The sequence below is a fragment of the Pleurodeles waltl genome, chromosome 6 (assembly GCF_031143425.1).
Source record: "Pleurodeles waltl isolate 20211129_DDA chromosome 6, aPleWal1.hap1.20221129, whole genome shotgun sequence".
Lineage (NCBI taxonomy): Eukaryota > Metazoa > Chordata > Amphibia > Caudata > Salamandridae > Pleurodeles > Pleurodeles waltl.
In genome coordinates, this window is record NC_090445.1 from 346,709,172 (window position 1) to 346,853,350 (window position 144,179).

Here is a 144,179-nt window from a genome sequence, read left to right on the forward strand (position 1 = left end):
GGATTTTCAGAATCACCTTCCATATTCAATCAGATACTGAAGAAGGATTTGGATTCATTGGAATTGCCTTTTCAATTGACTCTAGTGCAGTACATTGACGATTTGTTGATTGCATCCAAAATGAGGGATGATTGCAAGTACGATTCCATTGCGTTGCTGAACCATTTGGGAAAGAATGGGCACAAAGTGTCCCCAAAGAAGCTGCAATATTATCAGAAAGAAGTAAAATACTTAGGTCATCAAATTGAGAAAGGGTCGAGAAAGTTGTCCAGGGAAAGAGTGACTGCCCTGTTACAGATGAATCCCCCCACGACACGGAGAGATATTAGGATGTTTCTGGGAATGGTGGGCTACTGTCGTCAGTGGATCCCAAATTTCTCAGTCATCTCCAAGCCCTTGGTGAGGCTGATGGTTAAGGATGGGCCAGATGTCATAACTTTGAAAGAGAAAGAAATGAAGGCGTTTACCGAGCTAAGGGAGTGTATGTGCAGGGCTCCAGCTTTAGGTATGCCTGATTACATGAAGCTTTTTGTTCTGTTTTGTCATGAACGTGATGCATGTTCTTTGTCCTGACACAGGTCCATGGAGGTGTAAACCGACCAGTAGCTTATTTTTCAGCTACTTTGTGCCCCGTTGCATCAGCCTTACCAGGTTGTCTACGTGCAGTAGCAGCAGTTGGTCAAGGCCTCGCACAATGTGAAGGCATAGTGATGGGACATCCTTTAACAGTCATGGTCCCTCACTCAGTTGAGATCTTATGAACCCGCACAAAAACGCAGCACATGACAAACGCAAGACTGACAAAATATGAAACGATCATATTGGGGTCACCAAATGTAACGTTGAAAAGATGTACAGTGCTGAACCCGGCAACTTTGCTTCCAAATGAAAACACAGAAGTTGAGGATGCTGATGACGTAGAACATGATTGTCTTGAGGTAACAGAAATGTGCACCAAACCAAGGCCCGATATTAAAGATATCCAATTGGAAGAAAATGACAAAATTATCTTTGTTGATGGCTCATGTTTAAGAGACTCAGTAAGAGTGCTGAGAGCCAGATACGCTGTATGTACGATCTCTGGTATCCTGGAAGCGTCTTGGCTCGAGAGAGTATATTCTGCTCAAGTGGCTGAATTGGTTGCTCTTACTAGAGCTTGCCATGCTGCTGCCGAATTGAGAGTAACTATCTTAACTGATAGCAGATACGGATTTGGAATTGTCCATGATTTTGGCCAACTATGGTCGCAGAGGGTTTTCCTGACCTCTTCTGGTTCTCCAGTGAAAAATGGTGAAAGAATTAAGGAGTTGTTGCACGCCATTCAGTTGCCTCATGAAATTGCAGTGGTGAAATGCAGCTCTCATTTGAAATCACAAGACTTTGTTTCAATGGGAAAAGGATATGCGGATCAAGTCGCAATGTTTTGCGCATTGAACTGTATATCGTTTAAGGATCAGTGGGAATTGTTACCTGAAACAGAAAATGAGACATGTACAGGTTACGCATTGAGGGTGGTTGACACGTTAGAGGAATTGAAGTTGTTGCAAGGACGAGCCAGCAAGGATGAGAAGCGTTCTTGGGTTAAGATGCAATGTGTACAAAGACCAGATGACTTGTGGGTTTAAGATGAAGGGAAAATGGTTTTGCCGAACAGTCTCCTGTCACAATTTGCAAGGTTTTACCATGGGCAAGCACATATTGGGAGAGACGCCATGATCAGGTTGTTCAAATTGACTGGTTTAACCCGAAATTCTGACAAGCTGCAGAAGTAATATGCCACAGGTGTATCATCTGTCAACAGATGAATGCGGGGAGAGGGACAGTGGTGAATGTGAGCCACATTGGGAGAGCAGGAGGTCCATTTAGCAGAATGCAATTGGATTTTATTGAAATGCCTGTGAGTGGAGGTCTGAGATACGTATTGGTGATTGTGTGTATCTTTAGTCACTGGATTGAAGCTTACCCCACACGTAGAAACAACAGCCTCACAGTAGCGAAGCTGCTACTTAGAGAATTGATACCACATTTCGGGTTTCTGATCTCTTTAAAATCAGATAGAGGAAGTCACTTCAACAACGAGGTGGTTAAGCTATTGTGTGCAGCATTGAACATTGAACAGAAGTTACATTTTTGTTACCGCCCTGAAGCATCAGGACTAGTGCAGCAGATGAATGGTACCCTGAAGTCGAGAATGGCAAAGATGTGTGCAGCCACAAATTTGAAATGGCTTGATGCATTGCCTTCGGTGCTAATGTCAATGAGAAATACGCCCAACAAGAAAACAGGACTGTCTCCTCATGAAATTCTCATGGGCCGAGTCATGAGACTGCCCGCAGTCCTTGCCAATGCCCTTGGAAATATCACGGATGATATGGTGTTGGACTACTGCAAGGGTCTGGCTGACGTGGTCCGCTCTTTCTCTCACCAGGTGGAAGCTACCACACTGCCTCCGATAAATGATCCAGGTCACAATCTGAAAGCTGGTGACTGGGTTGTCATCAAGAAACATGTAAGGAAACCGTGTCTGGAGCCTCGTTGGAAGGGGCCATATCAAGTGATACTAATGACTACTACTGCTGTGAAATGTGCGGGAATTCCGAACTGGATTCATGTCAGTCATACGAAAAAGGTGACGTGTCCAACTGATGAGGAAACTGAGTTGTCGAAAGTAACAGCGACAGAAAAGGAAGTCTCAGGGCCAGAGAGTGATCGAAGGGGAACTGAGATAGAAGGAGAGCCCATTGAGGACGGCTTGGTCACTCCAATAAGGGACAAAGGAGAAAAGACCCAGATGGGTGACGGTGAGCCTATCTCAACTGAAGCACCAGGAAGACCAAGTCAGAAGGAGGTTCTCCCAGAAGCCAACCGGTATGGACACGAATATGAGCCCCTGACAGACCCAGAAGGCGATGGAGTTGAGGCGGAAGAAAGTCAGAGAGTCCCGACTCCTCCTGAGCAACTTGCAGGTCCATCAAGAGAAAACACCATAAAGTCAGAGGAAGGCGACGAGCCGCCACAAGGAAGATCAAAAACCAAAGGGACACTGAAAGGGGATAAGTGGCCAGAATCGCAAGTGACAATGGGAAAAGTGGTTGTCGAAGATGCAATGGATGAAGAGGTCAATACAACGAGGAGAGACGATCTGAGTGAAGGAGAGTTGCAAGGCGATCGCAAGTTGAAAAGAAAGAGAGTGGCAAATAGAAAGTACGCAGGTCCTGATTGAGCATATGCAACATCAGCTGAATAGCAACAAGAGTTCTTGGTGTTCTGTTTTGATCAAGAAGTCCCAGGTCAATACTTTGGTACCTGAGTCTGGCCAGAGAAAGAGACTGTGCTGATGTGAAAATTTAATTAAAGAAACCTGAGAAAAGAGACTGATAAATTACCGGATGTGACACTGTTACCCTGAATTGACTTCTGAGAACTGGTTTTGACAAGCTGTTAACCTGAATTGACAAGGATCCTGGGAGTGAATGTGAGAGCTGTAAAGAATTGCTGGAGAAAGATTTTGCTTAGCTTTGCGGAAAAGAAATACCATAATAAGTTTCAACCATCCTCTGTTGATTGTTGTTTGAACTAATAATACTTCGCTTCCTGATTCTTTACAGATCATGGCTAACACTAGAAATGATAATAGGGGAAGAACGCGTTGTAAATATTTGGGTGTTGGTTTGGGTGTCGTATGTGTGATATTCATCATAGTTGTGATTGTGGGAATGCCATTGGTGAATAAGAGTGAAAATAACAATGCTACAGTTCCTGAGACCACAACCGCACTAACAGCTTGGGAGAGGTTTGAGCAAGATATGAAGTATTTGCATGAGGGAACTAATGTTAAAGGGGAACTATCGACTAATGTTTTTTATCGCTTGCTGAGCGAGTATGTTGACATAATGGATGTGAGAGATTGATATGTGTGCACACAGATTCCAGTTTCGGTACAAGAACGAGTTACTTATTATAGTTTACCTCTAACATATGGGATAAGCTGTAGTTTGTTGCTAACACGATTCTTTAACCAGGAGGAGATTCAATATTTTTATTCGAATCACAACCTTGTGTTTTCTTATGTGCCTATCATAGAGGATTTAAATAGTGTAGCTAAATACTATAGCATAAAATTAGTTAAGGGGTTCTTTGAGGCGACATTAACATTTAGTACATCCTATGCGCACCGCAATAACTTGACATGTTTGCTTACACCCGTAGAGAAAAGCTTTTTAGATCACACGGAAGATAGAAGGAGAGCATTGAAGGGGAAGTTAGAGAAAGGACTGCAGCAGCGAGCTTTTGCCAGTAGTGAGAGTTACAGTACGGTTAGAGAACAGGGGAAGTTAGCTTTAGATGCACCACATGTAGGTAAGCTTTGCATAACGCGACCAAAGTCATATTATGACAATGTGTTTGTGGGAACGAGTGAATGTAAGCATGTGTTTTTGTTTCAGAGTAACTGGACGTTCATGTTAAATGGACAGGATCCAGCGATCCCTGGGATCTACTATATATGTGGACTTAATGCTTCTTACCGTCTTCCAAAGGGATGGTATGGAACATGTTATTTGAGGATAGTTTTTCCAAAGATATATCAATTAGAAGACTCGAAAAAGTTTCCGAAAGTGTCTGAATTACATCGTACTAGACAAAGGAGAGAGACTGCTGCTGGTGTAGTAGGAGACATATTTGGGGCGATAATTCCTTCTGTGGGAATTATCTTAAACTCTATAAAGATTCGAAAGTTGTCTACAATTGTGGATAACATGCTGACAAATTTCACAGGGGCTATACTCCTGATGGATACTGAACTTGCTGCGGAAAGGGCCATGACTCTTCAAAACGGGCTTGCTTTAGACATTCTTTTAGCGAAAAATAGCAGAGTTTGTAAAATGTTTAATGAGCGACATTGTTGTGCTTATCTACCTGATAATAGTAACGAGATTAGAAGTCTGCTTACTAACTTAACAAAAGATAGTACAGATTTGAAGGAACTGAAAGAGCCAGGAGTTTGGGAAAAGGTTGGAAAGGGACTTGCCAAAGTGGGAAGTTGGTTTAGTAGTATTTGGCATGGGATATTGGCAAAAAAATTATACAGGGAATATTGATTGTTATTGCTTGCTTATTTGGATTATGGCTGCCAGGCAAAATTTGCAAAAGAATTAAATTGAAAATGGCAAAAAATTATAAGAGGAGGGAAGAAAAGAAAAGGGAGAAAATGTTCAGGGCAAAATTAGAAGGGGCAAAGTTGAGAGAGGAAATTGAAATGAGGGAATTTTTTGGATGCAAATTGTAAGGGAAAGGTTTGTGTGATGACAAGTCATCAGAGGAGGGATTGTTGGAGTGTGACTTTTAAAATAGATAATAACATAAAACGCTTGCAATATAATGTGTAGTGAAACTGCATAGAAAATATGTTAACCAAGAAAAATAATATACGCATTTGAAATGTGCCCACGGGGAGTGGCCACCAACGTATACGATGATTAATGAAACTGACTAATGATGAATTAACAATGTGCTAATGTATGACTTTGTGTTAGCATTAAGAATTATGTATTGGGGTTTTGCAAAATGAATTACTAGGCCATAGTTAGCAAGGGTCTGGGCCTAGCTGCCTGGTCTCACATTAACTGTGTTTTTTCTAACGTGCAATATGCTTTTTTCCTGAAGGACACAAAACTGTACTTTTCGAGAAGCTAGAGATGTGTGTGTAGCCGTAGTAAATTCTTTCTCATGGGACCCGACTTGCTCAAGGAGATATTCTTGCCGAATGCAACAGTGTAATTTGCGACAGGTGCAAGGTAGCCTGGACTAGTAGAGGACAATGGAACTACTGACGGGAGCAACAAGTGTAACTTTTCTTACCTGACATTTTACCCGATGAAGACGTCAATCACAGGAGCGAATCGACTACATGAGAACTGTGTTAGGTGAAGATTCTAGTAAGGTGTGTGGAGAATTATTGGACAGAGATAATGATGCACCAAATTTTGTCCAATGAGAAATTAGAGACTTGCTCAACAGTTTTGATATAACGGCGTGACACAAGGAGAAATCGGCCATTACATAGCCATTCTTTTTGCCCTTCCTTGCCATACATTACAATTCTAGGAGAAACTTTGTCTTATACTTTAAACCATCCTCATCCTATTCCCTGCCAAATGCTACTTCTCCTCCTTATGAGGGGAGAGTTTTTCTTACTATGCCCTACTGAGACTTACCTGTCTTGTTCTGGCTGATGGCGAATCGACTGATGTCCTGAGGACGAAAAGTGAACTGCTTGCTGACTCATTCGGATGGGTAACTATCTGATGATTAATTGAAATTGTCTGTACGCCTTTTCTTTCTATGTACCAACTGCTCTTTTGATAGAGTCCATAGTTAGATGTTTTCCAAATTTGTGTTGCTAAATTGTTTTGCATGAAGCCCAACATGCGGATGCTAATTTGAAGTTAGTTAAGGAGTTCGCTAATATCGGATGCAATTAGACAAATGACTGAATTCTTGCTTTGTTGAATAATGTACTAATGATGCTCTGCTAAAGTTGACTCATAAATACTGTTGTGCTTTGTTCTAATGTTCATGATCTCTGCTCTGATAATGTTTTGCTCTGATTGCCAAGTTATAGTGGTTTTGATGTGCTTGCTATTGTTGAGACTAATACATATGATACTAGATTGTAACTAACAGGGAATAAATATCCTAACACTTACTAGATTTGTGTGGTTATTCATGGTTGGAAGGTCATGGTGCGTTCGTTATATTGACCTATATTAAATGTTATTGATTAGTTTAATTGATTAGTGATTGTGAATATTGATGAGGGCATTGACTTATTGATTGTGATGCCAAAAGATACCTAATTCTGGGAAGTCCCCAAACGTGGTCAAAAGGTTCATTGGCCTAGACGTGTCTCCTTGTAAGTTCACTTATCAAGGTTCTGACTCGTTATCAGTTCAGAAAATACTTCTTTTCATTTTGCTTCGGATGCCTTCAAATCTGTCTCTAGAGGTTTCATTATAAACTATGACTCGAATTAATGGAAGGCTATGGAGAAAGAATCTGCTCTCATTCTTACAGATATTAAATGATTAGAACACAAATATTTTATGTCCAAATATAACAAAGTGGATTCAGATGTGCTGGTAGCAGTGTAAAATTCAATTTAATAAATCAACCACAGAGGAAGCATGTTGTATTCTATTTAAGATTAATGCTAGCTATTACAGAGGTAATATCAAAACTGGTGCTTTATGAGGTAATCACTTGAAATGTAGGGGAGACAAATCTATCAAATCAATCACTAATCAATCCAGTACTAACCTATTTTGTAACTCAGACATTGCTAGCTGCTTTGCTGACTTTTATCAAAATTCGTATACCCCTGAATCTCAGCACTCAGAGGAGTCTCTCAAATCATACTTCTCTCACCCTAAAATAAACAAGTCTGTGCATATTGATTTGGCTCCACTCGATCTACCTTTACAAGTGGAGGAACTGTCCTCCACCGTTAAACATCTACCAACAGGTAAGGACACTCAGCCCCTTTGGACCGGCCACGACTGATGACATCCTATATATTTCCAAACTGAAAATCTCCCTTTCATATTTTTTTGAAGAGTTAAGAGCTTACACAAAGGTGTTGGGGAATAAATTCAGTACAGAAAAGTCTGAAGTGATGCCTATGAATAAGTTTTGTTTCAAATCCTCATTCAATGGAATGGGCCTCTCTTTGAACAGAGATAAGATAAAATGTTTCAGAATCTTCTAGCGAAATAACTTTAGAGACACTTTAAAATCTAATATTTATTTTCTTCTCTCTAAAATTGCTAAACTAACACAAGGTTGGTCACCATTATTTCTGAGATGGGGGGGGCGACACAATCAAACGTATTATTCTTCCCATCATTAATTTTTATCTTATCTTTTTTTTTTAAATGTATTTTTATTGTTTTGTTTCATACTTACAGAACTTTGCTTACGTTACCTCCCCCCCTCCCTCTCCCCCTTCCCCCCTCCCCCTCAGCTGTTCGGGTCGAATTCCCGTGCTCCTTTCCTCTAGGCGCTGTCATCTTAGGTTTTGCTATCGATTGTTTATTGTCCGGCACATGGCAAACCTACCTACTAGTCCGAGTTACTGTTTTCAGTTGAATCTGATTCCTCTGTTGATGTGTCGTGGTCCTGAGGGTTGTCTATTGGGTGTTTCATGCGATCTATCAGATTGTCCCATTGCTGTGCCCTCTCTGCGTTTCCCGCTCCTTTTGTCAGCTCCAGGCATAACGCCTCGCCTTCTGCTTCAGCCCATTTAATCAGAGTGTCTTTCCACATTTGGACCCTCGGTCCTTTGGGATCCTTCCAGTGCATTGTGATTTCTCTTTTTCCTAAGATTAACTCTATGAATTTGTTTTTCTTTTTTTTTTAGTGGGGTCTGGGGAAGTTTCCTAGTAGAGTTACTGCTGGGGTTCTCGCCAGTTTTCTTCCTGTAATCCTTTTGATTTCTTTCATTACCTCTTCCCAGTAGTGTGCTAGTTCTCTACAAGCCCATAGCATGTGTAGTAAGTCTGCCCCTAATTCTGTGCATCTGGGGCAGGCGCTGCTTGTGTTTTTGTACATTGATGTTAGCTTGGCTGGGCTCAGGTATGCTCTATGGTATATGTAGATGTTGATAAATTTAACCCAGGCATTCCTGGGCACTTTGTAGATTTGGGCTGTGATATAACTCCACTGTTCATCATCTATGTGTTCCCCAATATCTGCTTGCCATTGGGTTTTTAGAGTTTCTATAGAGGTCAGTGCTTCTGTTTGCAGTGTTTTGCATATCGTGGATATTGTCTTTCTGTCTCCCCCTATTGTGCAAATGGCGTGGCTTCCTGCGTGTGTGGGTGGTTCCCTTAGTCCCTGTTTCCAGTGTCGCTGTATCAGAGCTATTAAGGATCTATGTGTAAGGAACATCCCGGGCGGGACCCCGCAGTGTGTCATCATGTCCGTGTATGTCATGAGCTCTCCATTCCTGTATAAGTCCCCTATCATGGTTATTCCGTGCATCTCTCATTTCTGGATCCCTGCTATAGAGCTACTTCCGGGGAGTAAAGTCAGGAATCGTAGGGGGAATTCTGGTGTATATGGGGATTTGACTCGTGCTCGCTGCAGACTACACTTCCAGCATGCACTTATAACTTGATATTCCAGTGCTTTTGTCACCTTCCTACCCCCTGGAGCCATTAGTATCTCCGCGAGAACTGCCGCTTTTGCCTCTTTCCCTGGGCTTTCAGCTTCCAGTGTTACTACAGTTTGCCATTCCTTTGCTAACCACTGGAGCTGTCCCGCCAGATGGTATAGTTCCATGTCGGGGGCTGTCAATCCACCATCCGCGTGGGCCTTTGCAATTTATGCAGGGCCAGTCTGTGGCGTCCCGCCCCCCATATGAAGCTGGTAATGACGGAATTGAATTCCCTAAAGGTCGCTCTGGGTAAAGTCGTGAAGCTATATAACATTTTGGGTAGTGCCACCATTTTTATCAAGGCTACTCGCCCGGTTACTGAGAGGGGCAATGTTTTCCAGAACTGGGTGGCTGATTTTAATGTCCGAACTGCTTGGTTTACATTTCCTTCTAGGAGATCTCCCAGTTCATGATATATTTGTACGCCTAGATATTTGAACCTTGTCGAGTACCATCCCAGGTTCTTGACATTTGTTACCTGGGGGGACCTTTTCTGCAACGGGAAGAGGTGGGATTTCTGCCAGTTAATATGTAGTCCCGACACGCTCCCGAACCAGTCCAGTAGGAACATAACCCTGGGTAGATCCCTGCTTGGGTCCTTTACAAATAGTATCATATCGTCGGCGTATAATGCAATCTGGTGCTTTCTTTCCCTGATAGTTATTCCCTCATAGTATTTCTCTGTTCTCGCAATCAAGGCCAATGGTTCCACTGCAATGGCGATCAGTGGTGATAACGAGCAACCTTGCCTAGTGCCCCTCCCTATTTCATATGATTTCGAGATTGTGTGTCCTGTGCGGACTCTTGCTGTGGGGGTGGTGTACAACAGTCTAGACCACTTCAGAAATCCTGGTCCCAGACCCATCTTGTTCATTATTATTTGTAGATAGTCCCATCGTAGGCTATCAAATGCTTTCTCAATGTCGACCACCAGTACCACTGCGTTGGTGAGGTTTGGCGAGCCTGATTGCATTATTCCTATCAGTCTTCTAATGTTTGTGGCTGTATTGCGATTTGGTATGAAGCCTGTTTGGTCGGGGTGGATTAACGCTTCCATGTGGGGCATTAGTCTGGTGGCTAGAATACAGCTTAATATTTTATAATCCATATTCAACATTGATAATGGACGGTATGATCTTACGTCCGTGGACGGACGATCTTGTTTTGGTAATGGGACCACTATAGCCTCATTGGTAGATCTGGGCAGGTTACCACACTCCGATGCCTCTCTATATATTTCACTGATCCGTGGCGCTAGTAGGTCCACGTACTCCTTAAAGAATTCTGCTGGTAACCCATCTTCTCCTGGTACTTTTCCTCTGGCCATTGCTTCTACCGCCACTGTCACCTCTCGCGAGGTCACCACCTCCCCCAACAGTTGCTGGTCCTCTGCTGCTAAGGTTTGAAACTGGGGAGGCATGAAGTGCCTCGTAGTATTCAGCAAAGCTGGCATTGATCTCTCCCTGGGGTATAATTTTCTGCCCTCCGCTGTCTCTAGTTCCATCACCAGGGATTGCTGCCTCGGTGGCGTCGCCAGCCAAGCCAGCAGCGCTCCTGCCTTGTCCCCCTCTCTGTGTTGTCTTCCTATATATTTCCTGTAATCAAATCGCCTGAGCTTTTCTAGTGCACTGGTTATCTTATACTTGGTTTCTGATATTTGGGGTGCTAGAGCTGGATTGTCTGGTCTGTTTCGCTCCAGAGTTCTCAGTGCTTTCTCATGTTTGTCGATTTCCCCCTCTATTGTCTGTCGTACTCCTTGCGTTTCTGCTATACATTGTCCCCTTATTGTCACTTTGAACGCTTCCCATTCCTGCATTTGTGAGGAGGTCGAGCCTGCGTTATGTGCGAAAATCTCCTTGATTGCTTCTCTTATGGCCTGTCGGTGATTCTCCCTTGGAGGTGTATTCTCCCTATTTGAAGCCCTTTAACTGTTAACTTAACAACTTTTTTGTAACCTAAACTCCCTATCCCCAGGACCGGTGTGAGAAACTTCCCCGTCCAAACTGTCCCCAACTTGTAGACCATTGTGTATATGTTTAGAGGGGTCTAGGCTGGGGCCGTGTGCTGGGCCCTTAGACCCCGACCTATCGCTTATGTGTAACTTTTCGTTTGTCTTTTCCCTGGTGTCCCGTTCCCTGGTTATACTTGTGGTGAATGGAGTGCGGCCTTTCCTCGTTGCTGCAGAATTTACTCTTTTTTGTTTTGCCTTTGGGTGTGGTGTATCAGATGATCTCGTGTGATGTCCCAGGGGTGATCCGAGGGCAGCCCCCAGCTGTGTCCTGTGAGGAGCAGGAGGATTCATCAGGTCCTGAGTCCTGTTCGGATAACGACTCTGTCCGGCGCAGGGTGGTGGCTCTTTCATGCCCCAGCGATGCCACTGCCTTCACAGCTTCCAGTCTTTCCCGTATGGTTTGGGTGAGGGGCGTGGTCAAGTCCTTCCATTGCTTCTCTCGTCGTCAGGAGGGCCTTTCTTTTTTCCTGCTCGTTTCTTCTCTGGGTCGCTGCTCTGTCAGGCCTTGCTCCTCCACCCATTCACGTGCCTGCTGTGGTGTTGTAAAAAAAAGTGTGTCGTTGTTCGTGGTAACCCTTAGTTTGGCAGGGAATAGCATGGCATACTGGATGCCCTTTTCTCTAAGGCATCGTTTAACCTCCAGAAATGTGGCTCTTTGCTTCTGAGTGTCTTTCGTGAAGTCCGGGAAGATCATTACTCGCTCTCCACTCAGTTTGATCTCTCCTTTTTTCCGTGTTTGTGCCAGGATAAAGTCTCGGTCCTTGAAATGCAAAAGTTTTGCCACAATCGGGCGCAGTCTGGCTCCGGGCGGGGGGGGCCTTGCTGGTACCCTATGGGCTCTTTCTATTGCAAAGTGCTGTGTTAGGCCCTCTGGCGCTATTTCCTTACGTATCCATTGTTCAAGGAAGGTTTCCATATCTGGTGCTTCTCGTTCCAATTTTTCAAGGATACCCACCAGGCGTAGGTTGTTCCTTTGTGCCCTGTTTTCAGCATCTTCTGTGCGTGATTCCAGTATTTTTACCCTGGCCATCAGAGTGGCTGTGGTGTTGGAGAGTGTCTTGCATTCAGGAGATAGTTGTTCTAACGATTTTTCGTTGGCCGTTACTCTGTCGGACAGTTTTTTGTGATCATCTCTTAAGAGCATCAGGTCGACAGACAGGGTGTCTATTTTAAGCTCCAGGGCCTCTCTGGAGGCTTGAATTGCTTGTAGCAGAGTGTCTAGGGTGGTTCCCTCGCTGGTCTCACCGCACATTCCTTCTTTTGTTGAGCTGCTGTCTTCTCCTGGGCCCTCACGCTTCTTAGGTTCACCCATTTTCAGTGGGTGTTATGTCTTAGTGTCACTGTATGTGGGTTCCCTCCTAGGTTGCTTGTGCCTTGGTTGCCCTTTATGTTGTGTCCTGTGGCAAGGAGAGCTCTGCTTACTTTTTCCCCTTTCTGTTAGTGCGTGTTGTAGGTTCCACGAATCAAGTTGCACCGTGCATGCCCGGCTGGGTATCTGATCATGTATTTATCGCCTGCTCTTCCGTGTTGCCTTTGCATCGTCTTGGCAACCTCCCCCGGCTCTCCCTGGGGCTCGGTCCGCAATTTTCCAGGTCCCACGGGCTCGTCCCCGGGTCCTCTTACTGTCTCTTGACCCTCCTGCTTCCGGTCTCCCCTGTTTCTCCTCCACGCTGGTGGAGGGGTCGGGGCTGGTGTCTGAGGTCTTTCCCGTATTCCTGCTAGGTTTCTCCCGTGTCACCTCCAGGCCTGGCTCTTCGCCCGTGTTCCCTCCTCCGATCACCCTTACCGCTCGTCCGAATCGTCGCTCTGGGACCGGCGCAAGTTCCAGACGCAGCCCCCGTGTTCCGGTGGCTTCTTACTGTGCCGATGTTATGCGGTTCCTTGGTTCTCCTCTGTTGTCCGGCCTTCAGTCTTGCGTCTTCGCGGGCCGCCATTTTGTCTCACCGCTCCGTTTCCATTTTGAGGCCGTAAAACCATCAAACTATCGTTTTAAGCATTTTGGTTGCTGTTGTTCAGTGCACCGGGGGTTCTTTTAGGTGCCATACATTTTCCAAGTTCTTTGTTGGGGCTCAGGTAACAGGATTATTCGTGCGAAGGTCGGAAGCCCTCGGGAGCTCTGCTTTACGTGTGCTGCTCCATTGGCTTCCAGCCACGCCCCCCCAATTTTTATCTTATCTTGATACCAAATAAAATTCCTGCTAAATATTTCAAGGCCATTGATAAGTTTCTATGTACATTTCTCTGGAATGGAAAACCTACACCTATTATTGGAACGCCTGAGGTTAAACAAGTATTCAGGTAGAGTCAATTTCTGGGATTTTCCTATATCACACCGCCTCTTGCATCAAGCAAAGTGAAGGTTGTTTTTCTGATCTCCCTGGTTCTCATTCCAAATTGTGTTTTTTGTTGGACCTTGCCATGATTTCTCCTTTCTCTCACTTACACATCATTCATATGTCTCAACTCCCTGAATTTTGGATTCTCTCAGTTATACCCCAAACAAGTTCCATTTTCAAGCCATATTTGACAACATACCTTTCCAATTATCGACAATTTGTTCAAAGTCCCATCTGGGATAACAAAGAGCTCTTGAATAAATGGTAAGACGCTATTTTGGCATCAGTGGTTCAATCAAGGTTTAACTACAGTATCTCAATTACTACAACATAATAATGGAGTGATTCCTTTTGAATCCCTTTCCTCCTCATTTAATCTCTCCCCTAACAACATCAGCTGTTGGAACCACTGCTTACCACCACACTCAGTTCCTTTCGAAACTCTACCCAATGAGGTCAGGGTTCACAGATCTCTCCTACTTCCATCATCAACTCCTCTAAAGCTGCATTAATTTATAGAGCATTGAGCCTACCTCTAACAGATAGACCTAGATCCAAAATCGAACTTAAAAGGGAATTTGACTTACAATGCGGTTGGCCTATACCCTTTTGGAAGAAAATATGTGAGAAGATACATACTACCCCACATCCAGCCAACCTTACTCAAACACTATACTATTTTTACAATCAGCCCTTTTTTTAACCCACCACACTTTTTTTTTTAACTAAAACTGCTTAAACAATATATGTGTTGGTGTTGTAATACTAATTCTGGCACACACCTACATATTTTTTCTGTGTTCCCAGCTATCTCAATTCTGGGTACTTTTCTGGACAAGAATAGTAGATCTCATTGGAATTTACACTCTATTCTCTTTTGTTCTTCTGTTTTTGGGTGGTTTGAGTATTTTTTGGCCCCATAATAAAATGTTGGCTAATTGGTAAATCTTTCAATCATGATTTCCTCTAATTGGAAATCTACAGAAAATATCACTCTCCAACAGTGGTGGGTCTTGGTATGTCATATCCATTGACTAGATCAATATAATCCTAATTTGATCTCTTTATTTACCAAGCTTGAAACATTATGGGAACTACTCACCAGATACTTGACTTCACTAGCAAGCAATTTAGCCTAAGTTATGTTACATTGTTCATATATTGTTATCCTGCATATCTGACATGCTGGTTTGATGGAGTTTTTTATCATAATTGATATGTTCCAAGAATTTTTTTCTCTTGAATATTTCCATTACTCTCTCTGTCCTCTCTTCTCCCCTTCTCTTCCCTCTTTTTCTTCTCTTTTTATGTTCTTTTCTACTCCTTTTCGTGATTGCTTACTGAGTTTGCATTTAGTCCAGACCTAGATTGAGACGAGCATTGTAATTTTTTTGTTCACAAGTGGTAGTGGCATGTTGGAGTGCTTGCCGTCTTTGTAAAATATTTCACTGATGGACTGTGTTGTTATATTTCCTGTATACTGTCCTCTTTACTTAATAAAAACTATTAAACTAAAAAAAGTACATAAGGACAGTTTCAACGATGTAGAAGCCTAACACAGAAATGCTAATCTTGCTGATTCATTCAGAAATTACAAACTTTTAGTGTGGTTAATGTACACATTAAAACTGAAGCCTAATAGGACAATAGTTATAACAGAATAATGATTCTGAGCATTCCTTCAGCTCAGCATCAGGGGCGGCTCCTTCAAGATGGCGAAGAAGCGTCGCCCCCCTGGCTGAGCCAGCAGCAGAAAAATAAAACCATAATTATTTCATTTTTCTGCTGCTGGCTCAGCTAGCAGTGCAGGGAAGGGCAGAGTGGGGCTGGGCCACGGGAGTTGAGAGGGGTAGGAGGAGATAGTGCACAAAGTGCACATGTGTGTTTGGCTGGCAATCTCAGGCTGGTCAAACACACATTCACACTTAGGTTTCTCCAGCCCGGCTGTGTTAAATAGCCTGACTGGAGAGACTGCACAGACCTTAAGGCTGTGTCTGAGCAGCAGTCTGAGCTGCTCGGACCAATCCTGGTGCTGCTTTCATGCTAGGTTTAGCATGAAAGCAGTGCCAGGATTGCTGGGGAGCCTATGCTGGTGTCCCAGTGAATGCTGGGACACTACATAGAGGGAACAGGAGTGCGGCGGCAAGAGATGGCAGGAGACGACGGTAAGGTAAGTTAATTTTTTTTGTTATTTATTTATAAAAACAATTCCCCTCCATCTCTGTCCTCTCCCCCCATTGCATGATCAGAGTGCTTTCTTCCATGATTGTGAGACACCAGCCTTCAATGAATGATTCTCTCTTTCCACAGTGTCTTAATTTCTCCTCAGCTTGGAATAAGAGAGATTGTGATTGCTTGGTGGAGCACAAAAGCATCTTAAACATGGAAAAAGATCTGTGGTTTGTTAACAAGCTCGGAGTTCAAATTAATCCAAACTTGAGTCTTAAATAATGAGCTTGGTGCCCTCAAATGTTTTTCATATTTAATAGAGTTTCTACAATGTATACCCCTGCCATTCTTCTTTAATAACCATTCCGATTAACCATCATCAGTTCCTGGTGCAGAAAAATAAACAGGTGGTGCAATACCAATGCCAAATCAACATTCAGAAGATAAAATTATTGGCCACTGTTCTTCTCAAGCCCACCTGCTGCTTGTACATGATCTACACTCCCAGTTGGACCTCTCACATTGTTTACTTTTCCACTGGAGTGGAGAAATTGTAGGTAATCTGAGGTCAAAAAGATAAAACCTCTACTAATCACATCACCTTCAAGAAGGTTTGCACCCTTATATAGAGGCAGTCCTCCCAGGAGTCCTCACATTCCTGAGTGAAGCTCACACTGCACCATGACTCTCCTGGCTCTGCTGTGCTCCTTGGCCCTGGTCAGCACCGCCCTTGGTAAGTGACAACAGTAAGATGTCAACATTGCTGACTGCTAGGAAGAACCTCAGGGGCTCTCACGGTAAGGGTAAGAGAAAAGCACGGAAAGTTTTGTGGCAAGTTCAGAGGCACAATTTCAAACCCACAATGAAGGTGGCCCCTTTTCACAGTCGGCCACTGTTGTAAATCTTGCATAGTCAATATCTGGAAGGGAAATCCATCTGATCAGTATAAATGCCTCATGTTATAGGCTGTAGTTTATATTTTATTTTTGGACAAGTAAAATAAGTGAAACAAGAGCATGTGTCACACTCGCCCTCAAGATCCCACGTGCTTCTTGTAAACGGGGAGTGAAGCCTAAATGAAGCCAGCGCTAGATCTTTTTCAAGGAAGGAGTATTCCAGTTTCAGAGGTCTTAGAAGGGGCCATCACTTGTAGCAGCCACGGTTATCAGATTGCTGCTTCTGACTTGCCTTTACCCCAGTCTCGGGAGGCATTAAGGCAGGATTCGCAACAGAGAGCCCTTCTTACTTCCTTTAGTCTCCACTAACCAAGCAGCATTTGGAGCCAGAGGTGTGAAAAGGCATTAAGCTTGAGATACCCTCGCGGCTTTAAGGGTGCATATTGTCACTTAATCCCCCAAGTAATTACTGTGCATGATCTAAACCTTAGGTATAGCGTCCTAAGTCCTCTGTCCTAAATTGACAAAAACCACATCTGCGTCTAAGACTAAAATGTATCGACATGTGGTTAAGCTGACAGACACTGTGGCCCGTATTTATACTCCGTTTGCGCCGAATTAGCGTCGTTTTTTTCGACGCAAATTCGGCGCAAAACTAACGCCATATTTATACTTTGGCGTTAGACGCGTCTAGCGCCAAAGTATGGGCAAATAGCGTCATTTTTTTGCGTGAACGCCTTCCTTGCGTTAATGAGATGCAAGGAAGGCGTTCCCGTCTAAAAAAATGACGGCGACGCAAATGCGTCGTATTTATACTCCCGGGCAAAAATCACGCCCGGGAGTTGGCGGGTCAAAAAACCCCGCATTTGCGCCACTATTTAACGCCTGGGTCAGGGTAGGCGTTAAGGGGCCTGTGGGCTCAAAATGAGCCCACAGGTGCCCTCCCCTGCCCCCAGGGACCCCCCCTGCCACCCCTGCCCACCCCAGGAGGACACCCAAGGATGGAGGGACCCACCCCAGGGACATTCAGGTAAGTTCAGGTAAGTATTATTTTTTATATTTTTAATTTTTTTTGGTGGCATAGGGGGGCCTTATTTGTGCCCCCCTACATGCCACTATGCCCAATGACCATGCCCAGGGGACATAAGTCCCCTGGGCATGGCCATTGGGCAAGGGGGCATGACTCCTGTCTTTACTAAGACAGGAGTCATTTAAATGGCGTCTGGGCATCGAAAAAAATGGCGCAAATCGGGTTGAGGCGATTTTTTTGCCTCAACCTGACTTGCCCCATTTTAAGACGCCCTAACGCCATTTTCCCCCTACGCCGGCGCTGCCTGGTCTACGTGGTTTTTTTCCACGCACACCAGGCAGCGCCGGTCTGCTAGCGCCGGCTAACGCCATTCCATAAATACGGCGCCCGCATGGCGCTTCAGAATGGCGTTAGACGGCGCTAAATTTTTTGACGCTAAACTGCGTTAGCGCAGTTTAGCGTCAAAAAGTATAAATATGGGCCTGTATGCGTCCACAAGGCATTTCTATTGCTTTTGCGTGGTCAGCGGTTTCTGCAGTCTTGTGGTCTCCGAGGTCAACATCACTTCACAGTCCCTCTGTGCACCTATTACCTGCTCATGTTTCTTGTGTTCTATGTGTGGCTTGGAAGCAGCTGACGGAGGAAAGTGTAGTGAACACATACAATCAGCAGAATTCATATGCTCACATTTGCAGCTCAGAATACATACATCATGTCTTCAGACTAGTCTCGCCTTTAGGCTTCCATAAGTAGGCTGCATCTCCATTTAGCACTTCCCGAGCTCTCCAGCCATCCTGCTTCGCACGACATCCTGCTTACCCCGGTGCTTAATTTGCGCCTACGACCGACGTTTTCAACAGAAGCCCGCAGCCGGCGGCGGTGAATAATGGGATTGTCGAATCCCAAAGCTGCCCAGTCTTGACTACACCTCATACCTACTTCGTCCACCTCCAGACAATACCTGCCTCTTTATCTCACTCGTGCAGATTGTTTTTCATCCCTGCTTTCGCCCTACGTTTCTGTTTTCCCTCATTCCCTTTCTTCTGGATCAAAGTATGCTGAGGAAAAATAAGTGCTGGTCCCCAAAAACAAGTGCTGGTGGGCCCCACCTGCAACAACCGGCTCAAATTAAGAGCTAACTTACACCCCACTATAAGACCCTGACTTTCCTTTCATATCTGCTACCTAGTCCACATTATGTTCAGTGCTAGACTTCAGCTCTATGTGTCACATATATACAGTGTTGCAGAACCGTAGGAAACTTCCCATGAGGCCATACTTTGGATGGGAAAAGGCATTGCACAAACACTTTGCTCACTTCCTGCATAAGAGTTACAGGAATCTGGGTAGCCCGTGCGAGGGTGGTAGGTTTACTACTGATGAACGGCTGACTCGCGGTGGGTATCAGTGTAGTTCATTTCAGTGCATCTTTATGTGGTAATGTACTGCTTGCCCAACAGGGTTTATATCTCTGGAGGGTTTCTCTGTAATGCTTTGTCTACCTGGTGCGACAGAACTCTGAAGGAGCGCTGTGATGCTGGAGGTTCTAGTGTCAGGATGTGTTGAACCCCTGAAATGTCAATAATGCAGCCTTGATGATGAGGGGATGAGAAGAGGTCAGTTTAAAGAAGCGAGGGTTGAAGATGAGGGCCTGAAGTGGAAGGGGGCAGGTGGGCCATGTAGGTGTAGGTCAGAATGCTACAGTTTTTACAGGTAATATAGGTAGAAGACTTTACACATTCCATCCCTGAAGGTAACTTATTGTTGGTGAGTTCTAGCTGTCTCACTGTTAATCAAGGTCTGGAAGATACCTTACGAGTTCTGGGTCCCTGGTATATTTTCAGTTAACAAAAAAAAACGAATTATCTTCATTAGCAAAAGCTGCAGTTGTGTGGAGAACTTCAAATTAGTATTTCGTGTGAACCACCACGATTCTCAACAGTGTGCAGTACCGAAGTACTACAGTAAACCCCGATGAGATTTCGGAGTAATCAGGTGTAACATGCTTGTTATGACTGAGAATGAATGGTGTGAGCAGTGTGAGAAAGTGATAGCTTCAGAGCTGACATAAATCACCCTGAGTATTGTATGTGAGAAAGGAAAAAGCACCAAAGTCACAAAGCGAAAATAAACTGGAAAGGAATTGAATGGCTTGTTTCTAGTCTCTACAATATTCATGATTGACCATTATACGTTACAAGATGATGTTCTTTCATGTGAGTTTCAGACCCAGTCCTAAAGTTGTTCGTTTTATGTAAGGTTGCCAGGTATCATGATGCCACAGCTCAGTATGTCCCAGGAATTCAGAGATGAACCACGACAAAAGTAGAGCAGCTTCACACATGGCAATGGTCGATTTAGGTTCTGCTTGCGGGAATTATCTTGTGTCATGTCTATTATTGTCGTGATATATATAATGGTGACACAACTGAAACACTACTCATGAAGCAGTGTTTTCATATCAGGTTTTTAGAGCAGTGCGATTCAAGGTATTTTTCGGGTTTTCCTCAAAGGAGCCATCTAGTGTAACTCAAAAAGTTCGATCTTACCTAATTTTGCAACATCAACAATCAGGAACACCAAGAGTTCCAGGATGTATATTTCTCTGATTATGTCTTGTTAAGTTGTAAAACCTACTGTGGCATCATTCAGTAGAGTCATGAAAGGCAGTCTCAGCACCACGTTTGTTTAGACTCTGATCAGTGAAAGGTCAAGATTTTGTTAGGAGAACATTTATCTAAGGTGCTTAAAATTGATTGATTAAAACCCATCACTTTAACATAGATAATAATGGCGTCAGCATAAGGGCTTCTCTAAAAGTGGCCATAGGGACTGTCATCCATGTGGGCAACAATAGCTTGTTTGTGTAACTTGGGGCCAGATGTATCAAAGGGTTTTACCCATTCTGTGTCTATGGGAAAATGCGTTGGTACATATGGCCCTTGGTGCGGTAATAGTGCTAACTGTAGAGTGAAATGTAGGTTAAAAGTATCAGTCCAGGATCCTGAATTCCCAGTTCCACTGTTATCTCTTTGAAAGAGTCAAGGATCCCATCAGCGTATGGCTTGCAATGTGGATGGATTGCAAGATCTGCTGCTGGAGTCCTAACGTGGCACATCTGTCCAAAACGGCAATGGTATCAGCACAAGTGTGATCCTCTGTCTGTAAATGTATGTTAGCTATTACCATAACATTTATGGTTGAAGTGCATAAGATGTAGGGTGGTTTACAAATGCAGATGCAAATCCTGAGGCACGATCTAGTGACCTATAGATAAGGCAACACATAATGGAGAAGGGACATGTAACATGAATATTAACATACAAATACTAACATTTTTCTGTAGAGATAATAAAAGTTGTACGCTTAGCACAGGCTACCATTTATCTTTTTGATGCAGAGAGACTGTTTTTTTGCCCCAATAGGTAAGATTTGAGCCCAAACGTTGGCTGATCTCGGTCTCTGTTGCAAACAGGAAATCAAATACAGTCTACAGTTAATATCCGCAGTAGTTTTTATTTTTTATTTTTTATGAAAGTCTGTTACATAATATCAAGATTTCTCAATTTGGTTAATGCTGCTTACTGTTACCTAAAACATTTTTAGGAGAAGAGGAGCCATTTTGAATCATAACTGGCTCCAACCTTAGAGAAGAAAATATAACACTGTCCAATAAAAATCTTACCTCTAAGTGCCTTTTTACTGTAATGCTTGCAGGGATTGAAAAGTTGAGGCAACATAGAGGCAGAGGTTTCCAAGTTGGGTCTGCTGCAGTACATTAGGACAAAGACATTCTTACCTTATGAGCGTCTGTGGAATGAGCCGCATGATCGTGGGCTTACGGTCTAATGGAGGACTTTGTGTGTATGTGTGCAGCGGTACTGTCCAGACAATCAAGCAGGTTTCTCATTGCAGCAGCCACGAAAAGGTAGAGAATAAAACAAACAAGCATTTGCAATGCAATGGGTCTCGCATTTACTCGAGTTAGAGCTAGTGGCGTTGCAAGTTCATAACTGGACTTTTCTTGCCACATAAATTGGTCAACCCTGACTCATAATTCGGTCTTTTCCTGCCACATAATTCCATTGGCCCTGCATATATGCCTTTCAGTCGGCTTGTACCAGCCTCACTCCGAAAGTAAACAGCATAAGTCTATCATGGCTGTCGAAAGTGTCAGGGAGAGCTTGTCAGGCGTGAGTTTGTGAGCCACCTAGATAATAATGTGGCATGACACTATTGAAATAAGACACCGGTTGCCATGGCGAGGAGTCAGGAGGGAGCATCTCTCCAGGTGACAGAATAAAACATAACTTAAATGATGTTTGATTAGAATCATGTAACTGAGAGGCTGAGCACCCCACTTTTTTTTCCTTTCAATTGTCGAGAGAGTTCTCTTTCAGGGGAGGGTGTTCAATTCAAAGGATTCCATCCAGGCCCCCATTGCTGCATCACTGCTTGAGCTGCAAGGGAAATAGTGGTACAAGGAGGCCAGTTCTTCAGCTGGATGGCCAATTACAGCCTGGGTCACCCTTTTTATTTTTAAATCTTTATTCTGAAAGAAGCAACGTTGCTACCCCTCCTTATTAAAAAACCTAACGTTTAGCCACAAGTTAGCAAACAAAATACATATTAGCCAAATTTCTATAAGGGAAGAAGCACAGCACATGAAAAAGGTTCACATAATGTCCAGACGGAACAATCGGTTTGTACTTTTTCTTTTCGAAAATCTCTTAGTACTAACACCAATATATATGTCGATATATCATTTGGAGTTGAGGGGTTTACGATGCGCGGGTGAGTGTTGAGGAAGAAATCGGTGAACGTGCTTCATAGGCGGCGATGGAGCTTGCACTGTGAGCACCGTGGCTGTCATGCGCATAGGGGAGAGACAAAAAACAAAGTTGCTCGCTCACAGCAAAAAATATCAGCAATTATCCATGTAACAGAGGCAGCGTGCAAGGAGTAACAAAACAGCCTCACGGCGGACAAACATAAAGCAATTACCAGTGACATCAAGTGGCTTTGAAAACAAGTCCACAAACAATGAAAGTGATGGGTGTGAGGTGGGCGTGGTTAAAAACCCGCAATTCTGGTAACAGGTCAAATAGCTTGCGTGCTCGACCTAAAAACAGAACACTCTGTACCAAGCTGCAAAAGCCACGGCAAAGAAAAGCAAATCCAAAAGCAACTGGGTAGTTAAAGTCAATGGAAAGAAAGCAAGTGAAAAATTGCACAAGAGCGCATTAATTAGAAAATAAGAGGCTAACACAAATAGGTTTCAGTGGGGCTAGGTCACCAAACCATAAAAGGAACACAAAAATAGGTCTGAAAACACTTTAAATATTGACAAGCAGCACATTAATTTGTAACGTATCCCTAATTGTGAAGAAAGTGTAATTGGGGGATCTGGCAGTAAAAGTAGCCTTTTGGCCTAAACCCTGACTCACCTAGCACTTGCAATCGAGTCAACTCATTGCAAGCACAGATTGGGCTCTGCGTAGAGTCTCTGATGCTGCACTGACCATCTGTCGCTGAGGATCCTACTTCCCTTTAATCCAACTTGCATCCATAGCCTACATCATACCTTGACACTTAGTGGCTCCTAAGATTAGTCAGAAGATGGCCATCTCATCGACTTCTTACAGTCCAGAACTTTCTGGATGTCTGTTCAGGTTTCTTCAAGACTGGTCAAGGGGATCTGAAAAAGCAATAGGGGATGGTAAAGATTTCAGCTGGCATTTCAAGATGGTGTGAATTTGATAAATGTTTCAATTATAGTTTACTGGACAATTTCAAAATTTCAAATATATTATGATATGAGATTATGAAATTCTCCTACAGTACTTAAAACAATATCCCATCATAAATTATTTGGGCCAAATTAGGACCATGGTATCTAGCAGGAAAAATTGGACTGAGCTTTGTGATAAATTTCCTATTAAGTATATGCAGAAGTGCCATCTTGCAAATGCCCGGGGGGATCAGGAGGGAGACTGTGGATTAGGCAGCAGAGTTTGCTAGGCATTACGGGCCAGAGGTAGCAAAAAAAGATTTTGCGAATCGGAAATTGTGAGTTGGTGCGACTCGCAATTTCTGATTCGCAAAATTGTATGCAGAATGGTGTCTCAGACACCTTCTGCGAATCTCATGGGGGTTGCAAAGACCCACCTCATTAATATTAATGAGGTGGGTCGCATTTTGCGACCCCATTGAGATTCCCTGCACTCACAGGGATGGTGGCCTGCTGGAGACAGCAGACCTCTATGTCTGTGACTGCTTTTTCATTAAAGCAGTTTTTTTTTTGTATTGCAGCCCGTTTTCCTTAAAGGAAAACGAGATGCAATACAAAAAAATAACGAAACCATTTGGTTTCGTTTTTTCAGAGGAGACAGTGGTCCATTGGACCACTGCCTGCTCTGAAAAAACATTGATAGCGACATTCACAAAGGGGAAGGGGTCCCATAGGGACCCCTTCCCTTTTGCGAACTGGTTACCACCAGTGTGACACTGGTGGTAACTGTGAATTGTTTTGCGACCGCGGTCACAAAGCAATTCTGCATTGCGGTGCGAGTTGCAAATAGGAAGGGAACACCCCTTCCTATTTGCGAGTCGCATTCCCATTTTGCGAGTCGGTACCGACTCGCCAAATGGGAATGTGCATTGCGACGGCCGTTTTGCATCGCGCAAACTGCGATTTTCGCAGTTTGCGCCATGCAAAACGGTTACTACATCTGGCCCTACTTTATGACTCCTGACTTCCTGTGAGTGCAAGACCTCTTCTCACCGTAGTCCACAACGCACTTAAGTAAAATGCAGCTAATGTGGTAGGCTAATGATTTTTCTCTCCAGGGAATATAAAAACACTCAATTTGCTCAGTAGAATAAATACTGCTCAGGAGGCAGCATTTTCATCAAAGAGCACTCATAAGAATATATCGAAGGATAAGGCAGTGGGTGCACTGTTAAGAGATAATCTCAGACAGAAAGGTCAGTGAATTAATGGAAGTTCCTCTAGAAGAATTGTCAAGTGCAGAAACAGGAAGTTAAGGTAAGAAGCCCCTTTGCAGACACATTGAAAGCACTTGTCTAAATTCTAAACAGACATGCTCATCTGTGTGATTAGTTTGCGTTTCTGTTTCACAGCTCCTAACAACAAAATAGAATGACATGGGAAAGCATTGCTTGCAACATTTAATGTTGTCCTCCCAGGTGCTGTTTATGCTGTGTGCCTCACTGAACTAACAGAGCTTTATTGCATTCTAGCGTGTGGTGAACCAGACATCTATCCTGTGCTCAGCGGCTTTGCAAGGGTGGCGAGTGGCGAAGAAGCTGTCCCTGGGTCATGGCCATGGCAGGTCTCCATACAGGTAATATCTTGTCACTCACTGACACACGTTCATTTCCCATTGGTGCAACGTGAAGGCTGAATTATGGAGATTTGCCAGCTTCGTAAATCAATACTGACAAAAAATATTAATGCGTGATTCACACCATAATCCTATGAAGAACCACCAATTGTGCAGTTAAATGCACAGCGAATAATTCAAATTCTTCTAAAGGAAAGGGGTATTGGCAAATTTGAATCTAGCATGTTTCAGTTGGAGAACAAATTGTCGACAGCCGGAATTCATCAATAATTAATCAGTGGTTGGGCTACCTGGCCACAGGCTGTGCAAGGTTAAAAGCACTACTGTATTGATGTCGGTCTTCCAACGTCTATATTTTACCTGATGAGCCAGGGAATTTCACCCGGAGTGATAACTCCAAGTGGAATTCTGCCAACCACAATTACAAATGTTTCCATGCCCCAATAACTCCGGCCAAGAGACACCAGACCTCACTTTGCTGCTCCAGGGGCTGCAGGCAGCAACACAGCCCGACATCCACTCGGCCTCTGCAGCAGCAAGAGAAGAACTCTTCAGGCAGACAGAAACCTACCCTGAAGCTCCGTACACATATAATGTACGCCCTCTTCTGACAGTTTCCACCTGCTCAGAACGGGTGGAAAATGTTAGTGGTTGTCATCCAGGAATACGGGAAAAATGCATGATGGACTCAAAAAACTCGGAATATCTTCCATTTGGTGCAGGGATCTTGGTCAGATTAAGAAATACTGGTCTCACATGCCCCACAACAAATTCTGTCCATCACATGATCAGGGCCAGTGTGTGAAATTTTGGCTCATGGCTAATAGAACTCATTAGAATTTTGGGTCAGATTTAGCATTTGGCATGGTGCTGACTCTTTTCCAGTAGCGACTTGCGGGGCGCAGAAGGGGCAGGGTGGCACAGGGAGGCGAGGGAATAAAAATTAATTTAATTTAATTAAAAAAACAACCACTTATCTTCCCTCGCTGCCGCACTACTCCTCTCCTTTGTTGCTGGATGCTGCAGACACAGGCTCCCTGCCTTTCCTGCGGCCAATCCTGACGCTGCTCTGAGCAGGATTGGATAGGAGTGCTCCCAGCCCGGCAACTGTGTAATAAACTAAGTTTATTATTGTTTTCTGGTAAAGGTTTGGAGCTATCGCTGCTGGCGGGGGCAATGCTCCTCCGCCCAAACGGAGAAGCCGCCCCTTCTCTTTTCATATCAAAGAGCACAATAGGTAAAGGCCAGCGGTCCTGTGGATGTTTCTCAACTATTCTGGAGCTCATGAAACTCCTTATTGGGGCTTGAAGGAACTGGGACCACTGTTTTTTTGTCTTTATTTTTGTTGGTACCTTAAATCAGCGTTCATCAGTTTACAACTACAACTATTGTATCATCGGGCTAGTTCAGACAAAGTGGTTTTGGCTGTGTTGCCTCTAGTGTTCAAGTGTCAATAGTAAATTAGTATTTTTTCTATATCTAGTATGCCTTTTCTTATAAATATCTAAAGCTTGGAAACTGGGCTAGAGGAAGGCTGCATAGTCCGTTCAAGACACGCTACCTCTAAAACATCAGAATTAAAGCAACAATCCAGTTCAAAATGAGAGCGGGGTTTGCATTACTACCTCTCTCAGCATCTGCAGTAATGACAGGTTAGGGGTTGCACTTCAATGTAGCATTTTGATGCCTGGGTCTGTCTGCGTCCAGTCCCACTAGGCAGCTGTGTACTCTAAGGGTAGACCTCTGGGCTGCTGATGACAGCCCCATGACTAGTGACCTACCTCTGGGTGTGATAGACTACCCAAGTGCATCCGGTGCATGTCTTTTATTTCAACAATGCATTTACACTTGAGAGGGCAAGAAAAACAGGAGTCTTCAGTTGCAAACCTACGAATGCCCACAAAAATGATAGACCACACTTTATTAATACATAACACTGGCAATACCTAGAATTGACCCCTTTGCTTTCTTGATCCAGAGGATATTTCTGATGGAACCTCAATTATTTTTTTTGTCTGGTGTTATTCTAGTCCACTCCTGAGGCCTTAGCGGACGGGGACAGATTGCTTCTGCGTGTACCTCAGAAGGCCGTGTGTGTTGAACCAGAAACCCTAGGACTTCTTTAGGCCAACAGTGAGAACAAGTGTGCCCCTAGCACAGCCCAATCATGACAGAAATCAGGCAGCCAGGATTTTGCACGTTGACCCCGCCTGCCTCCACACTCCCACTTCTAAACGATACAGCCAGGGGGAGGGGAGGGAGCTTGGCAGGAGGAGGAGACTTTCTTCTCCAGCTAATTTCTGAGTCATGTCTCAGCTATCATGCAGAAGAATGAGCCTCGTGTAATTAGAAGGCTCAGCGCCCATCTAGGATCTCTTGTATGCCAGTACAGCTGTAATTGTCTAAGACTCTACGGTTGCCTCCATAACAGCTAGGTTAACTCTTGCGTGGTGTTTCTTCATGCAGGAGTTGGATGGATGGCACATCTGTGGTGGATCCCTCATCAGTGCGAAGTGGGTCATCACCTCTATCACCTGTTCAGTCACGTAAGTAGCCAATATTTCAATATTTAAACATCGCGAAATTGAGGAAATCTTGCTCATTGTATTGTGTGCTTAATGCGTACTGCACATTGCTTCTATCCTTTGCAGCAGACATTAACATTCTTTCTATCCTTTGCACAAGACATTAACTTCTGTAGTTTTCCTTCCACATTTCTACCTTTTTTCTGTTGCATGAGAACAGAGAATCCCAGGAGTATTCCTGCAATTCTGCGTCAGTTCTAGGTTCATACTAGTATAACTATGTCCCAAAACCATCTGATCTGTGTGTCCTTGGGAAAGCATTTTGCACAAGCTTAACTGCACTAATCGCATATACTGAAAATTTTAGACACGAAAAAGGTAAGTATTTTGACTGTGTGTCTGCCGGAGTCCAAAGGTGAGCAGATATGCTTACATTAGGGGTACCCACTTTAAGCTACTTGGCAGCCATGCCACTTTCACTCTAATAAAGGCCCGATGTTATTAATACAATTAATACAAAAACCCATATGTCCCAGAAAGGTCTCGTGTGTACATGTGCTTTTGACAATAAACTTTTGTATACTCCACACGAAAAATATTTCTCCCTTTAGAGAAATCCCTTTACCTACATCCCCATGAATGCCATGTTAGGGTGTCCCCCTTACTTACTGCTGCCTTTAAGAGCGGTAGATATGGGTATTTTCAAGGTAGCAAACTTTCCAGTTCCTGCATATTACAAGTTTGGGAATGTTTACTACATTCTACAAGGCCAGTCCCTGCAATGTCCCCTTTCCATCCCCAAAGATAAATACATCACACATGCATGTTGCACTTCAACACTTAATCATGAGTCTTTGAAACAGGAAATGTGCTTTCAAATTAGAATATGTTTTTTTGCACACCTAGGTTGTATTCCCTTATTTGGAAAAGAGGTAAAGTGCACCTCAGCTAATGAGTGAGTTCACAGTGCTTGTAAGAAAAGAAAGCACGGGCAGCCATTTTTTGGGAAACAAAAATCCACTATATGTTTTTCTCTTTGGCAGCAGTGTAAATTGATCATGTATGCAGAGGTCAAACGGACAATGTAGATAAAGTTTTAGAAGCAGACGCGGCTCCTCCATGTGGGCGGAGGAGCATGGGTCCCCTGCCAGCAGTGGCAACTGCAAAACTTTTACAAGGAAACAATAATAAACAGTGTTTATTATTGTTTCCTTGTAAAGTGGCGGGCCATCGGTGTGACGAGAGTGAGGGGGAGTGCTCAGCACTCCCCCTCAGAGTGCATGTGTGTTTGGCCGGCCGTCTTGGCCGTTGCTGGGCTGGACAGAGCCTGCACACGCTCCCAGTCTGCCTGGGAGCGCCCTGGCTGGGCGCTCTCAGACAATCCTGACACTGCTCTAAGCAGCGTCAGTTCTGGTTGCAGGGCAGGCTGGGAGCCTGTGCCTGCCTGCAGCCAGCAGAGGAGCGCTGCGTGTCGTTCAGGTAAATTTATTTGATTTTTTTTTTTATTAATATCTTCTCCCCCCTGTCATTCCCCTGCTTCCCCCCACGCATGTCGCGCCGCCCACCCCCTTTAACACCTGTGAGCAGCGACTGTTTAGAAGCAGCGGTTCTTGCAGAGGCAAAATTTTGAGTGCACCAGCCTACGTGACCTACCCCTACACTAATGGATAGGAAGGGGGAAATTCAGGGGCACAGCTTACTGAGTGAGATTTAGGAGGTGTGAGTCTGAAATTTCCCAACCATCAATGCAGTGTGGCCAACTGAATAAGATGGTGCATCAAGTATGATATACATGGCTGAATGATAGGTTATATGTGAGGGTAAAAGCTTTGGCTGTTAACGGTGTCAAAGCCAGAAAGGGCAATATTCTGAAAATTAAGGAAAATTCTTTAAGCCCTTCAAGTCTATTCATTAGTGTGACATTAGATCTGGCATCCCTGGCATGGATTTCCCCTAACTTTTTGCCTTTGGACCTCCGATTCTTGCTGACTTCGTTTTTGTTAGCCTTATGACTCAGCACACTTTACCACTGCAAACCAGCACCAAAGTTCTTGTGCTCACTACTCTAAACATGGTAGAACTGTTCTATACACAATTGGCATATTTAATTTACTTGTAGGCCTTTAGTGAAATGCACCACATGTGCCCTGGGCCTGTAAATGAAATGCACAGTAAACACCAGGGATTTCAAAATGGCACAAAAAACAAACAAACGGAAGTGGCAGCTTACCCTAACATCTAGCTACGTTCCTGCCCTAGAAGCTATAACAGTGTCTTTCTGTCCCACTGGGCAGATGGAACATTTATCTCATATGGGAAGGTTGCCCTAGTTCTGACACCCTGGGGGGCAGAAAGGCCACTAGACACCAGGAAAAGTGTGTCTTTTTTTAAATATAGAGGTGGTGGCTACCGACCATAGGCATGGCCATGCTCTCACTCCAACTAAATAAGGTTTCAGAGTTTCTGAACCAGATAGGTGGGCACATTGGTAAATTACCCCCAATCTGCCCTACAAAGGGGGCAGAAAGCTCACTAGATACAAGCTATTTTATTGTAAAAGAAGTATAGGAGTGGGGCCGCCCACCATGGATATGTTCATGCCCGCACCCCAGACACAAAGCAGTCATCATTTCTGCCCCCCTCTGGGCAGATGGGAGCAATTATTCCAATCTGAACCTTGTTGGGGTGGGGGGAGAAAGTCCACTAGACACTAGTAGACTAGATTCATGTAATAATTCTGGGGGGAGAGGCCCTGCCTTGGCATGGGCCCATGCTCCCCCGACCCTGGGGCTTGCTGTCCCTCAAGGCGGGTGGATAGGGTACTCAACCTACGAGACCCAGACAGTTCCGAAAACTAGACATCCATGGGAGTCGAGGATGGTGTGCTTCACATGCATCCCACACCATATTCCTACCCACAATGCCCTGCAAACCTCAACGTTTGCCAGAGATCACACATTGTCATTACATTTTTGTGATGAAAACTCCTGGAATCCATAGCAATCAACAAACTTTCTACCTCCCAACATTTTCCCACAGCTTCATGCACGACATCATGCTGTAAGCCACTGCATGCATAGCAGTTTGTGTGGCATCAGTTGGCAGGAGAGATGCATGCATAAAGTTTTCTGCGTTGCACAGCTTCATGCTGTGATCCACGCAGCATCGGCTGCCAGGAGACAGCTTCACAAGTCAGTGGCGCCTCTACATCACCTACAAGGTCACGCTATACACGCAGTACGTGTCGGCCATTTTAGGATGAATTTGGAGACTCCATGCTCCATGGTGAGGTGCATTTGCTTCAGAATCATTTCAAAGGGATTTTTTATAATTTGAAGGATTTCAGGTGACTACTTTAATTTACAAACAAAGCTGCAAGTTATACAATTATAAACTATTATTCTCATTTGAATGTTCTGTGTACAATAACGTAGCAAGTGTTGAGACTCTTACATAATTTACTAAGTACTGTTGTGGTATGTGTTACTGTGCAAGCATGCATGCAAACGCACAAATGTTTAGTCTTACTCCACCGCAAGCTTTTCTTTCGGTCTCTGGGGAGCCTCCAGTGAAGTGACCGGAGTCGAAAGAATATTTCCTGAAATAAATTTCAACTATAGAGAATGAAGCATTGGAGGAATTCTTTCCATCAAGTAAGAAAAAGATCTTGCTACATACCGTGGGCCCAGAAGGGTTACAAATTTATGGCTAAATTGAAAAAGTCCTTAGAACAAATGCAGAAAATTATGTTTTCCAAAATGCGTTAGAAGACCTCGAATACTATTTACAGCCAACAGTGTGTACTTGTTGACAGGTTCAATTTTTTCAGCACAAACATGGTGTTTCAGAGTCAACTGATTAAATCGCAGTGTTGAAGAAATTGGCCATTACCTGTAGATTTGGCACTTTGTATAAGAGCTCTTCTAGGATCAGGTTATCATGCATACCAACGATTCCAACCTCCAAGAAAGATGATGGGTAATAGGTGACTCCTCTTTTAAAGAGTCTGTGGCCCTTGCAAACAAGACAGAATTGTCCAAAAGATGTGGCAAGGCAGCTAATAGTGTTACAATGCAGGAGAACAGCGTGTAAAGTCACTACAAAACACAAGTACAAACTCGAGATCAAAGGAGATTGCAAGAACAAAAAGCCCAAATTGGAATAAAATACTACTGAGACTAAGAAGAACCTTAAATATTTGAGATGTAGCGGTGGTAATCATCTTTCTAGATAAATGAATTACCCTGCTGCTAAACAGAAATATTCATTTTGTGGTGCCATGGAGCACTTTGCCATAGTGTGAAGAGAAGGCAGAGTTCTGTGAAATGTGTGATGGAGAAGTCTGAGTCTGAATCTTCAGAGGCTGAAAATGGTAATGATACAGAGGGTGTGTTGAGCATTGACAGACAGTTTTGAATGTAATGGGTGGTGAGCCTAAACCAGTTGGCCAAATTACAATTGATGGAGTTGAAATGCAGATAGTGGGAGATTCAGGCTCATCTTATACTATTGTGAACAAGGAAGTTTGGAACAACAAATTCTGTGAAAAATTGGGTCAGAGCTTATGCCATGAGTTATACAGGGATGAAGTTCTCATGTTGGGATACAGGGATTTGTTTGGATTCAAATGCAGACATGCAAAATGCAAATTCTATGTTGCTGAGTATGGGCCTTCTGCATTAGGTTGGAAGGATCAGAGAGCATTGGGTATATTGTTTACTCCAAGTAGTGTGGAGCCTGTCATGTTGGTTGACAGGAAAGAAGCAAAGATGAGCACACAAACGGAAGGAGAGTTTCTGTGTGTGTTTTCGCGCACCTTAGGTAAACTTAAGCAATTTTCCCACAAGGTTGTACTGAAACCCGGAGCGAAACCTGCGTGCCATAAAGTCAGGAACACACCATTAAGTGTGAGAGATGAAGTACAAAATGAGTCCAACAAGTTATTGAAGAGTGATGTTACAGAAGTGGTGCAGAGTACTGAATGGTTAGCCCTTTTATTTGTAGTGCATGAGGCCACCGGCCAGGCACGTTTATGTGTTGACTTGACAGACCTCAATAGGAATATAGTCCTAAATAAAGTTCCTTTACCAAGGATAAATGAATTACTTACAAAGACTAAGGGGGTGAAGTGGTTTTCCACTATTGACTTGACCCCAGCTAACTATCAGGTAACCTTACATGCGGGAAGTAGGGATCTCACTGCCTTTGTGATGCCACATGGCTGCTTTAGGTTTATAAGAATGCCATCTGGGCTAGCCTCTGTGGTTGCCATATTTCAGAGGTTAATATACCAACTATTTAAGGGGATCTATGGAGCTGTGTTCTTCAAGAATGACATACTTGTGATGGGGAAAGTTAGGCAAGATCATGATGATAAGCTGAGGAAAGGAAGGTTTTGAGCATTGTGAAGGAAAGAGATTTGACTGCTGAGTTAAGGAAGTGCAAATTTGAAGTGCAGTCTGTCATGTACCTGTGCTATGAGGTCAGTGAAGCAGGTATACAACCGATGAAAGACGTCTTGAAAGCCATTAAGGAAGCTCTTTCCAACACATGTATGGATGAAGTGAGATCCTTCTTTGGAATAGTGGAATTTTATTTCAAGTTTGTGAAAGGGATCGCTGGTAAGACGTATGGTTTGCAACAGTTACTTAAACATCATTGCAAGTTCCACTGGAATGAGAAGTTACAGGATGAATTTGAGCACATTAAGAATGAGATCTGCAATGCTATTCCTCTACCGGGATTTGAACCTTTGGCTTGCTCAGTAATTACTACTGATGTCAGTGGGAAGTGTTCAGGAGTGATGCTCTCACAAATTTCAGAGGAAGGGGAGTGCATTTTGTGTTTTGTGTTCCATTCTCTGTAACCATCTGAAGAAAGGTTTGCTGAGATTGAGCGTGAAATGCTAGCGTGTGGTGGGTGGGTGGGATGTAAAAATTGAGGCAACACCATGATTAGCAAGGGTGTCTTTGACACTGTTCGATTACAACTATACAATGGAATATGTACCTGGAACTCAGAACAAAGTTGCAGACTTCCTTAGTAGATCTCCAATACATATGGATGAGCACATACAGAATAAATGCGATGAGTATGTGGTAACTTTAATTGAAAATGCAGGCTTAGGTGCGATATCTGAATAAGAATGGAACAATGAATACAGTAAGAATGGTACTTTGAGTAAAAGTAAGGAAAACACACAAGTGGGGTGGTCTGACAAAAGTGTACTGGATGAAGAATGTAAAAAAGTTTGGGAAGGAAAGAGTGAACTGTCTGTTATTGAGTTTGGGTTTTTATTAAGAGGTTGTAGAATTGTTCCACCAAGTGCCTTGAGGGGTAAAATCTTAAGTTTAATGTACAAAGGTCACCTGGGCATTACAAAGTCCAATTTGAGATAGAAAGTTTCCTATTAGTGGCTTGGTTTGGATATTAGGGTCAAAAGATTTGTACATGGCTGTGTACAGTGCGCTCACGCTGATCAAAGTGAAAACGAGGCTTCTGCTGTGTCCAATTGAATGTCCAGCGAGCCTGTGGGAAATTCTGCTATAGATTTTCTGGGACCCATTTTAGATCTTAATGGCACCCTTAAATGTGTGGTAGCATAGGTGGATTTATTTTTATAGCGGCCTGAAACAGAAGTAAAGACTATCGTAGATTCAAAAGCTATTGTTGGCTGCCTGTGGAAGATATTCCTAAGAGAAGGCATTCCTAAGGTTTTATTGAGTGACAATGGTCCTCAATGCATGTTGAATTTTACAAAATATTTTCTAGACTGGAACGGAGTAAAAAGTAAACATGTATAATTCTATTATCAGGCCTGCAAAGGGGTAGTGGAACACTTTAACAAAAGAATCAAGGGAAGTGTTCAGATTGCTATTAGTGCAGGAGTAAGTTCAGAGGTGGGACCTTACAAATTGATGTGGGCATGCAGGATTATCCCTGTGCTACAGTCTTTTTGAGATGCTCAGAGGAAGGAAAACATATACCAAGGATAATGTTGCTTGTTTGGTATTAGACATGGGTCTTCTTCAGGGATTTCCCTGGAACGGTTTTCTTTTTTCTCCCAGTGTTTTGCTCACTCTCTGTGCGTGGCCTTAGGACTCTAGGCACTCTCCCACTTTACTGCAGGGGGAAAGGGCACGTGTCCTTCCTACTCAGAAAGAGCTGCCAGCATGATTGGTTGAGGTGCCATACCCATGCGTGCCCTGTAAAAAGGTATCCCATATACCTGGGGTGGGTGCGGCCCTGGCCACTAGTGGGACATTGCACTGAGTAGGCTGACCAACATGTATTAGGTCTGGTATTGCAGGCCGTGGAAGAGCAGGTGCGCCTATGCTGAGGGTGACATCTTCCCCACTGGGGCCAGCCCTGAGTAGGCCTTCCACTACCCCTCGAGTACCCCCCAGAGGGGGCAACAGAGGGTAGGCAGAAGGCAGGGCAGAGATGCATGGGTGTCCCCTGCCCTGGTTGGGAAGAACCTCCACGTGGGTTCCTCTACGGAGGAGATTGGCTCTTCCTTCAGGTTTTGCTGATTCTCTCTGAGTGGCTTTAGGGCCCTGGGCACTTTCCCACTGTAGGTACAAGGGGAAAGTGCCTGCATCCTCCCTACATAAGTTAGGAAGGGGCACCGGCCAGTAGATGCAAACTCACACATTTGTGTTCTCATGTATACTGAGTCTGGCCTTTCTTGCCTATATGGGCACAATTGAACCTTGGTGTTTTCAGAGGTATACTGAACCTGGCACAAATTGCCAGTATGTGCACACTTGCGCATTAGGATTTATATATATGTATTGGGCCTGTCACAGCAGGCCTGTAAAGACCCACTTGCACACTTGTGGCGTTCTCAGAGCTTGTGTCCAGCCTGCCCCTGCAGGCTTGTGCATATGCCAGGGTACATGTGCTCATAGAGTGAAGAATGCACATGTGTGTTTCCACTAACACTGAGAGCTGCTCTGCGAATAGGTTAATATGGGGGAAAGTTTATAATTAATCCTAACTGCAATAGTCGATAGCGGTGGAGCAGCCTCATCATGTTTCCTATCATTAGATTCCAAAAGACAAACCTTTTCCAATGGTAAAGGTGGGTTTGTCAGTAATACCTTGGGAATGCCACTTCTAGAAAGTGGGCATTTCCATGCTCTAAAATCCCTTTTGTTTGCCTTTTCAATTCAAGCTTCATTCCACTGGGAGCTGGGGGAAACCACATCTATGCATTCACCAGCAATAAGCTATGAAACTTAGAGAACCGAAACAACAGACATCTATCTACCATCTGAGGGCCTGGGTAGATGGATTGGAGGGAGAGATTTTGCCATTTGGCTTCTTGTAACCAGATCATGGCACAACTAAATATAAGGATCTACATTCCAGGGCTCCATGGCAGACGAGACTGAAATTTAGGGGAGACATCTGTGGTTCAAAGGGGACCCTTTTGAACCACCCCCAACTTCAAAGGCTCATTTCTAGGGGGGGCACACTTCTGCAGTTCAGAGATACACTTTCAGGAGCACAGGATGGAGTCCCCATACTGTGTGCTGCACACTGCCGGAGGAATCTGTTGTGCACAGGAATATGTACTGTCCTGGGAAGGAATCACACACCCTTCCTGTATTGTGGCTGGCCTGGGGGCACTGCCTGTTACAGTATGACACCCTGAAGTGTGCTCTCTGAGGGCTTTTGTCTTGCCCCTGTTCTGTGAGGAGGACTCAATGACATCAAAGACCTCCTACAAGGGAACTACATCATCTGCCATGTCATCTGGAGCGCTGTGCCCTCCGACGCATCGATGTCATCTGCTGGATTCCACCTGGTAGAAGCAGTGTGAGCGTTGATCTAAGTACTGGACCTGGAGACCAGATTAGTCTGGTGCGGAGCTGGCAAAGTAAAGCGCCCATTCAAGGAGTGTGGCCCTTCATTGTGGCGTTGCATCACACATAAGCGTTTGGTTGGTAGTGTTGTTGTTGAGTGTGCCACATTTCTCTTGTGCGACCACCAACGACAAGCTCATTGCATGCGATGTCCGTGTCACTGGTTGAGACCCTCGGAGGTGGGGGTGTACCCTGAGCAGTGGCGCATTCTACCTCGTGAGGTGCCGCTGAACTCATGTCTCTGTGTGCGACTGGATTTGTCTGGTGCAAATCAAGTCATTACGCACCAGATGTTGTGCTTCATTCCAGGGAGGTACGGAATGAGAACTGAATGTGTGGTCAGACGTGCGTGGTGCGACTCAAGTCATCCCGCTCCAGATGTTGTGTCTCATTCCAGGGAGGTGCGGCAGAGGTCATTTATCATGTGCAGTGAGATTGTGTAGTGCGACTCAAATCATAGTGCATCAGACGTTGTGCCTCATTCCAGGGAGCCATAGCAGTGGTATCCTTTTGTGTGCAGCTGGATTGTCTGGTGTGACTCAAGTCATCGCATCTCAGACATTGTGCCTCATTGCGGGGAGGCATGGCAATGGTAACTTTTCATGTGCAGCGGGATTGTCTGGTGCAACTCAAGTGGTTGCGTGCCAGATGTGGTGTCTCATTTTCTGGGAGGCGCTACATTGGTAACTTGTCATGTGCAAGTGGGATTCCCTAGTGTGCTTCAAGTCATCATGCACCCGACGTTGGCTTCAGCAGAGGGAGGCCCTGCATTGAGCACTTCGCGTTGGTGTTCGGAAGTGTCTGATGTGACTCAGGTCATTGTGCACCAGACCTAGTGCCATACCAGGCGGGCACGGAACTTGGTAAACTCTTCATTTGCAACCGGAACACCTGGAGTGGTCCAAGTAATTGCGCCCCATCATTGATGCCTCCTGTCCAAGGAGGTGCCAGATTTGTAACTATCTGTGAAGTGATTGGCTTGGCTGGGCACCACCGTGAACACCGTGCCCCAAGGCTACCCTCCCCTAGTGCTTTGCAGATCAGGGCCTGCGGTAGAAGGCCAGTGTGGAGACCATTTAGTGAACTTCCCGATTGGGGACCAAAGCCACCAGTTGCTGATTGTTCCCAGTTCAGCCAATCTCTCCTTCTTCCCCTGTACCTTTGCCCCGGGATCTTGTTTAAATGTAACCGCCGGCCGTGAATGGCCTAGTACCCGGGGAAAGGTTGCTGCATTTCTAACTCTGAGAGATGGTTGGAAATTGGTTGGATGGTGGAGATGGGTTTGGGTCCAAGAGTGGTCTGCAATGCATCTACACCTCGCCTGGTGGTTGTCAGAGCACCCCATTAGGGTGCTGGAAGTGAGTGTGTGTGAGTGTGTGTAGGCAAGCGTGGCTGACATCCATGGCACCGCATATCGGTGTGGAGTGAGTGTGTGGGAGCAGGTGTCCGGGGTTGATTTTATCGCACAGCCTCTGCACGTTGATTACTATTATGGTTGACGTTAACATTTACTGGTGAGACCTCAGAGCTATTTCAAAAGTGCTACAGTTCTCTAGATGTATATATTGCTGCTATTGTTGGGAACCGGGATGCATCATTCTTAGGTTTTAGATTGAACTGGGGTGATCATTTGGTAGGGTCTCATGCTGCCAATGCAGTAGCACAGTATATGGGTGTGCGAGGGAAAGTATTTGTTTTCTCATGTGTACATGTTGTTGATTTCATATTAACACTGTTGGGCCTCAAAGTATTAGTGATATTTTCTAACGTGATTTATGCCCAGATTTACATGATGTTCATGTAGTGTTAATTCATGTGTGTGGTGAGTACAAACTTTATTGACATACACCTTGTGTGAAGTCTCTTTTATGACACTCAGTGTACTTATTGTGTGGACGTGCTGTACTGATGCTTTACATAGTGCCTCTGTGATAGGCCTGACTGCTCCTTGCCAAGCCACCCAAGGGTAAGCGCAGGTTGTACATTGAGTGTAATCACCCACCCCTGACGAGAGTGGTGGGTTCCACCTAGCTAGGGCCTTGCCTCAGCCAACCAGAACGTGCCACCTCCAACAATTGACAGGTGACAGCAAGAAAGAATGGTTGTGCCAGATAGCGAGGGAGAATCTCATGAGAGCACAAAATGTTTACAAGGAACATTATGACTGCAGAAAGGGTGTGAAGAATGTTGTCCTGGAAGTGGGTGCTTGGGTTTGTGTTGAGAACAGTGTAGGGGTTGAGAAAGATATGAGTATGTACAGTGAACTTCGAGTAGTCAGAATTTTTTGGAATTCAGATGAACTGAGCAATAAGAAGGTGGGGCATTTTAGTAAGATATCCAAGTGTAACAAAATACTTTTGTGGTAAACGGAGAATAGGGTTCTCCTAGTTGGTTCTGGATTGCGGGATGATCTTGTTAGTGGAGATAAAGTAACGGGGTACCATGAAGGATATGAGCAGATGAATGCACCAGGAGTAACTACTGATTTTCGTGCTGAGGCTGATCACCCTGATTTGGATGGAGTTACTGAAATTATTGTTAGGAGGCGGGGTGACAGTGGAGGTAGAAGTGATGGTGGAGGAAGTGAAGAGTGTCAAGGTTGCAATGCATCACCTCTGAGAGTTACTAGGGGTGGTGGAGTTGTGGTGCAACCAGGGAATTTTAAGTATTTTATTGTTTTCATGATGAGGTCAGGTGTTGTGTTAGATGCCTACATGTTATTTACAGTGCGCTTATATGTAATTATACTCTGTGTTCACAACTTAGATACAGTGCTTTTACGTTTTAGATTCCAAATTAGAAAGTTATTTTAATATAAATATTGTAAGTTGTTTTAAAAGGAGAGAAGTGTGGTATCGTCCTATTGTCTTGTGCAGGACCTGAACAATACAATGGGGATTGAATGTGGGGAGGCTTGGAATGAGTGGAGGTTTTGAAAGTATTTCGTTGGGAGCAATCAAGAGGAGATGAGGTATATATACTGGCTGCTTATGCTAAAAACTATGGGGCATGTTTAAGAGCCCCTAGCGCCACCTTAGCACCACCATAGAGTCATTTTTTTACGCTGAAGCGGTGATAAAGTGTTTTTTTTCCACGCGCCATATTTACAAAGTGCATTGCGTAATGTATGTAAGGGGGGCTATCTTTGCACCATTTTTTCATCATTTTAATGAGGTTTCCCATTGTTTTCAATGGTCCTCTAGGTGCTTTGCAGAATTAGCATCAACATTTTTGATGCTAATCCTGCAAAGCGCCAAACTAGCACCAAGAATTCTGATGCTAGTTCCCTAACTACCGCCATAGTGCGCCGTATATTAAATAGGGTGCACACATAGTGGCGTTAGGGGGGTGCTAAGGGGCACAAGGAAAGTGGTGGTGCACTGGCTGCAGCACCACTTTTCTTAACCCCTTGGATGCCCAGGACGTAATGGTTACGTCCTCGATTGCACCAATAGGGTGCCGAGGACGTAACAGTTACGTCCTGCTATGGGCCGTCAGGGGGAGCGATAGCACTCCCCCCGATGGCCAAGCACCCCCCTCTCCTGGGCAGGGATGGAAGGGGAATCACTTCCCCTTCCACCCCTGCCCTCTCCAGACTCCCCCCGTAGCATCTGATGAGGTCAGCGCGCGATCGCACGCTGACCTCATCAGAGGCTGCCCTGATCAGAAGAGAAATGCTTTAGCTTTTCTCCTCCGATCACGTGGAGGGGCGAGAGATGCATCATTTCTTTTGATGTCTCTCTTTGCATTTCTGCTGCCCAATCGCGATACGATCGGGCAGCAGAAATGCCCACTAGATACCAGGGAGTTATTTTTTATGTACATATAAGAGGAGTGGCCCCTTGGGCAAGGCCCACTCCCAAGGGAGGCAATTTATTTTAAGGTGATTTCTGCCCTCCCTGGGGGCAGATCGGTCTATTATAATTAGGCCGATCTGCCCACGGCAGGGTAGAAACCTCTAGGCACCAGGGATAATTCTTTTAGTTTGTTTTGGCCTATTTTCATTAGGTCAATCTGCCCCCAAGGGGGACAGAAACCACTAGACACCAGAGATTTTTTTGTTTCACACAAGTGACCCCTTAGGCAAGGGTTGCTCCCGGGGGGGGGGGGATTTTTTTTAAGCCATTTCTGCCCCCCTTGGGGTTAGATCAGCCTATTTCTATTAGGATGATCTGACCCGAGGGGGGCAGAAACCACTTAGGCACAAGGGATTGGTGTGTGTGTATATGTGTGTTTTGTTTGCGGGGGCAGCCCCTTGGGCAAGGGTCACTCCCCATGGGGGCACATTACTGTTGGCCATATCTGCCCCACTTTGGGGGTAGATCAGCCTATTTGTGGAAGGCCCATCTGCCCCCAAGGGGGGCAGAAAGCCCACCAGAGACCAGGGAAGATTTATTTTTAAAAAAGAAAAAAAGAGGGTGGATGGATGGCCATAGCCCCACCCCAAATAAATGGGGCCAAAGTTGGGGCAATTACCCCTGATTCACTCCCCGTGGTGGGGCAGAAAAACCTACTAGGTGCCAGGGAATAAAAAAAAAAAAATAGTGGGGTGGTGGCTACCAACCAGTATGGGCATGGTTATGCCCCCACCCCAATCCCAACTGAAGGGGTAACAGTCTTTCAATTCTCCCCCCGCACACTAAAACATCTTATCCCTCGGCAAGCAAGAGGACATTTGATTATTTTGAGCTTTGGTTTTACATTTGGGCCATGAGAGCGTGTCTAACTCTCAAAATCGTCCCTCTTGGAATGGTGAGGGCTGCACTTTTTGGACTTTGGGAAGCTACCATGTAGAAAAATCCAAAAGACCTAGACACATCTGAAAACTAAACATCTAAGTGAGTCATCTGGGTGAGTCCAGGGTGGTGTGCTTCACATGCACCCGCACCATTTGTTTTGCCCACAATGACCTGCAAAACCTCCAACTTTGCTGGAAATCACACATTTTTACCACATTTTTGTGCTGGAACCTTCTTGAATCTGCAGGAATCCACAAAATTCCTACCACCCAGCATTGTCTCATCTATACGGATAAAAATTCTGCCCCACTTGTCAGCCTAAAAACGTTTTTTTCAAACTGCCCTTTTGGACCCGCTTTGGTTCCCCCTCAATTTCGACATGTTTTTGGCTCTTCCCTGTCACAGGCACTTGGCCCACCTACATATGTATCATTTTTACTGGGGGACTGAGGGGAATGTTGGGTGGTAGGAAATTTGTCCCAGTGCAGTGATCCCATGCAGAAATGTGGGAAAATGTGCTTTTTTAGCTAAATTTGAGGTTTGCTGAGGATTCTGGGTAAGAAAACACTGGGGGATACACGCAAGTCACACCTACCTGGACTCCTGCAGGTGTCTAGTTTTCAGAAATCTTTGGGTTTGGTAGGTTTCCCTATATGGCTGCTGAGCCCAGGACTAAAATCGCAGGTGCCCCCCGTAAAAACAGGTAGTTTTGTATTTGATAATTTTGATGTGTCCACATAGTGTTTTGGGGCATTTCCTGTTGCGGGGACTAGGCCTACCCACACAGGTGAGGTGCCATTTTTATCAGGAGACTTTGGGGAACACTGAGTAGAAGGAAATTTCTGGCTCCTCTCAGATTCCAGAACTTTCTGTCACCGAAATGTGAGGAAAAAAGTGTTTTTTTGCCAAGTTTTGAGGTTTTTAAAGGGTTCTGGGTAACATAACCTGGTGAGAGTCCCACAAGTCACCCCATCCTGGATTCCCCCAGGTGTCTAGTTTTCTAAAATGCACAGGTTTGGTAGGTTTCCCTTGGTGCCGGCTGAGCTAGTGGCTAAAATCCACAGCCATGCACTTTGGAAAAACACGTCAGATTTCAATGAAAAAATGTGATGTGTCCATGTTGCGTTTCCTGTCGCGGGCTTCAGGCCTACCCATGCAAGTGAGGTATCATTTTTATAGGGTAACTTGGGGGACACAGAATAGGAGAACAAGTGTTATTGTCCCTTTTCTTTCTCTACAGTTTTGCCTTCCAAATGTAAGACAGTGTGTAAAAAAGACGTCTATTTGAGAAATGCACTGTCATTCACATGCTAGTATGGGGACCACGGAATTCAGGGATGTGAAAATTACAACTGCTTCTCAACACCTTATCTTGTGTCCATTTTGGAAATACAAAGGTTTCCTTGACACCTATTTTGCACTCTTTATATTTCAGCAAATGAATTGCTGTATACCCGGTACTATTGAAAACCAATTGCAAGGTGCAGCTCATTTATTGGCTCTGGGTACCCAGAGTTCTTGAAGAACCCACAAGCCCTATATATCCCCGCAACCAGAAGAGTCTAGCAGACGTAATGGTATTTTGCTTTCAAAAATCTGACATGAAAGGAAAAAGTTACAGAGAAAAACGTTGAGAGAAATGTCTGTTTTTTCACCTCAATATCAATATTTGTTTTTATTTTAGCGTTTTTTTTGTTCTGTAGTAAAAGCTTGTAGGATCTACACAAATGACCCCTTTGTTAATTCAGAATTGTGTCTACTTTTCAGAAATGTTTAGCTTTCCAGGATTCAGCACTGGTTTCACACCCATTTCTGTCACTAACTTGAAGGAGGCTCAAAGCACAAAAAATACTGAAAGTGGGTAATGCCCCAGTAAAATGCCAAAATTATGTTAAAAAATTTGATTTTCTGTTTCAAATCCTGTTGCTGAAAGCTGGGAAGATGGTGATCTTATCGTTGCAAACCCTTTGTTGATGCCCTTTTCAGGGAAAAAAATACTACCCTTCTTCTGCAGCCCTTTTTTCCCATTTAAAAAACAAAATAACAAACAACATTTTTGCTGTATTTTGGCCAATTTCTTGGTCTCCTTCAAGGCAACCCACAAACTCTGGGTACCTCTAGAATCCCTAGGATGTTGGAAAAAAGGATGCAAATTTGGCGTGGGTAGGTTATGTGGACAAAAGGTTATGAGGGCCTTAGCGCAAACTGCCCCAATAGCCAAAAAAAAGGCTTGGCACCTGAGGGGGAAAAGACCTGGCAGCGAAGGGGTTAAATACGTCCCTACATTTCTTCTACTGCGTGTTCACCTATTTTATATTTGTAGCATGTTACCCAATGTAGTTTGACAGGCATTTGAGCTCCTCTATTACAGATACACTACCCGTAAACATTTAGCTGAGGCAGTTTTGTCCGTAATATGGCGTCTGAGTGCGATAGAGAAAAATGCCTGGCAGCTGAAAACATCACAGTCTGGTACTTTATCTTTGGTAAATGCTACTGGACGGATGGAACAAGTGCCACCGCTCCTTCCGGTAAGGCTGAACCATATGTGCTCTTCCGTCAATTGGACGGCCATTTGGTGAGGAAAGAGGACGATGTACACGTGACAGACTGGTGTCGAACAACTATATATAATGTCTGGGTTGGTGTTTTTTTAGAATTTTAGCTAAAAAGATACATCCTAGAACATATAAACCTTGTTTCTGCAAGCTGTTACTCTCAGTTGTCCCTGGAGAGAGATAAAGTGCTGCAAGTGCAGGTACCCACGTGTTTGCTTTTCTGGCACGTTCAATGGTGTTCCGCTTGTAATGCGATTTTACAGATTGTCAGTAGATAACTGTGAGTTGGATCCCAATGACAACATTGTCAGTTGCAAAGTCTATAAACTCATTTGGAGGTTTTCTTATACATCTGTGGACAGGCCTCAGGTGGGATACCAGTGCTTGAATGCAGAGTGTTCTTCTGGCTGTCCTTTTCATATAGGTTGTGATGCAGGGTGTATTTCAGAATAGCTTTGCAGAAACGTCTGACGTAATTACCATGTCGCAGATATTGTTACAGGAACACAGTCCAACTTGGTGTAAAACTTTTAACATTAACACCAATGGGTTGATATATTATCAACAAGATTTAGGACGTAATATTTATCATATGATATTCTGACAACAATATTTTTGTACTAGGTTGTGACATATGTTTGAAGGAAATTGTCTGAAAGAAATCCTTCTTTGCCATTGGGCATTTTGACCCTGAACAACGGAGAGAGTGAACCATGAATAACTACCTTTGACAAATAAATCACCTATTTATCAGTGGTGCCCGATAGTTTTGGCAGGGAGGGGTATTGGGGGGGGGGGGGGCACCCACGCAGGCATTTACAAACACGCACACACAACCCATTTACAACACTCACAACAAATTTGCATATTTATACACACACGCACCAAACATTAAAAAACATAAAACTTACCTGCCCTGCAGCTCCCGGAGATGAATGCCTAGGAGATGCCAGGAGGGTTGGGACAGCTGCTATTTATGTGCATATTTCCACATATGTGACAAAAATACACTTATTGGGTGTATGAATTTTGCTTTTAGATGTCTGAACAGCATCACCTTTCATACAAACCGGTGAGCTATATTAACATGAAACAGAGTGAACAAAATGTAGCCGACAGAGTAGTGTATGGTTTAGTGTTGCTGGTCATAGCTCAATGCAGCCAAGTGCTGTAGTGTGCAGCAGAGTGTGGCAGGGTGGAACCTAATGGAGAGACTGGAATATTTTACCGAAGAACAGTACCTTTGAAGGTTCTGTGGAGCAGGGAAAGGCTAATCACATGTTGACATGTTGGGACTGACTCTTCCCCAGCAGTTCCTCAGAGTTAGCTATAGGGTAGGACTGGATTCTTTCCAGCCTGGCTTTAAAATCAGACATCGGTCGCGACGGACTCATCCCAGCCTGACTAACCTTTCACAGGCATACTCCACTTGTTAATGTCCGAGGATGTTGGTAGAGTAGCTCTGCATCCCACAGTATAAAATGTGATGTTACGATCGTAAAGCAACAGTTTACCTTTTTAAGGGTTTGGAGCAACTGAAGAGCTAAGTCTGTTATAACAACAAACAGCCCCAAAGATCTGCTGGTTACTAGTGCTTCATGTGAGCTGGTGGTGTCTGATACTCAGCACTGGCAATTAATTGTCAAACCTGGTGCTTATTACAGTCTACCACACGATGGCGCTGTTTAGCTAGTTTAGGGATGAGCACAGCAATAGTTGTTTATTAATTAAATATAGATTAAAATGACTAATTCCTGGTGCACAAGCCATTCCTATAGCTTTGGGGGCCTGAAATAGTCAACTGTTACACTTATAGGAGGTTAGTAGTTGTGTTGGTTTTGTCATTGGCAGCACTAGCAAGGGCAATGGGTGGTGCAAGCTGCAGTGGTGTCCTGACAAAGGCCCTAGCACATATTTCTTTTTACAAATCAAGCACTGCTGGTTTCCATGGCCACACTCCACTGACACCCATCTTATATGACACAGATATTGTGAGAGAGCACTTAGGGCCTCATTTTGAATTTGGCAGTCCAAGGACCACCAAACCTATGGTAGCGGTGGGACTGCCACACGCCAGGAGGACCCACCTCCACATTATGACACTGGTGGTCGGACTGCCAAGACACCACCGCCACGTTCATTGATCCTGGCAGGGTGGTGGCAGTGAGAGTCGTGCTCAGCTACAGCGGTGCTAAGTTGAGTGCTGTTGTGCTGATCAAGAGTTCTCTTTCCTCCAGCCTTTTCATGGAGGGGTCTCCGCCAAGGAAAGGCCTGTGGAAAGCCAGTGCAGGGGGCCACAGGGCGGGCCTTTGGCGTGAACAGTGCAGGGCCCTCCCTGCCCGCACTGTTGAAATGTGCACTGTCTGCTGTGCAGACAGTGCGCATTCCGAGGGTGCTGTTGTGGCAAGGCACTGGAATTCTTGGCACTGTTTCTGCCAGGCTGACTGGTGGAAATGTTGTAATAAGACATTTCTGCCAGTCAGCCTCGTGGAAACATCGTAATACGACTGGGTGGAGGCCACCAGTATGGTGGCAGCCTCCTCCCAGCGGCTTTGGCAGTTGCCTCGTCCGACCACCAAAGTCATAATGAGGCCCTTAGTCATGACCTACTCATATAGTAAAGGGCGAGGAGAGCTCTAATTGGTACACTGATGTTTTGTAAATGATGCAGTGAAGAATTACTCCAGAGACTTGAGGTGTAGAAATCATGAAGAGTTAATTCCATAATAGGACCCATAACCACTTCCTGGCACTGCAGCTAGGAAAATAGCTCCTGATGCTTACATTCTATAATATCTTACATCACACAGTTCCACAGTGACATCAACCCTACACTTGACCCATACTACACTGGCCCTCCCACCTGCAATAGTGAGGGATAAGAGAGTAAAGTGTGCACAACTACTCTGTACGCATAGATGTGGCTAGCTTGTGTACCTGTAGCTACCTGTGTAAACAGGATAGAACATTGGGGGGTGGAATGTTGGAATGTTGGTGGTGACGGTTGGGGAGTGTAATGCTGATCAGTTATGGATACGGGTGGGTGTTGAGCTGCCTCTTGTTAATCAAAAAATCTTACTTGCGACTGCAGTCCCAGTTTCTTCCTTTTGATTACTACATCTGTTAGGAGACGTGCGGGAGTCTGAAGGCAGCGTTCGTCCAAGTTCATCAGCACGGTATCATTTGCATATTGTCTCGTTGTGGGAGCAGCGACTCCAGAGAGGCATTTTCTAAAGAAGATTCGGGAAGGTGAAGCTGTGTATCTAGTTGTGCCGCGTCTGCTATTCAAGATCCGTTTCAGTAAATCGGGTGGAAAATTCACCTCCCACAATTCATTGTGCATACTACGTTTTTGCGATGCCCATTTCGGATTGAGCAAAATTTATGGCAGCCATTTTGGATCAAGAACTCTTTCAGTAGATCGTGTGGCAGATTCACTCCCACAATTCATTGTGAATACTATGTTTTTACGGCAGCCATTTTGGATTGGGTGAAATTTACGGTGGCCATTTTGGATTGGATGAGATTCAATATTGTTTTGAAAGTCCATATTTTTTCCCATAATTCAATGCACACATAATCTATCTACAGCAGCCATTTTGGATTGGGTGAAATTTACAGAGGTTAAAGAACTTTTTAGACTTTCTAAAGCTATGAATAGAGATAGTAATATTTTAGCAACCATTTTGTTCACTTGACTATTTGATTGCTTTCCGGCCATCTTGGATTGGTTACCCATATTGTAATCCTATTGAAGACAGTTACTATCTTATGACCTGTCTTAGTAATATAATAATAATATAAGGAGTTTTTTGGGTCAAGATGTCAAAAATTGTGGCTCCTCATCCATTTTTGCAAGTTGAGGTGAACCTCCTATGGAATGGGATTTATGAGTTGCAGTTTTTCAAGCATATGTGGATGTATTAGAAGATCAAGACTGTTCTTCTCAAAGGAAACTCGCTTTATTTAAACATTGTTTGGGAACAATGGGGTTGAAGGAATTTAATAATCTTCCTCCTTTAGGAAACATAAGTGAAATGGATGTAGTCGAGCAAGATGTGAAAAAGCTAAAAACAGATTTGGGAAGAACATAAATACAGTGATGGAAAGGATCAAATTTTATTCTCAATCTCAAAAAGAAGATACATTTATTGAAGACTACATTTCACCATTAAGAGCTCCAGCTGGTTTTTGTGAATTTGAGACAATCACATATGCACAAGTACTTCAAGATCAAATAATGATGAAGACAAAAAAAGTTTTAAAATCCAGGAAAGGTTATGGGTTGGTACAGAGAGTTAATTGAGTGCTATAATAAATATTGCAACGGGTTATGAACAATCTGAAAAATGTGTAAGTGAGATTAGAGGTCAACATCAAAAACTATTGCTGTCAATACAGAAGTTAATTTTATAAGAAGCAAACTAAAAAAGACTTGAATTTTAGAGGTGGAGATAGGAAGGGAAATGGTATGTTATGTTACAGATGTCCATACCATGTAGGACATTTTAAAGGGTGTCCAGCTTTAGACACATTTTGTTTAAAATGTTGTAAACAAGAGGACATTTTGGGAGAGTGTGTAGAGCTCTTTCATCCAACTAAGCCAACTGCATTACAAGTGATGAGTTTGATTCAGAAATATTAAGTGGTGGTTCTGTACTTTGTGTTTCTGATAAGCAAGCTAAAGGATTTCCTAAATGTACTTTGAAATTGGATGAAAAAGGCATTTCTTTGATAGTAGATTCTTGCACATGTTATAGTATAATAGGGAAATCGAAAATATATAAGTTATGGGATGAATGAGAGTTACATCCCCCAGACGTGCAACCTGGTGGTTATTCTGGGCACAAAATTGATTTGGAAGGATACTTCTGGCCTGACATTGAATTTAATAGTAGGAGAACAAAAGGTAAGATTTACTTGGCCAAGGAGGGTGATTCCATTTTAGGATGGCCACATCAGCAATAGTTGGGAATGAAGTTAGATTCCAATGCTTTTGCAGCTGTGTCAGCTATCACATCAGAGGTAGGCAACTCTGGTTTTGTGGATGACTTAAAATGTTTGTTCCCAGACCTGTTTAAAGATGAGTTAGGGTAATTTCAAGGATTCAAACATAAGATTATTCTGAAAGAAGGGACTGTTTCTGTTAGAAATAAAGGCCCTCATTTTGATACTGGTGGTAAAAAACCGCCTACCGCAGTGGCGACGGCCGCCAAAAGACCGCTGCCGCGGCTACCAGCCATCCGCCGTATTTTGACCACAGCCGGATTTCCACCAAAAGGATGCCGGAAATCCGGCTGTGGCCATTCCTAATGGGAGAACGCCCGCCCCCTTTTTATACATGTCTGATGCAGGCATAATGTAGCACAAAGGGTTACAAAGTGGCACAATGCATATATTGCGCCACTTTGTAAATTTGGTACAGCGATGTTGGCCTCGTTGGGCCACATTAGCATGAAAAAAATTACGCTAATGTGGTGCAAGATGGCGCTAGCGGCTCTTAAATTAGCCCCTTAGTGACTTTCATGCCCTGTGAGGTATGTTTCTGCTTTCTTAATAGCTATTCCTATAGCCCTACAAATTGTTGTTTGGCAGCATTTGTGTTCTGAACTACTTTTATTGCCCTTGGGATTTAATTTCACTGGCTTTTCAAACAAGTTCTGCTCCAGATTGACGTTCAGCCCAAGCACGAGCCTGCCTTCCAGCACACATCTTTATCATTATTTAATCCATGATCCTGCATCCACAGAATCTCCTGCTCATTAAAAGCAGCACCACTGGAACTCTTGCTTGCACCATTTAATAGCACAGTGGTGGCCTCCAAATTTCATCTGTTTGCCTTCCATGTGGAACTCTCTTCAAAGTGCTTAGCGTTGTCTCAGGAGGTCAGCAACTGGGACAAATTTACTTGTGCTGCATTGTTTTTCTTCTGATTAATAGTGACCGAACATCATCCAGTGGAATATTGTGGTATTATCACATCAACCTCTCCTACTTTAAAGCATATAACTCATTAAACATCTTTCAAGAGTCAATACACAAGATAAAATAACTTCACTGAAAGAACTAAAGACAAACCAACCAAATCTTACATCAAACTAGCATATATAAGACGCTACCTATGAGGCAGTATGTCACAATTGACTGACTTCATTAGATGTTTTGCGAGGGATAAAGAATGTCAAATAATGTGTTGGGAAAGGGCATATTAGCAAGGGTGTGCAAGCACAGATCCAGATCTAGGGTGGCTTGTGTGAAGGAGGAAGATAAAATTCCAGAAAGATTATTGTGCATCCAAAGCAAAGAAATCATCAGAATGAATGGACCAAAAGGACATTTCTTCGTGACTGGTGCACACATAGAATTCATGGTTCATCCTGGAGCAACGCATACCATACTTCTGAAATGTTTATTTGATCACATATGATCACGTATGACCACACACCTCTATACAGTCCAGTGACACACAGATGAAGGGTTCTGCATGCCAGAAATTATCTGATTACTCAATCACAATACTTTTGTCATCAGATGAGACTTAAAATCTGCTTATCGTGAGTTTTAATTGACCCCAAGAAAGAATTCAACAACTTTCATTATAGTGGAAGATGTGTTTTAATTTACCAGACTTCCTTTTGGCTTGCCATCAGCTTCAAGTTTATTCCAATGTATGATGACTAGTTTATTTAAAAACACATCCAACATTCATTTTTTCCAAGATGATATTCTAACTTTTGGGGCCACGGAAGAAGAACATAATGGTACTTTGGTGAAAGCACTACAAATACTAAGGGAAGATTATTTAAGACTTCACAAAGAGGCATGCCAGTTTCCTTTAATAGAAATCAAGTACCTTGGGGACACCATCACAGACTAATAGATCAAGCCAAAGGAAGGTGTAGTGAAATCCATTTGATTTACTTCAGCCGATCAGGAGGAAATATGCTCTTTCATATGCCTAATTGAATATTATGCTAAATGTGTCCACAATTTTTCTTAGAAAACAGAACCCAGTAGATGATTATTAAGGAAATGGGAGGAGTTTGCATGAAGAGGGAAACATATAGCGTTTGATAACATCAAAAATGTAATTTGAAAATTCACAGATTTTGACATTAATTCATCAAAACAGTACAAGCAAATTAACTGTTGATAATATTGGTCATGGATTTTGAACGCAACTCAAAGGGGGAGTGGAGTGTCTAGTGGCCTTTGCTTCTAGGTCTTTGAATCATATTGAAAGCAATTATGTAGTCATTGAGTGTTAAGCAGTAGCCACTCCATGACGAGCTGTGTACTTCTGCACATATATTTGGGGAGTAGGATTTACATTAAGTACTGTCCACAGACCTTTACATACGATTTTGCTGCCTTGTTGGGTGGGGGCCAGACAAAGTCTCAGCTAGATTAGCTACATTTGTTTCTCACATACAAAAAGTATGATACAAAGTAGAGTTGAGCCGAATGGATTTGCTTGTCTAGGATGCTCGTCAGTGGTGTGGATGTTACCGAACCAACCCAGTATGGTGAAACACAATGTGTAATTACTAATGTTGAAGATGCATTGGAAGGAGAGAAAATGGCATTTCACCTGAGGAGTGGAAAAAGTATCCAGAAAGGCTGTAAAGAGAAGCAGATGTGAATGCCCCAATGTGCAGGTTCATGAAACGCAAAGTGAATTAAGCATGAGTTCAACAAATACCTTAATTCTGAGGGGTGAAAAATATGTACACCCAGAGGAAGTAAAATGAAAATTGAATAAACATGCCCATAAGGGACACTTAGGGCGATCAATCACCGTATCACGCTTAAACGACAAGCTTGGTAGCCAGCATGGATACTGATGTAAAAGAAAGGATAGAGGGGTGTGAGGCATGTAGAAAGAGTGAGACACCTTTTAAACATGGTGGTAAGGCAAGGAGCTCCTTAAATAATGATGACGGCCCATGCTAAAGTGTGCTTAGAATTCACAGGCCCCATGGTTTGTTTGTGTAAGTCAGAGTGTTTTACCATGGTAATGGTTAATGTATTCTCAAGGTGGTCAGCAGTTGAATTTGTGAGGATCAGTACAACTGAAAATGTTAAGAAAGTGTTAAAGAAAGTGTTCTTGAAAGAGAGGTGCTTTGGAATAATTGTAACATATAACGATACTCAGTTTACATTCACACTCTTACAAGCATCTTTCAAATGTCATGGGATTAAACATGCCCGTGCACCCTTATATGATCTCTAAGGTATTGGCATAGTTGAGAGCAAAGGCAGGTCCTCCGGTATTACCCCACTCCTGAGAGTCAGCAAATCCAAGCATGGAAAATAAAATGATAATAAAACAATTTTATTATCATTTTATTGTTCATCCTGCAGGCTGCCAGCTGAGCCCAGTGAGCGGTTGAGACAGTCTTAGGACCGGGCCATGCAGGAGGGAGGAGGAGTGGTGGGCACTGCTGAGTGCTGATGTCGGTTTGGCCGGCAGCCTTAGGATAGCCAAACCAACATCCATCCTTAGCAGCCTCCAAACCGAGCTGTGTTCCACAGCCAGGAGGAGGACAGGCACAGGCTCCCGGTCCCTTTGTAAGCTTAAAATCAGGCTGCTCAGACTAATCCCAGTGCTTTTTTCATTCTGGGTAATGGTATTACCAGCATGAGAGCAGGGTCTGCAATGGCCTAGGGCAGTCTGGGAGCATGTGCACCCCCCATGGACATCAGGGACAGGAGGAGAAGAGCACGGAGGCAGCGGCCAGCAGCAGGTAAGTAATGTTTAGTTTTAATCTTCCCCACACTCACTGACACCATCCAGGCCGCTCGCAGCTGTACCCAAAGAAGGTGGATTCAGGAAGCAAGACTTGGCTCCATTACGATCTATCACCATTATGAGTGATTAGCAGCCCTCACTTAAGCTAGTTCCAGGGAACATAATTAATTGGCACTATTAACACTATACCAATGTGGGGTACTCAATTTACCGACCTCAAAGGGACTGAAGAAAGAGTCAACCTTGGCATGATTCGAACTCAGGAGATTTGTTCACCGTTTTTGTTAGCAGCAAACATTCAGCTCACAGTCATCCTTCCCGTGACCAGCATTAAACCTACTAAGTTATCGTTAAATACGTCAATAGTTGTGAATGCGAATAACATTCCTTAAGTGCACGGGCCAGCTAAGGCAAGTGTTGGGTGAGTAAAGTGCAGCATGTCACACATGATAAAGTGTTGTGGCATGGGTGGTACAAAATGCCGTGGAACGACCTCCACTAAGGCATAGAACCACAGGGCTCAGTTCCACTCACTGTTGCTGTCTCCAAGTACTCTTCCCATTAGGTGCAAGAGACAGCGCTTCCACTGTTGTTATAGTGCTTGCTGCATTCGTCCCCCAGCACAACGTGGGCACTGTGGGGTAGAGCAATCAAAGTCCAAGTCTTGAAAGGTTTGTTAATCTCATGCAAATCCTTTGAACAGCAGCCTGGGCTGTGCATACTTCGCTCTGCTATCCTGCCCAGTTATAGGTGCTAACATGAAGCAACATCAAGGGTTGGGGAGATCCTTCCAGTGTCACTGTGTCCTCGGCACTGCTGTAGTGACTGATGCCGTGTAACCTCAGGTCTGACCCGCTGTCAGTCATGCAACATACAGTAGAGAGAAAACTTACAACTGACGCCATATATCATAATCTGGGGTGCAACCAACAACACGTCAGCAAATACTGTACCAAGGCAGGTACTTTCATCAATGTTCACCACTCTGCTTCCCCGGAAACACTTTGTTTTATACCAAAGCCAGCAATATAGCTCAGTGAGCAGAACAGTTGACGCTGTCTCAATGCAATTTATCTCTGGTCACGAGTTTGAACCCTGGTGAGGCAGAAATAGCCTTCCTTCTTTACATAGATTGTTAAACTGAGCCACATAAGTCAGGAAGCTATAACATCTGTGGTTTACAGTGCCTAGAATGGGAAAAAGTTGGCATTAAGTACTACTTTAAAAAAGAAAGTGTTATTAACATGCTTTATGGAGCATGATATCCAGGGCTCCTGTCACCATCTTGCATTTTACTCCTCGGTGTCACAATGTTGGAAACATGTCTAGCACAGTGATCTTTGAGCCAGAAAGCTCCTCGTGCCAGATCTTTGGCTGCACACCTCAGAGATGGCGATGACCACCAACGTGAATCAAGAAGTTGTTACAGTTTAAGGAGTTGCGTCCCTGTGAGCAGTCCCTTGGCATGAATACTACCTGATTGCAACTGGGATGGAAGGTGGACATACCGACATACATTCTATTGCACATGGCAAGAGAGAACTGCGCGAATATTAAAACTTACAATGGTCATAGATGACAAAGCAATGACCAGTTTTATGGGTATTAATAAATAGCAGTTTTGCTTGCCTGGTTTTTAATGTGGCTATTCCACAAAGAGACCTGAGCATAATTATTCTACAAAGTGCTGTGTCCTGACACCCTTCTCGGCCCAGCAGCTCCATTTACTTGCTTTCTTATTCAAGGCTTCATATTGATTCCTGCATGGTAAAAACAGGCAAAATGAGTCCATTCCTACTGCAGTGTCAATAATGACAGCAAAGCCCATTCTAACAGGAGGAATCAACAGCAAATCACATGCATCCAGCCCAGTTCCTGTTAATCAGAGGCGCTGGGCACCGAGATTGCGCCCTGCATCTGAATGATGTCGGGGCGCAGATCACAGCTATAAAAGGGAGTGTGCATGTGATATTTATAGCCACTTATGAACATTTAATAACACCCAGCTAATTATAGGCCCATGTGTTCATCTGAAGTTATGCTAATATTTCTCTCGTGAACGCCAGATTACCTTTAATAACTTCAGCTCTCAAAAAGGATCTGGTCACTTTTGTAATTCTAAACCGAGTCTCCTATAACATGTTATTTTCAAATAATATTGTTTTCTATATGGATTTGGAATTTAAAAAAACTCAAACATTGTGTATTGATGGGCACTTAGAAATGTCAGTTTTACATATTATTTGTGTCTACATCCAACAGAGTTATTGCTCGTTGTTGGCAGCCAACCCTCAAAGAGTTACTGAATGAGTGACAAGTGTGCGTGACCAACTGAGTTACTCCTAAGGCGGGAGATTGACTACTTGAGTTATGAGTGAGTGAATAAGAGAGTGAACATGCAAATTAATCCTCCTGTGAGTGTATGAGTCAGTGAATGGGTGAGTATGTTAGTAGGAGAGTCAGTTATTGGGGAGTCACTAGGTAGATGAGTGACTGGATCGAAAAGTGATTGTGTGAGTGGGCAGAAGGATGGCAGGTTAGACTCACAGATCAATAAGCAGCGTGTTTTGAAGTTTTTTATGTCCCTGAGACTTCAGATCAGGAGGCCAGTCAACTAGCTCTTGTAGTCACTTTGGTGTTCTGGGTTCAAGTGATGAAGGTCCATTCCTTCTCACCCAGGCAGAGAGCAGCAGGTGAATGGTCACCAGAGCAAAGTAGGAGATCAGCAGATAGCAGCACAGTCTCAGTCCTTCAGCAGCACAGTGGTCATTCTTCCTGACAGAGGAGCCAAAGGTCTGGAAGTGTACTGAAGTAGTGGTGTCTGAAGTCCAGTTCTTATTCACAGTGGTGCCTTTGAAGTGAGGAAGACATTAAAGACAGACCTTTGAAGTGCACAGAGGTCCTGCCATTCCTGACCTGCTCCAGCTCCTCACTCCCATCCTGCCAGGATGGCACAAGTCACACCCAGGGGCGGCTACCGCCAATCAAGGGAGGCAGGGGGAGGGATTAAAAATATTTTTTTAGAAGTACCTTTCACATGCTCCTGCTGCCGGCCATCTCCGTGATGCTCCTCTCTTCCCAGGTCCAGGACACAAATCACAGGCTCCCAATCCAAACGCTGCTCTCATGCTAAAGAAAGCATGAGAGCAGTGTCTGGATTGGCCTGAGTGGGTTGGTTTGGTGCTCACTCAGGCACAGGGAGCCTGTGCCATTTCTTCAACCCGGCTGTGTAACACAGCCAGATTGGAGAAATGTAAGTGCGCATGTCAGTTTGGCCGGCCTATGACCACCAGCCAAACTGACATGCACACTTATGAGTGCCCATCGCTCCTCCTCCCTGTCATGGCCTGCCCCATCCTAAATTCACATGGCTCAGTCAGGCAGTGACAAATTTGTCTCTGCTTGACTGAGCACAGAGGCGACTCTCCTCTGTTATTACTGAGGAGCCGCCCCGGTCACATCTAAGTTCCTATTATCTGTGGCTTTGTAGATGGAAAACTCAATTCCCAGCTGTCACCTGCCCCAGACATGTGATTAGAGACAGGCAGCAGGCAACAAGTGACTGAAGTAAGAAGATGCCAACTTTCAAAAAGTGCCATTTTCAGAATAACATTTTAAAATCTGACTTCACCATGTTAAATTTTTAAATTGTAATTCCAGAGACACCAAGCATGAACTGGTTTTCTCTTCCCATTTGGAAGTTACGCTTCTAAAATGTATTACAACAACTCTGTTGTTGTTCTATTGGAGATATAGGCCTTGCTGTAGTGAAAAATAAACTTAAGAATGTTTCACTGCCAGGGCATGTAAAACTTAAAAGTACAGGTCCAGCTTTTAACTACATTACAGCTTGTCCTCTGGGCTGTCCAGGGCCTATCCTAGGGGTGACATATGTTTTAAAGGGGAAGATTTGGCCCTGGCAAAAGGTTTACTTTGCCAGGTTGATGTGACAATGTAAAACTGTACACACAGGCTCTGCAATACCAGGCCTGAGACATGGTTAAAGGGCTACTTAAGTTGGTGTGGTAATCTGTGCTGCAGGCTCACTAGTAGCATTTAAGTTACATGCCCTGGGCACATGTAGTGCAATTTGCTATTGTCTTAGAAGTTAATTAAATATGTCAATTGGGTATAAGTCCACGTAACCATGTTAAGAGTAGAAAGCACAAGCACTTTAACACTGGTTAGAAGTGATAAAGTGAACGGATTCTTATTACCAGAAGAAACAAGGTTAGAAAGGTGGAAGAGGCAAGGAAAACGTTGGGGGGAAGACCACCGTAAAGCTTTCAGGTCTAACAGCAAGGGTAAGGAGTGTGCATGCCTAATGGCAACAGGGGCATGGACTAGCAGATAGGTGGGAGAGTAAGGGTCCATGTGGAATATGTGGGGGAAATTATCCGGGACAGGGGATAACTGAGGGGCTACTTAATGACATGGTGGTGCTTGAAGGGTAAGGCCCTGAGTTCATTTCTGGAGAGAAGGGGGAGTTGTGCTTGGTTGATTTCAACTAGGGTGGAATAGAAGACCCCTGCATTGAACAAAAGAGAGTTCTTGCTGTTTTGTCTTCTTACTGTTATCTTGATGTTAGATGGCTGGTCTAACACCTCCAGGTGTTGCAGTTATCTTACCAAACTCTGGCAGTCATTTGATGAGATTCGCCACAGCATAAAAAGCACTCCGTAGGGGATTCAGGTGGATTTCTGAGATGCCAGCCTGTGAAGCACTCCATCCTTCAAAGTGAAACAAGACCAGCAGTTGAGCAATTGTCCTGAACTCATATTCTGAGAGGACTGGGTAAACTCTATAGAGCCAGGCAGTTGATGAAGGGCTAGTCCATTTCAGATTGTTCTTTGCTTCTCTGTGCCTATTTGTTATTGGACGACATCTGCTTTGGGGACTAATCCACAGATTTACTTACCTAGTGCTTTGGTTGCATGCCTAGCCATCTGACTCTTGCCCCTTCTAGGTCGCAATTTCTCATTGGACTGCGGCCAAGCTTGGATACATCATTATCAAAAGAACTCAGCAGCCCTTCACTTAAGCTGTACCTGCAGGGGCTTAACATGTAACCTTGAAACCAATTGCCTGATCCCCCAGGACACTTTAGCCTTCTCTGAGGACCCACATACAAAACTTTTCTTAACATTCTTCATTGAGGGCACTTCTGAGATTGAATTTAATACCCGGTCCCTTTAGTGACCCAAAATATAGTATATGCGTTTTTTCTTCATCCACGGTGTTCATTATTACTGAAGTTTTGCTTATACTTTGCGCAATGCCAGGATAGGGCATGTACCCCTTATTGCAGTTGACCTGCCAGCTCTGTGTCCGATCTAATTGCCCCACAGAGGGCCCAAGGCTTAGACCACATGCTTCCAACAGCAGGTTAGAGAATTCAGTACATCCTCATCAGTGGGCATTTGTCATTACCCATTTACCCTTGATCATCCATTTGCCTCACACTGTGCCAGTCCTCAGAGCAAGGACTGGCAGCAGAATCTTTTTCTACCTGCTAGCTTTCATGCCGAACAGGAAATGCCTGCTAAAGGAAGAATCAGATATGTTACTTCAGCGTAGTTGAATTAAGACTTTGCTTGACTCCGAGACTCTTTTAAAGTTACGGTGCATTATGTGTAATGATGAACCATTTAAATGTACTAGTGCTTTTAAAACGTTTAACTCTGTGCAAGTATATTGGTGTAATGATGACACTTTAGGTGTAGTCAAGAATGAGGACCAGGATCTGCCCACTTCAGCCACTGGTTTACCTATCTGTGAGTGACACCAGTCGTGTAATCAGGGTTATGTAGTCCCATTGAGAGCCAGCTACAACTGGTGCAATGTGTTGTTATATAAAAATACATACTTTTTGCTTGTAGACATTGCTTGTGTTCATAAAAAGCATGCCTTTACACAACCCAATTCAAAAACAAAATAGTAATTTGGCAAAGACAAAAGGCTAGCAGCCAATGCCAGACCTCTTGGCTTTACCAATGCTTGTTTTAAATTGTGATGCATATAACTACTTTAGTGTTTGATAAGGTCCTTCACATATACCTCGGTACGTCAACAACTAAAATTGAGCTTAAGCAATGGGCACCCCTTGTTTTTGTCACAGAATGAGTTTCCACTGCCCAGAAAATGCTTCTCTCTCTTTGGAAACCACTTACATTTCATTTTAAGCCCTGAGTGTTAGCATGTCTTATAATAGAAACGTTTTTTCCTTTCAGAACATCACATCAAGTGGTTCTTGGAGAACATGACTTTGAAAACAACATAGAGGTCATAAAAACTGTACCTATAGTTCAGGTGAGAAAACTTAGAAAACAGATTTCTGAAGGTCATTTTGTCTGATGGGTGAGATTGGCCAACACATGTAGACAATAATGTAAATTCACAACATGTAAATAAGGACTTAGGTTACATTTTCAGATTCCTGCTACTTGTATTGTCAAAACTCAAGGCCCCATTAGCAGGTCCCTCTCTGCCAAGACCTCTTGAGCTAGCTGGGACACCCCCCCCCCACAAACCCTGCCATTTTCTAGTCCCCCCAAACCCTGTCCATTTTCGAGAGGAGAAAGAGAGAGAGAGAGACAGAGAGAGAGAGAGAGAGGGTGAGAAAGTGAGAGAGGGAGAGAGAAAGAGAAAGAGAAAGAGAGAGAGAGAGAGAGAGAGACTTCCCTGACCAAAACTTATTGATTCCATTAAAAGTTTTTGGATTAAAATGCCACCCGCCAACTGTCCATGCAGTACATGTGCTGTCAAACTCAATACATCTTTTTCTGCTACTGCGGGCAAACGTCTGCCAATCAGCACATGAAAGGTTAGGGGTGCTGACAGGGTCGCAGCTTGCTCATGAGAAATGGGAGGGGTATGAATCTCAAATTTCCCAAATGAAAAAGCAGTGGAATGAAGGGTAGAGATGACTAATAACTGCAATTAACTGTTTTCTTGAGCAACAAGCTCAGTATTAATTTGCATTAGGCGGGCATCTTTCGATAGTACCACATTTGGTGAAAATCAAAGGGCTGGCATGTTACTTGAAGAGATTTTCACTGGTTATACTATTTGCCAGCATTCATCCCATCACCTTTTGGGTCTGTGATTGCAGGGAGTATGCCTGGAAAAGACTGACACATCTTTCCAAGCCTATTATTGCCAATTAATTGAATTAAAAAAACTAGTAAATATACACCCATTGAAGTAGCACATCTATGCGTGCAGGTTAACTTTGTTTGGGAAAGCAGTCACTACATGATCCTGATTCACAAAGGTTACTTACACTTTTAAGTGAGTTTGGCTTTACGGCTAGTCACAAAATCCAAGTGTACATTTGCTTACATTTCTCCAATGAATTGAACAGCCTGGGGGGCTAATTACAAACTTCATTTTGTAGTATGTTTTGTAGTACTATAATAGTACTACAAAGGGACTACAAAAGATGGTTCACAAAATGCACTTCTAAAGTACTACTGAAAAAAAAACAGTTATGCTTTAGAAATGCAGTTTGTGAGTAGCATTTTGTAGTATGTAATGTACTGCTTTTGTAGTCCTACAGAATATACTACAAAATGTAGTTTATGGTGGAGACCGGTAAGTTTCATCTTTGGAGTAAATTTACAATTGGATTTTGTGACTAGCAAAATAGTAATAAACTTACTCAAAAGTGTAAATTACTCCAAAGTGTATATTAACTCTGTGAATCAGGCCCTATATATTTAAGATTCCACTCTAAAAATAAGTTAAAAGTTCATAGTGCAATGGAATACTGAAAAAAATGACACAGACTGAAGATCCTACTCGGGCCCCTAGATCCAACAACCAAGCCAAAATGCTTTTGGAGGGAATCACACCCCAAACACCCCTGCATAAAACTACACCTCTGACCTTCTCGCCTGGGCTTGGTAGTTCTCCCTGTGAACTCATGACTACGGTCAGGTACAACACAACAGCCTGGAGCTCATTTCTGGGGCAATTATTTTATAAATATTTGACTGCATGCATTCTTCTTCATCTCTGCTGTGAGAAGCTTTGATGGTAGAGTTATCAAATCAGTGCATGTAGTTATGGCTCCGTGTTTTAAGTCCTTCCCTTTTACAACTTATTGTTTCAAGTGACTGACTGCCCCATGTGCTAAGCCCGAGTTGCAAATAGAGGTGGGTGTGCCAGGAAATTGTTAGGGTGAGCTGAACAAGAGACGAGTCAAGACCTGGATTGGCCCTACGAATCCGTGCACGAGCCCAGGCATGAAGAAGTTTGGAATGGATGTTGTTTAAGAAACACAGTGTAAAAATGTGATATTTTCTCTTCAAAACTCAAACAGTGTTTTTTTAACATGCAAAAAAGTTTCACCTCAGTGCATCAGGTTATACCACTGCCTGGACAGACATTTATTAAACTTTTTTTAAAGGTCAATTTAGAAGCATTATTGTCTCGCTCTCACAATGACAATGCCATTAGTAAACAAAGAGACATGTTAGTAGTCATGTAATCCCTAAACATGGCCTAGATTCCTATAGTAAATGGATCAACATTATAGTTTATTAAATTAATAATAAGAGGTGCTTGTACAGAGCAAATCCCGGACTCAAGTTTTCAAAAGTGCTTCCACATGTAATAATACCATAAAAGGAAGGTTATGTGAAATCAAATGTTTGCCTAAGAGCAAACAATTTAGAAAAGCAGAGATGCCAGTATTGATTCCAGGTTATCTGGTTTCACATTTTCACACCAGATGCATATCTTTGTCTCTCTCCTGGTTTACATCAAAGGTCACAGTTGTGTCTTTTATTCTTGTCCTCAGTGAAAAACCAACACAGACCTATCTCAGGGCTCCCTGACCCAACTACTAGGCCAAGAATGCATTTATGTGGAGGGGAGGAGGTGGTGGAGGGGTGTGTTACTCCCCAAGACCCCTCCCTAAAGCTACACCATTAGGCACTGAAGGGGGCTTCCGATTCTTCCCAGCATAGCAGCATTGTGGCTAGAAGGAACCAATCTGGCCTTGAGAATCACTTCAGTATTCTCCAAAACATTTCAACTACTGTATATGAACCACATTTGTACTGGAAAACAACTAGTTTCAGAGCAGAAGGACAATGTAAGTCTACAGTCAACTGAATGGCATGTCAGTGGGGATGGAACAGAGTCAGGTTCATAGCACTTCAGTAGTGCTGATACACAGTCAGTCACGATCCAGGGTAAAGTCAATAGCCAGATGTCTAGCAGGGCTGTAGGACAGAAAGAGATAGCAGCATTGCAGACTAACAAGGTTGACACAGAATAATGTTACATAGTAGGTAAATGAGGCAGTCACAGAGTCAGTCCCATGCTGGATTAGTGGACTGGGAAAGAGACAACCACATTTGAGATCTCTGGGACTTGGCAAGATACTAGTTGAGAGGGGTATGGACAGAGCATGTCTGAAGACAAACCAGTAGGTCTGAGTTAGAGCAAGTCACATGCCAGATCAGTTGGGCTGAGGCAGAGTCTTTCATGTTGAAGGGTGGGGTAAAGTCAGTCATGAGAGGTCAGTCAGCTTTGGACAGATCCAGTCTAATACGGGGTTAGAAGGATTGCGGTAGATAGAGCCAGTTACATGACTGGTTGGTGGAGCTGAGGAACAGCCAATTGCACTTTGAAACTGACCATAATACATTGCCCTTTTTGGGTCATTATGCAAAGAAATGTTACTTTGCGTTGTTCTATATAACAGAATGTATCTACAAATGATGGAGAAATCCTATGCACAAAGGCATGACAAGTAGACCATGGACAGCACAATAACGAGACTACAAACAGCACCCTGAATGTCAAAGCCACAATCTCAATGGGACATAATATCAGGGACAGAATATCGGAAGAAAGAAATTGACAATTAAGTCAGCCTAGACTTTCGATCCCTAACTCCGCATACATGTACCTATGCAATACATATATCTTCGAAGTACATAGATGTGCAGTTAAGAATAGAAAATTTATACTTCTCTATATGTACACTTACCTTTCGTTATTTTGTCCTTTGATATTCTGACCTTGATATTATTCTATCTCAATATTGTTGGTGTCAATATACAGTCGTACAATCAGAATTTCAATTAATATCTTGTACATGGCAATAAGAATGACAGTGTACTTGAGCACGTACAAGTAACAATATGCAAGGAAACTGCAACCTATTTCAGTATTAGGTACGAGAAGAATATCAGGAATTTCATGACAATGAGAGGAAATAACATGGCTAATGATGACTGTTATGTCTGACTAATTCACTAACATTGGGATTCCATGATGTAACCCGCTACTTATCCGTAGCTTAGTAGTAAGGGGTGTGTAAATACCTACATGATACCCATACCCAAACCTGCCCCAAATGTATTTTTTACTTTTTTTGTTTGAGGGAACAGGAGCTGCAAATTGCTACATGCTTTTTTTTTTAAGTTTTACTTTATCGTTTTGAGATGGCCATCCTCCTTATAAGAACTGTAGGGTACAAATATGGCCCTCAGGGAACTTTCATGTGCATGCGAGCACACGGTGGCCATCTTAAAATGAGTTGCAAGATGGCAGTCTTGTACACAGATGCATGCATGTGCACTTGCATTCATCCAAATGTATTGGAAAACGCGAGAAAAAATGCAAACAGACATTGGCAAAGCAAACAGGTTGGCCTTTTATTGCTGCAAACTATTGGCTTTGCCAGGGCTTGATTTAGTGGTGCTCACATGACAGAGATCTAGGAATTGTGGCCAAGCCCAGTGTCTCTGCCACAGAGTCAGCTGCATGCATCAGACCCACGTAGGCTGCAAGAAGGCATAGACATCCAGATCTGAGCTGCCACTCTATCTGCACATATTTGGAAAGATGGGCCTCAGGAACAGAATCTGTTCTGCACTTTCAGAAATCCTTCACCAGGATTTTTGGGGGATTTGCTTGTCTTATATTTCTTGAGTTGTATAAACATATTTGCACCATTTTGAGTTGTGCAAAGTCTAGTTAATGCTACTTTAACAATTTAGGTATAAGTATTTATGATTACATACATAGTTACATGTTAATATATGGTTTACCTACCTCACAGGTATTGCTGCTTGTACTTATCATCTTAACAACATGTAATGAATTGTGTCCTCTTTGTTAGAGGTTAATCTATTTTGTTCCTTACTGTTTTGTACCAATACATATAATGGAGGCATTTGTCAGTGAGCTATTTATTAATTACCCAGAAACCAAGGACCAGATTTATATCTTAGCGGTAAGGATACTCTGTCACAATGGTGACGAATGATCATTACCACCAGATAATGGTCCGCCACCCAGATTTAGAAGGGTAAAAGACCGTTGGTGTAATCATGGTGGAGACTATCATGGTTACAACCCTCAGTTGGCCCGTCGGAGGCTGACCTCTATGTCCACCCACCTATTTTAAATGAGAAGCCATATGGGTAAATTTTCTCTGCCTATCATCACCAGAAAAAAAAACACCCTGGCGATGAGGAGAAGTGAAAACTGCTCAATGCTTCCCTCAACTCAGGAAAGGACTAGCATTGGCAAGGAGGGCATTTCTTTTTTAGTTTCAAAAAGACAATCTTGAAATGGTATTTTCTTTTGGAAAATAAAAAGAGTAAGTTTGCTGTATGGCTCCATCATGTTTGATGGAGCCATATGTCAAAGTCAAAGTTACAAAGCATTCACAGTAACCACCTTCATGTGAATGCTATAAATATCCATCTACTCAATGTATTTTGCTCTACTGCCCTACTAGGGGATGGCCTCACTGCCAAAATCGGTCCTCAAGTCACCTATCCCATTCAGGGGGTATACGCCAACTTCTAGGTGTTTGTACAAAATATCAAGAAAAAAAATATTGTGTGGCCAAAAAATTGTGTTAACGAACATAGAGGGCAAAAATATTGTGAAGGTACGTTTCTTTGGGAAAGCAAGATTTTTCTATTCTTAACTCTACATTTATATATATATCTATATATATATATATATATATATGTATATATATATATTTCTGTTTCAAAGTTTGCTGACAGCCGCCATGCTCCAAACTGGAGTGCATGTCAGAACAAAGTCAGCGTACTTCGTAATATTCTTCCAAATCCTTTGTATGTGTACACAAAGGCTCCAACGCGTTGCTTTAGTGCTCAAAAACGTCTTTACTCAGTCCCTGCTGTCAAACGTGTTTCGGTCACCACCGCAACCTGGGACATAGCAGGAGTGAGCCCTGGGGGGTGGCAGTCCCCAGGGCCATCTGTGGTTTCACCAGGGGGGCCGGCGGCCCCCTTCCCACGTGCACATAGCCCAGGGAAGGTGGTGGTCCATGAGGGTATTGGGCATCCGAAATGGACTCCCTTTACATTATTGAGTATGTGCCCTGGCGAGGTGTTGATCCCCGGGCCACCGGAGGTGGGACCAGGTGGCTCCCCGCTCATAATCGATTGTAGCCACAGGGAGGTGGTGGGCTGTGTGGGAGGTTCTAGGGCCTCCCCCACATTCAAAATACCAATTTTGTCCCAGGGGGTGGTATTTTACACCCCTAGGATGTGGTGGTCCCCAGGGCTCTGGGGAGGCGAGGAGCCCCACCCCCCTATTAAAAAGAAAACAGTGTCCTGGGACCTGGATCACCAGGGGGATTTTTTTAAATGAAACACAGAAGCGCGCACTTGTTTTTTTTTTTAAATCATACTACCATGGATTTGCAACCCAGTCACGATTCCACTGTAAACATTTGAAAAAAAAGCTTTTTTGCCCGGGGGGGGGGGGGGGGGGGGGGGGTGTGGGGGGGGGGAGCACCAGAGCTAAGGGGTCAGGGTGTTCGTACACTGGCCCCAATTGTATTTTTATTTTTTTTCTTGGACTCTGCTCATGCCGAGTCCCTAGATGGCTGACACCACTTCCTTATCTGAAGTGTTGTCAGCCAATCAGATCTCAGCACGAGATCGGGAGGGGTCATGAATCCTTCGCATTCCCTAGATATACAAATTTGGATTTCCTTAGATGTCTCAAAAACTACTGAACGGATTTACACCAAATAACAAAAGGGACTTTTTCTGGACTAAGAGCTACCTTTCTGCCAAAGTTGGTGTAATTCTGTCCAATGGTTTTTGCGCTATCGCTGTTCAATTTTTTCTATGGGAATTAGCATTGGAAACTCTCTAAATTTCACTCCCCTTTATCTTGGCCCCCAAATGAGGGATCACCCTGAATTTCTCCAGACAGCAGCTCATGTGATTGTTGATTTTTTTTTTTTTTAAATGTTGTGAAGATTTGTCAAGCGGCACCAAGATATAGGCAAACAAAAAACAGCTTTTTCTTTATAAACTAGGTCCTAACTATAACTACCTACTGGTGACCACCGGTAGATAATATATATATCCATGTATTACCTACTGGTAGTCTTGCCTATATTTTTGGTGTATCCTTTGACGAATCTTCACAAAATGCTCCAAAACAAGTGTCAATTTGGTTCTTGTTGTGCACAGAAAGTTTCGGGATGGCCTGTCAAGTGCGGGCTGAGAAAAAGGGGGGGGGGGTTTAAAAAAAAGTGTATTTCTCATGTTAAATCCCTTTGAGGCTTTAGACACGTCTGCAGCCCATAATGCTAGATGGATTTACACCAAATTTGACAAAAAAGGTAGCATTTGGTCCTCAGATCACTCTTTTCTTATTTGGTGCAAATATGTGCCATAATTTTTTAGATATTAAAGTGAAAAGAAATTTGTATATCTAGGGCTGTGGATCCAGGGTGATCTCCCGCTGAGATCTGATTGGCTGCCAACACTTCAAACAAGAAGTGTTTTCAGGCAAAAAAGTAAAAAAAGAAAAGGGGGCAGGGTATGTACTCCCTAACCCCCTAGCCTTGGTCCAGGGTTAGGGTGACCAGACGTCCCAGATTTATCTGGACAGTCCCGGTTTTTAGAGGACTGTCCCGGAGAGTCCCAACGCTTCTCTTAATTTTAAACAAATGTCCCGGTTTTTGGGACAAAGGTCAGATCGTTACATAAATGTCCCGGATTTTGGTACAAAGGTCAGATTATCTAGACAAGCATAAATTAAAGGTATGCTCTCCTTTAACAGATGCATACAAAGTATGCAATAATTAAAGTAATTTATCTGTTACTGCCAGGCAACACAGTCCCCCTTCTGCTCCCAGCAGAGAGATGGAGTGGGGAGCAAAGAGAGGTGGGTGGGGACGGGTTGAGGGTGCAGGGTGGGAGGTCAAGCCATAGCTAATTTTATATGTGTAGTCTTGTAAATGTGTGTGTGTGTGTGTGTGTCTCTGTGTGTGTGTGTGTATATATATATATATATATATATATATAAACACACACATGTATAGGCACACATTCACAAAGCTATGCAAAAAACTGGACAGGCCAGATATAAAAGTGAGTGAAAAGTCTTCAGTCCTTCTTTTATGTCTGACCTGTCTCGGTTTTTGCACCTCAAAATCTGGTCACCCTATCCAGGGGTCCCTAGGAACCCATCCCCGCCCCCCCCCCCCCCCCCCCCCCACACACACACACACACATGTTTTAAAAGAAAATTTTACTAAATATCGGCAAAATTCGTGGCTGGAACCACGGATTTCACCGAGATTATATTAAAAAAAAAAAAAAAAACGCGGTCTCCCGCATTTCTCAGGGTTGCCCGTCTACGAATCATCCCGTAGGTGCGCCCTCCACCCCTTGCCTCTCCCGGAACTCCACCACGAGGACCCCAGTGAAGGCACGGATTTGGAAGTAGCACCACATGATCGACTCAGGAAAACCATGATACAGACGTTTCATTAATGAAAATATATTTAAAATAACTCGAGGTCACAGTTTATCCGCGTGCCGCTAAATATACTTATTTATATTCGACCCTTATTCCGAGTTTTTCACTTTCACTGTGTAGATTTCAGCTTTGATAACAGTGTAATATCTAGTTAAAAGTTGAGAAAAAGATGGGGAAATCCAGGGGAGCCTCACCCCGAGTTACCGATTGCCTTTACCCATGTAAAAGCAACCCTTTGCCCGACGCTTGTAACAAGCGCGTTTTAAGAGAAACTACAACCAGTGGCATGCTCGTCCTTAAAGGAGTGTTTACTTCTCTTCTCTTGCTTTACCTGTAGCGGGTATAACCCACAAGACCCTTCTGGGACGGTTTCTGTTTTTTACAAGCTTGGGTGTAGAATATTATCTCACGCCCGTGAACTCCAGTTCGTTTATCAAAACAGACTTCTGAACACCTACTGGATTGCTTTGCATGCATTGCCCTCCACAGCCAGGCGTAGACTTGGTTGCATGCGTTCGGATACTTCACCCTTCAGAGAAAGGCCTAAATACAGTGCTTAATTTGTGCTTGTTGTTTCCGGTGCTGATCACCTGCATTTATTGTTGAGGGCCGGAGCTTATTCTTCTGCCTCAAACATTTGTTGCCAGCCAAAGACGCATGGGAAAGACGGAAAAAGGGAAAAACGGAAAAGCGTCACAAAGGGAGAAAGCAGAAAGCTGCAAGAGTGAGTTGAAGGGGCAAGGAGTGGCTTTATATGGATTGAAGAGGCCCGAGATGGCTTCAGGATTACGCCACCTCAGTACTCTGTGTTGCACATTTAGTTGCAGCAGCCGCATGTTTAAGAGGAGGGCTTTTGGGCACTGGCATATTTTTATTTACAAATTAAGCACTGCCTAAATACATCTACTGGTTGTCTAAGTCAGTCCTGTTAGACAGCTCTAGGACATTGTATTATGGCGTATGTGAGAACCTCCTGTCCCCGCGTATCTTCACAGCTAGTGTTTGATTGTATGACATCGAATTGCACCTGTGCTTTTTGCAGTTTCTTTCCTAACGAAAAATAATGGTCTGTGATGTCATGATCTTTCTTGTCCGTCGTAAACCTTCGATTATGTGATCTCACATTGCAGACGTGGTTTCTTTCCCTATCCACGATCACAGAAGGTTTGATTGCATGATGCGTAATTCACCGCCCCTCTCGTGACAGCATATTTTAGAATATTTGACTGTGTGGTGTAACAGTGCAAGAGGCGCAGTTCTAAATAATGGACCAACTGCAGATACATGATAAAGATGAAATTGCAAACTAGTTACCACTTCTACAGTAAATCTGCGACTCCAAAGAAAGGTTATCCAAGTTCTCACAGCTTTCAGACAATGTGTCATTGAGTCAAATCACTAGATCTCTCTTGTAAATCAAACAGGGTCTGTGTATCATCAGCATCTATCTCATACTGCAGACGATGTGCAGAAATAATCCTGGAGAGAGGGAGCATGCAAATTTGATTAGCAGGGATGACAAGGGAGAGATATCTTAAATAAGTCAAAAGTATAATGCTCCAAGTAAACTAAACTGCTTAAATCTGTTGATGTTGTTTGTCAACAATTAACGGACCCACTCTACAGCTCTGCCCTGTACTCCCATCGCCAGATTTAAGTGAAAAAGAAGAAGATCATGTTCTAGAGTGTCAAGAGATCCAACGGGATCGAGGCTACAAGCTGATCATTATCACACAGCTCAATAATTTGCTCTTGGAATTCTAAACTTCTGTTTGCTTTGGTTATAATGCTCGAATCCAGATTGATAAATCAAGGAAAGCACATTCTTTTCCAGTAACATCTGGACCTCAGCAGCAATTCTAGTTTTCATTTTCCTTGACTGGGCAAGGAGTGGAAAATAGGGTTGTAAATTCCTAGTTGCAAAGAGTCGTTAATGGCTTTTTGAATTTAATGGAGTAAAGGTTGCTTGTTTCAGAACCTCAGTATAATGCCCTCTTTCTAGGATACATTAATTAGCTTCGAAAAGTCATCTTAAAACACATTGTTTTCTTTAGATACCATGCTGAAAAAATATCACTTCGTTGCATTAACTAGCAAAGGATACCACTGACATGTTATCTGGCAATACATCAATATTTTTCAGTGACACTAGGACAATATCTGCTTTTCATCCCTCAGCTGGAAAACAAGCAACATTATCACTACGTCCATTGGCAATGCTATTAAAACATGCTGGCATTTGGAATTAGAGAGACGCTAGACACTGACACTTTGATGGTGCACTCAAAAAGTGTCAGATTCAATAAAGCAATAGTTGTTGAAAAATAAAGCCACTTAAGGTTTCACAAAAATATTGATGTGAAGATGAAACCAAAACTTCTTTAACAGGAATACTCGTTAGTTTCTTATTTTTTTTATCCTGAACTTAATCTTCCGCCTAAAGTTACTTTTGTACGATCAGTATATCTTCCTTCTGTTGTCTATGATGTGCACTACAAAGCAGCCCACCCAAGTCAAGCACAGACCAATCCCCTTGATGTGTTAACAGGCATCACTTCTGTTTAAGCAATGCCATTTCAGGTCTCAGTCAAGGGTTTTGTACTCGTCTATGGGGCATTATTGTCTTCATTTAGAGCAGTGTAACTTTATTAGTTTATATTGGTTATGGAACTGGCTCAAAACTATATTTGTTTTGTTAATAACATCAAGTAACCTAAGTGCAGAATACACAGAGATTATATTCTCAAATGATACTGATTTAAGATTAAGTAACTCTTCAAATGAATTATGCTTAGATACTTCCAAAATGGACAAATAAATGTCTATCATGAACTGAATAAGAACTGTAATTGATTCATGGGCATTAACACATCTTCGTTCTCACTATTAAGTGTATAACAAATCACCATTTCGTACTGAAATTAATCACTCATTCCATGGATCTTAATGAACATTATGCTGTAATTTGCAGTGTTGCACCTTTTAGTCCTGCAAATACTTTATTTTTTTATTGTTTTGTGATTTTTTTTTTTTTCTTAACAGGTGTTCAACAATCCAGATTGGAATCCAGAAACCAAAGAGTTTGACATTTCCCTTGTTAAACTTGCCAAGCCTGTTGGCCTCTCTAAAACAGTTAAACCAGTGTGTCTACCAGCTGAAAACGAGATATACACAGGCCAGGAGCTGTGTGTCACCACAGGATGGGGGCTGAAGCGAAGCAACTGTGAGATGCCTCTTTGTACTGGCTCAAAACATTGGTTTTGTTACACAAAGTTTAATTCATAGATTACCTTGAAGCTTAGCTCGTAGGGGTCAGGGAGTCTTCCCTTCACTGGTATTATCACTTGCACTAGCCTAATTTAGACCCCGCTCTTGAGTCTAATTTAGATCCTGCTCTTGAGCCTGTGAGTTCAAGGAAATAATGGGAGATCTGTCACCCTTGTGACGGAGTAGCCCCTCTGTCGAAATCTAAATCAGGCCGTTAGTCTTCTGTAGTTTGAGATTGCAATGGAGAGGCAGAACCTATCTGATCAAGTCCAAACTAAACACCTCTTATAAATCACTCATGTTTGAAATGAACACAGAGAATGAAGTGCTTGCTCACACCACCGGCAGAACCAGTACCAGTGCCAGTGCTGGTGGATTTGAATAGAGGATGGCTAGGGGATGATGAACAACAGTTGTTTCAGTTGTCATCCACTGGTCAACCTCTACCTGCACTATTGACAGCGGAGATATATCTTAGTGAAGTTGTGAGTCTTTTGTGGTGATTGCTTCTGTAGATCTAATCAAAGAAGAAGATGCAATCGGTGTGAAGTGTGAGAAGTGCTGGGGTGGTACAGTTCGATGTGTCATTGGGACCAATGAGGGGGGCAATATCTTTTTTAAATAATTGTTTTATAATACAGGATGACAATAGGCAGTATGTTAATCATTACCATGAACAACATCAAACTCAAACTCCCTTATTTTACAGGAGTTAAACAGACAAATAGAATAAGTCAAAGTAAGTAGGGAAGGATGTTGGGCATTGTTATGCTACTGTAAATTCTATAAAGAAAGTTTTGAAGGGTGGATATAGGGTCACAGTATAGAAATCAGGAACATTGTGGAGGGGACATAGGTCAAACTAGGAGTTTTAGGAAAGATGGTTATTTGTAGGTGGAGGTATGCACCTTCAGCAAGTGATAATACCACAATCACTAATAAGGTCCAGTCAAGTCTCAAAAAACCAATCCTTGCTCAACCCTGGGTAACCTGGCAACAAGCAGTCAGGCTTAACTTAGGACCTAGGCAAGTAATATCACCAAAACAGTAAATAAGTAAAATACACAACACAGTACAATTCCAACACCAATTTCTAAAAATAGAGAATCTTTTTTCCTTTAAAATGACACCAAAATATCAAACATCGAGTGTTGGGAAGTAGAGATATGAATTTACAAATGTTGAATAAAAAATGTGCATTAAAGTGTCTAAAAGCATAAAGCGCCAACCGTGGCTACCTGGTCATGCTGGACCGGGACAAAGTAAAAGTTTTAGGGCAACCACAATGGAGCGTGGGTCGGGTAGGGAAAGCGGGAGGTCCTGGTCAAGATTTTACCTTCGCACTTAGTCATTTCTATGGAGTTTTTTTCTCTGTACATTCAACGATTGGGTCCTTGGATCCGAATTTTGATTCAATATCCACGGCCTGCTTCAACGAAATGCCTTGGTGAGCCCTGTAGTGCTCAGTCTTTGGCCATCAACTGTGATGAGCTCCGGAGGTTTCAGTGGGGCAAACCTGCGCAGTGAGGCCAAGTCGCGATTCAAAGTCGCCTGCTTGACTCTCGTCACCAAGGAAGGTCTTCCTGTGGAACTTTTTCACAGCGCTTTTCTTCCGGTTGCTGCTCAGGGAGTCCACTCCTTGTCCTTAAAGACAGACACAGTCCTTATTTGGTTGAGCCTTGAGAGTGCAGCAGATGCAGTCCTTCTGAGTGCAAGCCTTCAGTGGTGCAGTCCAAGCAGGACAGTCTTTCTTCTGATGTTTCAGGCAGTGAACTGAGGGTCTCCTGCAGCTATCCCATATTTATTCCAAATTTTGGGCTGGAAAGATGTGGGTACACCCCAACCAGTGGGGTTCAAGTTGCCTCCCTCTGTTATGCCTACTTCCTAGTGTGCCATATTTTTGTCCCTGAGTACACAGTTTTTCACAAATCAAAATGGAGAAATTCTCTTCTTGAAGTGCAGGTCTGGCTAACCCAACACACAGTTGAGGCTAACTTTTCCCTACATTCCCCTTCCAGTCCCTTTCCTAATCCAATTAGGGTGGCTTCCATCTGGCTGAGGATCAAGGAAGGTGGGGGATGGCCTGGGACCTGTGACATCTGCTCTTCTGCCTTTGAGGTCCAGTTTATCTCCCAGACCCCCTCCTGTCCTTGCTTATCCAGGACACAGATCTCCTTCCACCAAATGGATGCATTGTTTCAGCCCCAGGCCTCTTCACACCTACTCAGGGAGCAGCTTGGCTTAGGTTGTAAAAAGGCTGACCAATCAGAAGAGGCTTCTATAGGGTTGTTTTAGGTAACTTCAGGATAGTATGTTCTAAAACTACTATCTTGAAATAGTTATAATAAATCTGACCTTGGCTAGTTGTTGGGTTTATTGTAACTATCATTTTGATACTTTGAATGGATTGCTAGCTAGAGCCCATCAAATGTTAGACTTTTTTAAAGTTTAATAAAGCCTTCCCATGTTAGCCTATGGGCCTAGCAGCACTACAACAGGGAAAAACAACATGTTTTTTTGTTTCCCACCAGGGCATATAAAACATGTTTTACATTGTCTCTGATTTTTCAAACAAGGCACCCTACCCTTGGGGCACATAGGGCGTACCTTAGGAGTGCCTTATATGTAATAAGAAAGTAGGTTTGGTCTTTGGAAGTACCTTTAATTCCAAGTTCGAATTTGGACATAGTTTTATTTTAAAACCATCCTGCAAGGCAGGTTTGACTTTAAAATGACACTTGACTCCACAGCAGTGCACACTTGAGTGCATCTAGTCTACTGGGGTTTCTAAACCTCCCAGCCCTATTATATACTAGGGACTAACAGTTGGATGTCTTGGCCAGTTCTAATTATACCAAACACCATATACTTTTAAGGACAGAGCCCTGGCACTGGATCTGGTTAGCAGAGCCCAGGGCTCTTTCAGAGGAGGTAACCCCCAGTATCAGTCAAAAAATGGGGATGATCAAAGTAAACAGGATGACTTTCCTACATGCCTCCCCCGAGGAAAGGTGATGGGTAACCTACAATGGTATTCCTCATCAGCTAAGTGAAAACACCTGGAAAATATATCTGCAATGGCATGGGCAGTCCCATGTCTGTGGTCCACTATGAAGTCCTTCTCCTATAGGGAAATGGACCATCTCAATAATTTTGAGTTCTCCCCTCTCATCTTTATGAGCCATCGGAGAGGTCTGTGATCAGTTTCAACACAGAAGTTAGTACCAAACAGGCATGCCTCAGATTCTTTAGGGACCAGCCCACAGCAAAGGCTTCCCTCTCAATGGTACTCCATCTTTGCTCTCTGGAAAGTAGTCACCTACTAATAAAGGTAACTGGCTGATCCTGCTCCCCTTTATTTTCCTGTGCCAACACTGCCCCCACCCCATGCTCTGAAGCATCTGTCCGAACAATAAACTCCTTATTGTAGTCAGGGACCAGTAGGACTGGTGCTGAACACATAGTTCCCTTCAGAGTGTCAAAGACCTTCTGACAGTCTGGGGTCCAAATGACCTTTTGGGCTGTTTCTTAGAGATGAGCACTGTTGGACTTTTTTGCTTATGCAGGGTCATCCCCAATCTTTTTGCCTCCTGCCTCCTATTTCTTCTGCCCTGTTGCTGTTGGCTTTTGAACTCTGAGCACTGTACCACTGCTAACCAGTGCTAAAGTGCATATGCTCCCTGTGTAAATTGTATGGTTGATTGGTTTATCCATGATTGGCATATTTGATTTGCGAGTAAGTCCCTAGTAAGGTGCACAAGAGGTGCCAGGGCCTGTAAATCAAATGCTACTAGTGGGCCTGCAGCACTGGTTGTGCCACCCACATAAGTAGCTCTGTAATCATGTCTCAGACCTGCCACTGCAGTGTCTGTGTGTGCAGTTTTAACTGCCAATTCGACTTGGCAAGTGTACCCACTTGCCAGGCTCAAACCTTCCCTTTTCTTACATGTAAAGCATCCCTAAGGTAGGCCCTAGGTAGCCCCAAGGGCAGGGTGCAGTGTATGGTTAAGGTAGGACATATAGTCATGTGTTTTATATGTCCTGACAGTGAAATATTGCTAAATTAGTTTTTCACTGTTGCCAGGCCTGTCCCTCTCATAGGTTAATATGGGGGCTACCTTTAAATCTGAGTAAAGTGTAGATTCCCTTTGGGAGTGGATGGACATGTGGAGTTTGGGGTCTCTGAGCTCATAATTTCAAAATACATCTTTTAGTAAAGTTGATTTTAAGATTGTGCGTTTGAAAATGCCGCTTTTAGAAAGTGAGCCTTTTCTTGCTTATACCATTTCTGGTACTCTGCCTTTTTGTGGATTCACTGTCTGGGTCAGTTTGACAGTTGGGCTGGTTGCACCTCAAACTAGACAGTGACACAAAAGGAGCTGGAGTGTAGTCTGCATTTCTTGATGAGCCATCTGTGCTAGGAGGGAGGGGAGGAGTGGTCACTTACATTTGAAACGGCTGTGCCTGTCCTCACAAAATGCAGTCTTCGACCCCCTGGTGAGTGTCTGGGGCCTGGCCTGGGCAAGACAGGATTTCACATTCAAAAGAGACTTTACTTTGAAGTAGGCCTACTTCAAAGGAGAAATTGGGTATGAGAAGGGCACCCAAAACCTCAGACTTTAGGTCACTTCGGGACATCAAGAGGAACCTCTGCCGGGAGAAGAGCTGAGGAGAAGTGCTGCCCTGCCTGTGACTGCGCTTTGTGGAGCTATCCTGCAGTTGCTGCTTTTGCCAGAGTAGGAGGGCAAAGACTAGACTTTGTGTGCCTTCCATCTTGTGAAGAAATCTCCAAGGGCTTGATTTAGACCTTGCCTCCTGTTGTTTGAAGTCTCAGGGACAGCAAAGACTTCTTTCTGCCACCACCTGGAGTCTCTGGAGAGACTCCCGCTCTGACAAGTGGTGCCCTATCCAGTCCCTGGGCCCTTGAAAGGAAAGCTGGTGGAAATCCAAGGAAATCGACTTTGGACGATTTCGGACCGACGCCGCTGCTGAATCCGGTGACGCCGCCTGCAACCGACTCCGTGATCTTCGCTGGAACCCAACGACCTTCGCAGGCCCAATGCCTCTGCAGCCCCGCTGAAGTCTGCGACTCCATGGAAGTCGTGCACCACGTCATGACTGACGCCCTTCGAAGTGCACAGATTCAATGTTTCGCACAGACGCCACGATCCCCGACTTCGCGCATCGACTTGTTTTCACTCTTCACCAAAGGTACTGTACTTGGGGGTCTACTCGACTCCGTGTCCAGCGCCGCTGGTGTGAGCTTGTTGGGAACGACTCTGTCACGACGCCGTGTTAACACCTCATTGAAGCATTTTGTGTTTCTAAGCGCTATTTTTGAGTTTAATCTTTAAAAATTCATAACTTGACTTGTGTATGTCGGATTTTTGTCGTTTTGGTCTTGTTTTGTTTAGATTAATATTTCCTATTTTCTAAACTGGTGTTGTGTAATTTAGTAGTGTTTTCCTGAAGTTACCGTGTGTGTTAGTGCAAATACTTTACACCTAGCACTCTGAAGTTAAGCTTACTGCTCTGCCAAGCTACCAAGGGGGTGAGCAGCGGTTAGTTGAGGGTGATTCTCTTTTACCTTGACTAGAGTGAGGGTCCTTGCTTGGACAGGGGGTATCCTGACTGTCAACCAAAGACCCCATTTCTAATAAGCACTAACAGGGGAGCCACAATGGTCCCATAGTTCTTTACAAACCTCCGGTAGTACTCCGTCAGGTAAAGAAAGGCCCTGACCTGAGTATGAGTTTTAGAACCTTCTCAATCCAGTATGGTATGGATCTTGGGCTGGAGAGGTTATACATGACCTCCACCAACAAGGTGGCCCAAGTACACTACTGAACTCTGCTCTAGCTGGCATTTGCTTGCCTTGATAGTCAGACCTTCTTATTACAAGGCCTGAAGCACTTCCTTCAGGTGGACCAGTTGATTCTCCCAGGTGGAACTGAATATAGCCATATCATCTGGATAAGCTGCACTGAAATGTTTCAACCCAGACAGGACTTTGTTCAGGAACCTTTGGAAGGTGGCAAGGCCATTCTCCTAACCAAAGGGCATCATTTTGATTTGAAAGTGGCCCTCTGGTGTGGAAAATGCTGACCTCTCCTTTGCTCCTGGATTTAAATCAATCTGCCAGTAACCTGAGGTCAGATTAAATGTACTCAAGTACTTTGCAACCCCCAACCTATCAATAAGCTCATCAACTCTAGGTATGGGGTGTTCATCAGTCTTGGTGACTGCATTCAAACCTCTGTAGTCCACACAAAACCATAATTCCTTCTTCCTCCCTTGAGGATTAGGCTTGGTTACCAGAACCATGGTACTGGCCATGGATTATCAGAGTTTCAGCTCAATACAGAGCCATCAGGCCTCAATGAGTGTTAATCGTTCTCTTTGGGTTCCTGCTGCCCAGTTGTGCCAGGATGTGCATTTGAGCAAACGTTAATTGGGGCATACATATTTGCCTTTGATGGTACTCCAAGTGAAACCGACACAGACATTGGTACACTTGACTGAGAGACACTAGATCAGAATGCCAAATTATGAATGCACATAATAATTATCAACCTCACTCGTCAAACCCATCATCTGAATGTGTCTTCAAGTGCAGCACCTGTTTTAGTTGCAAGGCAAAATCATTCTGAACGTTTTGCATTGTATGGAACAACTTAATTGTAAAAAGGCTTCAGAGAGGGCTTCTGTTTTGGGTTACTCTATCCACAATTCGGGTTCGGGAAGCGCCTCTTCCCATTAAGAAAGGACGCTGTACTGCAGTGCTGTACATGACATATGTGCAATCTAAGTGTCTCGCTGAAAGCCACTGTCAGAGTCAAGTCATAAGTCCTTGACAGTGTTTCTGGTGTGACAAGAATGTGGAGAAACAATTAAAGGAAACATTTTCAAGAGACAGGAGGAATCATTATTTCAACACTGTCTGAATTACTTTTAAAATTGTAAAGTTAAAAGTCCTTTTTACTTTTGCTCCTGCCCGTCCATCATCTGGGGACATTAATACTGTCTAGGTTTCAGTTTATCCTCAGTAGTACTTAACTCCTGACCTGAATACAGCAATCAGTAAATAAAAGGTGACTAGTAAATGTTTTCAAAGAGCCTGTGACTACATTTTGCTAGGGTACAATTTGTCTTATGCTAAATTCTAATTCATTTCAGCAAGAAACAATGTTTGTTGAAAATTGCGAATTACACAGCAGAGGGTAGAATATGTGAAAAGTATTAGAAATAGGGCTCCTGGTTTTGTGGCATTTATCTTTTTCACATATCCATCTTTATTTATTGGACATCTTATCAGTATTTATCCAGATTTATTTTGTGTTTTGTGAATGAATGAAGCTGTAAAATAGTATTATTTCCACATGTATTTAAGTGATACATGTTCACTCATACTTTGATGTCTGCTGTGTTTTAACAAATAAAGCAGTCAAATATAATATAACAGTATGCCCACAGGGAAACATTGGCACCATACTAGAAACGTATGTTGGCAGACACCGTTATTTAAGGAAATCTCATCCGGTTATTCAAATCCCCGGGATGTCTATCTGCTCAGCTGTTCATCAGGAATCGCTTAATTACAGTCACTTAAGAAGGGGCGAGGATTGTCATGCTAAGGACACAAATAGACAGCATGAACTCACATAGGACTGACTGAGCAGGTTCTGTATTTACCCTTTCAAAAAAAGCAAGTTAATTTACCATTTAAAAAAAAAAGCAAGCTAATACAACCACATAGTGTATCTCATTATGCTGCCTGATTTGCCTTTTATTGCTGCATTATTAAGTCAACCTGGCCATATTACTTGGAGCTCCTATAATATATAATTCCAGAGACCCTGCAGATTTAACAGTCGCGGCTGGAGTCGGGGCAAAGAGGCGGGGCGGGGGCACAAAACAAAACCACAAAAAAACCACAAAAAAACTTGTCTGCGCATCGCTGCATCCATGCATCACTGTTCTTCAGGCTCCAATGCAGGCACAGGCTCTCATACTGCCCAGCGGCCAATGCTGACACTGCTTTCATGCTGGAAGCGTGAGAGCAGTGTCAGGATTGGCCTGAGTGCCCTCGATTTGCTCACCCAGGCAGACTGGAAGCCGGTGCCTACTGTCTCCAAACCGGCAGCACAGCTCAGGTTGGAGACAGCTCAATGCACATGTCGGTTTGGCTGTCCTGAGATGGCCAGCTAAACACCCATGCACACTGACAGCAGTTCCACCACTCCTCCTCCCTGCCTGTCATCCCTCATGGTGCTGCCCCCTAGAAAAATAAAACAATAATAAACATGATTTAAATATGGTTTATTATTGTTTTCTTTTTCAGGTTTTGCAGTTGCTGCTGCTGGTGGGAGAGGGTGGGGCAGGTGATACTCCCCCACCACAGCGGAGGAGCCGCCGCTGGATTTATATGTTGGTTTCTTATTTGCTATACTCAGAAATTCACACTACTGAATATTATGAGAAGGGTGAATGAAAAAGTGAACTGAAAAGTTACATTGGAGAACCCCAAACGTTTAATAGTCCATCCATGGAGAGCAAATATGTCTGATAACACACTGCAAACGAACTAGAAAAAAGGGTGGATTTTTTTCCTAGGAACAAACCTGTGTTCAGATTTGTTATGCCTCCCAACTGCAGAACATGATCCACAGAGCTGTCTGCTATGTGCAGTGATTGTGATTATATGGCAGTAGACAATCAGATTACTCTTCACACAAGGGGAACTAAGGGGCACATTTACAAGCCCTTTGTGCCTCCTTGTGCCTTTGGATCATTGTTTTACACTAAGAAGGAGGCCCCCACTGTGCACCATATTTACAGAGAGGTGCAATGCATGCATTGCACCACTTTGTAACCCCTTGCACCACATCATACCTGCGCCAGGTATAATGTATGCAAGGGGCATTTCCATGCAGGGAGGCCCAAAATAAAGGCGCAGTGAAATTTACAATATTTCACTACGCCATTTCTTCAATCATTTTTAACGCCTGATCAGGGCAGGCGTTAAACTGACACTCCCATAAAAACCTATGGGCCTTCCTGTGCTTTGCTGTGCTTGCACCATCATTTATGGTGCTAATCCAGCAAAGCGCCACAATAGCATCATACATTTTGACAATATTGTGATGACATGTGCCATGGTGCACTGTATAGTAAATACAGCACCACCATGGTGACATTAGGGGGTTGCAGGGCGACGCAAGAATAGTGGTGCATCAGAGCTGATCCGCCACTTTCTTCTAAATATGCCCCTATGTATCTGGCTGAATTGATGTATTTAAATGGCAGCAGGAGCTGCTTTGTAAACCTTCAGGAAATGGGGTCATGCAGATTGCAACATGTTCGACTGCCCATGCAACCACTCAGAGTAGGCCTATATGTTATGCCCTCCCTGAGTGGCCACTTGCAACCAAACAAAATAGCCCTGGGACTCTCTGCCTGTGACTCACACGTAGCCTGCAGTTTTAAGGCTTGGTCCATGGACCATGGCAACACTACCACCAGCTGCTCATCTTTTTTCCCCTCGGTTTACAGTAGGAGGAACTAGATCACAGAAAAAAGGCAGATTTTCCATATGATTTGCTTCCTCAAACGGCAAACTGAAGTTGAATGGCACATTTAATGAAGTGAAGGAAGACTATGGAATGGGTCCTATATATTTTGCCCATTGTCCCCACCATCGTAAAACCTACAACACTGAAGTTGGGATTTTTTGTCAAGGAACGCAAAGGCTTTACCAAGGAATGGTTTCATGTTGACGACGAGATTCGCTGCAGTCGAATGCTCACAAACACGTACAGGATATTGGAGTGAAGGGAGCAGTAGCTCCCTGCTGTCACTCACGGCTATCAAAGACCTGAATGGAAGCAGGGAAACTGAACAGCCAGCTCTCGACTGAGTCTCCTTTACCTGCTGGCAAAAGACTCACCTCAGAAAGAAAAGATGCTTGCATGGTGCAGCTGAAGGTGCAAGCCTCTGCTCATTTGCATGATCAGGGACCCTTTTTTACCTTCACATTTAAAAAAAAACTTTGCCAGGTTCACAGTTTGTCTAGTCTCACCTCACCGTTCAAGAAACAGTATGTATTTATTACCATATTTAGTGATTCTTATTAGGACCTACAGACTATGGTCCCGATTCACAAAGAGCCTCCTAAGTTGTAGCAGAGCCTCCTCACTTATGACGGAATCTCCACACTCTGCTATGCGGAGATTCCGCCATGAGTGTGGAGCCTCTGTCACGACCTTTGTGGTCAGGCACCTGGCAATAATCCATATTTCTTCATGTTAGAAATCATTTGTAACTGAGGATACATCCCTGCATATCACTATACCTCATATTGCAAATGTGTGTAAAATAACAATATATGTAATATATGTAATATAAAAAATCGTAACCATCCATTAGCTCCTCCTCCTAATATTCTGTTTTTTAACATGATTTTAAGTGGAGCCCACACACACAATACTACTCTAGCCGCGTCCACTCTAATTTCTACTGCACAAAAAAAATTGTGATCGTGAAGTGCTTTGCGCCTTTTAGAGTACAGTCCATACTGTTTCAATATGCAATACAACAAATATATATTACCGTGGGGACACATAGGAACAGTTGTATATTAGGAGCATTAACTCACCAAGCTATCTTACTGTGACCTACAAGTCATGCACTGCAGCACCCAATCCCCTGAGTTATCTCACTGGAGCTGGGACTGAAGCATTGACTTGTTCATGGCATTCATCAGTGCTTTTTACTTTTGAAAATACCACCATCCCACTAGCAGAAATAACAGTCCAAATCTTCTACCATCTTGATACCTTACCTCCCCCACTTTTTGTCGGGTACACTGTAGTGTTTGTCAGGAACACTCCCCCACCTCCGAACAGATTGACTAAAATATGCCTTTGCAACTTCCCTGTTATGTTGGACCCATGGCAAACAGCCACACACAACCCCTCCTTCTGTTGCTCCTATGACCTACTAGCATTGTCATTACATCCATGCCAAGCTTCGTGCCTGATTTAGAGTCTGGCAGACGGGTTACTCTGTCACAAACGTGACGGATATCCCGTATGCTGTATTACAATATCCCTAGGATATAATGGAATTGTAATGCGGCGGACGGGATATCCGCCACATTTGTGACAGAGTAACCACACACCCGCCACACTCCCTTAGTCTGGTTTGCTGAAACTATCATAAAAATATAAAACATGCACTTAAAATCTTACAAGTGTTACTTTTGTATTTTTTTAGTTGATTCAGGTTTTTTTTTGCTGCACAGCATTATCTTCTTTCGACGTTTCTGTTTTCTTCTTTCACAGCATACATCCCACCCACTAAACTGCAGCAGGCTGTTGTACCCCTTCTGACCAACCTGGACTGTGAAACTCGTCTTGGCAATCTGATTACCGACTCCATGGTCTGTGCTGGAGGTGCCGGTGCATCCGCCTGTATGGTAGGTATCTCAGTCTTCACAAGATCCATTCTGTCCAGCATGTACAGTTGAACATATGCAATTCCAGTCATTTAGTGGCTTGCACTGGCAGGCAGGCTTATCAAAAGTGTCCCTGTTACTAACACACTCTGTGGAAACACTCGTGTTGGTGAGAATCCAACACATCGCCAATAATGTCCTTAATACAACAGTGGCTCACAGTTTGTTGAAGAGACTCCGATGGGGTGGAGTAGAAAATGTAATCTAGGATGGAGTGAATTTTCGCATTAAAGGTCAATGTTTTGAAATGCTCCCCTCCAATGAAATCAAACTTTGAGCTCAGAAAGCACTTGCAGCTGATGCTTCATGTTTTAGAGGGAAGTTTTGACATAATCGATGATGTCTGTTTTTGTTAATTCATGATATTTAATCCGTGCAGTTTCCAACGTGCACACACTGGCATGGAACCAGCATTTTACGTCCTGTAACTTAAAACAATTAAAATGTCACGGGGATTCCATGTGAATGTTTGGCTGGAAATAAAAACCTCAATTATGTTCTGTCTCCATCCTCCAATAACCTTTTTGTTGACCATTCTCTTGTCCTCTTTGTTTCAGGGAGACATTGGTGGCCCTCTGGTCTGTGAAAGATATGGCGCTTGGTATCTGATTGGTGTGGCGTCCTGGACTGCCAACACCTGTTCTGCAACTACGCCAGCCGTCTATTCGAATGTATCGACGTTTAGAAGGTGGATCGATGAGATTGTCATGGCCAACTAAATCTTTGAGAAGTGTATGCCAACATAATGCCGCCCGCACCAGTGCAATAGCATTCTTCGTCTGTTATTGTTCAATTATGTTCAATTTATTTGATTGGTATTGGCATGGCACTGCTTGCTACTTACTTAAAATTCAATACAAGGAGATTTTCATTTTGATTATGTGATTATTTCTTGACACCTCTTACCTTTCCAGTCTCAGGATGAGTGTCTTCCAAATGGGTCTCATGCTTTTAGCAAAGCTCTACGTGCTGGCATGCAAAGGGTGATTCGGACAGTGAGGGCCTGATTCACAAAGGTAAACTTATACCTTTGTTTAAGTTTATGGTTGTTTGCTATTCACAAAGGGTTTACAAGTAATATCTTTAGGGATCCGGAGCCTTCGCATATAGAAAGGCCGTAAGAAGTGTAAGGTTACCTTTGGGACTCAGGCCCTGAGTGAATTCACCATTATCAATCCCCAGCCTGATACACCGGCTGTCTGCGGGTTGCCGCACAGTCTCCAAATGGAGCAGAAGATGGGCAACTGAAAAGGGTAAGAAATAATGAGATGGCTGAAGAGGATTTGCCATGCTGGGCAGATATGATGCAGAACTTTCAGCCTCAGGAATCTTGTAAAAAAGAAACAAGATGGTGCGGCCTGTGCCAGATAGATTTTTACAGTCCCAGGGACAATGTAAAGAGCAGAACCGTAAAAAGAATATGAGGTATAGTACACAGGGCTTTCTTGAAATTATTGCTTCTCACAATCCTGTGTCAATGACTGTTTTTTCCCCAGGATCCATCCATGTGAGTAATGCTCAGTAATGATATCTTTAAAAGTCCAACATGCTAGACCCTCTTTGTTCCCCCATGGCACAATATCTAAACAGGGTCCCAGAGCACCTAGGGGACAGTTATAGTTTTGCAGATGCAAATGAATCATCACGTTTTGGTAATTTCACATGCACTCTAAAGTGTATGCAGGGTCATACACTCTATAAAAGGTGGATGGAAAGTCTTCTTACTTTTTATGACTCGTCCACATTCCTCAAACTGTAAATGACACCCTTTGTTTTTTTCCCAATAGAAAAGCATGCAAGAAACATAAAAACATAATACGTAGCAAAACCTTACTTTCCTAAGTGATTAATGTCTGTAAAAACATCTGTTAGAAATTAAGAAAGGTCATTGAGTGGCTACAAATATTTCTGAAGAGTGGCTGCTATGCAAAAAGAAGGATTCACCACAAAGAGCCAAACCAAGCATTGGCAATGCCAATAGGTCCTACTTGTGAATGCACTGTCAACCCAGACCTAAAAGTCCATGTATATTACTATCTGGGCTGCTGCCAGAGAAAAATGCCATAAATGACCTAGTTGTCTAAACCACTTTATTATCATTACAGCAGCATGTGTGTGCCCCTGAAAGTTCAAGCTCAGGTAGCTGGATAAATAAGCAAAATTAATGTAGATGGGTAGCACACACTTTTTTGTGGAAGCCTACAGCTTGTGCCAAATCAAAACATGTACTCCTAGCTCCCAACATGTGGGCAGAGCCAAAAGTCTTCTCCAGGTGATGCCCACATAATTGTCTGCCGACAGCTGCGCTATTAACCAGGCAATAAAAAGGGATGGTGCATACAAGTGACCCCCAGTGAAGGTTGCTGTGCTTACAGACACTGCTCCAAATCTGCCCCAGTTCCTCTTATATTACTGCAACATCTAGAGGTCAATACAGTGGGAGAGTGTAGAAGGCTGTAATGCTTATACAATGCTATGTCTGTGCCGACGCTCTCCCAGCTGCTAACTTCCACTGGTGGCGCTACCCATGATATCCCAGATGCTAGACAGCACAGACAGCACTGACCACCTACCCCAAAGTATTTGAGAAATTACACAGTCCACCTACCCTAGGGCTTGAACAGGAGATATGGCACAGGACACCTACTCCAGAGGCTGATACATGAGACAACACAGATCACATACTCCAAAACGTGGTACTTGAGAGACAGAGACTACATATGTCAATGCCTGATACAAAGAGATCATAACAACCACCAAAGCCAGTTACAGGAGACAATAGAGTTCAGGGGCTAGTACATGAAATGACACAGGCAACCTATCCTAGGGCCAGGTATAAACAAATGACAAAGTACACTTATCCCAGACTCACATATAGCAGAGACGACAGACTGCTCATCACAGGGCCTAGCATAAAAAAGACCACCTAGCCCAGAACCCAGTTGTAAGAAATTGGGCTGTTGGTTTACTGGTTGTGAGCCCTGGTCAAGCAGCAACCACGGTCCTTGTCAGAGTATGGCACAATCAAACCCCAACTTAGCCTGTGCTCATCTCTCTGGCAGCTTGGCACAGAGCAATCAGGTGTACCTTAGAGGCAATGCATACAGTATTTGTGCCACCCACCTAAGTAGCCCTGTAAACATGTTCCAGACCTGCTATTGCAGAGTCTTTGTGGGCAGTCTTACTGCCACTTCAATCTGGCATTCAAAACTTCTTGCCAAGCCTTAAACTCCCATTTACTTTCCTTTTAATACATATAAGTCACCACTAAGGTAGACCCTAGGTAGCCCATTGGGCAGGGTGTTATGTAAGTAAGAGGCAGGACATTAAGTTCTACACGTCCTGGTAGTGAAACCACCCCAAAATCGTTTTTCACTATTGTGAGCCCTGCTACTCTCATAGGCCAGCATTGGGAATTCTTTAATATGTCTTTAGGGCTTTAATTCCTGCACAGAAAGGAGTAGCTGCATTATGTATCATATCATTGGAATGGTATTGATAAATCCTCTTTATTGGGGAAGTTGGATTTATTATTACTATTTTAGAAATGCCACTTTTAGAAAGTGGGAATTTCTCTGCTCTCACTGCTCTGTGTGCCTGACAGCCGGCCTCCAATAGAAATGTGGTCTGGGCTGGGTGACAGCTATATTTGTGCATTGCCTCCAGACACCAACACAGGACACTCAACTAAATCTGCATTCATCTGCATACTGATGGGTCTTCCTGGGCAAGGAGGATTGGAAGGGCTCACACTTACACTAAGGGCAGTGGCCTGAGCCCACACAAAGGGCTGATTACCCCCAATTGATAGTCTGGAGCCGGGACTGGGATGAAAGGGAGACTTCAGAGAGATCCTTGAAGTCATCCTCCACATCAAAGGCACTTTTGGCTTTTACGGATTGCCACTCTACCTGGACTGACTGTTCCAAGGAACTGCCTCTCTCCATTGCTGAGCTGCCTTATTACCTGCTGATCTCTGCCTTGCCAAGGACAAGGACTGGACCCATCCTGCTGAACCAGGGCCCCCCAAGGATGTGCTGGTTTGCCCCTGTTCTTCTGCAGTCTCAGAGACATCAACGCTTGCTTGCAAAACTCTTGGTGCTGCTGGACTCTTCCATCTGTGAGTCCTACACTTGCCTGAGGTGCCCCCTCCAGTTTTGGGCCTCAGAAGTGGGTTCTGCAGCAGATTCCTGCAAAAACCAAAGCAGGAACCCGAGTGTGTGTAAAATTTCACCACATCGCTCTTTCCTGCTGACGAAGAGGCTGCTCAACAACAGTGGATTCACAGCCTGCGCTGTCATCTAACTTGAGCCTTGCCGGCCAACAGCATAGATTCTTACAGCTGTCGATCTGCACCGCATTCTGTGTCAGGAATTACCCAGTGCACTGGCCTGATAACCAGAGCATATATGTTTCAGATGCAGCCACAGCTCTGCTCACTGTTTGGGCCTTGGTGAGCCCCGAGCAGGTGCTGTACTGCAGTCACAGCTGATCACTTCGTGCTATCCCCTCACTGATTCTGACTCCTTTGCAGCAGAGATGATAAGGTGGATCCACCACAGATTTCTGATCTGTGCTCTAAACTCACCTTCTAACATATCACAATCTGTTCAGTTATGACATCTGCTTTGGTTGGGCTTGGTGCGCAGTGGCTGTATGTACAGGTGTGCACACTGACATCAGTTCCAGGAGACCAGCTGAGAGAGGGACGGGCTATAAAATGTCATATTCCAATCAGGGTTGGGAAATATCATATCTTACCTGACACATGATTGGGTGTAGCACTCCAGCTATCCTGTATTGGTTTTGCGAGAAGGAACAAGTGAGAACTTATTTGGGTATAGTGCGCTCACAAGGTGCAAATCTTTGCCGTTCCCTATGGAAACATCCCAAGGAGTGAGACAATCTTGATTACATTGGTTGGACCAAGACATAGCCTTTTATTCACACAGTACCAGCCAGGGATAAACTCATTGTTAAGTAGACATTGGCTATGTGAATACAGTACACCAGATCAGTAACAGCTCAAAAATTGTACAAGCAAAGCAACAATTGTCTTCATTTTGACATTACAGTGCAAATCTCCAGAATGCTTAGTACCAGAAGGCCCCCTTTCCTTATACTCCACCCACGCAATCAACTAAGGGCATCCAAGAGATTAAGAGAGATAACTGACAAGCATACATTAGTGACAACTTCCCCCTCCTTCAAAACAAAGGGTTGGGCAATACCTTTAATCCTATACCCAACACGTATTCCAGGGCACCGCACAATGCACCGGGTCTGCTGGGGTACCTGTCACCAGGCAAAGCCCCTAAAATGTTTAACTCCAGGTATCAGAAGTTAGGGCATAAAGGTCCAAGACCACCAGCAGGTCAGTCCCCCCTGCTGTCAGCCAGTGCCCACACCAATCCACACCCCGCCAAGGGGAGGGTTAGTCCAGTAAATCAGTCCAAATTCTTTGCATAGCCCCCTTTTCTGCTGTACCAAACACATACTCCAGGGCACTGTATAACACACCAGCCTTGCCAGGATACCTGTCACAGTCATAGCCCCCAAAATGTTTAACTCCAGGCATCAGGGTTTAGAGCAGAAAAGTCCAGGACCACCAGCAGATCAGTCCCCACTCCTGCTAGCCCAGTGCCCACACCAATTCACACCCAACCAAGGGATAGATCAGTCGAGTAAATCAGTCCAAATTCTTTGGGTAGCCCCCTTTTTTGCTGCTAAAACCCCACTGCCATTTTCCAGGAGTGGGTGGGTGTTTGTTGCTCCAGGGTGCTGGTAGTCCAAGTGTGCTATGGAGAGAAATAGAGGCTGATCCTTCACCCCTGTCACATTAAATGCTCCATCCTGGGTGCCTCATGATGATTTGATGGCCTTTGTAACACCACTCACTGGCTACTCCTGCCATGGCGTGACTAATGGCATCCCTTCCTGTATTTACAGGGGATGCCTATTCATAGTGCACTCAAAACATGCAAGTTGCTTCCCTCTCCTATGGAAACCTCCCAAAGAGTGAGGCAACCTCGATTAAGTTGGTTGGACCAAGACGTTTATTCATACGGTTCCAGCCAGGGGTAAACTCATTGCTAAGTAGACATTGGTTATGTGAATATAGTATACCAGATCAGAAAAAGCTCAAAGATCGTACAAGAAAAACAACAATTGTCTTCACTTTGCCATTACAGCACAAATTTCTGGAATGCTTAGTGCTTTTCTTATGCTTCACCCACGCCCTCCACCAAGGGCATCAGAGAGATTAAGAGAGATAACTGACAAGCATACATTAGTGACAACATCCCCTAGTTCACACAGAGGGTTGGGCAATACCCTTAATTCCATATCAAACACATACTCCAGGGCACCTCATAATGCACCAACCCTGCTGGGGTACCTCTCACCAGGCGAAGCCCCCAAAATGTTCAACTCCAGGTATCAAGGGTGAGGGCAGAATGGTCCAAGACCACCAGCAGGTCTGTCCCCTCTCCTGCCAGCCCAGTGCCCACACCAATCCACATCTCGCCAAGGGGGGGTGTCAGTCCAGTAACTCAGTCCAAATTCTTTGGGTAGCCCCCTTTTCTGCTGTACCAAATACTCCAGGGCACTGCATAATGCACTGGCCCTGCTGGGCTACCTGTCACCAGGCAAAGCCCCTAAAATGTTCAACTCCAAGCATCAGGCATGCGAAAAGTCCAGGACCACAAGCAGGTCAGACCCCCTCCTGCCACCAATCTAAACCCCATCAAGGGATGGGTTAGTTCAGTAAATCAGTCCAGATTCTTTGAGTGGCCTTCTTTTCTGCTGCCTAAAACCAACTACAGAGCAAGGAGGTCATTGACAAACTTGTCCTCCCCACGCAATTCCCTCTCCTGGAGAGCATGCTGGTTGACGAAAACCATGTACTCCCAGCAGCCGCCAGACAACGGAACTATGTCCACAGGGAAAGGGCACCACTATGCTCAGTGCTCCCCTCAGCTAGCCCCTAATGCCCCCCAACAGGAAGTACTCCCTGCTCCTTCTCCCTTGTTAGGGGTGTATATCTCGACCCACCCGTGGCCATTGCAGCAACTCTTCCCCCCTTTGTTGAATCAACACTTCCCCAATTAACCCAGACAGATGCTGGCCTTCTCTGCACACCAGGAAAGAATCATCGTATGCACCCCGCTCAGCAAATCTGTCTGCTTGTTAAATGAGGGGAAAACTCATTTGGCAGACCCAGCGTGCTCAATAAAAGTAATCTTGGTCTCACCATTTACCCGTGCTGCATCTGAGCATTTGTTGGACCAACCCTCACCTGGCAAAGGCCAGTAGGATGCCCAGCTCCCTTATGGGAAGGGAAAACCACCCATGTGTACACAGCTTGCCTCGACTAACCGCCCGTTGAACAAAGGAAAGAGCTTCTTGGCAGACATAGCATGCTCAGAGTTCCCTTGCCCCAATCGACTGCCTAAGCAGCAGCTCTAGGCAGCACCAGACTATACAAAGGCTCAAGGCTTCTGAGCAATCAGAAAAGGTGATCATCCTTGTCAGAATAACCCGGGAAATCAACCAGTGCTGCATATGAAGCCCCAAGTTCCTTGAAATATTGCTTTTCTTAAAGTGTCTGGATGAATTCTATACTATCCACACTGCCTGACGACAAGCCTAAATGGGCACCCGCTATCCAGTTTCCTCCAATCCAACCCTCATTCTCATTTCCCACTTCCGGCTTATGGACTTGCTTAACCATGGGGCACAATGTTGTGATCCCCATGCCCTGATTGTCTATGGTCAGCGGTCACCGGTTAGCTACTGCGGTCTGCCAATATTGAACTGGCCTTCCCGGCCATGAACTTGTGCTGGATGTACTCCGGTATGAGACTGGGCTACCTACCAGTTCCACTACTGGGTACTCTTAGACCTGCCAGCTGACCCAGTTGCTGGGCGTAGGAAGCCACTGATCATCTAGGGGAATCCTGGTTGTAACTGCTATACCAGAAAACACTGCTGAGCACGGCATGCACTCTAACTGCTTTTCTCTACTTCCTCGCTACTGTCCTGGCTTGGTCCACCTGCCTATAGAAGACCAATGGTGGACCAGAATGGTCAAGGTAAAATAAAGCCCTGCCACCTCCTTGGGCACCAAGGCTAAGAACTTAAAAATCCCAACCTGAAAGTTGTCTGCTGGAACTCAGACATGAGACCATGGTGCAAACCCGGAAACTATGTGCATAAAAGCCTTAATGTGACAGAGCTATGTCATGAACCCACCACGAATAATCATAAGGCCATGCCATGTGAGCAATCCTGGGCCCAGTTAGCCCTTCCTGCCTCTGCCTTTTCATGGCAGCACCCAGCTCCAACCCTACAACAATTACGCCCTGAGTGTAAAGAGCCTCCAACTGTACAGTTACCACTTGCCCCTAACTGGGGTGGGAAAGGCAACATTGGCTGCCAAACCACTCAAGTGTTGAACTGTTTACCTGACCCCTTTTTATACACCGATTGACTTGTCTTTGATGCCCGCCGAAGCCCAATCACTACGCAGATAAGGCTACATATGAAGCCATCATTACGTACACAAGTTACGTTACCCTGTAGCACTGAGAAATTATATATTATGCAACAGAGATTATGAGTCTCCCCCATGACCATTTTAAAATGAACACCTTGACCTGGACCATACCTTTTAAATCTCCATGGAGGGAGTTAACAAAGTGCACTAGGGGTGAAGTAAATTATGGAACTTGCTGTAGTTGCATATTCGCTTTCCACTGGAACACTTTATGCCGCACCACCCTGGCAACACTGCCCCTCATTAAGCAATATTGACAGATAAGTACACAGATAACTCCATGGGCCTGTCATAGAAAATGGGTGGCTGTCACTACGAGGATTACAGGCCCCCAGGTGGCATCCCTTGGCCTCGAGTAAGGTGAGCGCAAGTCATCCAAAGATGAGAAGGATGCTCCGTACCTTTCTACCTCTCCCTGCCACATGTCCCGTTGGTCCTGGTATGTGGTGCTAACTTAAATATGGCACAAAGTCACTTCTATAACATAACTGCGCACCTAACAAAGGCGCGCAACAGAGCCTCCCAGGCAGACCTCCTGATCTTTCAAACAGGTTACCGTGACCTTCACCTCACTCTCGCTTTGGTATCCCCTAGCAAATTCCTCACCCAAAAGAATTTGTGAGAAAAAAACATACCCACTGCAGCCAGAAGATTGCAATAAGAACTGTCGCAATAAAGCGTCTCATCTTCTGCGTAGAAGGTCAGTGATCACTCGGCCCAGTAAGGCACTGCGTAGCACTGGGAATTCTGAACTGGGTAGATCAAAGTGATGCGATCAACCACAATGTTGAAGCATATGAATCTCTTGCCCAGCATGGTTCCAATCTGTTTAGCTAATACCTGTTTCCTTGCACTACTCCTCCCAGTCCTGGAGTGCCAATTCTGTATGAAGTGTTTAAGGTGCTTTCATACTTCACCGACTGGCAAAGTATTAGGAATAAGCCCCACAATTGGCAGCTTCCTGAGAAGGGGCCAACTAGGTATTCCGTTCACCTAACACGGAAGAATGACAGGCTTTGTGCATCGTCAGGTTCTGCATAACGAATCTGCAGCCGTGCCTCTCCCTTTTATGTGTTCACTAATGTTTAACTGAGTTTTTAGTGTTTCTAGTGGGTGGAGATTTATTTACTATGACATTCCTAAACTCGTTGCTGAGACAGTCTATCATTTCATAAAGATTGCGGGTATCTGATAGAGACTTCTAGTTGCAGATTCCTTACCTTTTGAATTACCTAGGGCGTCAGACTGGATCCAGAGACTTTTTCTTTGAGCAGTCCCTCTGCGCGCCGTCGGTGCCGTCTTGTTTGCCATGATGACGTCGCGGTCATATATAGGCGCCTCACTGGCGTGCTGACGTCAGTTCTTTTCTTTCCGAGCCAGCCTATGCGCAGATCCAGAGAAGAGCAACTCAGTCACTTTTTGACTACTACAACATTTTTATTGATGATTTTTTGACGAGGTCATGGATGCATCGAGGGATGTCCCGTAAGACCGGTTTTAAGCCCTGCAACTCCTGTCACCCAATGATGTTGGTGACGGATCCGCATCTTGTGTGTCTTTGGTGCCTGGAGCGCGATCATGACCCAAACTCGTGCTCCGAGTGTCGGGCCATGGACCCTAAAGCTTTGAGGGAGCGGTCCCTAAAGCTAATGGTGGCCCGACACTCGACTCCGAGGCGTTCACTGTCTCGCTCGGGAGGAAGGTCTCGAGACCGGCCACGGAGTCACCACCACTCTTCGTCCTCTAAGTCATCGGGACATTTGGGACATAAGAAAAATAAGTCGAAGAAGAACAAACATTCTTCGTCTTGGCCCGTCGCTCGGATGATGCGCCAGGGGAAGAGCATCAATGCTGTAGGCCTCCAACCTCAGAGCCTCCATTTCGGTCCGCCCCACGACTCCATGACTTCCCAGGAGCTGGAGCAACCCCTGCCCAGCTAAAGGAGTTTTATGAGGCAATGTTCCTCATTTCTGGGAAGACCGACCCACCCTCGGCGCCCTCGGACACAGGTGAGTCGGTGAGGGCCCCCTCGGGTTCGAAGTCATCGGCTTCGGCCACGACTACGGAGGGCTCCTCTGGATCCAATCTCGGCTCCACCCTGACGCCGGTTGTGCCACAGTGACCTTCCCCAGCATCAGGTTGGATGTCGACACTCCCGACGTCGGTTGGACCCACGATTGACATCGACCCTATTCTCATACCCGACGACCCAGAGCCAGAATGACGTCGCTCGACGCAAATCTGTTTTCTATGGGCTCTCTTGGGCCCAGGGTTGATTCAGACCCTTAGGCTTATGGGTATGGATATGGGGAAAGGTTAGAGGGGCCGCTGGACCCTTTAGAATATCAGCTGGACCCCCAAATGAACTGGGTGCAGGATTTGGGTGATGCCAGTGGTCTAGACACCTCCCATGACACTGGTATGCTCTCTCCCCCTACTGTGGCTACGGAGGAGGGCGCCATGTACTCCATGGTGGTGAGAAGGGCGACTGAGGCCTTGGACTTGGAACTACCTTCTGCGGAGGTTAGGCCTAATATCCTAACCAACATGCTTCAGCCGGGGTCTTCCTCATCAGAACCCCTTCTCCCTTTTAATGAGGCACTGACGGATGTCCTTTTGGGTATTTGGTCCAGACCCAACACAGGGGCTCCTGTGAATAGGACGATTGCCCGCTGCCATTGGCCTGCGCCAACAAACCAAAAATTCCTCACCCAACACCCCACGCCTGAGAGCCTTGTGATCCAGGCTTCTTCTTCTTCTTCCTCTGGTGCATTCCCTACCGCCCCCCCGGATAGGGAATCAAAGAGACTGGATAATTTGGGAAAGAAAATGTTTTCTTCTACCAGTCTGGCACTGCAGTCCGTGAACACCGCATGCCTTTTGGGCCGCTATTCCCATAATCTATGGGATACAGTCAGACAGGTGCTGCCTACAGTTCCGGAGGAGGCCCGAACTGTCCTCTACCAAGTGATCGCAGATACGACTGACTCTCTAGGCAGATCGGTTGCATCAACAGTGGCATTCAGATGTCACGCCTGCCTGAGAACATCTGGCTTCTAGGGGGATGTCCAACAATCGTTGATGGACATGCCTTTTGATGGCACCCGTCTCTTCGGAGACAAGGCGGACTCGGCGCTCGAGCACTTCAAGGATTCCAGAGCCACGTACCGGTCCCATGGCCTTGCGCCTGCCCCTAGACCCCTCCAGTCTGCCTTCCACCACTTTTGTGGATATGGAAGGGGCACCCAACCGTGTTCTTTTCCTCCGAGCCATCAACCCACGCATGCTGTACAGCCCCTGCAAGGCCGTGGGATCCCATGATCTTGGGGATCAGGGAGCCAGCGGGTCACCCAGTCCACCCCAACACCCCACTCCTCGGCCTCCAAACCTTCCTAGTCCGTTGGAACACCTGGAACCAGTTGGCAGCAGGATTCGCCATCATCTGCCCCACTGGAAATCCATTACCACGGACAAGGTGGGTCCTCCAGATTGTTCGGAAGGGCTACTCCCTCCCTTTCGAGTCTTCGCCTCCAGCCATGCCGCCTTCATTCAACCGCATATCAGAGGATCATATGGCACTTGTCCGCAAGGAAGTCAAAGCTCTTTTGGCCAAGGAGCTATAGAGTGGGTCCCTCCATCAGAATTAGGTCTTGGTTGTTATTCCCACTACTTTCTGCTGCTAAAGAAGGACCAGGGTCTTCATCCTATATTAGATCTTCAGTTCCTCAATCTCTTCCTCAAAAAGGAGAAGTTCAAGATGCTGACATTGGCTCAGGTCTTCTCTGCCCTGGACCTGGGAGACTGGATGGTATCATTGGACTTGTAGGACGCATACTCCAAACCCCCGTCTTGCCGGCCCACAGACGTTACCTAAGATTCGTGGTAGGCCACAAGCACTTTCAGTTCACAGTGCTCCTCGGGTGTTCACAAAGGTGATGGTAGTGGTTGCAGCTCACCTGTGCAGGTTAGAGGTCTCAGTTTTCCCCTACCTCAATGACTGGCTGTTGAATGCGGACACACCACAGAAAATCATCTCCCGTCTCCAGACTACGGCGAACCTCATGCATTCGCTGGGGTTCACTATAAACATGCTGAAGTCACACCTGACTCCTTCTCAGATGCTCCCTTTCATAGGAGCTGTTCTGGATACAGTGCAGTTTCGGGCTTATCCTCCCGGAAAGCAAGTCCAGGATATTCGGGCTATAATACCAATGCTTCAGCCTCTGTCCTGGAGTTTGGTGAGAATGAATGACTCAGAGGGTGCTGGGCCTCATGGCCTCTTGCATCCTGCTGGTTCAAAAGGCCAGATGGCATATGCAGGCTCTGCAGTGGGACCTGAAGTTCCAGTGGACACAGCATCTGGGGAGACTCTCCGACAAAGTCCAGATCTCAGAAGGAACTGCAAAAGATCTGCAGTGGTGGCTCACGAATCAAGATTGGGTCAAGGGCAGATCCCTCTCCTTTCCACAACCAGACCTCACACTAGTGGCAGATGCGTCACTCCTGGGATGGGGCAGCCACATGAGAGAGGCAGAGATCAGAGGCCACTGGTCTCAGTCGGAATCCGGGCTCCATATCAATCAATTGGAGCGCTGAGCGATTCGACTAGCATTGAAAGCATTTCTTCCCTCTCTCAAAGGGAAAGAAGTGCAGGTATTCACAGAGAGCACCGCCGCCATGTGGTACTACAACAAACAAGGTGGAGTGGGTTTGTGGACTCTTTGTCAATAGGCGCTTCGTCTCTGGACTTAGCTGGAACATGAGGGTATTTCTTTGATGGTTCAACATCTGGCGGGCTATTTGAATGCAAGCGCAGACAAACTCATCAGACAATGCATAGTCCATCACAAATGGCGTCTCCATCTGGAGGTGGCGCAAGGTCTCTTTCAGCAGTGTGGAGAGCCATGGTTAGATCTGTTCGCCTCCGCAGAGAACGCACAATGTCAGCTGTTTCGCGTGTTAGAGTTTCCAAGGTGGCACTCGCTCAGTGACGCCTTTCATCTCGAGTGGAGCTCAGGCCTCCTGTATGCCTTTCCACCCATACCACTTCTGCCCAGAGTTCTGAAGAAGATCAGGCAAGACCGGGCCCAAGTAATCCTGGTGGTTCTGGAATGGGCACAAAGAGTCTGGGATCCCAAGCTCTTGAGCATGGCCACAGCTCCACCGATCAGACTGCCCCTTCGGGAGGATCTTCTGTTGCAGCAGCAGGGGACGGTCATCCACCCTACCCTGTCCACTCTCCACCTCCTTGCATGGATATTGAGCGTCGACAGTTGATGGCTTTTGACCTTCCACCCAAGTTCTGTAACGTCATCTTGGCAGCCAGGCGTCCCTCCACCAAAACGGTGTACACCTGTCATTAGAAAAAAATTGTGACATGGTGTATTGACAAATCTGTTGATCATCTTTCTGCACCTCTTTCTGAAGTTCTGTTCTTTGTTCTCTCTCTTGCCCAACAGGGCTCTGTCTTGGGCACCCTTCACGGCTAACTTTCTGCTATCTATGCCTTCCTGAGACCACCTGACCAACCTTCTTTATTCAAATCTCCCATTATCAGGGGGGTTTCTCAAAGGCCTCACACATCTCTTCCCACCAATCCCATTTATCATGCTTGAATGGGATTTAAATTTAGTCCTCACATATCTGATGTGCACTCCATTTGAGCAACTTCAAAGCTGTCCTTTACGTCTCTTAACCATCAAGACTGCCTTCTTGGTTGCCATTACCTCTGCTCGCAGGGTAAGTGAGCACCAAGCTCCGTCATCTAAACCACCTTTTCTGGCAGTACATCCTGACAAAGTGGTACTCCGCACTAGGGCTTCTTTCCTCCCTAAGGTGGTAACACCCTTCCATGTAGGTCAATCCATCACCTTGTCTACTTATTACCCACCTCCACATCCCTCGCATGAGGAGGAGAGACTCCTCCACCTGGACCCAAAAAAGAGCGTTGGCGTTCTACCTTGATCGTACTAAAGACTTCCGGGTGGACGATCAACTCTTTGTTGGATATGTGGGGGTGAAGAAATGGAAGGTGGTGCAAAAGAGAACCATCTCATGATGGGTCCTCCTGTGCATCAAAATGTGCTACACTTTGGCAAAAAAGGAACCCCCTGAGGGCTTGAGAGCTCACTCAACCAGAGCAACTGCGGCTACCACACCGTTAGCACGAGGCGTTCCAGTCCTGGATATCTGTCAGACAGCCACGTGGGGATCTCTGCACACATTCACCAAGCACTACTGCCTGGACAGTCAAGTCGGCAGGGACAGCTACTTTGGTCGTACGGTCCTACAGGACATCCTGGTGTCTACTTTGGTTGTACCATCCTACAGGACATCCTGGTGTGATCTTGGTTCGCGGCCTACCTCCGGGGATGGTATTGCTCGGGTATTTGTTCAAAAGGTAAGGAATCTGCAACTAGAAGTCTCTATCAGATGTACAAGTTACTTACCTTCGGTAACAATATATCTGGTAGAGACATATTCTAGTTGCATATTCCTTACTGTCCTGCCCTTCCTCCCAGCTCTGCGAACTGATTTCTAGGGACAGAAACTTCCGTTAAAGGGCCCTAGTTTTGGCACACCACTATCAGTGTTCTTCATGGCTCTGCACTTCTGGCGTGGAAAGTCATGAAAAGAAACTGACATCAGCACACCAGGGTGGCGCTTATATACGACCGTGACATCATCATGGCAAACACGATGCCACCGACGCCTGCGGAGTGGACTGACGTCTCCTAACGACGCCCAGAGGTACTGTTCGAAGAAAAGGTCTCCGGATCCAGTCTGACACTTGGAGGAATTCAAAAGGTAAGGAATCTGCAACTAGAATATGTCTCTACCAGATATATTGTTAGCAAAGGTAAGTAACTTGTACATTTATTTACATAAGTGGCTCCTCATCTGTCTTTCAAGTGTTTTACTTGGATTGTGCCTTTGTGTTTACTGTGCTGGGTTAGGTAGCTTTTATTATGGGTTTTTTACAAGCTGACTGCCATCACTCGTGTTTGTGTTTATGGAAATTCCAAGGCATGCATTTTATTACTGACTGTACTTTTCGTGCTCCTTTAGATGGTGATTTATTTGATATATAATTCCAAAACCTGTTATTATAAATTTTTTTACCAAATTTGAAAATTACATTTCCCCTCTTTCTAACATTTGCCTGAGCTTGTGGGAATTTACATAAACAGGCAGAGTTTTATATGTCTTCCATATAAAGCAGTGTGCACAGCCTTTAAGGCATGGACGTCTTAGTGAAGTATATGCCTTTTATCACCTTGTTTGATTGCGCTTTTTATTTAACCACTTAGCAGCCAGGCCTTTCCCCCCTCCTGTGGCAAGAATGTTTTGGGCTATTTGGGGGTAGTTCTTGCTTAGGCCCTCTTAACATTTTGTCCACATAAGCTATCAACACCAAATTTGCATCCTTTTTTTCCCCAACATCCTAGGGATTCTAAAGGTACCCAGAGTTTGTGGATTCCCCTGGGGGAAACCAAAAAATTAGCAAAACACAGCTAAAATGTAGTTTTTTTCAGAAAAATTGGAAAAAAAGGGCTGCAGAAGAAAGCATGTGTTTTTTCCCAGAAAATGGCATCAACAAAGGGTTTGCAGTGCTAAAATCACCATCTTTCTAGCTTTCAGGAATAGGCAGACTTGAATCAGAAAACCAAATTTTTGCATTTTACTGGGACATACCCCATTTTTACTATTTTTTGTGCTTTCAGCCTTCTTCGAGTTAGTGACAGAAATAGGTATGAAACCAATGCTGGATCCTGGACAGCTAAACATTTCTGAGAAGTAGACAAAATTCTTAATTCAGCAAGGGGTCATTTGTGTAGATCCTTCAAGGTTTTCCTACAAAAATATTTTAATTTGAGGTAAAAAAAAAAGAGCCATTTCTCTCCATGTTTTCTTCTATAACTTTTTCGAGCAATTACAGATATTTAAAAGTGTTATGTCTGGTGGACTGATTTGGTTGTGGGGATATATAGGACTTGTAGGTTCATCAAGAACCCTAGGTACCCAGAGCCAATAAATGAGCTGCACCTTGCAATGGGTTTTCATTGAATACCTGGCATACAGCAATTCATTTGGTGAAATATAAATAGTGAAAATAGGTATCAAGGAAACCTTTGGATTTCCAAAATGCGCACAAGATAAGGTGTTGAGAAGCAGTGGTTATTTGCACATCTCTGAATTCCGGGGTCTCCATAGTAGCATGTGAATTACATGGCATTTCACAAATACACTTCTTTTTTACACACTGTCTTACATTTGGAAGGAAAAAATGTAGAGAAAGACAAGGGTCAATAACACTTATTCTTCCATTCTGTCTTCCCCTAAGTCTCCATATAAAAAAATGATACCTCACTTGTGTTGGTAGGCCCATTACCCACAACAGGAAACACCACAAAGTTCAACATGGGCACATCAATTTTTTACATTGTTAACTGATGTGTTTTTTGGAAAGTGCCTAGCTATGGATTTTGGTCTCTAGCTTAGTCGGCACCTAGGAAGACCTACCAAACCTGTTCATTTTTGAAAACTAGACACCTAGGGGAACTCAGAATGGGTTAACTTGTGGCACTCTCACCAGGTTCTGTTACCCAGAATCCTTTGCAAACCTCAAAATCTGGCAAAAAAAACACTTTTTCCTCACATTTCGGTCATAGAAAGTTCTGGAATCAGGGAGGAGCCACAAATTTCCTTACACTCAGCATTCCCCCAAGTCTCCTGATAAAAATGGTACCTCACTTGTGTGGATAGGCCTAGTGCCCGCGACAGGAAATGCCCCAAAACACAACATGGACACATCACATTTTTCTTATGAAAACTGACCTGTTTTTAGCAAAGTGCCTAGCTGTGGATTTTGGCCTCTACCTCATCTGGCACCTAGGAAAACCTAGCAAACCTGGACATTTCTGAAAACTAGACACCTATGGGAACCTAGGATGAGGTAACTTGTGGTGCTCTCACGAGGTTCTGTTACCTAGAATCCTTTACAAACCTCACAATTTGTCAAAAAATACTTTTTCCTTACATTTCGGTGCTACAAAGTTCTGGAATCTGAGGGGAGCCACAAACATCCTTCTACCTAGCATTCCCCCACATCTCCTGATAAAAATGGTACCTCACTTGTGTGGGTAGGCCTAATGACCGTGACAGGAAATGCCCCAAAACACTATGTGGAAACATCAAAATTATCAATTACAAAACTACCTTTTTTTTGCAGGGTGGGGTACCTGCATTTTTGGTCCTGGGCTCAGCAGCCATCTAGGGAAACCTACCAAACCCAGACATTTCTGAAAACTAGACACCCGAGGGAGCCCAGAATCCTCAGCTAACCTCAAATTTAGCTAACTAAATCACATTTTCCCCTCATTTCTGTGTGGGATCACAGCAGCAGCACAAATTTCCTACCACCCAACGTTCCCCTCAGTCTCCCAATACAAATTATACCTCACTTGTGTAGGTGGTTCAAGTGCCTGTGACAGGGAAGAGCCAAAAAACATGTTGAAATTGAGTGGGAACCAAGCGGGTCCAAAAGGGCAGTTTGGAAAAGAATGTTTTTAGGCAGACAAGTGGAGCAGAATTTTTATCAGTACAGATGCGACTATGCTGGGTGGTAGGAATTTTGTGGATTCCTACAGATTCCGGAAAGTTCTTTCACAAAAATATGGAGAAAAGTGTGATTTCAAGCAAAGTTAGAGGTTTGCAGGGCATTGTGGGTAAGAAAATGGTGCGGGTGCATGTGAAGCACACCACTCTGGACTCACCGAGATGCTTAGTTTTCAGATGTGTCTAGGTCTCGTACATTTTTCTAGCTGGCAGCTTCCCAAAGTCCAAAAAGTGCAGCCCTTATCATTCTAAGTGGGACGATTTTGAGAGGCACAAATTTAAAATCAAAATCCAAAATAGTCAAATGTCCTCTTGCTTGCCTTTGGGATAGGATCTTTTAGTGTGCGGTGGGGAGAGCTGAAAGACTGTTACCCCCTTCAGGTGGGGTGGGGGCATAACCATGCCCATACGGGTTGGTAGCCACTATCCCTCTATATATATATTTTTTTAATTCCCTGGCTTCTAGTAGGATTTCTGCACCCCGCCCCAACCCCTCCCCCCGGGAGTGGATCAGGTGTAATTGCATCATCTTCCCACTGGTGGGCAGAACAACTTTGTCCCCATTTATTTGGGGTCGGGGTATGGCCAAAAAAATCTTCCCTGGTGTCTAATGGGCTTTCTGCCTCCCTTGGGGGCAGCAGATGGGCCTTACAAAAAGAGGTTGATCTGCCCCAAGGGGAGCAGAAATGGCCAACAGTAATGTGTCCCCATGGTGAGCGACCCTTGCCCAAGGGGCTACCCCCCCAACAAAACACACACACCAATCTGTGTTGCCTAAGTGGTTTATGCCCCACCTTGGGGCAGATGGGCCTAATAGAAATAGGTCGATCTGCCCCCATGGGGGGCAGAAATGGCCTAAAATAAAATTTCTCCCCAGGTGAGCAACCCTTGCCTAAGGGGTCGCTCCCCTTGCTTGAAATTGTTGTGAATAAAAATCCCTGATGTCTAGTGGTTTCTTCCCCCTTGGGGGCAGACTGGCCTAATAGAAATAGGCTGATCTGCCCCCAAGGGTGGCAGTAATGGCCTAAAATAAATTTGCCCCCACAGAGGAGATTCCCTTGCCTAAGGGGGTCAATCCCCACCTGTAAAAAAAAAAAAAGAAAAAGACTCCTGGTGCCTAGAGGTTTCTGCTCCCCTTTGGGCAGATGGGCCTAATTAACCAAAGGGGGCAGAAATGGCCTTATAATAAATTGCCCCCCTTGGGGAGCGACCCTTGCCCAAGGGGCCGCTCCCCTTCTTTGTTTACCTAAGGTAAACAAACTCCCTGGTGTCTAGTTCTCAGAGAGACATGAAAAGGAAAACCCTTTCCTTTCCTTTTCATGCCTCCCTGACCTCCCCTGTCTCCGTCTCCTTGGGTCAGCAATGGAGGCGACCTCTGATGAGGTCAACGCGCGATCGTGGGCTGACGTCATCAGATGTCACGGGGGTGAAGATCAGGGGTTGAAGGGGAAATGATTCCCCTTACATCCCTGCCCAGTGGAGGGGACCAGGTGCAGGACGTAATAGTTGCATCCTAAGCACCCGAGTACTGAGCCCGAGGACGTAACCGTTACATCCTGGGCACCTAAGGGGTTAAAGTATGTTTCTCAGTTTTCGATAATGTTTAATTGCTCTTGGAGGGCTGTAGTGAAACATGTGTCTTAGCTTTCAATTTCTGAAAGTTGGTATGAAGAAGTTTTTTTTAATGAAATTTGCCTTTTTTATTTAATTTTCTGCCCTTTTTTCACTACACCTATGATTTTGATGTTCATTTCCATCGCACATATTTGTTTAAATAACTTTTTTTGATCATGTGCCATGTCAGGAATTCCACTTCAACTTAATTTTGTGTTTTCGGTGCTACTTTTGAAAGTATACATTTAGGCCCTCATTACAACATTGGCTGTAAATCCCACTTACCGCCATGCTGACTGCCGCCAACATACCGCAACTGCAGCAGATTACCACTACCCATATTATGACACATACACACCAATCGGTCACTAGACAGACCCACACACAAGTCCGCCAGCCCAAAGGTCAGTGATAAACTGGTGGTACCAAATCCCACAACGTTACGCCAACAGAACTACGTCCACAGCATTATGACCCACGAATCACTGTGGCGGACATTCAACTGCGCTAAACCATTGGCGGTACATTCTGCTGCGCTCAAAATACAGACACTCAAACAAAACAACACCACATTGGACAATTCAAACTACACACACCATTTCCACACATCCAAACCACTCTAAAACAAACACACACAATACCCACAACCCTTTACGACTTAAAAATATTGACAACTGCGAGAGAGAGACACCAAGAGTACCCACAGAACCAGAGCCATAGAACACCATCACCGATACACCATCCATGCACCTCACAGCATACACCCCAACACAGCACTCCACACACCCCCACACACATCACTCACACTGCACCCATGGCACCACAAAGACACCCCAGGTTCTCAGAGGAGGAGCTAAGGGTCATGGTGGAGGAAATCATCAGGGTAGAGCCGCAGATATTCAGATCACAGGTGCAGCAGACATCCACAGCTAGGAAGATGGAACTATGGCGGAAAATCGTGGACAGGGTCAACGCCGTGGGATAGCACCCCAGAACAAGGGATGACATGAAGAAGAGGTTGCACGACCTACGGGGGAAGGTGCTTTCCACAGCAGCAAGACACCAACCAGCTGTACAAAGGACTGACGGTGGACCTCCACCTCCTCCCCTACAACTAACAACATGGCAGGAGCAAGTCTTGACAATCCTGCATCCTGAGGGCCTGGCAGGAATAGCAGGAGGACTGGACTCTGGTAAGTCAAATTTTTACTACTATCACCCCCCTACCTGCATGCCATCACATACCTCCACCCTTACCCTCACTCCCATCACTCCACCACCTCCCACACACCCCACCATCACATATCACTCATCCCAAAACCAAGCCCTGCATGCAACACCAATGTATAGACACCCATCACAGACCTGCGTGGACAACTATCACTAATGCATGCACACTAGAGACCATCACCTAGCCCACCAAATGACTACTCACACAATGCAAAGCAGCCAGGGCAATAACAACCATACAGGGCAACACACCCATACACAAGATGTCACACGCAGAAACAATAACACTGCATTTACATCCCCACAGGTCTCCCATCCAGCGTCACCAGAGAGGAGGTGCCAGCAACATCAAGTTCCCCAGAGAAGAGGCCCACAGTGATGACAGCAGCTCTGATCGCCTGGATCTGGATGACCAACCTAGCCCATCAGGGACTTCCGGACAGTCGGTTACCAAGGCACAGTCCCATACCACCACAGAGCCTCCCCCTCAGGAAACACCAGCAAAGCACCCACCCAGCGGGCCAAATCCTTCGTTCCCAGGACTCGTCAATTAGCAGTGTGTCCACCACTACAGGGACCCTAGGCCACCCCACAAACCCAAGACGATCAGGGATCTGGGGTCAGTGGCAGTGGGCACACGGTTCAGGGGACAGAGGCACAGGACAACAGGAAAGCTGGGAGGACTGCTGTGCGACAGGGGGAGGACAGGCCTAGGTAATCCACTTTCCAGGAGGCACTCACCAACATCCTGGGAGCATACCACCATTCCCAGGAAACGATAGGCCAGATACTGGGCAAGTTGCAGGAGACCCAGCAGATGCAGTAGGGACAGTACTGGGGATGAGGGAGGACCTGAAGAACATCCACACCACCCTGGTCAGCATTGCAGGGGTGCTGGCAGACATGGCCAACACTATGAGGGAGGCAGTGGCACACCAGTGGGCCCCTTACACTAGCCACACCGATGAACAGCCATCCATCTTCGCTGCTGCTAGTGGACAGGAGGCCCTGCCACAGGAGCAACAGGCCACCTGCACCCCTCCCCCTCCCCCTGCAGAAGTAGAACCACCCCTCAAACGGTCCCTGTGATCCAAGCACAAGCCAGAGACAATTGCCAAGAACCCCGCCAGGAAATGAGACTCTCCTGAATGTCATCCTTGTGTCCCAGTCTGTCACCCTGTCCACCTTGAACTGCCATTGCTCCACTTCCTATGCCCCCTTGGACAATGCACCTGTGATACAAATAGACTGAACTCTACCCTGGACTTTCCTCCATCATCACCTCAGCCCATTGCAATACCCCCTCCACTTATTAGCACTTAAATAAACACCCTTGGAAAAAATACAAGTATGGAATCTGTCAAATGATTGAACTATGTATTCGTTTAACAAGCTGAAAACATTGCTATTAAACTGAACAGTAATATATACATGGGTATGACCTGTAGTTGGCTGCAGTCAACACACCAGGAGGCAGAGTGGGGCACAGATATCTGAAAATAGAGATGCCAAAGGGTACATCTGCCTGCCATGTACAATGTCAAACACAAAACTGTCAATGTAAGGTGAAGTTACATTTTCTTACCTGTGTGTCACTGGAAGTACTGTCGTATAATTGCTGTTCTGTTGTCCTCATCCTCTGCCTCCTCTTCTTCACTGTCCACATGGTCCACTGTTGCCACACAGCCATCTCCAGCCTCCTCCTGCATGAAAGACACCTGGCGTCTCAAGGCAAGGTTATGCAACATGCAGCATGCACAATGATCTGGCAGATCTTCTTGGGTGAGTAGTACAGGGATCCACCGGTTAGATGGAGGCAACGAAACCTGGCCTTCAGGAGGCCAAAGGTCCCCTCGATAATCCTTCTTGTCTGCCCATGTGCCTCATTGTAACGTTCCTCTGCCCTTGTCCTGGCATTCCTCACAGGGCTCAGTAGCCATAAGAGGTTGGGGTAACAGAGTCACCTGCAAATATCGAGGGAAACCTGTTAGCCACACACTAACCCTTATGGCCAACACCATACCCATACACCAACATCCACTGGGTGGGAACTAGGGCTCACCTATTAGCCACACCCGGTGCCTCTGGAGTTGAGCCATCACATATGGGATGCTGCTATTCCTCAGGATAAAGGCATCATGCACAGACCCACTGACATGGGAGATGTACTGGTCCTCCAGGCACACTCTCTGCACATTCATGGAGTGAAAGCTCTTTCGATTTCTGAACACCTGTTCATTTCCCCTGGGGGGAAAAATGCAACATGTGTACCATCAATAGCCCCAATAATGTTGGGGATAAGTCCCATTGCATAGAAGTCAGCTTTCACTGTGGCCAAATCTTGCACCTGGGGGCAAACAATGTAGCTGCGCATGTGTTTCATCAGGGCAGACAACACTCTGGTCAGCACTATTGAGAACATTGGCTGAGACATTCCTGATGCCAAGACCACCGTCACTTGGAAGGATCCAGTTGTCAATAAATGGAGCACAGATAGGACTTGCACAAGAGGGGGTATCCCAGTGGGCTGACGGATAGCAGATAACAGGTCATGCTCCAACTAGGCACACAGCTCTGTGATTGTGGCCCTGTCAAGTCTATAGGTGAGGATAATGTGCCTGTCCTCCATTGTTAAAAAGTCCACCAAGGTTCTATTCACGGGCGGATGTCTCCATCTCCTATTCATCCACAGCGGTTGTAATCTAGGGGGCAAAACGGGGAGCAGCTGGTCAGTATTCCACATTTCCAAACACTACACTGCATTGCATGTTGTGACTGTAACAGTAGATTGTTGAATATGCCAAAAAGCTGCCATGGTGTACTGTGACGCAGGTAGGTGCCATGGCCTGCCCCCCTGAAATGTTGTCTCCCTGTCCTGTGTGGATGGGCATGTGGAAATGAGGTAATTCCACTGACATTGTGCGCCATTGTGGGAGGCGGTCGAGTACCGCCATGCAACTCCTCATTGGTTGTCATTGGGCCCTATGGGTAACAGTGGCCAATGGTGATGTACGCCGGGGGTGACGGTACGCACTACTGCAGACGTGACTGCCATTTTCTATCTGTTCACTCGCTTGCTACCTGACCTTCAACAGGAGAGGACCTACACTGCAAGTGCTGATGTGACCTGTGTCTGGAACCGACCATGGCTTAAGTATCTGGGGAAAGGGCCCCTGTCTTCACCGCTGCCGTGTTGGTGGATGGGGTCCTACCCCAGTACCGAATGCTGTATGGGCCTCTAGACCAACAGGTGAGTACACTGTGAGCACAATGCATGGGGCATGATTGCATGGAGTGTTCTCTGTGAGGGTCTCATGTGGGTGGGTTTGGTGTAAGGGTCCTGGGCAGCATGCTGCAAGTATTGAGGGCAATGTCTGTGCTAATGGGGATGTGAGGGCTATGGTGGGACATGAGTGTAACAGTCCAGACAGTCTGACTTATACCTTTGTTCAATGTGTATTTTTTCTGCTGGTCAGTGCCCATCAGAAAAAGGGTATATGGCGTGCCATCGCCAAGGACATGTGGACCCTGAGGGTCTACGGCAGGCGGAGCACCCACTGTCGCAAACGGTGGGAGGACCTGAGACGCTGGGCAAGGAAGACGGCGGAGGCCCACCTGGGGATGGCCTCCCAATGAGGAAGGGGTGCCCTTCGAACCCTGACCCCCCTGATGGCCTGCATACTGGTGGTGGCCTATCCAGAGCTGGATGGGCGCTTGAGGGTATCACAGCAGCCACAAGGGGGTGAGTACAGTTTCACAATATACTACTTGCAAATGGTGGGGTGGTGTCCGGGTGGGGATGTGGGCCTGTGGGTACACCTAGGCCAGGCCGGACATTGCAGGGTGGGTCCCATGTTGGGGAGGGTCTGATGTACACCACCTCCTACCAAGCTAGTAGGCTTCCAATACTGGACAGGGGTCTGTGGGTATCAGGTATGCTGCTATTGGCGTTAGGTATCCCTGTCCATGGGCTGGTGACTAGCATTGTGACTGTTAGTGCATTGCCTACTGCGTAGGGCTGTTCCCTATGTGTGTCGTGTACGCCAATGGTGGTGTTTGTGCCGCCGTTGACCAAGTGTGTCCTTTGTCTCATACCCCCCTTTTTGTTTTGTCACCCTGTCCTTCTATGCATTAGCATCATCTGACGGAGGAGCAGAGGCACCGGTGACGGAGGGAGCTGCATCCCACAGGGCCCAGGAGGCCGAATCCACTGACGGTGAGGGCACCAGTGGGACGGAGGGCAAGGGGAGTACCATGGCAGAGACAGGAGGGGACAGTTCTGAGAGTGATTTCTCCTCTGATTGCATCTCCCTGGTGGTGGCGGACACCTCTGTGGCACCCCAACTACAGGTACAGCCTCCACCCCCGTACCAGCACTGCCCTCCCAGCAGCCCCTCATCGAGTTTCCCGTGCTGGCTCACCGAGGAGGGTGGGCATCTCCTAAGCACCAAGCACCTCAGGCTCTGCCCCAGTTAGCCCTGCTGCCCTGAGTGAGGAGGCTATTGTCCTCCTGCGATCCATCTCTGTTGGGCAGTCAACCATAGTGAATGCCATCCAGGGGCTGGCAGCCCATTTTCAGCAAACAAATTCATTCCTGGAGGGCATTCACTCTGGCATGGCAGCCCAAAAGAGATCAATCCAGGCTCTGGCCTCCTCTCTGATGGCAGCCATTGTCCCTGTTTCTACCCTCCCCCTTCCAACTTCATCTACCCAGTCCCATTCCCCTGAACCCCACCTATCCCAAGCACATAGGCAGACCAGCATGCACCCAAAACAACACACAGGAGTGGCTCAGGCAAACACAAGCACCTCTCATCATCCCACAGGCACTCACACAAACACCATCCAGATGCAGACATACCAACATCCACTGCCTCCACTGTGTCCCCCTCCTCCTCGTTGTCCACCTCCCTCCCAGTTGCATCTACATTCACACCTGCCTGCACTACATCCTCATCCACTACCTCCATCACCAGCACGCCTATCACTACAGACCCCTCACTGACAGTCACCACCCCCACATCCATGCACACGTCCTCTGTGTCCTCTCCCACTGTGTCTGTGCCCCCTCCTCCCAAAGTACATAAATGCAAGCACTCGGACACCCAACAGCCATCCACCTCACAGCAGCATCCAGCCCATGCACCTGCATCCACACTCAGCAGACAGATACCTCCTACAACCACTCCCTCTTCCTCCACTCCCAAACCTTCACCGTCCTCCCGCCCCAATGTCCCTAAGAAGCTTTTTCTCTCCACTGTTGACCTCTTCTCTACCCCTCCCCCCGTCCTTCACGTCGGACCAGGGTTGTCAGAGCCCAGACGAGCACCTCGGCCACACAGTCCACGGCCACAGCAGTGTCAACAGCTACTCCAGGTGGGAGAGGCGCCAGGGAACCAGGCAACTGCACCAGGTGTGTTGAGGAAGGGCAAGGAGGCACAAACAGCTGCCAAAGTGAAGGGCAAGGAGACACCACCAGCTGCCAAAGTGAAGGGCAAGGAGGCACCACCAGCTGCCAAAGTGAAGGGCAATGAAGCACCACCAGCTGCCAAAGGGAAGGGCAAGGAGGCACCACCAGCTGCTAACGTGAAGGGCAAGGAGGCACCACCAGCTGCCAAAGGGAAGGGCAAGGAGGCACCACCAGCTATCAAAGTGAAGGAAAAGGAGGCACCAGCAGCTGCCAAAGGGAAGGGCAAGGAGGCACCAGCAGTTGCCAAAAGGAAGGGAAAGGGGCTTGCACTAGCAGGCAGGAAGGACAGGAGGACTGATGCTGGGACTCATTCGGAGCCCCACCACCAACCATGGCGGTTCAGCCGTCCAAGGCTGCAGGGGATGGGCTGGAGCCTCCCTCCACCACTGCCAGCACCGCCACCAGTGCCACTGCCAGCAGCAGCAGCCCCAGTAGGCAGCTGTCCGAGGCAGCAGGGGATGGGCTGGAGCCTCCCCCCACCACTGCCAGCCCAGACACCAGTCCTGCCACTGCCACCACTGAGCAGCCGGTGCCGCCTGCGGGCAGTGTGTAGTCCTGCCTCTATGGACTGTAGTGCGTTCTGGACTCTGCATATCCTGTGGGTGTGACACCCAGATGAGAGTCTGTGACCTTGCACTTCCCTAGTGCTGCATCACAGGGCACATTGCCCCCTCCAGAACCAGTGGAAGTAGCCATCCACTCACCCAATCCTTGCCAGGATGAAGCACCCTGGGCACAAGGCCCCCTCCAGACCCCTTGGAAATAGCCATCCACTCACCCAATCCTTGCCAGGATGAAGCACACTGGGCACAAGGCCCCCTCCAGAACCAGTGGAAGATGCCATCCACTCACCCAATCCTTGCGAGGATGAAGCACACTGGGAACAAGGCCCCCTCCAGAACCATTGGGCAAACCACCCACTTGAGAGACTGTGGCCTTGCACTCCCCAGGACCAAGCAGTGGCCAAACCACCCACTTCAGAGACTGTGGCTTTGCACTCTCTAGGACCAAGCTGTGGGCAAACCACCCACTTGAGAGACTGTGGCCTTGCACTCCCCAGGACCAAGCAGTGGGCAAACCACCCACTTGAGAGACTGTGGCCTTGCACTCCCAAGGACCTTTAATCAATTTGTTTTGTCCTTGCATTATTCCTAAGGGGTGCGGGGTGAATATGTTTTGTTACTGCATCTGGTTTTATGTGTGGTGTTGTGGGTGGGGGTGTTGCGAGTGTGTGCCACTCTCTTTTTCTCCCCTCCTCCCTTGTATGCTAGGCAGCAGTACTCACCGTGGTCGTCTTCACCGGCGTTGTTGTTCGTAATGCAGGAAAAGGAATACAAGCATGATGAAGATGTTCAACTCGGGCTCCATGGCGTTGTTGTTCCCTGATTCTCCAGAGGTGAGTTGTTTCCCTTCTGTGCAGTGTTTCCACAGTGTTTTTGATGTTGTTGGTACCGCCCCAGAGAAAGTGGTGGATAGGCCTGTCTTAATACAGTGGGCGGAACATTGTCTTCCACCTGGCTGTTGGCAGTTACCAGCTTGGTGCTTGTTGCTACCACCGTGGTGGTCGGTATGTTAAAGTGGCTGTCTGTGTGAGCGGTTTCCGCCGCGGTCATATCTCCATTTTTGTTACCGCCGGCCTGTTGGCTTTATTACCGCCGCTTTATCACTGACCGCCAGGGTTGTAATGAGGGTCTTAATTTAGGTATTTTTGGCCTGAGTATCAAAACTGATTTACACTTTTGAGTACATTTACACTTTGAGTAAGTGTAATAATCTTAGGTATTCACAAATTCTAGGCCTGATTCAGAAAGATAACTTTCGCTTTTGAGTAAGTTTACACTTTGTAGTAAGTTCACTACTTTTGGTATTCACAAACTTTGAGTGTAAACTTACTACAAGGTTGTAAGGTGCATGTTTCCACCCCAGAGTATTGCAATTTCTTTTTTGGGTGTATGTGTGAGGGGGGTGTGATGTCCCTTCCTAGTACCTTCCCAGACACATCCTAGACCCCTCTTATTCCTCCCTAGACTTTTGAAGTGAGTCTACCTCTTTTCCCTCCCATTCCCCTCAGTCTCTCCCACATTTACTGGTAAAATCTATGCTTATATCTGCAGAGATTCCCAGGTCCGGACTGACAAATCCACACTTATAAGTATAGGAAAAACTTAAACTTGTTAGTATGTTTTGTAACACATGTTGTAGTACTACAAAATGTATCACAAAGTACTGTTTCTGAATCAGACCTTTATGCTTTTGTAGTAACGTACATGTGTAATTTACACTTTTGAAGTAGCTTATATTTTTGTAGTAAGCCCATTACTACCTACGGCCAATCACAGGTACTGCAACACCCTCCCATAGAAAATAATGCAGGCATGGATTCAAATTAAAAACCCATAGGAAATAATGTTAAGTTAAAGGACATTTTTGGGAAATAGTAAAATATACACATAGATATACAATAAATGTAAGATATCTATAAATATGACATATTTATTATTCAATTATAAAATATTTCAATAAACTATTATGGATTTATGAAAAAAGTAACAATACATTTTATTAAAAAAAGATTACATTGCTTTTAACTAATTCTATGAACCACATTTATCAATTGTTAATGCACATTAAAAAATATTTTTTTAGGAATTTATTTCTTAATTTAAACTTTTGAAGAATAAGTCTAGTGTGATTTTATATATATTTCCATTAACTGAAAATTCAATTCGCAATAAGTGGTGCTGTAGCATTTTAATTTTGTTCTACATTAAAGTAAGTATATCAAATAAGTTTACATTAAGGGTTCACATAAAAATATTTAAACATTTTATTTCGAGTTAAACATATTTTTTAAATTTTCCCTTTATTTTACCATGAGGAAATCTCTACATGGAAAAGTATCATGTTTTCTTTAAAAAACTATGTATGCCATATCCCACTGACAGCACTGGAGCAAAGTGCCTGACTCAATGGATTCTTAGCTGTCTGGCTGAGGACAGATTCAGAGACGCATAACGGGGTAAACTGTAAACTAAAACATAAAGAGATCGAATTTTATTCCTGCCATTTTATTCAAATTGGTTCATCTTGCGCACATCTCCATCTCACACTCAGCCTTCGTAGCCATGCCTCATCCCAATATTACTCTCATTACGTGGTTATGATCTTACAACTTAGGCCCTCATTATGAACACAGGGGGAAACACCGCATCGCCATCGGCGCCGGTAAAAACCACCAACAGAGGAGCGGTGGGACTGCCAAATAATGAACCAACTGAAACACAGGCATCCTGAAAACCATCCACCACCAGTAGAGGAGTGCCGACAATGAAGTCAGAGGCCGCCCTAAGGCCGACGGAAAGGCCCAACCCGCCCATCAAATAATGAACCACTAGACCGCCTTCAGTTCCGAGGCGGGAACCACTGCCACGCAAAGCCAGGCGGAAGCGAACCAAACATAAAGAAACACTCACCGGAGGCCCTCACAACATGCCGAAGCAGACATGGATAGAGAGCTGCAGAACACGCCAGCCCTTCTCCTTGCCATGTACCTCCACGACTGAGACTGCAGACGAAGACGACGATGATAAGTGCTGCAACCTACGAAAGCAGGGAACAAAGGGCACAGTTACATATCCACACACTCCACCCACCCTGCAACGCTCCCACAACCCTTCACAACAGCACAACCCATAAATCCCACAGCAAGAGGTACTTACCCGATACAAGGCAAATCCAACCTGACTATAGTACATACAAATGCCCCACACCCACATACAATGAAACAAGAGACCAGTGATCAAGAGTGTGCCGCCAAAACACAGGCCACACATAAATGTTTAATGCAGATCTCTGAGCAAACGATTGTCAAGTAAGGCCAATGGCCAGTCCATAGTGCTAGAGTTCCATGGGCTACAATGGCCCCAACCTGACTCCCAAAAGTGCTACAGTACTCCACCTTATAGGGGAAACAATGGGGCATCAGGCACCTCAGTGAACAGGGGCAGGGGATGGTGGGGATTTACCACAGGGGTGGGCCTTGGATTTGCGCTCGGAAGGTGGAGGGGGATTGGTTTGGCATTCGAAGGTGGGGGTGTGTGCTGGGACCGGGTGGAGCCAGATGAAATTGGCTCAGCACAGGGCTTCTTCCTCTCTGGGGAAGGGGCACAGGAATGTGAAGGGCGGACAGGGGCAGGCTGTGAAGTGGAAAGGGCAAAGAGGTGCGCACGCTTAGGGACAAGACAGGGTGGGGCAGTGGGTTGGAAGAGGTCAGCACAGGAGAGGAAAAGTTTTTTGTGAGCAATTGGGATGGACCTGGAGGAGGGTGTGGGAGTGGAGGCAGAGGGTGTGGACGTAAGTGGTGTAGGGGTGCATGTTGTGGGTGCAGGTGACTGGACAGTATGCTGAGGTGGATGTGTGATGGGTGGGTGTTTTGGTGCGTTTGTGTATTTTTGGAGGAGGGGGTTGGACACAGTGGGAGAAGACCGGCTGCCAGTGTGAATGTATGTTGTGTGGGTGTCTGCAAGTCTGGTGAGTGTGCTTCATGTGTTGACTAAAGTAGTTGTGGTGAGTGCAGGTGTGGTGTCTGTGGTGCATGTATGGATGTGTGCTATTGTGGTGAGAGCAGGAATAGGCTCAGCAACAGTGAATGAATTGGCAGTGCCTGGGAGTGTGCATGTAGAGGGGACAGACAGGGAGGCGGAAGAGGTGGGCACACTGGGGGCAGTGGATGTTGCTGTGTGTGCATGTGTATGTTGGCAGTGTGAATGCTTGTGGTGGAAGGTGTGGTGCTTGTGTTTAGAAGTGTGCTTCTTGTGGGTTGAGGTGTGTGACTGCGTGTCAGAATGTGTGCTTTGGACGGGTGAAGGGAGTGGGGTGCTGGAAAGGGTCAAGGAGGTTGGACGGAATGACCAGGGAAACTGGCTGCCGTCATAGAGGAGGCCAGAGCCTGAAAAGATCTCTGTAGGCCAGACACAGCACTGTGAATGCCACCCAGATAGGCATTGGTCTGCTGCATCTCTGATGCTAGCCCCTGGATGGCATTGACGATGGTTGTCTGCCCTACAGGGATGATTCTCAGGAAGTCAATATACTCCTCAGTGAGGGCAGTAGGGCTGACTGGGGCGGGGGAGGAGGTGCCTGGGGCATAGGAGACGCCCACTCTTCTGGGTGAGCGGGCATGGGCAACTCAGTGGGGAGCAAATGGGAGGGCGGTGATGGCATGGGGATTGGCTGAAGATGATACAGTAGGGGTGGGCCCACTAGGGTCCGCAACTGCCAGGGAGCCCCCATCGGAGGAGGTATCGGAGTCACTACCTCCAGTGGTAGTTGCCTACCCCGTGGTACTCCCCTCGCCCTCCAACCCACTAGTCCCCTTGGCGTCGGATGACTCTGCCTCCGAGGATCCGTGGGCTGGTGCATCCCCACTCGCCGGTGCCTCAGCTCCCTCGCCAGATGATGCTGATGTACACAAACAACACAAGAGAACAGGGATGGGGAGACAAAACAGGAGAGACACTGGTAAATAGCTGAAAGGAGTGAACATAGTGGTTCATACATACACCCACCCACAAGACCCTCGAACAGGCAGCACCTTCCAATATACCCATGGCCATGCCCCTGACTAGTGTCCAGAACCCTGCTCTACACCCATTCCCTAAACAACCTAAGGACCCGACGTGTAGGAGACCTGACCCAAACACCCCTACTCCCTACGGGGGCCATCATGTAGATGGACATCAGTCAGAGTCCCTGCAACTAAGCAGCATAAACCCGAATGCACACACAGACATCCATCAAGGGTCAAAAATGTGGTATGTGTACTCACCCCCTTGTGACTGCTGTGCAGCCTTCAAACGGCCATCCAGGTCTGGGTACACCACCGCCAGGATGCATAGCATTAGGGGGGTCAGTGCCCAACGGGCACCCCTTCCGGTTGGGAGGACTTCCCCAGCTGGGCCTCGCAGATTTTTCGTGCCCAGTGCCACAGGTCCTCCCACCTCTTCCTGCAGTGGGTGCTCTGCCAGTTGTAGACCCCCAGGGTCCGCACCTCCTTGGCGATGGCATGCCAAAGTGCCCTCTTCTGGTGGGCGCTGACCTAAAAGGGACACACAGAAATGTAACACAGAGATCAGGCACTTGGCAAACATATACAGCTGGCTATATGTCCACTATGGGATGGACAGTACAAACAGACTAACAGCACATACGCACGCAGCATGTCAGGAACCCTGGCCCATCCAGTGTCAGAGGTGCACACATATATACTGCCAACACCATCTATTACACAACCATTGCCCACAATCCCCCGACTCACCTGTACCTCTGGAAGTCCGTAGAGCTTGGCGTACAGGGGCAGGACCCCGTCCATGAGCCTCTCCAATTCCTCTTGGGTGAAGGCCGGGGCCCTTTCCCCTGCAACACGAGCCACTTCCATGACTAGAGGCAGAACACAGCAGTGCACTCAGTGGAGTACCTGCTTGCAAGAGATCAGGGAGTCAAGTAAAGTTGGTGTGACGACTTCACGTACGCACAGCGGTAGTGTGCACTGTCACCGGCGATCATGATACGCTAGGATTCCCCATTGACATCCATGTTAACCAATGACTGTGCGCACGGCGGTAAACACCACCTTACGCTGTTTCGTCAACCGCTAGCGGTATGAGGTCACTTCCACCACAACAGTTCTGGATTACAGGGGGCAGACATTTTGACAATAACTACGCATTTATAATACTGCTAGCTACACAATGCAGGCCCTAATGTTCACCTAACACACCTATGCATGTGACCGTTAACAATACCACACCTGACAAACCCTCAGCAATAATTATGGTCTAGTTGATGTTATGTCAAACACTTTTAGCATTTGAGTCCCTACAATCAAGTCAGCAGTGCTCAATGACTGTCAATGTGTGCCGATGTATGTGGTGACAGTCCAGGACTGTGTGAGGGGCCAGCCTGCTCATCAGTGTCCAGGGTTCCATCCCCAGTGTCCTGTGAGGTGCCTCTGTCTCCCTGGAGGGCACTGGCACTCCTTTTCCTGTCCGTCAGGGTGGCATGGGTGGTGGTGCCTGTTGGGGGAAATGCACATGTCTGTTACATTCGCATAGTCGGATGGGGTGCAGAGGCCTGGGCAGGTTTGTGCAGCTTACACACTTTGGGACCATGCAGGATGCTTTAGTGGGGTTAACATTGCTTTTAACTCAGAATGTGGAGGTACATTGTGGGCGTTATAGGCCATTGTGTTTCCTTACAGGGGTGGGTGGCTGTGCACAGGGGTAGGGATGTGGGCCTGTTAGTGGGTTTGTGAGCATGCAGGGGTGGTGGATTCCGTGCCTGTGGCCTGGGTGGGGTGTTGGTCCTGGTGGGTGTTGGAGGGGTGGGGTGGTGCATGCATTCCAGGTGTGATGGATATGGGGTAAATGTAGACGACTTACCCGAGTCCATTCCTCCAGTGAGTCCAGTGAGTCCCTCAGGGTATAGGATGGCCAGTATCTTTTCCTCCCAGTCAGTGTAGTCGGGTGGTGTTGGAGGAGGTCCACCCCCAGTCTTCTGGACTGCAATGTGGTGCCTGGATGCCATGGCCCTGACCTTCCCCCGCAGGTCGTTCCATCTCTTGTGGATGTCATCCCTGATGCATGGATGGTGTCCCACTGCATTGACCCTGTTGACAATGGTCTGCCATAGCTTCTTCTTCCTGGCGATGGGTGTGTGCTGCACCTGAGCCCCGAATAGTTGTGGCTCCACCTTCAGGATCTCATCCACCATGACCCTTAGCTACCTTTATGTGAAGGGTGGATGTTTGGGGGGTGACATGGTGAGTGTGGTGAATGGTGTCGGGGGTGGAATCGCGGTGAGGGTGCTCTTCTGTGGTTCGGTGTGAGTCTTGTATATTGTGGCGTTTGGTGTCTGCTTCTGGTGTTCTCTGTCTTCGTTGGCCTACTTTTGTTGCAAAGGATTGTGGGATGTGTCTGTGAGTGTTTTTATGGTGTTGTGGATGTGTGTCAGGTGTGTGGGTTTCTAACTTATCCAATGTGTGCACTTCTTACTGTTGGGCCCACTTGCCGCCCGTGGAGGTCTGCACCACCAATGGTCATTCGGCTTCCACTGACCGCCAAGGTGATTTGTGCATCTTTATTTGGAGGGCGGGATGCAACATTATTATCATTTTATTTTCCTCGGGAGCCAGGATAGGGTGTACTGCACAGCCGGGAGAAAAAAGTGCACAGGGTCCCACTCCCTATCTGAGCGCTGAACCAGGCCACTCAGACTAATCACAATGCTGCTGTCATGCTGGTGACAGCAGTGTCATGATTGGAGGGGAGCCTGTGTGCTTCCATGAGTCGAGGAAGAGAAGAGGACGAAGGAGAGACAGAACCGTCACTCCTGACGTAAAAGGTATGTGGATTTATTAAAATGTTTTTTATTTTTTTATACCCTCCCGTCCTCCACCCATGTTGAGAAGTAGCTGCCACTGGCTAAAGTGCATGTGCTCCCTCCCCTAAAACTTGGTATGATTGACTTTCACCTGTTTGGCATATTTAATTTACCTGTCAGCTCTTTGTCAAGTGATATACCATAAACCCAGGGCCTGTAATTTAAATGATTCTAGTGGACCTGCAGCACTGATTGCACCATTTACCGAAATAGCCTTTCAAACCTGTCTCAGGCCTGCCATTGCAGGGCCTGTGTGTGCAGTTTATTACCACATTGACTTGGCATTTCAAACTACTTTCCAAGGCCTAAATTCCCCTTTTAGTACACATGTCACCACAAAGGTAGGCCCTGGATAGCCCCATGGACAGGACGTTGTATATGTAAAAGGTAGGACATGTACCTTTATGTTTTACATGACCTAGTAGTGACAAATGGACTATTTTGTATCTCACTACTGTGAGGGCTGCCCCTCGCATAGGTTAGCATTGGGAACTCCCTTTTACATTTTTAAGTAGTAATTTCTGATCTGGAAGGAGTAGAGTTGGCATGTTTGGTATGTTTGGAATGGTAGTGAGAATTCCTTCTCACTGGTGTAGTTCGATTTAACATTATTATTTCAGAAATGTTCCTTTTAAAAAGTTGGCATTTCTCTGTGCTTGTAACTCTGGTGTTTTGGAGCCTGACTCCAATCCACGTCTAGGGCAGAGTGACAGTTACACTTTGTGCCTCCTTTCCAGACAGTCACAACACAGGAGGGGCCGGATGTGACAGGAGAGGCATGCGCATCCATCTGCATACTGACAGTCTTCGTGCCCCAAAGCTGCTGACTTCAATACGCAGGCCGCCATTACAGGTGGTAGCGGCCTGTGGGCTTGAGAGCAGAGGGAGTGAGCGCACAGCCGCAGGGAACCGAGCAAGGCCCCTGGTGTCCTTCCTTTACTTTGTGTTACCCCCAGCCATCCTTACCTTGTGAAGGACCTGGGAGGGGGCTTATTCCACCTTGCACATGCAGCGAGAAGTGCTTGCTAGCCACACTGCTGCGGCGGGGACTTTGCCTCTATGAGCTTTGTGGGAGACTCTCCTCACAGCATTAGCATTCGGGAACCCTGCCTCCATGAACAAACTCTGGTAGACCTCCTAGCAAAAGGGGATGTACTCGTCCTGCACAGGGTTTATCATTAGAAGACATGTCCCCAGTAAAGTACAGTAATTACTTTGCTATATGCATTTGTGTTCACAAAGTCTTACATTTGGAAGGAAACAATGTGGAGAAACACAAGGGACAATAACACTTGTTCTTCTATTCTGTATTTCCCCAAGTATCCCGATAAAAATGGTACCTCATTTGCATGGGTAGGCCTAATACCGCGGCAGGAAACGCAACATGAACACACATCACATTTTTACTTTGACAACTGATGTGTTTTTTTGGAAAGTGCCAAGCTGTGGATTTTGGCCTCTAGCTCAGCTGGCACCTAGGGAGACCTACCAAACCTGTGCATTTTTTAAAACAAGACACCTAGGGGAATCCAGGATGGGGTGACTTGTGGGGCTCTCACCAGGTTCTGTTACCCAGAATCCTTTGCAAACCTCAAAATGTGGCCAAAAAAAACACTTTTTCCTCACATTTCGGTGACAGAAAGTTCTGGAATGTGAGAGGAGCCACAAACATCCTTCCACCCAGCGTTCCCCCAGGTCTCCTGATAAAAATGGTACCTAAATTGTGAGGGTAGGCCTAATGTCCTGAAAGGAAATGCCCCAAAACACTATCTGGACACATCAAAATTACCTGTTTTTGGGAGGGGGGCACCTGCATTTTTGGTCCTGGGCTCAGCAGCCATACAGGGAAACCTACCAAACCCAGATATTTCTGAAAACTAAACACCTGAGGGAGTCCAGGGAGGTGTGACTTGCGTGGATCCCACAGTGTTTTCTTACCCAGAATCTTCAGCAAACCTCAAATTTAGCTGAAAAATCACATTTTACCACATTTCTGTGTGGGATCACCTCACTGCGACCAATTTCCTACTACCCAACGTTTCCCTCAGTCTCCTGGCAAAAATGATACATCACTTGTGTAGGTGGGCCAAGTGCCTGTGACAGGGAAAAAACAATAATATGTCAAAATTGACGGGGAACCAAAGAGGGTCCAAAAGGGCAGTTTGAAAAAAATCATTTTTAGGCTGACAAGTGGGGCAGAATTTTTATCGGTATAGATGAGACAATGCTGGGTGGTAGGAATGTTGTGAATTCCTACAGATTCCGGAAGGTTCCATCACAAAATGGTGGAACAAATGTGTGATTTCTAGCAAAGCTGGAGGTTTGCAGGGCATTGTGGGTAAGAAAATAGTGCTGGATGCATGTGTAGCACACCACCCTGGACTCACCCAGGTGTTCAGTTTTCGGATGTGTCTAGATCTTGTGGATTTTTCTACATGGCAGCATCCCAAAGTCCAAAAAGTGCAGCCCTCACCATTCTAAGAGGGACGATTTTGAGAGTTAGCCAAGCTCTCATGGCCCAAATGTAAAACCAAAACCCAAAATAATGAAATGTCCTCTTGCTTGCCATGGGATAGGATGCTTTAGTGTGCAGGGGGAGAGCTGAAAGACTGTTGCCCCCTTCAGTTGGGGTGGGGGCATAACCATGATCATACTGGTTCGTAGCTGCAACCACACTATTTTTTTTTTCATTCCCTGGCATCTAGTAGACTTTTTGCCCCGCCCGGGTGTGGATTGGGGTGATTGCCCCATCTGCCCACTGGTGGGCAGAACAACTTTGGCCCAATTTATTTGGGGTGGGAGTATGGCTATACCCCCACCCTCTTATTTTGAAAAACAATCCCTGGTCTCTGGTGGCCTTTCTGCCCCTCTTGGGGGGCAGATGGGCCTTCCAAAAATAGGCCGATCTGCCCCCAAAGGGGGCACATATGCCCAATAGTAATGTGCCCCCATGGGGAGCCCAAGGGGCTGCCCCACCCAAACAAAACACACACATACACACACCAATCCCTGGTGCCTAAGTGGTTTCTGCATCCCCGGGGGCACATTGGCCTAATAGAAATAGGCCAATCTGCCCTCAAGGGGAGCAGAAATGGCCTAAAATAAATCCCCCCCGCCGGGGGAGCGACCCTTGCCTAAGGGGTCGCTCCCCTCATTCAATAATATTAAAAAACAAAATTCCCTGGTGTCTAGTGGTTTTGTGATTGGCCTAATAAAAATAGGCCGATCTGCCCCCAAGGGGGGCAGAAATTACTTGAAAGAAATTTTGCCCCCCGGGGAGCAACCCTTGCCTAAATTATCCATGGTGTCTAGTGGTTTCTGCCCCCCAGGGGGCAGATTGGCCTAATTATAATAGGCCAAAAATGGCCTAAAATAATTTTCCCCCCTGGGAAGCGGCCCTTGTCTGCTGACGCCCTGACGTCATTAGATGCCACAGGGGGCCAAAGGGGGCAGTGTGAGGCCCCCGGGGGAGCGCTAGCTCTTCCTCCGAGGGCCCCTATCTGGACGTAACGGTTACGTCCTGGGCACCCGAGCGGTGCTACCCAGGACATAACTGTAGCGTCCAGGACACCCGAGGGGTTAAAAGTGTTATTTGACTAATGTTTAATTTATCATAGGAGATATCTGTTGTAGGAAGCTGGCTCTGTATATACCATATCAAAATGTGATATAGTGTGCACAGAATCCAGGGGTTCCCCCAGAGGTTTACCAGAGGCTAAAGTAGATAATACTAATGCTCTCTTTTGTGGTAGTGTGGTCGAGCAGTTAGGCTTATCACACACAGCCATGAAAAAAGGCACACACTTGATGACTAACTTCAGGCCAATGTATTTATATAGGAAAAATATATTTTGTTACTTTATTTCTAGGACCAAAAGGATCTTGTTGCAGGTAAATAAATTTGCAAGTAAGTATCGAACATATGTATCAATTGTACTTTGTTTGAGTTTGGCATATAAAACAGTTTACAGACAAGTAAGACTTTTCACTTTCAAAAATTGACTGCAATTTTCAGAACAGTCCTAGGGGAGGAAAAGTGTTTGTGCAGTTTTGAGGTAAGTGCTCGACTTACAGTTCTGGTCTCTGGGGTTAGGATGTCCACTGGTCAGGGTTCAAGATGACCCCAAACATGCACCACCAGCAACAATGGGCCGGCTGGGTGCAGCGGTCAAAATTGGTGCTGGATTTAGAAGGGGATCCTTTGGAGACTGGGGGCACTCTGAAACAGATCTGCTGGCAGGTAAGTACCTGTAACTTTGGAGGGCAGCCCTGGGGGGTTTAGGTGAGCACCAGAGGCTACAGGTTAGCACCAAACTGTTATATGCATTTATTCTTATGTGGTGGTACTACAGCTTTGCTCGTGGGTTCCGGCTGGAACTTTTTTGTTTAGATTGTGAGGCAACTTTCCAAGCAAGTCAGCTGCTGGTGAGGCTTTTTGGAAGTTGGTTGCTGAGGGACACTATATAGGTAGTTAATCAATAAAAGACGGATAGATATATATTCGTGTCGGACCCCTTTCTTCGGCATTTCCATGACTACAACACAACATGAATTGACAACGAGCAATTTGAGGAAGAACCTGTTCAACTCTTCAAAATGTAATCAAGAAAATTTACCCTCCATGGTTGAGTTACACGGTATTGCCGATGTTCAAATTAAGGTAATATGTTAATTATACTTAATTTTACACGACCTCACCGACTTTGCACAGATTTGTACAGAGGTTTAATCAATATAAAGCTCACCTTCTACGCTGGAGTGTTTTCAGCGCGAGCTGTCAAGAGATCTGAGGAAATCCTCTGCCACAGTTAAAGGCACAGACTCAGTGTTTACAGTGTTAAAGGGACAGGCAGAGGGTGTACATGCGCCTCCAGTGACATGCACACTCTAGAAAAGAAAATTAAATGCAGTTTTGACTTTGACTTTGGAGAGCACATCTTTGTGAAATCATCTTGTAGGACACGGTGATGTGCACACCTTAATATCTAAAAGTGAGTGTTTGCGCTTCCAGCGAGGTAGAGTGACTGAGCGCACATCTTCGTAGACATGGTGATGTGCACACCTTACTAAGCATCTGCATTTTCAGTGATGCACACACTTTAGATAAAAGGATCATACATAGTTTTCTTTTGCTGAGCGCACATCTTTAGACAAGTCGCTAGTGGGACACGGTGATGTGCACACTTTAATAAATAAAAGGATATTTATGTTATTGTTACTTTTTAAACAAATGGTTATTTAGTATATAATGCTATTTTAAATTTTGAGTGCACATCTTCCAGGAATACGGTGATGTATTCACCATAGTTGATTACAAGTGCACCATATAATAACTGAAAGTTATAGTTAAGTTAGTTAAACAGGTTTTAGTTTGACGTTCTACGCAATAGTTAAGAAATGACTTATTCATTGGTTATTTGGTAGGGTAGTGTAGGAAGTTGGCTCTGTATATACTATTTCAAAGTAAGAAATAGTGTGCACAGAGTCCAGGGGTTCCCCTTAGAGGTAAGGTAGTGGCAAAATTAGATAATTCTAATGCTCTATTTTGTGGTAGTGTGGTGTAGCTGTAGGCTTATCAGAGGGCAGTGTTAAGGATTTGTTGCACACACACAGGCAATAAATGAGGAACACACACTCAAAGACTTACTCCAGACCAATAGGTTTTTATATAGAAAAATATATTTTCTTAGTTTATTTTAAGAACCACAGGTTCAAGATTTGAAGTAAATACCTAAAATGTAAGGTACTCCACACAGGTAAGTAGGAACTTTGAATAAAAGCAATATCATAGACAGTCTTTGTTAAAATGGCAATAAGCTAATTTTAAAAGTGGACACTGCAAAAATCAACAGTTCCTGGGGGAGGTAAGTAAAAGTTAGATTGTGAGGTAAGTAAGACACTTACAAGCCTCAGATCCTGGGCATAGGCAGCCCACCGTTGGGGGTTCAAGGCAACTCCAAAGTTACCACACCAGCAGCTCAGGGCCAGTCAGGTGCAGAGGTCAAAGAGGTGCCCAAAACACATAAGCGCCTATGGAGAACAGGAGTGTTCATGTTCCAGTCTGCCAGCAGGTAAGTACCTGAGTCCTCGGGGGGCAAATCAGGGGGGTTTTGTAGAGCACTGGGGGGGACACAAGTAGGCACACAAAACACACCCTCAGCGGCACAGGGGCGGCCGGGTGCAGTGTGCAAAGCAGGCGTCAGGCTTAAGATGGGATTCAATGGAGGCACCCGGGGGTCACTCTAGCAGTGCAGGCAGGCACAGGGAGGGCTTCTCGGGAGAGCCACCACCTGGGCTAGGCAGAGGGTCGCCTGGGGGTCACTCCTGCACTGAGGCTCGTTTCATTCAGGTCCTGGGGCCGCGGGTGCAGTGCTTGTTCTAGACGTCAGGTCCCTTGTTACAGGCAGTCGCGGCCAGGGGGAGGCTCTGGATTCTCTCTGCAGGCATCGCTGTGGGGGCTCAGGGGGGTCGTCTCGGGCTACTCAAGGGGTCGCAGTCCCTGGGGAGTCCTCCCTGTTGTGTTTGTTCTCTGGATCTCGAGCCGGGGCGTCGGGAGCAGAGTGGGAAGTCTCACTCTTCCGGCGGGAAACGTGAAGTCTTTAAAGTTGTAGAAAAGTTGCAAGTTTGTTGCAGATTGTTGAGCAGAGCCGCTGCTCTCAGGAGTTTCTTGGTCCTGGGGGTCAGGGCAGTCCTCTGAGGCTTCAGAGGTTGCTGGTCCCTGTTGGATGCGTTGCTGGTTGCACGTTTTCGACTCAGAACTCAGGCCGGTAGGACTGGGTCCAAAGCAGTCATCGTCTTGCGTCGTCTCTGCAGGCTTGTAGGTTAGCAGTCCTTCTTTAGTTCAGGTTGCAGGAATCTGATTTCCTGGGTTCTGGGGTGCCCCTAAATACTAGATTTAGCGGTATGTTTAGGTCTGGGAGGGTAGTAGCCAATGGCTCTGTCTCTTTGTGCCTCCTCCCTGTGGGGAGGGGGCACATCCGTAATCCTATTGGGGAAATCCTCCAAAACTAAGATGGAGGATTTCTAAAGACAGGGGTCACCTCAGCTCAGGACACCTTAGGGGCTGTCCTGACTGGTGGGTGACTCCTCCTTGTTTTTCTCATTATCTCCTCCAGCCTTGCCACCAAAAGTGGGGGCAGTGGCCAGAGGGACGGGCATCTCCACTAGCTGGGATGCCCTGGGGCGCTGTAACAAAAGGGTTTTGCTTAGACACTGTAGGGGCATAGTGCACATGCACATATGCCCTCACCTGTGGTATAGTGCACCCTGCCTTAGGGCTGTAAGGCCTGCTAGAGGGGTGACTTACCTATGCCACAGGCAGTGTGAGGTTGGCATGGCACTTTGAGGGAAGTGCCATGTTGACTTAGTCTTTTTCTCCCCACCAGCGCACACAAGCTGTGAGGCAGTGTGCATGTGCTGAGTAAGGGGTCCCCAGGGTGGCATCAATCAATCAATCAATGACACTTATAAAGCGCGCTACATACCCGTAGGGTCTCAAGGCGCTGGGGGGGGGGGTGCCGCTACTGCTCGAATAGCCAGGTCTTCAGCTTCTTCCTGAAGGAGAGGTGGTCTTGGGTCAGGCGCAGGTCGGTCGGGAGGGAGTTCCAGTTCTTGGCGGCCAGGTAGGAGAAGGACCTTCCTCCTGTAGTCGCTCTTCGGATGCGGGGGACGGCGGCGAGGGCGTGGTTGGCTGATCGGAGGTGGCGCGTGGGAGCGTAGAAGTTGACTCGGCTGTTGAGGTAGCTCGGGCCTTGGTCGTGTAGGGCTTTGTGTGCGTGGGTGAGGAGGCGGAAGGTGATTCTCTTGTTGACGGGAAGCCAGTGCAGGTCTCTCAGATGTCCGGAGATGTGGCTGGATCGTGGGATGTCGAGGATGAGTCTGGCTGAGGAGTTCTGGATCCGCTGGAGTCTCTTCTGGAGCTTGGCGGTGGTACCGGCGTAGAGGGCGTTACCGTAGTCCAGTCGGCTGGTGACGAGGGCCTGGGTGACGGTCCTCCTGGTCTCGGTGGGGATCCACCAGAAGATCTTCCGAAGTGTGCGTAGGATGTTGAAGCACGCCGAGGAGACGTTGTTGACCTGCCTGGTCATGGAGAGGGAGGAGTCCAGGATGAAGCCCAGGTTGCGTGCATGGTCTGTCGGTTTGGGTGCGGTGCCCAGGGCGGGAGGCCACCAGGAGTCGTCCCAGGCGGAGGGTGAAGAGCCCAGGATGAGAACCTCCGTCTTGTCCGAGTTCAGTTTCAGGCGGCTGGTCGTCATCCACTCGGCTACCTCTTTCATCCCTTCGTGCAGGTTGGCTCTGGCGGCGGCGGGGTCGTTGGTCAGGGAGAGGATCAGCTGGGTGTCGTCGGCGTAGGAGATTATGCTGAGGTTGTGTTTGCGTACGATGGCCGCGAGGGGGCTCATGTAGACGTTGAAGAGGGTGGGGCTCAGAGATGATCCTTGTGGGACGCCGCAGATGACTTCGGAGGCCTCTGACTTGTACGGTGGTAGGCGGACTCTCTGTGTTCTTCCGTCGAGGAAGGAGATGATCCATTCCAGCGCCTTGTCCTTGATTCCGATGTTGCTGAGGCGCCGTACTAGGGTGCGGTGGCAGACCGTGTCGAATGCCGCGGAGAGGTCTAGGAGGATGAGGGCCGCTGTTTCTCCATTGTCCATCAGGGCTCGGATGTCATTGGTGGCGGCGATGAGGGCGGTCTCGGTGCTGTGGTTGGCTCGGAAGCCGGACTGTGAGGGGTCGAGGGATCCGTTCGTCTCGAGGAAGGCGGCCATCTGCTTGTTGACGGTCTTCTCGATGACTTTGGCTGGAAACGGGAGAAGCGAGATGGGGCGGTGATTCTTGAGGTCGGTGGGGTCCGCTGTTGGTTTCTTGAGTAGAGCGCTGAGTTCGGCGTGTTTCCAGCTCTCGGGGAAGATGGTGGTGTCGAAGGATGTGTTGATGATGTCTCGCAGGTGGGGTGCGATGACAGCGTCGGCCTTGTTGAAGACGTGGTGAGGGCAGGGGTCGGTCGGTGATCCGGAGTGGATGGAGTTCATCGTGCGGATGGTGTCTTCGGTGCTGATCGGGGTCCAGGCGTGGAGGGTGGTGGTGGGGGGTGGTTGTTCGGTCATGGTGTGCGTTGGTTGGTTGTTGAAGCTGTTGTGTATGTCCGCGATCTTGTTGTGGAAGTATGAAGCGAGGGAGTTGCAGAGGTCTTGTGATGGGGTGATTTCGTTGTTTCCTGCGCTGGGGTTGGAGAGCTCATTCACGATGTTGAAGAGTTCCTTGCTGTTGTGTGCGTTGTTGTCCAACCGGTCCTTGAATGCTGTTTTCTTGGCGGCGCGGATCAGCTGGTGGTGTTTCCGGGCGGCAAGTTTGTAGGAGGTCCTGTTGTCCGGTGTTGGTTCCCTTTTCCAGACTTTCTCGAGGGCTCGGAGGTTCTTCTTGGAGCACTTGAGTTCGTCGGTGAACCATGGGGCCTTCTTGCTGCCGGGTCTGCTAGGCGGGGTCCTCAGCGGGGCGAGCTCGTCCGCGCAGTTGCTGATCCACTTCGTGAGGTTGTCGGCGGCCTGGCTGGGGTTCGCTGAGCTGGCAGGAGGGTGCTGGCTCAGGGAGGTGGCGAGCTGGTCTGCTGTGATCTTGTTCCAGCTTCTGTGGGCGGCTTGTTGCTGGTGTTGGTGGGTCGTCGTTCTCTTGAAGGTGAAGTGGACGCAGCTGTGGTCCGTCCATTGAAGCTCTGTGGCGTGGCTGAAGAGGATGTCTGTGCTGGATGAGAAGACGGCGTCGAGTGTGTGTCCGGCGAGGTGGGTGGGGGTGGACACCAGTTGCTTGAGTCCCAGGTTGGCGAGGTTGTCGAGCAGGGTGCTGGTGTTGTGGTCGTTGTTGTTCTCCAGATGGTAGTTGAGGTCTCCCAGGAGGATGTAGTCAGCGGAGGGGAGGGCATGCGGGCTGACGAAGTCGGCGATGTCCTCGCTGAATTGCGTGCGTGGACCAGGGGGTCGGTAGATCAGGGTGCCTCTGAGGGTGGTGTTCGGGTTGGTGTGGATCTGGAAGTGCAGGTGTTCGGCGCTGGTCAGGGTGATGTCGGTGCTGGTCGTGATCCGGATGGTGTTTCTGTGGATGATGGCGATGCCTCCTCCCATCTGGTTGGCGTTTCGGTCCCTCCGGACGATCTTGTAGCCCTCTGGGATAGCGATGGCGATGTCGGGAGCTGAAGAGGCGTTCATCCAGGTCTCCGTGAGGAAGGCAACGTCCGGGGCGGTGGCGTCTAGGAGGTTCCAGAGTTCGATGGCGTGTCTGTGGACGGAGCGGGTGTTGAGCAGGATGCACTTGAGGTGGGTGCTGCTGGTGTTCGACTTGGCGGGTGCTGGTGTGCGTCTGGTCTGGGTGCGGGAGAACTTGCAGGCGTGGCAGCTGAAGGGTCCGTGGGTGCGTCGTGGTGTGGCTTGGTGGCAGTCTGGGAGTCGGCCGGTGTTGAGAGCGATGAGGGTGGCGGCGGAGTACGTCAGGCGGGTCGGTCTGGATCTTCTTTGGCCAGGGGTCCTGGCGCTGGACGCGATCCGGTCGCGGACGGGCGCAGACGGGCTTACCTTTGGCGCGCCTTCGGCGCACCATCGGCGCGCCCGCTGCGCGTGACCGCTGCGCGTTCGCACGGTCGCCATATAAGGCGAAGTGCGCGGGTGGGCGGGGCAGCTGGGAGGCGGGAGCGGGGAGGGAACAGAAAGGAAAAAGGGGCGTGGTCAGCGGTGGTGGCGGGAAGCGGGGAGCGGGGAGGGAGGTGGGCAGACAGGCAGGAGAACGCAAAGGGCTGAAACTGACTAGAAAAAATACAGGCACAAAAGTCAGACAAACGCTGGTAACACGGGAGGAAAATGAAGAAACTGATTAGAAAAAAATACAGGCACAAAAGTCAGGCAAAAGCTGCTAACACGGGAGGAAAATGCAGTTCAAACAAGCACAAATGCTAGACAAAACAAGCAAAACCGACGCCAGCGGCGTCAGCCGGCAGCGAGGCAGGCAGCGAGGCAGGGGCAAGGCGAGGGGGCACACACAGCAGCTGGTGGCCGTGCGGCGCGGGGGTGTCCCACAAGTGGGTCACACTCACCTGCGTTGCACGGTCGCCATATAAGGCCAAGTGCGCGGGTGGGCGGGGCAGCTGGGAGGCGGGAGCGGGGAGGGAACAGAAAGGAAAAAGGGGCGTGGTCAGCGGTGGTGGCGGGAAGCGGGGAGCGGGGAGGGAGGTGGGCAGACAGGCAGGAGAACGCAAAGGGCTGAAACTGACTAGAAAAAATACAGGCACAAAAGTCAGACAAACGCTGGTAACACGGGAGGAAAATGAAGAAACTGATTAGAAAAAAATACAGGCACAAAAGTCAGGCAAAAGCTGCTAACACGGGAGGAAAATGCAGTTCAAACAAGCACAAATGCTAGACAAAACAAGCAAAACCGACGCCAGCGGCGTCAGCCGGCAGCGAGGCAGGCAGCGAGGCAGGGGCAAGGCGAGGGGGCACACACAGCAGCTGGTGGCCGTGCGGCGCGGGGGTGTCCCACAAGTACTGACATACTGCAGCCCTTAGAGACCTTCCCTGGCATCAGGGCCCTTGGTACCAGGGGTACCAGTTAGAAGGTACTTATCTGAGTGCCAGGGCTGTGCCAATTGTGGAAGCAAAGGTACAGTTTAGGGAAAGAACACTGGTGCTGGGGCCTGGTTAGCAGGGTCCCAGCACACTTTCAATCAAAACTTAGCATCAGCAAAGGCAAAAAGTTAGGGGGTAACCATGCCAAGGAGGCATTTCCTTTTATGTAGCTTGATCATGCAAATAGCAAATCTACTGTGTGCATTTTTAAATGAACCAGGTGTGCCTAAGATGAAATGGAGCCAATGGTATAGGTCATTTTAACAGCTATTTGGTTGCTATTGATGGTATGGGTTTTCCAGCGACAAGGAAGAAAGCTATATTGTATAATTGCTTAGGGATTGAAGGCAGATAATTTTTGATCATCAGCCTGTATTCAGATCGCAAATACGAGTTGACATGGATGAATTCACGGAAGTAATCATAAGGTTAGAGAAACAGTTTGAAAAAGAACCCAGTCTAATTGTTGAGAGGCATAGATTTTTCACATATAAAAAACAGGAGCATGAAACATTTGATAATTTTGTCACTGAATTAAGAATTTTAGCTTCCTCATGTGAATTTGTAGGACCTTTAGAACAATATTTAAAAGATCAGCTTGTGGTGAATTGTTTTAATCCTAAGGTGCAAGAAAGAATTTTATATGGTAGAGATCCCACTTTGGCAGAAACACTAGAAATAGCTAGGGACATCGAAAGATCTCTTGTGGCTTTGAAAGAGTTAAATAAGAGTAAAATGAATTCCTATGAACAAGTTAATGCCATTTTATACAAAAATAAAATTGTAACACAAAATAAAATTAAAGGGAAAAATAATGAAAGAAACAATGCATGCTTTAGATGTGGGTCTAAGTTTCATTTGGCAAATGCTGCAAATTGTCCTGCAAATGGGAAATCAAGCTCAAAGTAAAAAAAGATTGGACATTTTACCCGGGTGTATAGAAATTCTTCCAGAGTAATGCTGGTTGACAATCTGGATATGCAGAAAACTGACGCTATGGTGGGTGTAGGAAAAACTTATAAAAGGATGGAGCTATGTATAAAGATGATTAGCACTGAGAATGAGAAAGTTCATAAAAGGGAAGAACCTGTGAGATAAAAATTGGTTACAGTATTATTCAGGTTACTGTTGATTCAGGATCACCCATTACTATAATTTCTTCCAAATTATTTGTGGAAAAGTGGCAGGGGTTAAAATTACTTCCTCCCAACATACGCGCAGTAGCTTTTGGTGGTCAGGAAATTCATTTGTGTGGATATTTCATGGAGAACCTGCTTTATAAGGATAGATTCATTCATTCTCAGTTTCATGTAGCAAAGAGGGGACATAACATTTTAGGATGAAAGGATCAGGGCAAGTTTGGGATGGTTCTCAGAATTGGCACAGTTCAAACAATTTCTTTGATTGGAAAAATGGATGAAGACGTCGGATCTTTGGAAGATGGTTTATTAAAACACAAATCTGTATTTGAAGACAGGTTGGGTGTGGTTAAAGGGTAGGAACTTAAGATCGTTTTGAAACCTAATGATGTTCCGGTTATTCACAGTGTAAGGAATGTTTTGCTGAGCATTAGACAGAATTTTAAAGATCACTTAAAAAAGTTGAGTGGAGATGGATTGATGTAACCAATTGAAACCTCACAGTGGATTTCTCTCATAGTAGTGGCAATTAAAAAGTCAGGAGACATGAGACTTTGTGCTGACTTAAGATTGTTAAATAAAAACATCCAAGTTGATTGTTTTCCTCTACCTAGGATCCAGGATATGCTGGCACAGCTTGGCGGAATTAACATTTTCTCTACAATAGATCTGAGAGCTGCTTACCATCAGGTTGAACTCAGTCCAGATGATAGAAATTTAACAGCATTTAACCACCATTTGGTGCATTTCATTTCTTGGAGAATGCCGTTTGCTTGGCGTCAGCGGCTTCTGTGTTTCAGAAATTATTGTATCAGTTATTTGGAGAAGACAGTGAAGTGTTTATGTATCAGGACGACATTTTAATATGCTCAGATTTAGTACAATCTCATTTAACCAAACCTGACAGAGTATTAGAGATTCTGGAAGATCATGTGATGACAGTTTCAGAACATTAGTGTAAATTTATGATGCGTAAGGTGGAATATTCAGGACATGTAATAAGTGCTGATGGAATTAAACCAAAAAATTACCCCTTGGCAGCAATAGAAAAGTGTTCGCAACCAGTTGACAAAGATCAATTAAGATCCTTTCTGGGGTTGTGCGAATACTATTCTTAGTTTGTGAAGAATTTTGCGTTACAGAGGGAACCTTTGCGAAAACTACTAAGAAAGAATGTGAAATTTGTTTAGGGAACAAAAGCAAAATTATGTGTTTAATGTGTTGAAGAGACTCATTACTGAAGCACCAGCTATACAATCCTTTAATGATGAAGCCATGTCCATTGTAACTGTAGATGATAGTAATTTAGTGATTGATGCCATGTTAACTCAGTTGTACACGGGTCAGAAATCTACTGTAGCGTTTCCATCTTGCAGACTGTCGTTTTCTGAAAAGAATGATAGCACAATTGAAAAGGAAGCTTTAACCTGCGTATGAGGAATTCATCATTTTTCAACTTACTTATGGGGTAGAGAATTTTTGGTTGTCACTGATCATAAACCCTTAATGCACTTGTGGAATGAAAAAGGGATAGGTAATGCTAGTCCCAGGTTGATTTGATTATTGTCTAAAATACACATATTTATTTCAACATTAAACATATTCAAGGAGGTTAAAATTGTAGTGCTGATGTTCTTTCTAAGCGTCCAATGGTTGAGGATGAGGACTCTATAAACATTGTTGAAGAGGAAAAGGAGATGGTTATTGGTATGATTGATGTCTAGTTGCATCAGAAGGTGTAATTTTCAGAGAATGCTGGGAAACCAAAGTGAGTGATGATCAACTATTAAAGACTTTGAAGAACAATATTAAGAGAGGATGGCCAAGAGAAAGTCAAATTGGGGATGAGTATAGATCATACTTTAAAGTGAAAAAAGAATTGAGTGTGGAAAAGAATTTGGTTATGAGGGTCACAAAGTTGATTCCTCCAGTTGAATTAAGGAATGGGTTAGTCAAATTAGCTCACAAGGGACATGTAGGGATTACAGGCAGTAGGAAGATGTGTCTTTATCATTGGTGGCCGGGAATGGATGGAAATGTTGAGGTGATGGTTAATAGTTGTGGTGCGTGTTCACAAGCTGAGAAGTCTATAGACACTTGAAACACACCTTTGTGTCCGGTAGCTTTTCCCACATGGCCTTGGGAAAAAATTTCATGGATTTTATTGGACCGATTGGAGGGTTTAACGAAGGTAAGAGATTTGTGTTAGTGGTAGTTGATAATCATTCCAGTGGGTGGCGTATACATTTTTGAGAGAACCCAACATAACCTGCGTAATACAATTTTTAAGGAAGTTGTTCCAGTCAATAGGGGTTCCTGCCTTTGCAGTTACGGATAATGGGGTACAATTTGTATCACATAACATGAAAACATTTTTGGACAATTTGGGGATAAAATATTTGACCACTACACTTTATAGTCCTCAGGGTAATGGAATGGTGGAGAAAGTTAATCGGATGTTGCAGGAGACTCTATAGTTAGACATTCAGGTTGGAGGGTCTGTGCAAGAAGCATTTGGGGATAGGATTTGGTTTTATCATGATACTCCACACTCTACGACTAGAGTTACTCCTTTTGCCTTATTGAGGGGGAGACACTCATTTAATGATTATCTCCTAAGTGGGTGATTGAAGAATTTATTCCTGACAAGAGTACCCCAGGTTTGTGTACAATAAAACAAAAAGTAGATATTGCTCAAAGCAAAGCTAAAAGCAGGTATGCTGAATTATAAAAAGTGAGTGAGGTAGAGTTTAGAGTTGGGGAACGAGTAAAAATTTGAAGGCCTTATAAAGTGATAGGTTCTAAGTTCTTTCCTGAAACAAAAATTATTCAGGTGACTAAACATTCTGTGAAAGTGGAGGGGGCAAATGGTGGAGCAAAAGAAAAGTAGCTAGACTAGGTAGAAATAGTGTTGTGCAGAACAGCAGCGTGGTGTCAGAAGAGGATGTCCTTGATAATGGATGTGAGAACAGAGGGTTACAAGACTTTGTGATTTTGGGAGGCAGCATTGATAGTGATGGTGTCAATGCCATTGTTCATAGTACTATAGATGCTGGTAAGTTGTATTATGAAAAAGGTATATTGGACGTCGTTAGGAATGAGAATATAGAGGTTACTGTGCCAGAACAGAATCAAGGCTGTGAACAAAGAGAGTTGAGAGTCTGGATTCTGAGCAAGGAAAGTTCTTTGACAAAGTCCAAAAGTCCAAAAGAGTCATCAGTAAACCTAAATATCTAGAAGAATTTGTATTGGGGTGACTGAGATGTAAGAATTGATAATTTTATGAGCTCAAATTTAGTTTATCATTCTCGGTGGTATAATAGTATTATGTCATGCCTTTATTTATGATGTTTTGTTTTACATTGTATGTGTTTTTAAGAATTTCCATTAGTTATCATTAATGGGAGGGAGATGTGTTACATGCATTTATTCTTATGTGGTGGTACTACAGCTTTGCTTGTGCTTTGCTCGTGGATGCCGGGAAGAATGTTTTGTTTAGATTGTGAGGCAACATTCCAAGCGAGTCAGCTGCTGCTGAGGCTCCTTGGAAGTTGGTTGCTGAGGGACACTTTATAGGTAGTTAATCAATAAAAGACGGATAAATACATATCCGTGTCGGACTCTGTTCTTTGGTGTTTCTATAACTTCAACAAAACACAAACACACACCCTCAGCTGCACAGGGCCGGCTGGGTGCAGGTTGCAAACGCAACTTTTGGCTCCCAATGCTTTTCAATAGAGGCATCCCGGGGTCACAAAGAAGCTCCAAGCTGGGTCCAGGGGGTCGGTTTCAGAAAACCAAAGGCTGAACAAGGAGAAGGGCCGCCTGCTGAACGTTGCTGGACAGTTGGTCAGATTGCCCAAGGCCAGGGGGCTACGGGTAGAGGGATGCCTTTGGGCATCTGGTATCTTTATCCAGTTCTCTCTTGGTCAGGGAGAGTCCTCTGGATTTAGGCTGAGGTGTCGTCCTGTTGGCCAGAATGGGGCAACCCAGGGTTGACACAAGGTCAGAATTGTTTGGGTACCTGCTCTGGACTGGTGGGCCACCTGGACACAGGCCGTGGACATCGGGTGAAAGGTGGGCAGGATTTGAGGATCCGGAGAGGTTCTGGCATCCTTCTTGGAGTTTCTTGTGGACAGGGACACGATCCTCTGGAATTCTTGGTCCGCTGGTGGGCAGGAAGTCCTCTGGGATTTGTAGAGTTTGCTAGGCCTGCAGGATGTGTCGCCTTTTTGGAGCACTGCTTCTGAAACTGCAGACAGTCCAGTAGGGTTGGGGTCAAGTCAGCTGGTATCTGGAGTTTTCTCTGCCGGGGTCGGTTTAGCAGTCCATCTTCTAGCTGCTTTCTTCTTGTCTTGAGGTCACCAAGAATCTGGTGATCCAGGTTCAGGGGTGCCCTTAAATCCTATATTAAGGGGCGTTACAGGGGTTAGAGAGCAGTAGCCAATGGCTACTGTCCCTGAAGGTGGCTATACGATTCCTGTGCCCTCGGGGCACATTCCTAACCCTATTGGCCCCTGTTCTCCAAATCAAGATGGAGGATTCTGCAGGGAGGGGGGTCACTTGAGCTCTGGACACCTTAAGGGTGGTCCCAGCTAAAGTGGTCACTCCTCTTTGTTTTACCTCATTTGCCCGCTGGACTTTCCACCAAAAGTGGGTCTTCCTCCTTGTGGTGGGCACATCCACTAGCTAGAATAACAAGAGGCCTGAACCTTTGAGTTTCACCAAGTGTTATAGTTCCTGCAGGGGGAGGTGAGAAACAGTTCCACCCAGAGCAGGCTTTGTTTTTGGCTCCAGAGGGCACAAAAGCACATACCACATGTGGTCAGAGACTCGTCTGTTAGTGGCAGGCTGGCACAGACTGGTCAACCTAACACTAAAGGGTTAGTTAAGGTACAGAGTGCATCTCTAAGATATGTGCATTTTACAATAAATCCAACACTGGCGTCAGTGTTGATTTATTGTGCTGAGAAGTTTGATACCAATCTTCCCAGCCATCATGGAGCTGTGGAGATCGTAATGACAAACTCCCAGCCCATGTACTAAATATGGCCACACCACTGTTAGAATTTCTAAGAATGGATTTGGGACTGTAGGGGCATAATGTTCATGCAGCTATGCCCTCACCTGTGGTATAGTCATCCTGCCTTAGGGCTGTATGGCATGCTAGAGGGGTGACTTACTTATGCCACAGGCAGTGGTTGGTGGTCATGGCATGCTCAGAGGGATGACATGTTGACTTTACCTTTTTCTCCCCCCCAGCACACACAATCTGCAATGGCAGTGTGCATGTGCTTGATGATGGGTCCCTTAGGGTGGCACATTACATGCTGCAGCCCTTAGGGACCCTCCTTGGTCACGAAGCCCTTAGCACCACTGGTACGTTTTACAAGGGACTTTGTTGTGTGGCAGGGGTGGGCCAATTGTGGGAACAACGGTACAGTTTAGGGAAAGAACACTGGTGCTTGGGCCTGGTTAGCAGGTTCCCAGCACACTCTCAGTCAAGTCAGCATCAATGTCAGGCAAAAAGTGTGGGGGGGGTAACCATGTCAAAAGGGGCACTTTCCCACATCTGCTCTCCGTAGACCACTGATAGCCATCCTGATCCTACCAGACTGCTTTTGTGTTTTTCTCTCTCATCCATCCCCTTTCCCCCGGAACGTTCCGGTGCCAATAACGTATAAGTAAGTGAGAGGCACTCAACATCTAGGTGGATTTGGGAACAAGCAACTTGGGTCAGCATTGCATCTCCGTGGGACAAGCAGGTTAGTGCTTGACAGTACAGCAAGTCCACATTTAATTTCCCGCCCTTGCACAGTGGAAATGCAAGAGGTCACCCTGGGCGATTTGAAACACATATTAGGAAACTTACCTGGTGGTCTCAAAATGAATGGATGATCTGCAGGCCACACCCATAGTCCAACCATCTTCTTTCTATAAAACTGCATTTTTTGGAGCCAACCCAAAGCAAGCCCTGGATAACACAAAGTTTCAACTGTTTTTTACGGGGGCTGGTCAGGAACAGTCACAAAGTAATGCCCCAGTAATTTAGGTCACCAAGCCACCCCAGGTACCATTAGCCCCTCCATTGCATTATGCAAGGGATCTTGCAAAATTTGCGATATTTTGAAATCAATGACCTTAATTTTTTATGCTGACCAGCCTCTTTTCCTGATGAGAAATCTAAGGCAGCATTTGTCCTCTAGTATCTGGCTCGTACGGCGGCTTCATGGTCCATTCCTTTAGTAGAGCCGGATGACCTGTTATTATATGACTATCAAACCTTTAAAGCGGAAATGAAATGCAATCGGTACCATTAGACCTCCACTTAATAAGGAAGAATGACATCCAGTTTCTCTTGAGCTACTGGTGGATTTAGGGGCCACCAGAAATTTTATGGACATTGCAGTTGCTGGGAAACTGGGAATTCCGCTTCTGCCTGAGATCAGCCCAGAGGTAGTTAAGACTATCGACGGTAGCCCCTTGTCTTCTGGTCCAATCTCAAAAACTACTTGTGAGGTGACAATGTACCTTTTTCTCTAATCATCGTGAAACCATTCAATTCAATCTGATATGTGCACTTCAATTCAAAATCATACTAGGCATCCCATGGCTTCAAAAAACATAACCCCAATGTAAACTGGATTACATAGAGTGTTACCTTGCAGTCCCAATTCTGTAAAACACACTGTTGGGTGGAGGCTCCACCTGGTAAAAGTATTGCAACAAGCATGGGGGATACAGAAGAAGGGGAACACGAGTTACCGTTAGTATATCGAGATCTTGCAGACGTCTTCGATAAGGGGAAGGCCACTACTTTGCCACTGCGCCATCCTTTCGACTGTCAGATAGATCTACAACCAGGCTCAAAATCCTGTGTAGATGAATTTACACTTTAACAAAGAAAGAGCGCTCCAGTTTGCTCCAGTACTTAGATGAAATGCGGGCTATAGGCTTTATATGACCTTCTAGGTCCCCGGCTTTATCACCACTATTTTTTGTCCCTCAAAAAGTGGCAGAACTTAGGGTCTGTATTGAGTATAGGGCCCTAAACAAGATCACAAATAAACCCTTATCGAACAAGGTAAAAATTCACGCATATATATGAAATTGGATTTGCGGTAGGCTCACCATCTTGTAAGAGACCGGGAGGGTGACAAATACCTCGTCATGCCTTTTGGACTCTGCAATGCCACTGCACCTCGAATATTTTATCAACAAAGCCCTACATTACTTCATCAATCAGTGTGCGCAGTCTATATTGACAATATTTTAATTTATTCCAATACCTACAAAGAGCATGTAATTAATGTCAAAGCCATTTTACAAGCTTAACGATAACATCACCTCTTTGTAAACCTATAAAAGTGTAGTTTTTATGTTCAAGAAATGGAGTTCCTCTGATATATCCTAACCATAAATTGGGTACATATGGACCCTAAAAAGGTTGAAGCTATTGCTCAGTGGAAAGCCCTTCAAAGTGTCAGAGAAGTACAAAACTTACTGGGCTTTGCCAACTTCTTTAGGCATTTTATTGATCACTTTTCCAGCATTGTTGCTCTCATCACTAAATTACTCCATAAAGGAATGAAGTTTCAGTGGGGAGAAGAGGTCGATAAGGCCTTCCACCAATTAATTGACAAGTTCAGTACAGCTCTCATTTTATGACACCCAGACCCTAGGCAGCCGTTTGTGGTAGAGGCAGATGACTCTCAAAGTAGCGGTGGGTGGGGTCTTGTCTCAGCGCGATCATGGGACCAGGCAGCTCCACCCAGTGGCTTACTTCTCCCACAAATTGAATCCAGGCAAAACAAATTATTCAATAGCAGATTGAGAATTACTAGCAATAAAACAAGACTTTGAGGAATGGAGACATTATCTCCTAGGGAGCTCACATACAGTCACCATTCTGACAGATCATAGGTATGTACTCTTCCTTAAAACCGCATGAGCTTGATCTGCGTGACAGTTGAGGTGGCCCCAATTCTTCAGTGATTATGATTTTCTGACCCAGTTCCAACCAGGTCATAAGAATAGGAAAGTGGACGCACTTTCTATATTAACCCAGTCAACTAATGAATAAGTGGAAAAAACAATTTTTATTATCTCTTCAGACAAAATTGTAGGGGCCAATATCCTTGATTCAGACTTTTTACAAGAGGTGACACTAGAGCAGGAAAGTACTGCAGCCATAGAAACCCTGCAACACCACACTACAGATGTCACTAGCCGTGAGGGGTTAAAGTATGTATCATAGAAGTTATATTTACACACAGAAAAACTACAAGACAAAGCTTGTGAGCGGTGCCATGCCAGTAAGCTTGCTGGTCACCCTGTGGCAAAAAAGAGCCTAGACATCCCTCACAATGCTTTGGGTGGCCATCCATATCCAAAGAGGCAAAGGCTTAAGTGGCAAATTGTGTACTTGCACACAAGGGAAACATTTGCACCAAGCTCTCGCTGGTCTTTGGCAACCCCAACCTATGCCACCTGCACCCTGGCACACTGTATCATTAGACTTCATGGTAGAATTATCAAAATCCACGGCTAGGGTTACTACCATTCTAGTAGTAGTAGATCATTTGACCAAAATGGTGCACTTTATCCATCTAAACACCTTACCTTTAGCCTTACAATTAGCTCAAGTTTTCTTACAACCTATATTTCATCTCCATGGGCTTCCTTCAGTGATAGTTTCTGATCGAGACCCACAATTTGTAGCCAAATTTTGGAAATACCATTGCCAGGAACTAGATATGGATATCCACGTTTCGTCCAGTCACCACCCACAATCAGATGGACAGACTGAAAGGGTCAAGCAGAGTATGTAACAATATTTACATTGTTGTTTTCTAAGCTCTGAAGTGGATTGGGCAAAGTGTTTTTGGGCCCCAAATTTGCATATACAAATTTAATCCACGCATCTACTGAATATTCACTTTTTTACTGTAATAATGGGTATCATCCTTGCATGTTGGATTTGAATGTAGTACCTCAGCTACCCATTCCCGCTGCACAATTTGTTTTTACAACAGTTTAGTGACATTCAAACAAATGAACGAGATAATCTAAAATTCTCAAAATAAATGTATAATACATATGCAGACAAAAAGAGATGCCAGGGACCAGATTAGAAGGAAGGCCAAAGGGTATGGTTGTCAACTAAACACTTAAATCTGAAGAGGGCACATAGGTTTCATCCAAGGTTTGTGGGCCCTTTCACCATCACCAAGAAAATTAAATTGGTAGCCATGAATCATCCAGTGTTCCACATCTCCTTATTAAAACCGATAGCAAACACAATGCACTGCTAAAGGGACCCTCTCCAATCCTAGTGGATAATCAACCGGAGTATGAGGTATTAGATTCCAAACGAGTGTGTAACAAACGCTACTAATGTTGGATTGGAAAGATTAAGACAGGAGGATCATTCATGGGAGCCAGAAGGACATGTACATGCACCTTGATTGGTTCGCCAGTTCCATCACAGATACCCCAACAAACCGAAACCAATTGGAGGCACCTTGGAAGGGATGTACTGTTGGGCTTGCAGACCTGAATATGGTCCAGAACCCACATCTGGCGTTTAGTAAAGTGTGCCCCTAAAGATAATCACCGGCCCTTGCATGGGCCAATGACTGTTGTTGCCTTTGAGAAATGTTTATGTGAGCTAATGCTTATTTTAGAACTTGTGTAAGAATCTGGGACACATGTCAACTTGTTGTTTGAGCTTGTGGTATCCTCATGACTGGGTGTGGCCAGGTACAGCAGCCTCATGGCTTAGATTGGGTGTGGCCAGGTGACTCAGACTGGGTGTGGCCAGATGCAGCAGGTATTTAAAGCCACACCAGTCTTGAGTTGACTGGGTGCTGTCAGAGGTCTTCAGATGCAGAGTGGGATGCTCTGCTACTCTGCACTTGTTCCTGAATCATCTATTCCACAGCCCAGCATTGCAGATGCTGATCCTAGAACAGATGAAATCAAGAAGATAAGCATCATAAAAGGTGGTAATGAGCAGGACGTGCTTGAAAGGCTTCTTAACGGTTACCTTTGATTGCTGGATGTTCTGACAGGCAGCGTGCACTAGAAGGGCATGTTATCAGTGTCCTTGGTTACTTGAATACTTGCCACATGCCGAATAATAATGCTCATTGTTGTTAGCTTGCCATGCCAGTACAGATTTGAGTGTGTGTTGGACAATTGTTATTTTAACAGTGTCCTATGAGCATGTTTCTTCAGTTTTATGTAGCATTTTTGTGATATTAATCATTGCTTATGATAAAGAACACTCAGTGCTTGGCACATGCTAGTTTCAAAACATGAATCAAAGGCCTGGTATTTCCATGTTCAACTGTCACTGTGGTGTAACAGTGATGACACCAATTACATATGAAAGTGAGCGTTAGTATACAGGGAGTGCAGAATTATTAGGCAAGTTGTATTTTTGAGGATTAATTTTATTATTGAACAACAACCATGTTCTCAATGAACCCAAAAAACTCATTAATATCAAAGCTGAATATTTTTGGAAGTAGTTTTTAGTTTGTTTTTAGTTTTAGCTATGTTAGGGGGATATCTGTGTGTGCAGGTGACTATTACTGTGCATAATTATTAGGCAACTTAACAAAAAAAAATATATACCCATTTCAATTATTTATTATCACCAGTGAAACCAATATAACATCTCAACATTCACAAATATACATTTCTGACATTCAAAAACAAAACAAAAACAAATCAGTGACCAATATAGCCACCTTTCTTTGCAAGGACACTCAAAAGCCTGCCATCCATGGATTCTGTCAGTGTTTTGATCTGTTCACCATCAACATTGCGTGCAGCAGCAACCACAGCCTCCCAGACACTGTTCAGAGAGGTGTACTGTTTTCCCTCCTTGTAAATCTCACATTTGATGATGGACCACAGGTTCTCAATGGGGTTCAGATCAGGTGAACAAGGAGGCCATGTCATTAGATTTCCTTCTTTTATACCCTTTCTTGCCAGCCACGCTGTGGAGTACTTGGACGCGTGTGATGGAGCATTGTCCTGCATGAGAATCATGTTTTTCTTGAAGGATGCAGACTTCTTCCTGTACCACTGCTTGAAGAAGGTGTCTTCCAGGAACTGGCAGTAGGACTGGGAGTTGAGCTTGACTCCATCCTCAACCCGAAAAGGCCCCACAAGCTCATCTTTGATGATACCAGCCCAAACCAGTACTCCACCTCCACCTTGCTGGCGTCTGAGTCGGACTGGAGCTCTCTGCCCTTTACCAATCCAGCCACGGGCCCATCCATCTGGCCCATCAAGACTCACTCTCATTTCATCAGTCCATAAAACCTTAGAAAAATCAGTCTTGAGATATTTCTTGGCCCAGTCTTGACGTTTCAGCTTGTGTGTCTTGTTCAGTGGTGGTCGTCTTTCAGCCTTTCTTACCTTGGCCATGTCTCTGAGTATTGCACACCTTGTGCTTTTGGGCACTCCAGTGATGTTGCAGCTCTGAAATATGGCCAAACTGGTGGCAAGTGGCATCGTGGCAGCTGCACGCTTGACTTTTCTCAGTTCATGGGCAGTTATTTTGCGCCTTGGTTTTTCCACACGCTTCTTGCGACCCTGTTGACTATTTTGAATGAAACGCTTGATTGTTCGATGATCACGCTTCAGAAGCTTTGCAATTTTAAGAGTGCTGCATCCCTCTGCAAGATATCTCACTATTTTTGACTTTTCTGAGCCTGTCAAGTCCTTCTTTTGACCCATTTTGCCAAAGGAAAGGAAGTTGCCTAATAATTATGCACACCTGATATAGGGTGTTGATGTCATTAGACCACACCCCTTCTCATTACAGAGATGCACATCACCTAATATGCTTAATTGGTAGTAGGCTTTCGAGCCTATACAGCTTGGAGTAAGACAACATGCATAAAGAGGATGATGTGGTCAAAATACTCATTTGCCTAATAATTCTGCACTCCCTGTATTAACCCTATGCTCTGAGTGTGGTTAAAACACTGAACTGTGTTCTTTCCAATGCTAACAGTCATTGCTGATTAATCTCTGAATATTTGAGAAATCAAAATATTTAAGAATTGATTTTCATTCTTTATCGCCTGTCATATATCTATGATTGTGAGTGTAACTGTGTTTTAGAAAGTCTCATCAATACCCAACAAGCAAGACATACACTGAATTTCTGGAACACTTTAGTTAGGTCTTCCAGTGTGGCCACATTGAAGTGGGAACAAGGTGGGAATACATGTGGATAGTATAGAAGGTTAAACATTTAATCTGATTGCAGGTTCCATACTGTTTCTTGAAGATCCCTAAAGAGAGAGGGGGAACCATCAAAAGCGGGAAAGGGGACCCTAACAGGTATTCCTAGTTTGTGGGAAATGGCGAAGAGTAGTTTTAGTATATTGGTTACATGAAAAGTGTTATTTAACTAATGTTTAATTCATCATAAGAGATATCTGCTCTTCGTTAACTACCGCAAATCATCCTGATCCTGCCAGGAGACTTCTGTGCTTCCCCTCTCTCTCATCTATCCTCTTTCCCTTGCATTGTACCAGTGTCGATCACGTACAAGTACGTGAGAGGCACGCAACGTGTAGGGTCTTCAGACTGGGGCCGGGCCCCCTAGGAGGGCCTCAAGTGATCCCAGGGAGGGCTTCAGGCTCTGGCCAAAAGAAAGAATACACACATAACAGTGCTTTGTTTTAACCAGAATAATGTTTGTTATTGTGAAAAGGTAACAGAACTTAAATGCAATGTTTAAATACGTCAAGCCATATTTAAACATTGCCAACTTAATAGAATAGTTGTAGGAGGCTGCCCTGGTTTGTAGTGGGTACCAAAGGTACCTGCACCTTATACCAGGTCCAGTTATTCCTTATTAGTGAAATGTAGTCAGTGTCTTTAAGCCAGACTGTCTAGAGGTAGCTGTAGGCAGAGCAGCCAAGGCTGAACTAGGAGACATGCAAAGCTCTTGCAATACCACTGTAGTCACACAGTACTCACACACACGAAAGACAATACTCATTGTTACAAACTTTACTTAGGAGGTAAGTAACTCACACAATGGATACACTAGTAAGCAAAAACAGGTAAGTAAATAGTCAGAAAATAGTGCAAATAGTGAAAATCACAATAGGTTGCAACGGGCCGAGGGGGGCACAAAGCATATACTAAAATAGTCGAATGCAAAAGTTGGTTTCCCACCTAGGCAAGTGTAGTGTGAAGAGGGGCACTAGGAGTGTATGAAAACACCAAAGGTAAGTGAAATACCCCACCCCAGAGCCCAGGAAAGCAGGAGTAAAGTACAGCACTCCTGCCCTAGAACACACTAGAAGTCATGATAGAAGATAATGCAAGATCCAGTAGAGACTGCAAGACACCAACAATGGATTTCTGGACCTGAAGACTTGTGGAAGAAGTGGACCAAGTCCAAGAGGCACTGAAGAGTTCAGGGGAAAACAGGAGCCCCTGCCGGATGAAGGTGCAAAAGGAGAACCACCTGTGAGAAGACAAAGTCAGTATTGCACCAAAGAAGATAGATGAGGGCTCCTGATTGGTGCGGAAGATGTCCCACGCTGGATGGATAAATGCAGTCTTGTTTGCGTTGCAGGATTCTGCCAACAAGCCTTGGCAAACACAAAGCTCGCGGTTGGAGGAAAATGTGGATGCCCGGGACCAGGAGGGACCTGGTGGCCTCTACCTAGGAGGGGAAGGCAAATCGGAGAGACCTCAGAAGACCAGGCAGCATACACAGGAGTCTCACTGCCCGGGGACAAAGGAGGTGCAAATTGAGGCCCACACAGCAGGACACAAAGGATTCCCACACCACCGGAGAACCACTCAGGAAGCTGTACTTCACAGGGTGGAGTGCTGGGGGCCTAAGCAGGGCTGTGCGTGAAGAACTTCTTGGAAGGTCGCACACAAGCCTTAGGAGATGCAAGTCACGTGGTGTAGGAGGGTACTGCCTTGCATTGGGAGGCAAGTTTTTACCTCCACTCAGGTTGGACATCTGGATGTTGGGACTATCAGGGTGACTTTAGTTCACCACCCGTATTGCTGGATCCACGTCCGTCATCTGGAGAGGGGACCCCAGCCACTGGCCGTCGTAGCAGAGGGGTGCCTGCTGGAGCAGGAAAGCGACTCCGTCCCTCCACCGGAGATAACTTCGGCTCTTCTGGTGCAGGCTGAAGACAGGCAGTCCCTGGAGTATATGACCTAGAAACTGCTGCAATTGCTGACAGGAGCTGGAGCTACAAGGTTGCAGAAGTCGACTTTGCTTCTTTGTGGCAGTTTTGCAGAGTTCCTGGAGCAGTCAGCGGTTGTTCTGTGGTAGACGGTGAAGCAAAGGTTGCAGAGGAGTCCTGCTGGAGTCTTGCAATCCGAATCTAAGGAAACACCCACAGGAGTGACCCTAAATAGCCCTCATAGGGGGAATTGGTCACCTAACCAGGTATGG

General features: G+C 45.5%; 1 protein-coding gene across 1 annotated transcript; it reads left to right on the forward strand.

Moving 5' to 3' along the window:
- Window positions 1–16,331: 16,331 nt before the first annotated feature.
- Window positions 16,332–82,913, forward strand: LOC138299729 (chymotrypsinogen 2-like). Its single transcript, XM_069238250.1, has 7 exons — window positions 16,332–16,463; window positions 24,920–25,023; window positions 27,490–27,569; window positions 58,698–58,776; window positions 70,297–70,477; window positions 81,864–81,997; window positions 82,594–82,913. The coding sequence occupies exons 1-7, from the start codon at window positions 16,412–16,414 to the stop codon at window positions 82,753–82,755; spliced, it is 792 nt and encodes a 263-aa protein (XP_069094351.1). The 5' UTR covers window positions 16,332–16,411; the 3' UTR covers window positions 82,756–82,913.
- The last annotated feature ends 61,266 nt before the right edge of the window (window positions 82,914–144,179 follow it).

What these genes read in the sequence shown, in the direction of transcription:
- LOC138299729 (XM_069238250.1), top strand. Translation starts at nt 16,412, where the DNA reads ATGACTCTCCTGGCTCTGCTGTGCTCCTTGGCCCTGGTCAGCACCGCC. An exon ending in AAACTGTACCTATAGTTCAG is followed by an intron (nt 58,777 to 70,296) that starts GTGAGAAAACTT and finishes TTTTCTTAACAG; the next exon opens with GTGTTCAACAATCCAGATTG. An exon ending in CCGGTGCATCCGCCTGTATG is followed by an intron (nt 81,998 to 82,593) that starts GTAGGTATCTCA and finishes TCTTTGTTTCAG; the next exon opens with GGAGACATTGGTGGCCCTCT.